This window comes from Triturus cristatus, chromosome 1_1 (genome assembly GCF_964204655.1).
Source record: "Triturus cristatus chromosome 1_1, aTriCri1.1, whole genome shotgun sequence".
NCBI classification, from domain to species: domain Eukaryota; kingdom Metazoa; phylum Chordata; class Amphibia; order Caudata; family Salamandridae; genus Triturus; species Triturus cristatus.
In genome coordinates this window covers 389430469-389574647 of record NC_140579.1, presented here as the reverse complement: position 1 = coordinate 389574647, position 144179 = coordinate 389430469, and positions in this window count along the sequence as shown.

Genomic DNA, 144179 nt, shown 5'->3' with positions numbered 1-144179 from the left:
TGGCTCACACTGACGGACTCTTCCTGCACCTCACGCTTCCCATCAGTTTCCGCTCTTCAAGCAGCTGGGCAATTCCTCACAGTGCCCTCCTGTGCATGATCCTCACACTGTCCACAAGTGTCAGTCAAGTGCATTTCCTCCCAGGAGCGGCCCATGCTGGTAAGAGCAGTAGGGCGGGTTGGGGGGAATCCACAGACAACCACAAGGGAAAATTAAATAAATAATGCATTTTCCCTTGTCGTCGTCAGTCAAAATCCCCCCCCACCCGCCCCACTGCTCTTACCTGCACAGGTCGCTGCTGTTTCCTACCCCTGAATTGACCATCACATGACAAGCCATGGCCCGTTTCATGGACAGTGCCTCATACAGCTTAACAAAACCCACTTCCTATTCAGTTCATCAGTGTCCACCCCTCACGCTGTCCATAGATCCTTGCTTCTCATATTGCCCACAAGTAAAACTACTCACACTGCCATCTGATGCCAACTTCTTATACTACCCATAATTAAGATCACTGGAAAGGTCCACCCAACCAATCGCCTCTATTTGTCCAGTAGAATTAGCTCCTCATCCAGTGCAGCAGTGACAGTTTCTCAACCTGCCCTCCTGTCCATGATTTCATTACAAGACCGGAGGCTAACATTATGCATAACCTTTTATTGCCACTCTGAACAGCAGCCCCTTTAAAGAACTTCACCCCAACAATCCAGAACTGGAATAACAAACTCAATAAATGTCCTCAGCATAGAACACTCATCCTCTTTTAAATGCTGCTCCCGTTCAGATAAGTGTCTTCTGTTATTCAAATTAATAGTGTGCTTTATATGCATAGATTTGTTGTATTTTGGTGTGTTGTGTGTTACGCTTCTAATTTTTAGAAGCAGTATGTGTGGAAGGTAGAAATGTAATGAGAACTATAGTTTTTAATTTATCAAGTGTTGTAGGTTAATAGATTTGAATGATCTTTGTTTATTTTAATTAATTATGTTTACCGGTATGCAGTATTATCGGTACGGAAGTTCATTCGTTGAGGTATTTGTGAATATAGTAAGGAGCGCATGCGTACTTACCGTTTCAGTTTCTTACTGGCGGTACGGTTCGCAGGTAGGTGGCAGGCTCGCGCTTGAACGTCTGACTCGAGCGACTCATCGGGATTTGTGAGACCCTGGTACTGAATGGTATGGTTCGCGTGAGCTTACCGTGTCATTTCCCTGTTCACGGTAGGCTCGCATGTTTTTGCTCACGTGTACTGTCTCGCGAAAGGAAGTGCGTAGTGAGTCAGGCGTTCTGAGGGACTGTTCGTGTGACGAAGTGAGGTCACTCCATTAGGAAGATTTGTTTTTTGCCACCGTTATATCGAGCCATATTCGATTGGTCTTAACATAAGTATTTAGGCAAGTTACGCGGGAACGTGTGCACAGGATGTGATATAAATAAAAAATAAAAAAAGAAGCAAAACAATCCAACAGCTGTTATTTGACAGTTTGTTTGGGTATCAGAAAAAGGAGTTCACAGGTGTGTTTTAGGGATATCTAGTCAGAGTTTTTTCGTTTTTTTAGGGTTTTTAAAAGGAGAGTTTAGTGAGATTTTGGTATGATGGCATCAGAAGAAGGAAGTGTCAGTCAACAGACTGTTGAAGGAAGAGTTAGTGAAGAAAGTTTGAGGAGACTCATTCAGAGTGAAGTTAAGAGTTCTATTAGAGAGGTGGTAGCAATTGTTATGGATAATAAGAGAAAGGAGGCAAGATCAGAAGAGGATTTCTGGTATTTTTCAGAAGAAGAGATTGAGAGAAGGAGATCAATTAGGAAGGGCTAAGAAAACTAAACATTGAGAAAAAAAGGTGAAGGGTGGATTTTACTCCATTAAAAAGAGTGGTGTCCTTGGCGGCATTCAAAAGAAAGGTGTCCTTGGCGGCACGCAGGATTGCTCCGAAATGGAAATAGAGGATAAAAGTGGAGAGAGGAGTAAAACAACGTACGATAAGTACATATTTGATATGAATCATGAAAATGATCTATTTGTTTTTTTTGTGATGGCTACATGCTTGCAACAACATTTTTTTTTTAATGTTCAGAAAGACATTATACATACATTCATATATAAAAAAGAAAGTTAAATCATTTGTAATACATTGTCAATAATTGTCTATTAATCCAGATCTGAATTGATACTGATACATAAAAGGGAAAGGGCCGAGGAGGTACAATACATCAGAAAACATTTATACATTATCCTACCCTTTTACCCACTTCATAACTGGAGCCCATAATTTTATCCCCCATCTTTTAGCCTGGTACTCCTTACAGGTATATAGGGCCTGTTCAAGTTTATATACGGCTATGAAACGAGCTAAGAATTCATAACAATTTGGGGGAATTGGATCCTTCCATCTAGTTGCAATGAGTGATCTTAATATCACAACTGATATAAATAAGATACTAGTCTGGGGTTGATCTAACTCGACACTGCTGTCATATCCGATCATCATAAGTGAAGGGGTTAATGCCACCGTTTTTCAGAGGATCTTCTCCCAGAACTTTACCAGTTCGGTTTTTATCAAATCAAGTTGTGGACACCCATAAAAAATATGAATCTCTTCTGATGGTCCTATCCCACATCTGGGGCATTTATCATCCTCCCTTTTCCCCCATTTGAATAATTTGGCCGGAGTAAAATACAAATTATAGATCGTTTTATAGTGTTGTGACTTTAGATTAGCGGATAGGAGCATTTTTTTTATTATCCGTAATGACATATCAATATCAACATCTTCATCTTCGTCCTCTAATCTATTGGCCCATTTAGTCTCAACTTTTTCAACATCATCCAAAGCAAGTTCCATCATCATACTGTATAAATGTTTGATTTTACAGGCGGTTCTCTCCATAGTTTCAAACAGTGTATTTTAGCATTAGAAATTGCCTGTCCCCTTTTACCGAGACCCTCCTTTATTTGTAGATACTTAAGATAATGCCCATCTGGTATTACAAACTATCTTTGTAGCTCACTAAACAAATATAATTGGCCATTTGGCTGGATGTCTCCCACTGTCCGTAACCCCAGTTGCTCCCATTGCCTGGCTATAACATCGTAAAACACAGGGGGAAATAAGCATGATTTCCAAATGGGTGTATATTTTGTTATCTTCGCAATATTGATATGTTTTTGTATTCTACCCCAGGTTTTCCATGCATTCGATATGATCTTAAATCGAACCTTCTCGTAATAGCTTGTTTACATCTGAAAATGATCTAAATGATGACTTAATGAATGATCAACCCTCTACTTCTATGGCTGTTGTTAAAGACCCACTTGGTGAGGAGATGTTTAGCCCTTACAAGTTAAGGCATCCACGGAGTGCAGACTGGTGGCCTTTGGACCATGTGGCAAAGTTTATCAGGCAGTGGATTCGAAAGCCTTTGGAGAAAGAAGTTATGGGTGTGTTGAGAGCAGAATGCTCTTGGCCTCAATTAGATAAGTCGGTTTGCTGCACACCAAATTTGGATCCTGATTTAATTTCTTATTTTTCAAAGGAAGATGGAAGGTGCACTATTAGCCAAGTCAAACACGTGAGTGATTTGTTCTGGAACTACTTCTTTTATTAACTCAATCCTTAAAACACGGCACACAGCCAACGCGTTTCGTTCCCAAACGTGCCAAAAAAAGGGAACTTCGTCAGGGCTCTTAGAATGTATAGCCAATCGGTGTGGGGCGGATATAGTATTTCAACAAAGCACATCCAAAAGGTACAATACACCTGGATCAAACATAAATAAACGTCTTATGAAAATATTTACGTGTAGTAGCGATGAATAGTAACCCTGTACAGTTTGCACGTAAAGTCCAAAATGGAGTTTGATAGATATCTTAGTAGACGAAAGTCACGGAACGGCATAATAACCGGAGAACTAACTGTGTTTTAAGGATTGAGTTAATAAAAGAAGTAGTTCCAGAACAAATCACTCACGTGTTTGACTTTGCTAAGAGTGCACCTTCCATCTTCCTTTGAAAAATTCTGGCTGCAAATTTGCACCCTTGAACGACAGGTGCAGGAAGAGTGTTGCACCATCGTATTATATTTGGTACATGTGGATTGGTGGAGCTGGACCTTGGTCTGTCGTTTGTTTCTTTTTCTGTTTTAATTTCTTATTTATTTAAATTAGGGAAGGATCCTCGTAAAGGGTTTGAACATTCATTGAAACAGTGCCAGGACCACTTATTAGATGTCTTGGGTCCATTAGCTAAGATAATGGACATGGCGGAAGAGGCTCACATTAAAGGAGAACAGGTTGATGTGCTACTATTACGCGGTTGGATTTAGAGAGCTATGGTTTTCTTGGGAAACGCAAACTCTGGCTTATTAGCTGAAAGAAGGAAGTCAGTTTTATTAAAAATAAGTCTGAATTTGGGTGACATAGCTAACAAAGAAACACTAATGTAGAACCAAAGGGTTTACTTTTTGGATATGGTTTTGTAAAAAGTCTAGGTAAACATGTTACAACCTTTACTGCACTAGATAAGGTGCAAAGCAACATGAGGAAGCTGTTTGGTAGTGTTTTTGGCAGGGCCAGTAGACGGGGATCGTATGCTGCCCGAGGATTTCAAAGATCCCTGTTAGATCTGGGGGTCTCTAGTTGGCAGGGTAGGTACCACTGTCCAAGTAGGGACCCTTGCTTCTAGTCAGGGAAAGGGGGATACACTGTTAAGATAACCCCTGCTCACCCTCTAGGTAGCTTGGCCTGAGCAGTCTAGGCTATCAAAGGCAATGTGTAAAGTATTTGTACCAACACTCACAGTAACACAGTGAAAACACCACAGATTTACTCCACACCAGTTTTAGAAAAATAATGTATCTTTACTAAAAACTTCACAAGACCAAATATTACAGACAAACCAACATATAATTCAAAAGGTTACTTTAAAGATAGTTCAAGAGTTTGCAGAAAGTACTCCAGGATGTCAAAATCAGTGTCCTGCACAGTGCGACTCTCAATGCACAAAATGCGACACTTTCGTGCCCAACAGTACCTGTAGTTGCGATAAGGTTCCCAAAAGCTATAACAAGGAAGATGGCAAAGGCGATGCGATGCTCCTGAGATCCTGGGGAGGCTTTGCAGCAGCCCTGCTTCACGCAGCAGAGGTGGATGCGCCGGCTCCGATCTGTAGGGGGAGGATGCGATACCTTTGGCTTTCGTTGCGTAGGTTTCTTAGGGGGAAGCTTCACGCACAGGTTCGATGCGACACTCTTCGGTGTGGTGCGATGCGTGGCGCAGCGTTGCCTTCCGGCGCCGCAACTCTCGATGCGCCACGGAACGGGACTCTGCGTCGACGCACGCAGCGATTGGAGACTTTTCACGCACCGGCAGTGGTGCGGCCCGCAAACTGGTTCTGCGACAACCCTCGCAATGGCAGGAAGCTTCACGCTTCGGGACGATGCTCGACGCACTCGGCGATGCGGAGACCCTGCGTGTTGCGATGGTGCCGCGATGAAATTTTCCACGCACTCTCGTCTTGCGACACGCAATCGGATGATGCGCTGGGTACCAGTCACTCTTGTTCACGCTTCTGCTTCCCAGCTCCCTCAACACAGCAAAACGACCTCCTGAAGCCCCAAGACTGGGCAAGCACTCCAAGGCAGGTCAGAACTCTCTCAGCAGAGTTCCAGGGGAGCTGGTGGTGAAGTCCTTTTGTTCCTGGGACTTCTTAACAGGGAGCCAGCTCTTCTCAGGCCCTTGGAGATCAGAATCAAAAGAAGGGGACACAGCAAAGTCCTTCCCCTCTCCTTGGCAGCAAAGCAAAACAGCAAGCAGGCAGTCTTCTCCTCTTCAGTTTCTTCCAGCTTTCTCCTTGGCAGAGGTTTCTTCTTAGTTCCAAAGTGATCTAAAGTTTTAGGTGTCTGGGGTCCTCTTCTTATACCCCTCCAAGTCTTTGTCTCTCTTTGTTCCAGTGGGGGGATTCCCCTGCTCCTGGGTGTGCTCTGCTCTGGAGCACCTGGTTCCTTTCAGAGTGAGGGGCAGGGTCGTTAGACGCTCAGCAGGAGGTGGAGCCTTCTTTGTGCCAGCAGAGGCAGAGTCCTCAGCCTGGCCAGCAGGGGGTGGAGCCAGCTTTGTGTTTGTCAGGGGCAGCCCTATTCAGACCCAGGGACTACTCCTCCCACCCATCTAAAGCAGATCTCCCTATTCACCCTGCTGCTGACTCATCCAGGCTCCTGGAGCCACCTAGCACATCACCTGACACCAGTCAGCCAACCAGCACACAGGCACACAGGAAGGTTAAACAGGAGAATAGCTACTTTCTAAAAAGTGCTATTCCCACACAGTGAATTTAAAAACCATCTTGCTAAAAAGATGTATAATTAAATTCTGAACACAGAGATACCAAACTTGGATTTTCTATCTTGCCCCTATGGGAAGATAGGCATGTAAACAGCCTTCCCCATTCTATCCTATGGGCAAGATAGCCTCTCAGCAGTGAAAAACGAAAATGGCTGTAATTCACTACCAGGGCATGTTACACACCTCAGTACATGCCCTACCTTTCAGATACACTGCACCCAGCCCAGGGGGGTACCTAGGGCCACCATAGGGATGCCTGACATGTACAGAAAGGGAAGGATAAGGCCTGGTCAGTGGGTGCACTGGCCAGGTCGACATGGCAGTCCTGGACTGCACATAGGCACTGCAAGCAGGCCTAAGACATAATTTTAGCGCTACTCCTGTGGGTGGCACAATCAGTGCTGCAGCCCACTAGTAGCATTTGAATCACCAGCCCTGGCACACGCAGTGCACTTTACTAGGGGCTAACAGGTGAAACAAATATCCCAATCATGGATAACCAATCAATACAACAATTTACCAAGGGAGCACTTGCACTTTGACACTGATCAGCAGTGGCAAAGTGCCCAAAGCATCTAAACCAGCAAAATCGAAATTCAGCATAGCATCAAAAATACAGGAGGTAGAGGCAAAAAGTCAGGGGTAACCACGCCAAAGATGCCAGGTCTAACACGTGTCCCCTCCAGCTGAAAGTGGGGAGAACTACCCACCCTCTTGGGAGTTCTCATCGCTAAGGCGGAAAAACCTGGACAGACCATCAGCGTTGGCGTGTTCTGTACCGGGGCGGTGTTCCACCGTAAAGTCCATCCCCTGTAGGGAAATGGACCACCTCAACAGCTTAGGATTCTCACCCCTCATCTGCATCAACCATCTGAGGGGCCTGTGGTCCGTCTGAACCCGGAAGTGAGTCCCAAACAAGTAGGGCCTCAGCTTCTTCAGCGCCCAGACCACAGCAAAAGCTTCCCTTTCAATCGCACTCCACCTCTGTTCCCTGGGAAGTAGCCTCCTACTAATGAAAGCTACCGGTTGGTCCAAGTCCTCATCATTTAGTTGTGAGAGCACCGCTCCCACTCCATGCTCAGAAGCGTCTGTCTGCACTATGAATTCCTTGGAGAAGTTAGGCGCCTTGAGTACAGGTGCTGTACACATGGCCTCCTTCAGGGCATCAAAAGCTTCTTGGCAGGCACTGGTCCAAATCACTTTCTTCGGTAACTTCTTGGAAGTTAGTTCTGTCAAGGGAGCCACAATGGTGCCATACCCCTTGACAAAACGGCGATAGTACCCGGTGAGTCCTAAGAAGGCTCTCACCGCTGTCTGGGTTTTGGGGGGTTCCCAAGCCCGGATGGTATCTATCTTGGCTTGTAGGGGCGCCACCTGGCCGCTTCCTACCTGGTGTCCCAAATACACCACCGAACCCTGCCCTATCTGGCACTTACTGGCCTTGATAGTGAGGCCTGCACTATGCAGAGCCTTCAACACTGCGCAGAGGTGTTGCAAGTGTTCTTCCCAAGTGGAGCTGAACACAGCAATGTCATCCAGATATGCGGCGCTGAATTGCTCCAGCCCGGACAGTACCTGGTTGACCAGTCTCTGGAATGTGGCAGGGGCGTTCTTCAACCCAAAGGGCATGACACGGAACTGGAAGTGCCCCTCTGGAGTTGAAAACGCAGACCTCTCCTTGGCCCCATCAGTTAAGGCAATCTGCCAGTACCCAGAAGTTAAGTCAAACGTACTGAGGTAGTTGGCAGCTCCCAACCGATCCACGAGCTCATCAGCTCTGGGGATGGGGTGTGCATCAGTCTTCGTGACAGCATTGAGCCCACGGTAGTCCACACAAAACCTAAGTTCTGGAGTGGCACCTGGCGCAGCAGCTTTCGGTACAAGTACCACTGGGCTAGCCCAGGGGCTGCTGGAGGGCTCAATCACCCCTAGCTCCAACATCTTAGAAACCTCCTTCTTGATGCTGGCCCTGACCTTGTCAGCCACCCGGTAAAACTTCTGTTTCACAGGCATGCTATCTCCCGTGTCCACGTCATGGACACACCAGTTGGTGATACCGGGGGTCAGGGAGAACAGAGATGCAAACTGACCCAACACATGGCGACAGTCCCTCTGCTGTTCTGGGGTCAGGGTGGGCGAGAGGACCACTCCATCCACTGACCCATCTTGCTCCTTAGCTGCCAGGAGGTCAGGAAGAGGATCGCTATCCTCCTCCATCCCTGCATCTGTAGCCAGTAGCATTGTTATTTCAGACCTCTCAAAATGGGGTTTGAGGCGGTTCACGTGTAGGACCCTCATGGGGTTCCTGGGAGATCGCAAGTTGACCAGGTAGGTCACCTCACTCTTGCGCTCCACCACCTCATATGGCCCAGTCCACTTGTCCTGGAGCGCGCAAGGCTCCACTGGCGCCATTACCCACACCATCTGCCCAGGTTGAAATTCCATCAGAGTGGTATGCTGGTCATACCACCTCTTCATCTCATCCTGGCTGGCTTCCAGGTTCGCCTGAGCGAGGGCCCGGAAGCGCTGTGTCTGGTTGCGGATGGCCAGCACATAGCTGAACACATCCTGAGGGGTTTTCCCCGGGGATTTCTCCCAACCCTCCTTCACCAGACTGAGAGGTCCTCTAACAGGGTGCCCGTACAAAAGCTCAAAGGGACTGAACCCTAGAGACTTTTGTGGTACCTCCCTGTAGGCAAATAATAGGCATGGCAAAAAGACGTCCCACTTCCGTCTCATGGGCTCTGTCAGCCCCATGATCATGCCTTTCAGGGTCCGGTTGAACCTTTCAACCAACCCATTTCCTTGAGGGTGGTAAGGAGTGGTGAACTTATAAGTTACCCCACACTCCTCCCACAGAGACTTCATATACCTGGAGATGAAGTTGGTACCCCGGTCAGATACCACCTCTTTGGGGAAACCCACACGGGAAAAGATCCCCATCAACGCACGGCCCACCACCGGGGCTGTGGTTGTCCTGAGAGGGATAGCCTCCGGGTACCGGGTGGCATGATCCACCAGGACCAGGATGAACCTGTTGCCTAAGGCGGTCCTGGGGTCCAGTGGCCCCACAATATCTATTCCCACCCGCTCGAAAGGGGTGCTCACTACCGGAAAAGGCTGGAGAGGGCCTTTGCATTTTCCTCCAGCCTTGCCACTTGCCTGGCAAGTCTGGCATGATTTACAAAAGGAAGCGACGTCCGTCTTCATCCCGGGCCAGTAAAAGTGGGTGGCAAGCCTTTGTCGGGTCTTGTCCTGCCCGAGATGTCCTGCAAGCGGCACGTCGTGAGCCAGACCCAGTAGGAAGTCTCTGAACCCTGCGGGTACCACCAGGGTACGTGATCCACTGGGCTCAGCAAACCTAGGCTCACTGTACAACAAGTCATTCTCCCAGTAGAGAAAAAAGTTCTTCGGATCAGCGCCTGCTGCCTGGTCTGCAGCCTGGTGCCGCAGACCTTCAAGAGTAGGGCATGTCTTCTGCGCACGGCAGAACTCCTCTCTGGAGGGACCACCCTCTTGCTGCCAATGGGTCAGCTCAGGTATGTCTCCCAGCTCAGCGACCTGTTCCCCTGTAGGCTCCAGGGCCTCCCCCGTAGGTTCTGCTCCTTCCTGGACCGTGGGAACAGCGGGGGTGGACGCACCACGCCCCTTGCCCTTCCTCTTTCTGGCAGGGACCTGGGCCACTGTTTCAGGCTCCAGGTCTGCTTCACAACCCTGTCTGGCTGCCATGGACCGGGTGGTCACACAGACCCACTCAGGCAAACCCAACATCTCCAAATGAGCCTGGCGTTCCACCTCCTTCCACGGGGAACTCTCCAGGTCATTACCTAGCAGACAGTCAACTGGCATGGATGGACTCACAACAACTTTGAGAGGACCTGAGACCCCCCCCCACTCAAAGGGAACATGTGCTACCTTGCAAAGGCGCACAGAGTTGTCAGCTGACACTACTGGGTGAAGTACGTCTGGAATGATCAGCTCCTCAGGGACCCACTGACACCTGACCGTAGTCACACTGGCTCCAGTGTCCCTGAGAGCCTCCACCCTCCTCCCATTGATGGTCACCCACTGCCTGTACTTCTTAGTGTTATCAGGGACAGGGGTTTCCTGGACCATCTCTGTGTCTCCTAAAGAGACAAGGGACATAACTGCTAAACCCTCCAAATCACTAGAAAGTAAATCCCCCCCAAAAGCTACACTAGCTATACCCGGTGTTGGAGCACCAGTGGGTGCCTGGGATTTCTTGGGACACACAGGAGACTTGTGACCCAATTCCTGACAGTGATAACACTTAATGGGACCCTTGTTATCCGACCTGCCCTTAGGGGGCCAGGTTGGTTTGGGTTTGGACTTGGGGGGCTGGGACTGGTTACCCTGGGAACTATTTTGGGGCCCTTGTGAGAACTCCTTTTGGTTACCCTTGTCCCCCCCACTCTTCTGCTGGGGACCCTGCCCACCTTTGGCAACGGTACCCACAATTCCTCTGTGGACCCTGGTACTGGTCCAGCGGTCCGCCTCCTTAGCAAGCTCAATGGGGTCCGTCAACTTGCTATCTAAAAGATGCTGGCGCAGCTCTGGAACACATAGACTACTCAAGTGCTCCCAACTAATTAAATGTAACAACCCCTTATAATCAGTTACCTTGCTGCCCTTCATCCAACCTTCCAGTGCCCGCGAGTACAGATTCACACACTCCATCCAAGTCTCAGACTCTTTCTTCTTGGAATTTCTAAACTGCAGTCTATACTGCTCTGGAGTAAGTCCATACCTGAGACATAGGGCCTCTTTCATATTGGGATAGGTCATGGCACCTGCTAATTCTAAGGGCTCTAGACCACTCCTCCCAGAAGCCTCAAAATGTTTCCACAGGCCCGCCCCCCAATGCTGTTCAGGCACCCCATTCATCCTCAATGCAATTTCATACGATGTGAACCAGGCATAGATATCCTCACTCCTATTGTAATTCTGTACTAAATCTTTGGGGATATATACTTTACCCCCCTGCACTGGCTGTGCGCTGCCACCATTTGAACCGGACTCCACCTGCTTGGCCTTGATGTCCAGTTCTCTCATGCTCACTTCATGAGCCAGAAGCAATTTCTTCTCTTCCAAGGCACGGGCATTCTTGCTCTCCTCCGCCGCCTTGTCCTTCTCTACTTCCAATTGCTTCATTTTCATTTTCATCATTTCCATTTCGTGGTTTCTCACCCTTTGGTTCTCCTCCAGCTCCTCTGGCGTGAGCCCCCTACTGGAATGGGAGCTGCTAGCCCTTGAGACTGGTCTGCCCACAGGCAGATCTTGGGGAACAAAACCCTCCTCTTCATTTGCATCACTTTCCTCTTGGGCCTCCCACCAGGCCTTCAGGACTCTTTGTAGCACATCTTTTCTAGCTCCGCTTTTAAAAGAGCAACCACGGTCTTTGCAGAATTGCTTGAGATCTTCAACTTTGTATGAATATAAATCCGCAATGGAAAACTCCAATTCTGCCTTCTCGCTTGTTGCCACCTGAGACATGATGCTCTTGAAGAGTTACTCAAAAATAGAATCAAAAAAATATAGTATGTGGTTGTCTATTGGTCTGCACTTAAACTAGTGATGTACACCAATTACTGTGGGTCAAGTACAAATACAAGTTCAATCCTCACCGCTGACCACCAATGTTAGATCTGGGGGTCTCTAGTTGGCAGGGTAGGTACCACTGTCCAAGTAGGGACCCTTGCTTCTAGTCAGGGAAAGGGGGATACACTGTTAAGATAACCCCTGCTCACCCTCTAGGTAGCTTGGCCTGAGCAGTCTAGGCTATCAAAGGCAATGTGTAAAGTATTTGTACCAACACTCACAGTAACACAGTGAAAACACCACAGATTTACTCCACACCAGTTTTAGAAAAATAATGTATCTTTACTAAAAACTTCAGGATGTCAAAATCAGTGTCCTGCACAGTGCGACTCTCAATGCACAAAATGCGACACTTTCGTGCCCAACAGTACCTGTAGTTGCGATAAGGTTCCCAAAAGCTATAACAAGGAAGATGGCAAAGGCGATGCGATGCTCCTGAGATCCTGGGGAGGCTTTGCAGCAGCCCTGCTTCACGCAGCAGAGGTGGATGCGCCGGCTCCGATCTGTAGGGGGAGGATGCGATACCTTTGGCTTTCGTTGCGTAGGTTTCTTAGGGGGAAGCTTCACGCACAGGTTCGATGCGACACTCTTCGGTGTGGTGCGATGCGTGGCGCAGCGTTGCCTTCCGGCGCCGCAACTCTCGATGCGCCACGGAACGGGACTCTGCGTCGACGCACGCAGCGATTGGAGACTTTTCACGCACCGGCAGTGGTGCGGCCCGCAAACTGGTTCTGCGACAACCCTCGCAATGGCAGGAAGCTTCACGCTTCGGGACGATGCTCGACGCACTCGGCGATGCGGAGACCCTGCGTGTTGCGATGGTGCCGCGATGAAATTTTCCACGCACTCTCGTCTTGCGACACGCAATCGGATGATGCGCTGGGTACCAGTCACTCTTGTTCACGCTTCTGCTTCCCAGCTCCCTCAACACAGCAAAACGACCTCCTGAAGCCCCAAGACTGGGCAAGCACTCCAAGGCAGGTCAGAACTCTCTCAGCAGAGTTCCAGGGGAGCTGGTGGTGAAGTCCTTTTGTTCCTGGGACTTCTTAACAGGGAGCCAGCTCTTCTCAGGCCCTTGGAGATCAGAATCAAAAGAAGGGGACACAGCAAAGTCCTTCCCCTCTCCTTGGCAGCAAAGCAAAACAGCAAGCAGGCAGTCTTCTCCTCTTCAGTTTCTTCCAGCTTTCTCCTTGGCAGAGGTTTCTTCTTAGTTCCAAAGTGATCTAAAGTTTTAGGTGTCTGGGGTCCTCTTCTTATACCCCTCCAAGTCTTTGTCTCTCTTTGTTCCAGTGGGGGGATTCCCCTGCTCAAACCGGTTCCTGGGTGTGCTCTGCTCTGGAGCACCTGGTTCCTTTCAGAGTGAGGGGCAGGGTCGTTAGACGCTCAGCAGGAGGTGGAGCCTTCTTTGTGCCAGCAGAGGCAGAGTCCTCAGCCTGGCCAGCAGGGGGTGGAGCCAGCTTTGTGTTTGTCAGGGGCAGCCCTATTCAGACCCAGGGACTACTCCTCCCACCCATCTAAAGCAGATCTCCCTATTCACCCTGCTGCTGACTCATCCAGGCTCCTGGAGCCACCTAGCACATCACCTGACACCAGTCAGCCAACCAGCACACAGGCACACGGGAAGGTTAAACAGGAGAATAGCTACTTTCTAAAAAGTGCTATTCCCACACAGTGAATTTAAAAACCATCTTGCTAAAAAGATGTATAATTAAATTCTGAACACAGAGATACCAAACTTGGATTTTCTATCTTGCCCCTATGGGAAGATAGGCATGTAAACAGCCTTCCCCATTCTATCCTATGGGCAAGATAGCCTCTCAGCAGTGAAAAACGAAAATGGCTGTAATTCACTACCAGGGCATGTTACACACCTCAGTACATGCCCTACCTTTCAGATACACTGCACCCAGCCCAGGGGGGTACCTAGGGCCACCATAGGGATGCCTGACATGTACAGAAAGGGAAGGATAAGGCCTGGTCAGTGGGTGCACTGGCCAGGTCGACATGGCAGTCCTGGACTGCACATAGGCACTGCAAGCAGGCCTAAGACATCATTTTAGCGCTACTCCTGTGGGTGGCACAATCAGTGCTGCAGCCCACTAGTAGCATTTGAATCACCAGCCCTGGCACACGCAGTGCACTTTACTAGGGGCTAACAGGTGAAACAAATATCCCAATCATGGATAACCAATCAATACAACAATTTACCAAGGGAGCACTTGCACTTTGACACTGATCAGCAGTGGCAAAGTGCCCAAAGCATCTAAACCAGCAAAATCGAAATCCAGCATAGCATCAAAAATACAGGAGGTAGAGGCAAAAAGTCAGGGGTAACCACGCCAAAGATGCCAGGTCTAACAATCCCGATATAATTTTACATACAGGGGAACAAGAAGGGGTTTCCAGGGTTCCTCTGGATTCTCTCCTCATAGGGGTAGATACCCTAGAACAGGAGGAGGAAGAGGAAGAAGTCAGTAAGGACTGAATACACAAGGTGAGTATGCAGATAATTTCTGGTTCTTCCCCAGAAAAAGTAGTAGGGCGTTTGAGATTTTTTCAGGAAAATTGGCAAAAGATAACAAGGGATCCCTGGGTGTTGAAGATAGTTCAAGGAATCGTAAAAGATTTTTTGCAACATCCAGTTCAGATTGCAGAGCCAAGGGAATTGGGCTTATCAAAGGCTCAGGAAGAGGTTGCTGATGTAGAAGTGAAAGCAATGTGAAAGAAAAGAGCGATTTGTACGGTAGAGGAACAATTAAAACGTTTTGTAAGCACTATCATTTTTGGTAGAGAAAAAGGACAAAGGATGGAGGCCAGTAATAAACTTGAGAATTCTAAATCAATTGTTGGTTTACAGGCACTTCAAATGGAAGGAATTCATCTTCTGAGGGACATGTTGCAATGAAAGGATTGGTTGGTGAAGTTAGATTGGAAGGATGCTTACTTCATGGTTCCTATGAGAGTAAGCAGTCAGAAGTATCTTCAGTTCAGGTGGAAAGGCAAATTATATCAATTCCTGTGTTTACCTTTTGGTCCGTCCTCAGCACCTTGGTGCTTCATGAAATTGATGCGTGTAGTAGTGCCCTTTGTCAGAGAGAGGGGTTTTCGAATGATTGGATATTTGGACGACATTTTGTTGATGTCACAGGATGCGGTGAATTTAGAGAGTCAACTAAGATATGTGATAGATGTATTAAAAAGCTTGTGGTTTTTAATAAATCAGGCCAAGTCCATTTTTATACCTGGAGAGGGTTTGTAATTCCTAGGTTTTTTGATAGATATGGTAGGAGAAGTGTTGAGGTTATTAGACACGAAGATGAGGATGATAAAAAAGGAAGTTTTAAGATTACTGCAAAGGATGTCATTAACCTTGAAAGATTGAGCAAGAATTCTAGGTTTGTTTTCATCTTCAATTCAAGAGTGTTTCAAGGTCTGTTACATTATTGGGCTTTGCAAAGAGTGAAAGTAGAGGCCTTGAGAACAGGATTATGGTATGGGGACCAGGTGGGATTGAATATGGAAGCAAAGGAGGAACTAGAGTGGTGGTTACACAATCTAGAGGTTTGGAACGGAAGAGCAAATTTTGGTTGCCATCCGGATATGATCCTGGAGACATATGCCAGCCTTTTAGGTTGGGGAGCTCGATTGGGTCTTCAGGAAACAGGTTGTGCATGGTCAAGGAAGGAGAAAGAACTACATATAAATTGTCTGGAATTGACAGCAGGGTTATATGCATTGAAGAGTTACAAGGAGTTGTTACAAGGCAAAACCGTACTTTTTTGAAGATGGACAATATTTCTGCAGTAGCATACATAAATCGATTGGGAGGTAGCAGATCAAAGAATTTTTCAGATGTGGCGAAGGAGTTGCGGCTGTTTTGTTTGAGGAACAAGATAATGTTGAGAGCAGAATATTTTCCAGGGATAAGAAATGTGGTAGCTGATTGGAATTCAAGGCATGTGAAAGATTACAGCGATTGGATGCTGGGGTCGGAGTATTTCAAGAGGATTCAGGAAGTTTTAGGTCCATTGGACGTGGTCCTGTTTGCTACAAGGTTAACATGCCAGTTGGAGAAGTATTACAGTTGGTTACCAGACCCAGAAGCTGTAGCGATAGATGCTATTCAGCAGATCTGGTCGGGGACGAAAGGTTATACTTTCCCACCATTTGCTTTGATTCAGAGAGTATAGGAAGTTAGGAAGTTGTCTCTCTCAGTGAAACTCTTTGCGCTTAAAGCTGTTATAACTGATCCACAAGATGATGATGTGGTGACAGCTTACTGAAACTTTTACCTGTACCTAATCACGCCTTAAATTGAGAGGTCACGTGAGACATTATGGGGTCACCACAGAGTGAGTATTGTGGCATCATAGAGGGTGTAGTCATTCATTAAAAGGCAGTGGGAAAGATTGTTTTTAACCTTGGAATCCCACCCATATGTAATTGTATAGTATCTTATTCTAATTTGATATTAACATACTTTATTTTACTAAACAGACAAACGCTGGGTTGGACAGTAATTTATTGTGTCTGTTGGTTGACTGTTGAGTTCTGAGTTTCTACCACCCATACCACCTTCCTGAGATGCCTTTGACTGCTCACACTCGCTACCCTAGGAGTCAAGTACGGAAAGTGTGTGCAAGGCCCAGTTTATAGAGCCATAGTAGGAAGGATGTCAGAACACAAGTAGCAAACAACCCAACCACCACAGTTTTGGCCCAGTGACTCCTGCCTTGCCTGTGTCCCCCTTTCCCTGGTCAAAGTCTGGCACAGAGTATCAATTGCTTGTCATGCTAAGAAAGGTGAGCTCCTGACTCTGCCCATCAGTGCCTTATCTACACTGAGTACTACTCTTGTCTTCTTATTCTGTCCAACAGTGCCAGTTATACACCAGTGCCAGTTCTTAAACGTGTCCCCTAGTGCACATTTCTTAGATTGTGTACCAGTGCAGGATCCTCCCATGGGTCATCCATGCCAATTCCTTATAATGCCAACCTATGTGAATGCACATGTGTGCCTGCCCTTCACACCGTGTAATATGCGCTGTAAGAATTCTCTGAAGGTTGATGAGAGAGATGGATTCTATGACTAGCCATCCCTTGACTTTTCTGCTGATGGGACAGCTGGTATCCCTAGTCTGATTTGCCTTTAAAGCAAACGTGCAATTACATCTTTATTCTTTCTCTTGACCTCTACACACCCTCCTTTCTACTCACTTATCCTCCTCGCGTCGAATGTTGTGCTTCCCCCTTTCTTCTGCCCTCCCCTCATTTACTATAGCATTGTCCTTATTCAGCTCTCCTGCTCAGCTTTTTAAACCTTTTAATGTCAGGGGGTCTCGCTCTCTCCCTACTCTTCTCCTCTCTCCTGTGTTTCTGCTCGCTCTTTCCCTCCCTTTTTTCTATGTTTACTATTGCCTTGTCTCTGGTTAAAGTGTACAGAAGTGGCTAGGGTAAGAAATGTGGGAGAGGGTATCTCAGGACCTTGGCACTGACATCTGTTCCTACAGTCCATGTGCCTGGTCAGAAGACTCTGCTGTGAGAGAGTTTCATACCAAAGCCGGCCTCTGGCAAGGGCAGGCTGGTCCCACGGCTAGGATGCCAAGCTTCAAAGGGGTGCAAGGAGCTGCCTGCACCAAGGTCATGCAAACAGCTGCAGGAAGCTTGGCTCCAGTGATTTAGTTTACATTGTTTTAATCGTGTTTTATTAACATGTCACATGCGCTCTTTTTAAGACTCGATCAACGCCCTTCCTACTCTGATGCTGATCACACCCTGCACAAATAAATCTCTCCTCCCCTGCCCCCAACCCAAACAAGATGGCACCAGCGTCATGGACCTAAACTGTGCGTGATTAGAGTACGCTACGGGAGAGGTGGACATATTTGTGTTCAGTGGACAGATACTGCTCAGGCAATGACTCACCTGTGAAACACAAAAACGCCTCCCTACTACCTCATTATGGGGCATATTTACAAGCTGGCGATAAAAAATAAATTTTATCGCCTAATTAGCAAGGCCACGCTAACGAGTGAAACCTTGCTTTAGCGTCAGGATTCCTAATGCCCAGCTTTGCATCTCTAATGAGATGCAAAGTGGGTGTTCCTGACCTAACATGACAGGAGAAATGTCGCTAAGCGACATTTCTCCTATCATCAAGCCCCACGCTATGAAGCATAGCGTCAGGAAAAGTAGCGATAACGCCTGTTATCGCTACTTTCCTTACGCTTGCTTCAGGACTGACTTAGCCATGATGTCCTATGGAAGGTGGATATCATGGCTAAGTTTGTGAGTCCCTATCAGCAAGCTAACGCCACACTACGTGAGATTATCGCTGGGTTTCCAGCGATAATCTCACGTTAGGCAGTTAGCGTGAGGATTTTTATCGCTGAGGAGATAAGCATTGCTAATAGCACGCTATCACAGCGATAAAAATCCACGTTACCCGGCGATAATAATCCTCACCAGTGCTTCAAATGGAAAAATAGAAGTGTAGGTACTCTGTACCAGAGTACCTGCTTGTTTCTGAGAAGTGCCGGTACTCTCCAATTAAAAGTATTACGTCACTCTTGAGAAGTGCCGGTACTCTCCCTCTCAAAATAAAAAAGAGCCGGTACTCAGTACCGGAGAGTACCGGCTCAACCAAAGCACTGATCCTCACGCTAAGAGCGCTGAGCGATAATTATCGCCGGGTGTTGCTGATATGCCGCTATATTCGCCAGCAGCAGCGAGAGTGCCATAGTTCTTTCTGCCCAGGGCGCAATCGCCGCAAAGGTCAGTCCGGCGACACTATTGAAGGCTTTCAGGTGAACCTCATTTAAGGATGCTTCTACAGCACACGTTTTCATGCATATTCTTTAACACTCAGGGTGATTGGTTTTTATAAGGTATTCTTTCTCATTCGACCATAATGTCATGGCTAAATCAGACATTGAGCATTTTTTTCGTATTTACTAAAAATTTATGAGAAAAATTGTTGTGAGCAGCAGTTTCCTGCACATACATGTTAAAATGATTGTATCATTTTTCACTTGTTTTTAGATCTGCCCCTGAAGAAGGGCCGTAAAGAGGCCCGAAATGCATTGGGCAAACATGAATCTGATCATTTACTGACCTCTGTATAATTGATTATGAACATGACATAATTGTGATTTAAACAATAATTGAAATGTCATCTTGAAATTTAAGCTGTTTATGCAAAATTGTTTTTCCAAACTGAATATTATGTGAAACACATTGTTGATGTACTGTAATTAATTTTTTCACATTGTTTGCATCAGCCTTTTGGGTAGGTTGCTCCAAAGCAAGTTTTCCTCACTTGCATAATTCTTTATTTAAACTTTTAGGCCGGTCTAGACAGCCAGCCCTTCTCGGAAGCACCCCTGTTTAAAACGTACTAAGCTGTACAATTCTAAAAATAGAGTGCCTTTCTTATATCCACATATCTGGGCATATTAGAACAATCACCGTACTCTGTCTGGCATTGTGTTGCTAAAATCCATAAAACAGTTTGCGAAACTAAGGGGCATATTATCAAGCCAGGCAATAAAATTATCGCCGCTTTAGCGGCAGAAAACTGCTGCTAAAACGTCGATAATGGGCTTGATAATATGCTCTATGGAATTCCAATTGAAGCCCATGTTAGATGTGAAGGACATCTAACCTGAGCTTCAATTGGTATAATATACCCCCAAGTGTTAAAAGCTGGCATGCAACCTGGAATATTTTCAAATTGATTCTGCTTTGTGTTGAACATTTTTGAAGGGCGCAATAATTCGAACAAATAATTAAATTCGGGGAACAGCCATTACAACGCGGTTTTTACCACGCGCAGCTTTTACATCGCATGCGTTACAACGCATGCGATGTTACAACGCAATGCCATTACAACGCAAGTCTTTACATCGACTTGCGCTAGATGGCGTGGTAGCATTACAAATAGTGTAGCTTACTATCACAACACCTTCCCTACTGTTACGTGGACTGGAGTTGGAATAGTAAATTACACTTTTCTAATGTTAGCACGCCATCTAGTGCAAGTCGATGTAAAGACTTGCGTTGTAATGGCATAGCGTTGTAACATCGCATGCGTTGTAACGCATGCGATGTAACTGCACGCGTTGTAATGACACACGTTGTAATGTCATACATCCATTACATTCTCAATTGCAGAATAAAAATATTGTAACTAACATTTAAATGTGTATATATATATATATATATATATATATATATTCACTGAAAAAACCATAGGTTTCACACACGTTATAGTTAGCTGGACATTTCACTCGAAAAAAACCATTGAAATTCCCCCGTTATAGTTAGTTCAGCTAACTATAACTCGTGCGCCCGCAATCCACTGCTGATGACGTCACATATTACATCACTCATGACATGGTCAGTGACATCACTGATGACAGCACTGATGACATCTCAAATGACATCACTGATGACATCACTGATGACATCATCCAGTGACTGTGTGTTTCTGTAAAATTTAAATATGTTTTATATATTTATAGTGAAAGGCCTGTGGAAGAATGAGTGGCTGTACAAGTGTGTGAATGGATGATTTTCTACGTGCGTAATTGACTGGAAAAGTGAGTCATTAAATGTATCTTACTGCAGACTAGTGATTAAACTGTGTGAATGTCTTCATGTTTCTGTCTTTTGGTGTATAAGTGGCAGCATGGTTTTGTGAATATCTATATGAGTGTCTATATGGATTATCGATTGGTTGTCTGAGTATCTGTATGGGTGCTTGAGTGTTTATGTGGGTAGGCTGTGTGTGACTCTGTGCATAGATGTGTGAGTGGGTGATTCCATGGGTGCATGGTTTTAACAGTGCATCTGTGATGGACTGTATGGTTGAGTGAGTGTATGTATGGGTGTGTTAGGGATTGAATGTATATCTCAGTGGTACATTTGTGACTAACTACATATGTGAAAGGCAGTATATATGCGTGTAAGAGTATATAAGTGGGTATATGTGAGAGTGTGTGATTGTGAGAGTGGCTGTATGGATGAGTGTGTGCTTGTATCAATGATTGTATAAGAGGCTAAGAATGTGGTACTATTTTTATGAGTAAGTGAACTTGTGTGTGTATAACTGCATAGGTGAGTAAATGGGAGTGTGATTAATTATTTGCATGACTGACTAGGTGTGACAGTACCTCTATGGATGATTGGTGGTGTGTGAGTGTCTATGTAGGTGCATAAATGCATATGATAGTCTTGTACGGAGTGACTGTAAGTATGAGTGACTGTACATATGAATGAGTGGAGGTGTATGTAAACCTAAGAGTTAATACGTGGGTATGTAGTTATTGGTATTGGAGTATCTATGGTTTTGAGAATGGACGTCTGAAATTTTGAGTTCGTGTATCATCGGTTAAATTAGGGTGTGAGAAGATGCAGTAATTTATCACATTAATGATGTCATCAGTGATGTCATCAGTGATGTCATTTGAGATGTCATCAGTGATGTCATCAGTGATGTTACTGACCATGTCATGAGTGATGTAATATGTGACGTCATCAGCAGTGGATTGCGGGCGCGCGAGTTATAGTTAGCTGACCTAACTATAACGGGGGAATTTCAATGTTTTTTTTCGAGTGAAATGTCCAGCTAACTATAACGTGTGTGAAACCTATGTTTTTTTCAGTGAATTTGCAAGGTTTTTTAAATGCTAATTCCTAACTATAACGTGTGTGAAACCTATGTTTTTTTCAGTTAATTTGCAAGGTTTTTTAAATGCTAATTCCTAACTATAACGTGTGTGAAACCTATGGTCTTTTCAGTGAATTTGCAAGGTTTTTTAAATGCTAATTTATGAATGTTTTATTATATTTTTTAATTATTTATTTTACAATAAGCTACCTATGTATATAATTATAGATTTACTGTATCCTACAATATGGAATGGCTCAGCTTTTTATTTTTTATTTTGGATATAGTTGAACAGCATAGTTAATATCTTCTATAAACCTCTAAACATTTTTTTTTTTTTTCAGGGGTTTTTGACAGTGCGCGCACCGTGCGCGCACCGTACGCGTACGGTGCGCGCACCGTGCTTGGATGCGTACGTGCTCCGTGTGTGCATGCGTACGTGCTTCACGTGCGCATGCGTACTTCGTGCGTGATGCGTACGCGCGTGCTCCTTTTGCGCATGCGCGCGTGCTCCGTACGCGCATGCTCCGTATGCGCATGCGTGCTTGAACCGTGCGTGCTCCGTGCGCGCACCGTACGCGCTCGGTGCACACACGACAAGTCATGTGATCAAGAAACAACACTTTTCATAGGTTTATAGTAGTTTCAGGTCATGTGATTAAGAAACAACACTTTTCATTGGTTTATAGTAGTTTCAGTTCCAGAAACTTCCAACACCACACCCACTCCCCTCATTATTACTTCTGATTCCCTGGGAGAAGGAGCTGAGCAGCTTTTCTAGTACTTCAGTACTTCAGAATGGCAGAGCAGCAGTCATCTTCTGTGCTCACTACGCCACTGGAGTCAAGCTATCCTGGCTGATGACGGCTGATAGCCAGAAACCGGTCCTAGGATGCTTGATTCCGGTCCAGTGAAGACATGGCTTGGCAGTTCGGGCTGGACTGTTCCCATGAGGCACAGGGTCAAGACTGATTTGCATATGGCCATGTCTAAACTGGGGTGGTGTAGTGGGCAAAAGAACGATGGATTTAACCCAGATCTCTTGACTGGGGGAGAATGTCTGCATTGTCAGCATTCCGTCCATCAATTGTTTGTTGTAACGCTTTTCGCCCTAAGTGGGATGGGTATTCCCAGATGTGGGACCTGTGCTCACTACGCCACTGGAGTCAAGCTATCCTGGCTGATGACGGCTGATAGCCAGAAACCGGTCCTAGGATGCTTGATTCCGGTCCAGTGAAGACATGGCTTGGCAGTTCGGGCTGGACTGTTCCCATGAGGCACAGGGTCAAGACTGATTTGCATATGGCCATGTCTAAACTGGGGTGGTGTAGTGGGTAAAAGAACGATGGATTTAACCCAGATCTCTTGACTGGGGGAGAATGTCTGCATTGTCAGCATTCCGTCCATCAATTGTTTGTTGTAACGCTTTTCGCCCTAAGTGGGATGGGTGTTCCCAGACGTGGGACCCATGCTCACTACGCCACTGGAGTCAAGCTATCCTGGCTGATGACGGCTGATAGCCAGAAACCGGTCCTAGGATGCTTGATTCCGGTCCAGTGAAGACATGGCTTGGCAGTTCGGGCTGGACTGTTCCCATGAGGCACAGGGTCAAGACTGATTTGCATATGGCCATGTCTAAACTGGGGTGGTGTAGTGGGCAAAAGAACGATGGATTTAACCCAGATCTCTTGACTGGGGGAGAATGTCTGCATTGTCAGCATTCCGTCCATCAATTGTTTGTTGTAACGATCTTCTGGGAGTGAGCAGGAGACCCTTGTGAGACAGAGACAGAGGAAACAGAAAGACTCTTTTATATGGCAATTTTTTACATTTCCACTGGGGCAGAAGAAAGTGAATGCTCCCAAAGTCACCTGCACTCTTTATGATCGTGTCTTATCAAGAGGAGATCCTAAAAAGAAATACTCTTTTAGTATCTTCACTATGATCAGGCACGTTAGAGATGTACATCCTGTGGCTTATGCTCGAGCTGCTAGAGAAAACCCTCCAGCAGCTCAGCCGAGCACATCCGCAGCAGCTCAGCCGAGCACATCATCGGCTGCTCAGCAGAGCACTTCATCTGCGGCGGCAGCTTCACCTTCTTCAGTTCCTCTGGATATACACCCTCTGTTTGAGAGGGTGCATATACGGTGCAATTCGTGTAATGCTCTTATCTCTTATGCGGACACCAGCATTCCGCTAATAGAGAGGAAGATACAGCAGCACACGTGCGGCACCCTATAATTTTTGCCATGTATTTTTTTTCCTCTGTCCCTCAATTAACACAACAGCTCATTTTAGAGCCACCTAACATCTAAACACTTAAATTTGTTTTTTAATTCTATTTTTTTAATGTTTTTTTCCTGCTGTGCGCGCATCGTGCGTGCACGGTACCCGCACCCCGCAATTTAAAAAAAAATATATATGTTTTTTTCACCCTTCATGGTCCTCCAGGGACCCCCAGACAAAAGCTAGGGGGTCAGGAACCCTGCCCCCTTTTCACGTTCTTCACCTTTCTTTTAAATTGAAACACACATTTCTTTTTTTTGCATATTTCAACCCTTTCCAAATGATTTTTACCCCCAACATGACTTCTGCCTGCTAGCATAGCATTAGATCATGGAACACTGGTGTGAGCAGAGACGTCAGAAGTTCAGCACATAATGTTTCTAATCCAAAGAGCAAGATTGATTAACTTTTCAAACCTAACAGCAAATCCAAAGTAATGTTCTGTGGGAACACATTTTTCTGGACCAATACAAAACATGCTTTTAAAAATTTAAACATACAGCCTAGTTTTTATTGTAAAATGGTCTGAAACAGCCAATGAGTTCTTTTTAAAAAAAAAAAAAAGTATATAAGCCTCCATTTTGCAACTACCTTTCTTTTCATTTTGTCATTCTACTGAAAGACACCTTCAGAGTGCATCCAGGTCTCCTCCTCACTCCCTGAAATACACTGCTGTTCTACCATTTTCAATTAAAATTGATTGCTGCTCAGCTTCTTGTCCCAGGTAGTAAGAAGAAATAGTGAGGGGAGTGGCTATGGTGTATGAAGATTCTGGAAGAGAAACTACTATGAACCAATGCTTCTGAGTGCATCCAGATGTCCTCCTCACTCCCTGAAGTAGAGTGCTCTTCTGCCATTTACAACTAAAATTGATACCTGTTCTGCTCCTTGTCCCACGAAATAAGAAGAAATAGTGAGGGGATTGGCAAGGCATTTATAGAGTAGACGGTATACATTTCACAGATGAAGGGAACAGAGTCTTCCTCTTGATCTTTAGACTCTGCATCGATACTTACTTATAGGTACCAAAAAACACTCAATTAACACAATGGCTCTTTTTAGAGCCAACCAACATCCAAACACTTAAACTTTATTTTTAATTCTATTTTTTATACGATTTTTTTGTCGCATCTCTATGCTTCCCCTGCGCAGGCGTACAAACTGCAGCCATGCGCCGGCGCAGGCTCCCTTGCACCATGGTTCAAGGATGCCTGCGTGGTGGGGAGATTGTTCTTGTGCAGGAAGGGACACCTTCCTGCACAAAACAATCAAATTATGCTTTTTCCTCTTTCAATGCGTGCTGTAGAATGGAGGACGCACTAATAGAGGAAAAAACGAGGAGAAATAAAAAAAATTCTCCTCGTTGTGCCTCGCAACACCACCTCTAGGGTGGCGTAGCATTCACACGCATCTCCAGAGTTACGATTTCTCATAAACCTGGAGATGTGTCTAGTTCTTTGTGTGTTGCGTGGGAACACCCACAACAACACCCATGGAACGCCCCTTCAACGCACAGTGCTGCGTGTGAAGAGGCTGTATTTATGTGGAGAGGAAAAGTCACGCAGGGTGGCTTTTCCTCTCCTTGTAATTATGGAGGAGCTCCCTGCGCCACCAGTACGTTATGAAAAGTGACGTAGTGGTGGCGCAGGGGCCTTGCTAATCTTCCCCAGAGATGTTAAGCAAATTAAGGGTAAGACAGACAAAGGGAGAGAGACAGAAACAGAGACAGAGAGCAAGGAACTGAGAAGGAGTAAGGCAGTTAGAATGACTGAGACACATGGAGACAGGGAGAGATACATGGTTGAAAAAGTAGTGATGGAGGCAGTAAACCTAGGGGAGTAGTATAGAAGGAGTGAGGGAGTTACGAAAGAGCAGTAAAGGAAGAAGAGAGAGAGAAGGGGAATGAGAAAAGCAGAGTGAGGAGAAGTGAAGCAAAGGGAGCATGAAAGTGAAGGGGTGAGAAATACAGATATTTCAAACTTACCTGACCAACAAAATAACTTAATTATAAATAAATGTTTTTTTTAATTGCTAGAAAAAAGGATTAAATTTCCTAAATTTTCTTTCTCGATCTGAAAAAAAAGAAAAAAAGTAGTAATATTTAACAATACATTTTAGAATACAGTACACATATTTTCATATTTAACAAAGTAATTTTTTGCCCTTTTTTTGCTGTTTTCATAATATATTGAATTTCACTGCAAATTGTGAAATCAATTGCATTCATCACTGTGAGAAGTTGGCCTGGCATATGCTGTCTCCTAATTATAGGGACACCTTGCACCAGTCCAATTCGACTCTTATTGATGATAGGTTTAAGACAACCTTTAAAGAAAGCTATCCTAGTGGTAGCTGTGGAGAGCAGCCTTCAGGCTAAGTCTTGAAGGAGTGTTAAGCTTATTGTTTTACCATAATAACCTCTTGAATAACCAAATGAAAGAGTAGCCTACAAAGGTATATATATAAAATATATGTATTTATTCTAGACAGAATCCCACAGTCTCTTTATGAAGCTGTGGCAAAGTTACAATATCAAACAAGCATTGATAGATACAATAAATAGCACTACTTAACAGCGGGCAAAAAAATTAACAATCTGAAAGATTGTTTAAAAAAAGCCCTGAATCTCTCCTCAGTAAAACATACCTTGATAGAAATGTAACATATATATTAAAAATATCATCTAAGAACAATAACTATTTGCAATAAATAACGTCTGTAAATCTTGTTGCTTAAGCTCATACACCAAAATAATATCTGTCAAAGAAGTCCACAATAGAAACAGTTACCTTTCCATGAGGCCAAATGGTAATTTTTAAATTCTTTTTTGGTGAAATATCCAATGGTAATCCTATAAAATCGAAAAAATGGTTTCTTCAGATGCTGCAATTTGTATCTAAAATTTTGGTTTTAGAAAAATTAAGTAGAAATTAGGTAATTCTGCAGGCAAACGTTGCTTGAAAATCAATTGTGAATCATTACACAGTGTCCAGCCTTTTTCACATTTTAGATAAACTGTGTAATGACCAGAAGTTATAGAAGGTCCATCATGGAAAATTATTGCAACTGCAACAAAAGATTTCCTGATATTGATAATTGATTTCCTGTAAACTTCTTTATTAAAGTGTCCAATTTAGTTCCATCAGCTCTACAACGTTGCATCATTAAAATTACATACTGTCCATATTTCTTTAAAAATAACGTTGATAACATTTCTGATTTACATTGAGAACATTCCATGTTGTGATTTGCATCTTTAACTAATTTACTAAAAGTCACTGATTTACTCTCTGGTAATGTTAAATATATGAACCTTTCAGAATCAACATTAGAGCTGCGTGTGTTCAAACAGTTTTCACAACTATGCTCCCATTTATAAGAGAGACCAAACATATTTTCTATTTCTACCCCTTCATCTTCTAGTACCATAAGCATATACATTAAGAATTCCTGTGCATCTTGCTGGACATTTTGAGTAAACTGTGTACATCCAGAACATACATCTAAAAGATTTCTAACATCAGAAGCACTTTCTATTTTAGTTTTATCATTACTCAGCTTCTCATAAAGGAAACTCAGCAGAGAACAGAATCTTTTTTCATGATTTAGTATTATCTGCTCTTTCAAACTTTCAAGATAAAATACAACATTCAGCACTACATTAGTGTAGCAGTTGACACCAGAGCTATTTTCAAAATGACAACCAACAACCTCTTCAGCATTGTCAGTTTTCTTTTTGCTTGCAATCACATCAGTCTCTATTTGTTTACTCTTCTGTACATCCTCATTACAGATATTCTCAATTCTCCTTTTCCGACAAACAACACGTTTTTCAAACACAGGATACTGACCTAAATGAGGAGCATAGCTTCTTCTTAATCTATTATATTCCTTTACACAGTTTGTATCAGCACTAACTTTTGACTCATCAAAGTCTATCATGAATAAACCAGATATTTTTTTCACGCGTGACAAAGCAACATATGCCATACCTTCTTTAAACACACTAGATCCAATGTTTACAAAAGCACTATCTACAGTTAATCCTTGAGATTTGTGAATAGTTACAGCATATGCTAGAGAAAACGGAAACTGCTTCCTACGTACATATACGTCTTTCACAAGCAAGAAAGGAACTGAACAACGACTAATGTCTTTAACCTCTTCAATCTGATCAAATTTTATTTTTAAAAATTCAATTCCATCTTTTTTCTGGTAATTAACAAAACCCACAACTTTACCCATAGCTCCATTCACTAAACCTTTTTCTACATCCAAATTATGTCTTAAAATGACTCGACAGTTCATACATACATAAAGATTCTTTTCTAAACCAGCTGTCTTTGATATGTTTTTCTCTAGAGAATCCAATTAAGTGGTCAATTTGCTTGTCAATATAATAGTTATTCCTTCATGCTGTATTTTATCCACAGCTTCCAGTTTTATAATCTCTTCATTTTCCAATTTCAAAAGTTCTTGATTGAATATAGAGCATTCATGTAGTGTTGGCATTAAGCAGATTACAGTATTTTTTCCAGCAATTTTCTTGTATACTTTCTCTGGAACTATTTGTTCTGTTGGAAACAAATTACATAGCAATCGACTCTGTAAAGCTTTTCTGCCATGTTCTGTGAGTAGTCCAATTCTGATATCTTTGAGAATACTTGCATAATCATCATCATTTGCTTGCCGCATATTGGTAATGTGTTCTTTGTACTCAAAGTATGTCCAAATATTCACATTACCTATACTTCCTAACGACTTTTTCGTGTCTTCATGTGTAAGAGTATGAAATATTGGTTGTCTTTTAACTGGAGTGAGCTGCAGTAGATACCCAAAAACTATAACATGTTTTCCTCCAAATAGCACGTCATAGTTTGTCTTTAGAATTTGCTGCATTCTTAAATGCACAAAGGCAAGCATTAAGTTTGATACCATGCTTACCTCATCAATAATGAGAACTTTCATTTTTTCAATACAATTGAAACTTCAAAACATGCTTCTCCTGTTAGCTTGTGGTATTGTATTTTGTTCTCATGCTCTACTGGTAACATTAGCAAACGATGGAGGGTAATTCCTTTTATGTTATATGCTGCTAACCCAGTTGGAGCAGTAACAACACAAGACAAAGTTGAATCCGTTTTTTTCTGTAGGTAGCTTCTAATTACTTTAATTAAGAAACTTTTTCCAGTTCCAGCTTGTCCACTTACATACATTCTGATTGGTTCAAATGATGTGCATGAGCACTCTTTATTTTCATGTAGTAATCCATGATCAATTTGTTTTGTGACTTCCTCATAAATTTGTTGTTGTTCATCATTCAGTTGTTGTTCCAAATGTGGTAAGTGTGTTTATTAAATCTTCCTGAGCTTGATTCATAGCTGTTTCCACTTCAGTCATGGCTATTGCAGCTTCATTTTCGACGATTGGTTGTCCTAGAGGATCTTGACTGAGCGTCCCAGAACTTTGACTGTCTTGAGAACTGTCTCTAGCTACTTCAGCTGCAATTGTTGCTTCTTGTTCAATTTCTTCATTTAACATTTGTACATAAGTTGTGAAAGTACTGCATTCTATGGTATCTTTGCATGCATTAAAGGAATCTTCATAGCTTTGAAAATGTCCAAGTAATTCATCCTCTGAACGCCATGGTTTAAACAACTGTAAAAGTGCTAAGTGGTAAAATTCCTTCTTGTCAGTAGTGTCGCAACTCAGCTTTCTGTGATTATTCAAACTTCCTTTTGTTTGTTTTACCAAACATCCTTCCTCACCAATGACTTTATATTTTTCATTGTTGATGTCTTCTGTGGTATTCTGTTTAAAAATGTAGTTCTGCAGCACTTCATAGAGACACATGTTCTCAAGATGATGACTTCTCTTTGGGTAATATGTGTCCAACATGTTTGTTCTTAAAATGTCTGTCCTTTCTGGTTCGTACTCTGCTAAATATTCAATTTCTCGAATAGATTTCAATACCCGATTTCGCATTCCTGCAAGGCATAAACTTACCCAAATTATTCTTCTGGATTTGGAGTACAGACTTGCAGATGATAACCTATCTGAGCATTCGTATGACCCAATTTCTCGATGCGATAACATCTTTAAACTGAAACTGTATAGCTTTTTACTGACAGTCTTCTCGTGAGAAATCTCTTCCCACATTTCTTTCAATTCCGTTTTCTCAGATTTAGTGATGTAAGATGTGACATACCGAGCAGCAGCAATAGAATTGTCAGCTACATACTGAATATCCATGTTAGCATTCCACATGGATAAAATGACTGGGTTGTAGTCATTTATATATTTTGACTCTTCTTCTTAGGTTGTAGGTATTTTTAGGCGATTTTCTTGTAATAGTATGTCGCACAGCTGACATAAAACTGTTTACTCTTCCTTTTGAAAGAACAGGTCGTGGAAATCCAAATCGACATTTTGTGTAGAATTTATCTTTACTCTTGTACTTTCGTCGACAGTATTTTCAACACCGATGACTTTGGAAACGTAAAACTTGCTCTTTTAAGTTTTTTTCTTCTGTGCTTTTAGGTATAGCACATGTTGCATATCCTTCAATGAAAGATAAAACTGCATCATCAGAATCTGTTCCAAATTTTGGGGCATCCTTGATCCACAACAGCATATGAATATGAGGAGCACCTCTTGCTTGGTACTCTTTTCTCCAAAAGAAATCCACAACTTCTCCAAGAGGTGGATTTTTTTTATTGCAGATGAAGGACATCATAGCCTCAAATCTATGATTAAAATATCTGCAAACATTAACCGGATCAAATGAGCACAATTCTCCTGCTGTCTTGTATTGGATGTTTTCAATATTTGAATTTGCCTCTCGAAGAAAATCCAGTAAATCATCCCAAGCATACTCAGCACAGCTTAGGGTAAGGAACCATGTAGGAGTTCCTAAATTCCGTAACATACATTTCAATTCTCCATGGCGTCGGTACCAATATTCATTAGTCCCACGCTGACAAGCCATCAGATTAATCAATTGAGATTCCAAATGATCATCTCGCTGTTGCACTTTGTTCAGAAAATCCTTTGCAGACACATTATGTAGATGTACTCCAGTTTTTAAAATGTGATTTACTGCATAAGATAGTGCAGATAAGTCACTTTCAAATAAAAGATGGAACAAATAAGGAATACTTTGATGAAATCTTGGATCTTCTGCATATAATCTTGTAGTCCGATACTCAGAAGCAGGAATCTGTACTGGACGTTCATCATATCGTCCACCTTTTCCTGTAGGAAACAGCTGGGGAAAACAACGATCTTCCAAGCTCTCCTCCCATACACTCACGGGAGTTCCTTTTGCTTTTTTCATCTGAAATAGATCAATAGTGTTTCCCATAACTTCTTTAGAATGAAGAGGATGTATGCTGAAATGTTCATACATTTCTTCTTCTTTTGACTTATCCACTTTTTCAATTTGCCCAGTTGGTATTCCTGTGTCTGCTACTAAAACTTCTTCATCTTCATCCATATAAATTGATTCATACCATTTATTATTTCTTTTCAAATATAAATTTGCTCTTTGTACTTTTCGTACATCTACCAGCTCCTGCCAAATTTTCTTATTCTTTGTAGGTACACCATTAACCAGAATAACTAATGGTTCAGTTTCCAAACTATCTGCATCAATTGTTTCAATATTTTTTTTCAAATCTAATGACAAATAGACAACTCTTCCTTTTAAACCTCTTTGTAAATCTGAAGGAGGTAATTTACCTGTTTTGGGCTTCATACGAACTATAGTCTGAAACGGATGGACACATTGAATGAGTATAGACTCATACGTATTTAAATCACTAAGTTCTGCAGGAATATCAACCAATTCTAAATTATTATGTACAGCTCTAGCTGGCATTTTATTTTCTTCTAACTTGTTATAACAGTATTTACAAATACGCTGATCTTCACCCAAATCAAAACAATTTTCCAGAAACAAATATGTATCAAAATCCTTCCACTTAGAATTATTTTCTTTTTCACTTTTTTTATAGAGATCAATATTCCGGTGCCGATCACGATCCGGTAAAAACCGGGTACGAACCGTGGGTCGGAGCGTTTTCTCCGTCCGACTCGTACCCGGTTGTAAAACTTTACAAACATGGAATTACGATTCGCACGGAAACACCATTTCCGTACGAATCGTAAAAAACACCGACCGACGAAATTATACGTACCAATGTGTTCCGGGAATGGTACGACGTGACGTCTGGACGCTTTCAGGCAGCGTTTCAAGGACCCAGGAAGTACGATTCGAACCGACAGCAGTCCGGACGACAATATTTTCACGGCACCCAAAAAGTGCCGGAAAAGCGAAGTACGGCGCGAAACGACCAAAGTAGGTGGCCCGGTACGTGCCGACCCCCCAGCCCCTGTACGTTCGAGTCGTACCCCCTCCAGCCCCCGTATGTACGCGCCGACCCCCCCCAGCCCCCATACGTTCGAGTCGTACCCCCACCCGTGCATGTACACCCGTGTACGTTCGAGTCGTACCCCCACCCGTGCATGTACACCGTGTACGTGTCGTACCCCCGTGTATGTACACCCGTGTACGTGTCGTACCCCCCCGTGTATGTACACCCGTGTACGTTCGAGTCGTACCCCCACCCGTGTATGTACACCCGTGTACGTGTCGAACCCCCGTGTATGTACACCCGTGTACGTTCGAGTCGTACCCCCACCCGTGCATGTACACCTGTGTACGTGTCGAACCCCCCGTGTATGTACACCTGTGTATGTGTCGAACCCCCGTGTATGTACACCCGTGTACATTCGAGTCGTACCCCCCGTGTATGTACACCCATGTACGTTCGAGTCGTACCCCCACCCGTGTATGTACGGTGCGTACCCCCAGCGCGTACATACACGGGGGGTACGACTCGAACGTACACGGGGGTTCAACACGTACACGGGTGTACATACACGGGTGGGGGTACGACTCGAACGTACACGGGTGTACATGCACGGGGGGTTCGACACGTACACGGGTGTACATACACGGGGGGGTTCGACACATACACGGGTGTACATACACGGGGGGTTCGACACGTACACAGGTGTACATGCATGGGTGGGGGTATGACTCGAACGTACACGGGTGTACATACACGGGGGTACGACACGTACACGGGTGTACATACACGGGGGTACGACACGAGTGTACATGCACGGGTGGGGGTACGACTCGAACGTACGGGGGCTGGGGGGGTACGACTCAAACGTACGGGGGCTGGGGGGGTATGACTCGAACGTACGGGGGCTGGGGGGGTCGGCGCGTACATACGGGGGCCGGGAGGGGGGGATTCGACTCGTACATAGGAGGGCTGGGGGGAGTGTTGGGCGCGTATGCGGGCACATGTCTCCATGGTTGCTATGGGAGTTCGGTGCGGACGGTGTATTTTCCATACGGTTGTAACATCGGACGCACGGGATGGATCGTAATTCCGCAGTCGGACTTCACTTTTCACATTTGTACGGTAAATCGTCCGTGGACGTGTCGGACACATTTTCCGACCCGAGGACGTGTGGGGAATAATTCCCAATGCGATTCGTATGAACTTTTTCCCATGCGAATCGTAATTGCCAGTTTGTACGGCACATGTACGATTCGTACGGTAAAAAGACCGGATACGAGTCGTACAGGGAATTTTTTTACCGGATCGTAATCGGCACCTCCTTGTTTGAGTTTTATAATGGCTTCTCCGGCAACAAATACAAGTAATATTTGGTCTTTCATTAGAGATGATAGTACATTTTGTCATTTGATCTTCAAATGTTTTACTAACAGTGGGTTCTACATTCTCTTCCACATTTTCTTCAATAACTGTGTCATTTCCTGCACTTTCTTGCTCTGGACCAAAGTAACAAAACTCAATATCCTCACAAACCTTCTTCACATCTGATACAGATCCACGGAACAGAGCACTATTCAACTCATGTAACTTTAGTGCTGGACTTTTAGCAAAATACAATCTTCTCACAAACTTTCTCATTTCAGTATGATGAACTGCCAGCATCCTAAAATGGTGAAAAACACTTTGACAAACTTTCCTAGAAAGACAAGCCAGAGAATGTCCTTGCAAACCAGTATTCTCTCTCACTCTGCATGGATCTAGTCTTTGAAGCACCTTAATCTTCTGTTTAACACTCTTTTTACTATATTCTCTTAGAAAGTCACGTTATTTATCAATAGATTCCTATCGTACAGTACAAATACTACTACAATTCCAAGTGTACACTGGGGCTTTAGGACGTCTCCCCATAAACTCATCAGCTAACACTTCTTCCTAATTTCTTGGAACCATTTTCTCCTTTTCCATTACACAACCATCTTTAACTTCAAATGCTCGACCACTGGTGTCAACTGCATGCAGCAAACTATTACTTTGAAGATAACTCTCTTCATTAAAAAATGGTTCAGTACTTGAACTATGCTTCCATTCTCCTAAGAACACTTTACAAAAGTTTTTTTTTTTCACTTCTCTTTTTCTTTTTCTTTTTGACTTCATTACATTCACTAATTTATCTAATGTACGGATCCTGTTCAAAATTAAAATGAATAGTTTTCTTTTTAATTCCAAAGCCTTTGCAACAATTGATTCAATATGTTTCTTTTTCTTATAAAATTTGGCTTTCTTCCTATATTTTTTTCACATCCTTTAGCAAATTGAACATCACTCTTCTCTGAAACATTTTTCTACGAATGTTTTTAAAATCTATTTTTCTTTTAAAGTCATTCTTTCTAACTTCTGATTGTACATTAGCATTTAGTATATTCTGCCGATTGTCTTGTTGTTTTCTACTTGAAACACTATTTCCAGTGGATATATTTTTTACATTTTTTCTTTGCTTGAGGATATTTTTTATAAAATCCTTAGTCTGCTTACCAGAAGGCTTTTTCTTTTTTCCAACATGAGGTTCTTCAACTAATTTTTGTTGTCCAGTTGTCTTCAAATATAGATGTTGTTGCTGTTCTTTTCTCTTTCTTGATTTTATAGGCATCTTTAATTTATTTCAGTGTTGTTCAGCAATACCTGAAAGTAACTAAAAAAAAAATACCTTTATGTAATTTAAATATATTACTATATTTTTTATGAGCTTTTCAAAACCTATCATATAAGCTGTCCCTTTCCTTCGGCTGCAAGTCTTACACAATAAAAGCTATACAAATTAAATCTCTGACAACAATTCCTGTGTGCACACAGACTCATGGTGTGATTCTAGGCAGAAAACGATATTTGATTGGCAATTTCAAAGCACATTTACTACTGTGGTTTTGCAAGTGATAATTACTGTAACAGCCTGACACATTTTCCTTATAGTTTAGAGAGGCAGAAAAGAGCACATGTCCTAACAGCTACTTGAGAGCATGAGCATGTGGAACCTGAGTGACTGATTAGACTAGAGCAAAGGAAATGAGCCTTGGTGATGTTGAATGTGGTAGCGTTACACACTACTATCTAAAATACCACACAGTGCTGAATAGTAAGCATGGGAGTGCAGGAGAAGCAGCTGCCTGTGTGCTAAGAGTGTACTTCTGGAGACTGTGTATTGTCAGGTGCAAGAGAGATCTGCATGGATGCTTGCACAACTGCATGAAGACTGCACAGATGTATGTAAGAGTACATGTGTGGTAAGGGTTAATTGGAGTTTTGAACATATAGGATCTACCTCACCCATGGCAGGAGTGGAAGGAAAATCTACCATGTTGATTTCAAATATGTTAGCATTTGCCTCTCATTTGTGAGATATTGATTTGTGCTGAATGCTAGCCATCACAGTTCAAGAAAACAAGCTGCCCCTTTCCTACGAATGCAAGTCTTACAGAACCAGTCCACCACGAATTAAATCTCTGACAACAATTCCTTTGTGCACACAGACTCATGGTGTGATTCTAGGAAGAAAACGATATTTGATTGGCAATTTCAAAGCACATTTCCTACTGTGGTTTTGCAAGTGATAATTACTGTAACAGCCTGACACATTTTCCTTATAGTTTAGAGCGGCAGAAAAGAGCACATGTCCTAACAGCTACTTGAGAGAATGAGCATGTGTAACCTGGGTGAGTGATTAGACTAGAGCAAAGGAAATGAGCCTTGGTGATGTTGAATGTGGTAGCGTTACACACTACTATCTAAAATACCACACAGTGCTGAATACTTAGCATGAGAGTGCAGGAGAAGCAGCTGCCTGTGTGCTAAGAGCATGCTTCTGGAGACTGTGTATTGTCAGATGCAAGAGAGATCTGCATGGACGCTTGCAGAACTGCATGAAGACTGCAGAGATGTTTGTAAGAGTACATGTGGGGTAAGGGTTAATTGGAGTTTTGAACATGTAGGATCTACCTCACCCATTGCAGGAGTGTAAGGAAAATCTACCCTGTTGTTTTCAAATGTGTTAGCATTTGCCTCTCATTTGTGAGATATTGATTTGTGCTGAATGCTAGCCATCACAGTTCAAGAAAACAAGCTGCCCCTTTCCTACGAATGCAAGTCTTACAGAACCAGACCAACACGAATTAAATCTCTGACAACAATTCCTGTGTGCACACAGACTCATGGTGTGATTCTAGGCATAAAACGATATTTGAGTGGCAATTTCAAAGCACATTTACTACTGTGGTTTTGCAAGTGATAATTACTGTAACAGCCTGACACATTTTCCTTCTAGTTTAGGGAGACAGTAAAAAGACCCCATGTTCTAACAGCTACTTGAGACCATGAACATGTGGAACCTGGGTGAGTGATTAGACTAGAACAAAGGAAATGAGCCTTGGTGATGTTGAATGTGGTAGCGTTACACACTACTATCTAAAATAACACACAGTGCTGCATACTTAGCATGGGAGTGCAGGAGAAGCAGCTGCCTGTGTGCTAAGAGCGTGATTCTGGAGACTGTGTATTGTCAGGTGCAAGAGAGATCTGCATGGACACTTGCACAACTGCATGAAGACTGCACAGATGTATGTAAGAGTACATGTGTGTTAAGGGTTAATTGGAGTTTTGAACATGTAGGATCTACCTCACCCATTGCAGGAGTGGAAGGAAAATCTGCCCTGTTGTTTTCAAATGTGTTAGCATTTGCCTCTCATTTAAGAGATATTGATTTGTGCTGAATGCTAGCCATCACAGTTCAAGAAAACAAGCTGCCCCTTTCCTACGAATGCAAGTCTAACAGAACCAGACCAACATGAATTAAATCTCTGACAACAATTCCTTTGTGCACACAGACTCATGGTGTGATTCTAGGCAAAATACGATTTTTGATTGGCAATTTGAAAGCACATTTACTACTGTGGTTTTGCAAGTGATAATTACTGTAACAGCCTGACACATTTTCCTTATAGTTTAGAGAGGCAGAAAAGAGCACATGTCCTAACAGCTACTTGAGAGCATGAGCATGTGGAACCTGAGTGAGTGATTAGACTAGAGCAAAGGAAATGAGCCTTGGTGATGTTGAATGTAGTAGCATTACACACTACTAACTAAAATACCACACAGTGCTGAATACTTAGCATGGGAGTGCAGGAGAAGCAGCTGCCTGTGTGCTAAGAGCGTACTTCTGGAGACTGTGTATTGTCAGGTGCAAGAGAGATCTGCATGGACACTTGCACAACTGCATGAAGACTGCACAGATGTATGTAAGAGTACATGTGTGGTAATTTTTAATTTGAGTTTGTAACATGTAGGAGCTACCTCACCCATTGCAGGAGTGGAAGGAAAATCTACCCTGTTGATTTCAAATGTGTTAGCATTTGCCTCTCATTTGTGTGATATTGATTTGTGCTGAATGCTAGCCATCACACTTCAAGAAAACAAGCTTCCCCTTTCCTACGAATGCAAGTCTTACAGAACCAGACCACCACAAATTAAATCTCTGACAACAATTCCTTTGTGCACACAGACTCATGGTGTGATTCTAGGCAGAAAACAGTATTCCTGGGTGATACCAGTACACCTTAACTTATGGTGAAGACATACTCCATAATATCTTACAAGTTCAAGGTAGTTAAATATCTTCCAAAACATAAAATGTAAAACACAACTTTAAAACAAGAATCACATTTATATTTTTGATATCAAAATGCACCACATACATCCCCTCTCAAATTCATAACTCACCTTTAAAAGTAGTTAGTTGAGAAAGAAATGTGGCACTCACACAGCAGATTATCAGAGCCAGAATCTCTGAACTGTACACCTCTCAGCAGAACCAGTAAATGGCAATCTTTCCCTCTCTTTTTTCACACATATACATGTTAACTTCAAATCACAGTGCTTCCCACATTTTTTCAAATGGAAACACACATTTCTATTGGTTGCAAATTTCAACCCTTTCCAAATGATCCCTACCCCCAACATGACTTCTGCCTGCTACCATAGCAACAGGTCATGGAACACTGGTGTGAGCAGAGAGGTCAGAAGTTCAGCACACAATGTTTCTAATCCAAAGAGCAAGAGTGCTTGACTTTTCAAACCTAACAGCAAATCCAAAGTAATGTTCTGTGGGAACACATTGTTCTGAACCAATACAAAACATGCTTTTAAAAATTTAAACATACAGCCTAATTTTTGGGTGTTGAATGGTCTGAAACAGCCAATGAGTACTTTTTATTTTTAAAAAAGTATGTAAGCCTCCGTTTTACAACTATCTTTCGATATTTAAAAATTATTTTTTTTTTTTTTTTTAGAGACCTAAGGGGTCTTTCATTGTCCCCCTGAGAAGGCCTAGGGGGTCAGGGACTCTCTACCCTGCCCCCTTTTCACGTTCTCCACTTAGCTCTCTTCTGCCTCTAAAACTCAAAATGGCGGCAGGGGGGTGCGCGCACCCCTTGTTTTTTTCTCCCTTCGGGGTCCTTCAGGGACCCCCTAACAAAGGCTAGGGGGTCAGGAACTCTCTACCCTGCCCCCTTTTCACGTTCTCCACCTCTCTTTTTCCCTGTCACCCACACAACACATAAAATGGCGGCCGACACTTCCTGATTTCGACCGATTCGAATGTTGACTGTCATGAATCCACCAATGAGAATTAGGCTCGCGCACGGCACCGTGCGCGTACCGTGCGCGCACGGTGCGCGGCTATAGATATTTATGTACTTTAACTGCAATTTTCTCAGGAACTACTCAACAGATTGACTCCATATATGCAAAAGGCACATCCCTGACCTGAGGACTACCTCTTTGCCAAATTTCAAGTAATTCTGTTCAGCCGTTCGGGCTGTACCTTCGACTAAAGGTCCTATGGGAAAATGCATGGGGAAAATGCGTTTTGGGACCCCCCTTTTTTCTCAGCCCCCGCTTGACGAATCACCCCGAGACTTTCAGGGTAGGAGCTGAGCGGAGCGCCCCATTAGTTTTGAAAATTTCGCGAGGATTCGTCAACCGGCGCCAAAGTTATTCAAAATAGAATTTTCTGATTTCCTATGGGAACTCGGTCCTAACTATAACTATCTACTTGCGACCGCCAGTAGATAATATATATATATATATATGATTAAATAATGTTCCCGATCGGCTTAAATCAAAGAATTATTGTCTAAGGATGGCACACGTGAAAATGGGTGGATGATGGACGTACGGGACATTGAGTTCTTGTAACTGAGAAACATATTTTGATTTTAATTGTACAGCATGCTAACAAGAAACCTCTATAGCTGAGAGAAAAAAGTTCATACACATGTCTTGGATGAGTGAGATGAAAGCGTGAGTTCTGAATCTCAAAGCCACTGAGCTCCAACCATTTTTTAGGAGGGGAATGGGGCAATGAAAATTGGTTTGTGTTTAAACCGATGCCCCCTTTGGCCTGGGGGCCAGAGGACTCTCCGTAATTGAATTATAAAGTACACCAGAGCATGTTGGGCTCATGCTCCGCGACATCTTCGCACCCTGTAATCTTATTGCACGGCGAATGAGCGAGCAATCCAAATTTATAATGCATGACAGCAAGCTCACTGCTAAATCTGAGCTTCACGTCGCTGAATTAATAATGACCCCCGCAGTGATACGTTACGGAGCGGAGATGGGCGCCCAGCCAATCACCAGCCTGACTGCCTGAACATTCGGCTGCGACTGAGCCTGTTTAAAACCTCCTATTAAAAGATATTCATGTGTGCAGCTCCCGAGCTAGACCACTGTGCCTCCGCCCCTTTCATTCATTCACTGAGGCCCACGATAGAATTAATCCATCACATTTTGTGGTTTACTCAATGATTCAGCTGCCAAATAACACTTGTATTTGTTTGTGGAGCAACCCTTGACCCTGATCTAGGTAGGTCGCTCCCCCAAGCCGCACAGCACCACCTTTGTGCACGTGTTCCCCCACTCTCTGCCACCGCCGTAGGCACTTGGCCCCTCTGCCTGAGTTGTGCCATTCTTTGTACTTGTTACTCATTGGGCGCTTTTTGTACTTGTTATTCATAGTGCGCTGTTGTCTCTTATTGCCCCCTTGTGGTCTCTGTGTCCCTCTTGCCTTCTGTGCCCCTCACCTGCCCGCGCTGGTGCTTTTTTGCTTTTGCCCCCGTTCCCGCCCGTTTTCCCACCGCTGCGTCCCCTGCGGCCCTGCCCCCCTGCTGCCCATTCGTGCTCCCGCCTCCCAGCTGCTCCTCCCTTCCACCTCCCCTTATATGGCGGCCGCTGTGCATCCGCGCACAGTGGATGTGCTGCTGGCGCACAAAGGCGTGCCTAAGGCAAGCCCGTCTGTGCCCATCCGCGCCGGGACCGCATCCACCGCCAGATCCCCTGGTCCCCGCGAACGCCACTGCGCCCGACGCCGCTACGATGCCAGCACCCTCCACGCACTCAACACCGGACGAGCGCACACCTGCTTCCTGGCCGCCCCGAATCACACCAATAGACCCTTCTCCTGCCAGAGCTGCAGCTTCACCAGCCTCCGAGTCACCAAAACACCCAACGTGACAGGCGGCAACCACCTCAGATGCATACTACTGAACACCCGCTCCGCATGCAAACACGCCGTCGAACTCTGGGACCTGCTCGACACATCCTCCCCAGACGTCGCCTTCCTGACAGAGACCTGGATGAATGCCTCCTCGGCACCCAACATCGCCATAGACATCCCGGACGGCTACAAGATCACTCGCAGAGACCGCACTAACGGTGTAGGAGGTGGAATCGCCATAATCCACAAGAACACCCTCAGGGTCTCGACCAGCACCGACGACACCCTCAGCACCGCTGAACACCTGCACTTCCAGATCCACACCGATCCCAACACCACCCTCAGAGGAACTCTCGTCTACAGACCCCCCGGACCCCGGCTACAGTTCAGCGACTCCCTCGCCGACTTCATCAGCACTCACGCCCTTGCCTCCACAGACTATGTCTTCCTCGCAGACCTGAACTTCCACCTCGAGAACAACAACGACACCAACTCCACCACCCTGATTGACAAACTCACCAACCTCGGACTCAGACAGCTCGTCACAGCGCCCACCCACTCTGCCAGCCACACGCTTGATCCCATCTTCTCCGTAATCCCCCACGTCACCTTCAGCCACACCACCGAACTCCACTGGACCGACCATTGCTGCATCCACTTCACCTGCCGGAAACCCACCACGCAACACTGCACCCAACAGATCCCCCGCCGCAGCTGGAACAAAATCACCGAAGACCAGCTAAACACCACCCTCGCCCAAAGCCCACCTGCCGAATCCACCGACACCGACAACGCCGCCCGCAACCTCAGATGCTGGATCGACAACTGCACCAACACCCTTGCCCCGATCAAGAAACCCTCCAACAGACACACCAACAAGAAAGCCAGCTGGTTCACCGCAAACCTCCAGGCCTCCAAGCAAACCTGCCGTACACTAGAGAAGAAATGGCACCGCAAACAGACACCAGACAGCTACGCAGTTCACAAGAATGCCATCCGCAGACACCATCACCTCATCAGATCTGCCAAAAAGGCCTCCTTCATGGACCGACTCGACAACAACGCGCGCAATAGCAAAGAGCTCTTCAACATCGTGAAGGAACTCACCAACCCAAGCTCCAACTTCAACGACATCTCACCATCACAAGACCTGTGCGACACCCTCGCCACCTTCTTCCATCGCAAGATCGCAGACATCCACGACAGCTTCAACAACCTGGCCACCCCAACAACAACCGACACCTCAGACCCCACGGCCACCACCCACATCGTTCCCCTACTCACCTGGACCAACATCAACGACGACGACACGATCAAAACCATGAACACCATCCACTCCAGATCTCCGTTAGACCCATGCCCACACCACATCTTCAACAAAGCTAGCCCCACCATCGCACCCCATCTCCGCAAGGCCATCAACATCTCCTTCGAGACCGCGACCTTCCCAGAGAGCTGGAAGCACACCGAGATTAACGCCTTACTGAAGAAACCCAAGGCGGATCCAAGTGACCTCAAGAACTTCCGGCCCATCTCCCTGCTTCTGTTCCCGGCAAAGTTCATCGAGAAGACCGTCAACAGTCAGCTGACCCGCTACCTCAAGGAAAACAACATCCTGGACGCTTCCCAGTCCGGGTTCCGCAGCAACCACAGTACCGAGACTGCCCTCATCGCCGCCACCGATGACATCAGGACCCTGCTGGACAATGGCAAAACCGCGGCCTTCATCCTTCTGGACCTATCGGCCGTCTTCGACACTGTCTGCCACCGCACCCTACGCACATGCCTCCACGACACAGAAATCCGAGACAAGGCCCTGAAATGGACCACCTCCTTCCTCTCCGGCAGAACCCAGAGCATCTGCCTCCCCCTTTCCGTTCCAAAGCCTTCGAGATCATATGCAGCATACCCCAAGGATCATCCCTCAGCCCGACACTGTTCAACGTCTACATGGCAATGCTCGCCCACATCGCCTGACTGCACGACCTCAACATCATCTCCTACGCCGACGACACCCAGCGGATCCTCACCCTCACTAAGGACCCCCTCACCGCCAAAACCAACCTCCAGGAAGGAATGAAAGCCGTCACTGAGGGGATGAAGAACAGCCGTCTGAAGCTGAACTCGGACAAGACAGAGGTCCTCATCCTCGGCTCTACCCCCTCAGCCTGAGATGACTCCTGGTGGCCGTCCGCACTGGGAGCAGCACCAACACCCACCGACCATGCACGCAACCTGGGGTTTATCCTCGACTCAACACTCTCCATGACCAAGCAAGTTAACGCCGTCTCGTCCTCCTGCTTCAACACCCTCCGCATGCTCCGCAAGATCTACAGGTGGATCCCCACCGAAACAAGAAGAACGATCACCCAGGCCCTCATCAGCAGCAGGTTGGACTACGGAAATGCCCTCTACGCAGGAGCCTCAGCCAAACTCCTAAAACGTCTACAACGCATACAGAACGCCTCTGCTCGCCTGATCCTAGACATACCGTGCCACAGCCACATCCACATCACACCACACCTGAGAGACCTGCACTGGCTTCCCGTCAACAAGAGGATCACCTTCAAGCTCCTCACCCATGCACACAAGGCACTCCACAACATCGGACCGCATACCTCAACAGACGACTCTCCTTCTACACCCCGAACCTACAGCTCCACCGACCTCGCCCTCGCCACCGTCCCCCGTATCCGAAGAGCGACCACTGGCAGCAGATCGTTCTCCCACCTCGCCGCCAAGACCTGGAACACCCTCCCCACCCGCCTACGGCAGACCCAGGACCTACTAACCTTCAGGAGGCTTCTCAAGACCTGGCTATTCAAGCAGTAGCATCACCCCTCCCCCCAGCGCCTTGAGACCCTCATGGGTGAGTAGTGCACTTTACAAATGCACTGATTGATTGAATGATTGATTGATTGATTGATTGATTGATTATTTGTACAAGACGAAGGATTCTCTAAAAAGCTCACTGTGAGACATGTGGACACCCCTATCAGTCAGCTTAAAGATTTCTGCAATCCAAGCATACATTGGATTATTTCCACTAAATCCACACTGCATTTCAACGTGCTTGCAGCATCTTATTCACTTTTGTTTCTTTCAGCCTCCTGGGTTATGAATGTCACCAGAATCCCTTGATGGTGATATACAGAACAATATTACTTTTAGGGGAAGTAGGCACACACATACACAAGCGGCCATAGATAAAAGTGGTGGGGCCACCAATAACAGGCAATCATGAATATATATATATTCACTGAAAAAGCCATAGGTTATAGGCACGTTATAGTTAGGTATTAGCATTTAAAAAACCTTAGAAATTCACGGAAACAAACATAGGTTTCAGGGGCGTTATAGTTAGCTGGACTTTTCACTCGTACAAAACCATTGAAATTCCCCCGTTATAGTTAGTTCCGCTAACTATAACTCGCGTGCCCGCAATGCACTGCTGATGACGTCACATATTACATCACTCATGACATAGTCAGTGACATCACTCATGACATCACTGATGACATCTCAAATGACATCACTGATGACATCACTGATGACATCATCCAGTGAATGTGTGTTTTTCAGAAAATTACATATGTTTTATATATGTATATCTCAAGGTCGATTGAAGAATAAATGGGTATATAAGTGTCTAAATGGATGATTTGTTTTTGAAAAATTGATTGTATAACTGACTGATTAAGTGTATCTTAGTGAATATATGGCTTGGTGAGTAATGTTTAAATATGTAAATATTTGTATCAGTCTCTCACTTTGTGTATAAGTGGCTGCATGGGTTGGTGAGTAGCTACATGAGTGTCTATATAGGTTATTAGTTGGTTTTTTGAGTATCAGTATGAGTGTCTGAGTGTCTGTATGGTTTGGTGGGGGGTATTACGTAGTGCATAGGTGTATGAATGTGTGACTCACTGTTTGTATGTGTTGAAGACAGCATGTGTGCAGGACTGTATGGGTGGATGAGTGTGTGCATGGGTGTGTTAGTGAGTGAATTACTGTCTCAATAGTGTCTTTATGAGTAACTACATATGTTTTAAACTAGTATATGTGACTATTGGTGTATATAAGTGAGTATATGTGAGAGTGAGAGATTGAAAGAGTTCCTGTATAAATAAGTATGTGTTTCTATAAGTGATTGTTTAAAAGACTAAGTATGTGTAAGTTTCTGTAGAAGTAAGTGTGGTGGTGTGTGTATAACTGTATATGCAAGTAAATGGATGTTTGATTCTTTATTAGCATGAGTGACTATGTGTGTGAGTAACTTTGTGGATGAGTGGTGTTGTGTAACAGGATGTATAGGTATATGAGTACATATGATGAGTGAGTACATGTATGAGTGACTGTATAGGACTGTTGGTGAATAAGTGGATGTGTATGTCGATCTTAGAATTACTGAATAGGTTGTTGTAACTGATATTGGTATGTCAATTGTTTTGAAAATGTTAGTTTCTATTTTTGAATGTGTGTATCAAAGGTTATATTAGGGGGAGAGGAGGTCTGCCACACTATCACACGGATGATGTCATCAGTGATGTCATTTGAGATGTCATCAGTGATGTCATGAGTGATGTCACTGACCATGTCATGAGTGATGTAATATGTGACGTCATCAGCAGTGCATTGCGGTCGCGCGAGTTATAGTTAGCTGAACTAACTATAACGGGGGAATTTCAATGGTTTTGTACGAGTAAAAAGTCCAGCTAACTATAACGCCCCTGAAACCTATGTTTTTTTCCGTGAATTTCTAAGGTTTTTTAAATGCTAATTCCTAACTATAACGTGCCTAAAACCTATGTTTTTTTCAGTGAATTTCAAAGGTTTTTTAAATGCTAATTTCTAACTACGCCTACAGAGATAGGACATGTGAAGAAAGAAGAAAAAACGCACAGAAAGAAAAAAAGAAATACAGAAAGAAGCAACAGAAGTCCTCAAAGACGAAGAAAAGTGCAGGAAGAAGGATAACGTGCAGAAAGAACAAACAGAAGAGCAGAAAGATGCCTTGTTGCAAAATCATCCTGTACCCCTCAACTTTTTCAGACGGATACTGGTGGTAACTGAGTCTGACTAACCAGTCCTAGAGCCAGTGCTATGTTAAAAGACACTCAGAATACAGTGAAACCACCTACGTACACTAGGGAACACTATGCGTTGGGATCACCGTGTGATCAGCATGACCTCCTCTGTAAGCCCCTAGTATATAATAGGGCAGGGGATTAAAACTACCTCTTAAAACGCGCCACAGGGCGTGTTTGCACACGTCACCTCAGGCCCGTCCCCTCACTTCCCCACTGTGTAAACACGCCCTGTGGCAATTTTTAAGTTGGAAGATTAAGTCCCCTTGAATCCTGAGGGTCCCTAGGGTCCAACTAGACCACTAGGTACCTCCAGTAAGCACCACAGAGCTGCGTTGCAGAGAGATGTAAAAAGGGGCACGGTCTAGACCACCTCTCTGCAACGCAGCGCAGTGGCGCTTACTGGAAGCACCTGGTGGGCTAGTTGGCTCCCAGGGTCCCTCAGGATTGAAAGGGAATTATTTCCCCAACTTAAACCGCGCCACAGGGCGTGTTTGCACACGTCACCTCAGGCCCCGTCCCCTCCCTTCACCACTGTGTAAACGCGCCCTGTGGCCGTTCTAAGTTGAGAGATTAAGTCCCATTGAATCCTAAGGGTCCCTAGGGTCAAACTAGCCCACTAGGTACCTCCAGTAAGCGCCACAGAGCTGCGTTGCATGGAGGTGTAAAAAGGGGCGTGGCCTCAGAACACCTGTCTGCAACGCAGCTCCCTGGCGCATACTGGAGATATCTGTTGGGCTAGTTGGCCCTCAGGGACCCTCAGTATTGAAGGTGAATTAATTCCCCAACTTACAACTGGCCAGGGGGCGCGTTGGCAGAGTGCTGCAAGGAGGGGGCGTGGCCTCTGGCGCGATGCAGGTCTTTTATTTATTTTATTTTTTAAGAAGGAGGGCTGTGTGGCCCCCCCTTCTTTTTCTAATTTACTGACCCTGGGGACCCCATCCCCCAGGGTCTACACCCTAATTTTTGTTGTTGAATAAAATTAATTTGGCCCTCTCAAGGTCTTAATCGGCCCCGGGGACCCCAACCCCCGGGTCAGGGCCTTTTTTTTTTTATTCTTTATTTATACAAACATGGATAGCTATTGACGGGCACATTTAATATACACGCACACCAAGCCATTCAAAGGGGATTCGACAAAAATTCGACCAAACTTTGCAAGAAACCCCCCTCACGGTTAATAAAATACACATCCACCACCGGATGTGTAATACTTTTTATTTTGCTCTCTGGAAAGGAGATGAATCTCACTTGAGAGTCACAGCGTGCTCCGGGCTGAGCCCAATTCTGTGTTACACCCACCAGTGCCCGCCGAGTGCCTCACACCTCTGTGTTGTATTCCACCAGCTAGTGCGTATGCTATGACACTCTCTAGCCCATGTGCACTGTAACACCACCCTGTGAATATGTCATGCCACACTTGCCTTCGCACGGGTTATATTGCCCCATCTAACGTGCCTTCCTCGATGCCTATGTTATAACGCACAGCGCTATGCCATACATATTACAACCTGGGATCCATATCTTTGTCACAGTGCATATGCAACGTTACACTCCCCAGCACATATTTTATATTACAACTTTAGAGACTAGTTAGGTTACACAACACTGCCCTGTGCATATTACACTCCAAGGCGCATATTGCAAAGCACACGCTAGTGCCTGTGCTATCTCGCGCTCTCCAATGAATCTGTCATTGCGCACAATGTATTGCATATTATATTTCAAGCCCCGGTTCCTCTTATATCACACTTTTTGGTGCATAGTTTATACCATATACTATATCTAGTTTTCATTTTCAATCGTGCTCTCAGGACTATGTTCTATATAACACTGCGTCCACCTACCCTTTTCACGGGCATTACATTTTGCGATGGGGGGTGGAGGGTCAGGGGCTGTTTCTGCCAAGTGAGCCCGGAGTCACAGTCACAAACGTCCTCTTCTTCCTGAATAAAAGTGAGATTATGCTGCATGCTTGTTCATATTTTAAGTAGTTCACACAGACACACATTTTAAAAACAATAAAGTTCCTAATACCCACCTTCTCTGAACAGTTAGCTTGCTGCCCCATCCACCTCCTCCCTATCCTCTGTTGTCTGAATCCATGGACTAGCCTCCTCCCTCCTGCCATGCATGGTCTGATGTGCTACAATAAGTTGGTTGCGCCACTCAACTGAGTGGAGTCCCCCGGGCTCCAATGCCCCTCAATTGGGTTTCAATAAAGTTATCAAAGGTTCTACATAGGTTGATGTTTCATGGTGTTTTATTCACACACAAGTTTATTTAAAGTTTTCTTTTAGCATTATTCCAATGCGGAGTCCCAATGCATTTCGGCATTAACATAACATGCCTTCATCAGTGGAAACGTTTCTATAATGTAAACAAAAAGCGTAGCACTCAATAAATGATTCTGGACAGGTACGTGGTTATATGCAATAACTGTGATGTTACGGAATACAAAGGTGCCGATTACGATCCTGGTAAAAATTTCCCCGTACGACTCGTATCCGGTCTTTTTACCGTACGAATCGTACAAGTGCCGTACAAACTGCCAACTACGATTCGCATGGGAAAAAGTCCATACGAATCGCATTGAGAATAATTCCCCACACGTCCTCGGGTCGGAAAATGTGGCCGACACGTCCCCGGACTAATTACCGTACAAATGTGAAAAGGGAAGTCTGACCGCGGAAGTACGATCCATCCCGTGCGTTCGATGTTACAACCGGATGGAAAAAACACCATCCACACCGAACTCCTATAGCAATCATGGAGACATGTGCCCGCATATGCGCCCAACACCCCCCCAGCCCCCGTATGTACGCGCCCAATCACCCCCCCAGCCCCTGTATGTACGCGCCCAACCACCCCCCCAGCCCTCGTATGTACGAGTCGAACCCCCACCCGTGTATGTACACCCATGTACGTACGAGTCGAACCCCCACCCGTGTATGTACACCCGTGTACGTACGAGTCGAACCCCCACCTGTGTATGTACACCCGTGTATGTACGAGTAGAACCCCCACCCGTGTAAGAACACCCGTGTACGAAAAAACACCGTCCACACCGAACTCCTATAGCAATCATGGAGACATGTGCCCGCATATGCGCCCAACACCCCCCCAGCCCCCGTATGTACGCGCCCAATCACCCCCCCAGCCCCCGTATGTATGCGCCCAACCACCCCCCCAGCCCTCGTATGTACGAGTCGAACCCCCACCCGTGTATGTACACCCATGTACGTACGAGTCGAACCCCCACCCGTGTATGTACACCCGTGTATGTACGAGTAGAACCCCCACCCGTGTATGTACACCCGTGTACATACGAGTCGAACCCCCACCCGTGTATGTTCACCCGTGTACGTACGAGTCGAACCCCCACCCGTGTATGTACACCCGTGTACGTACGAGTAGAACCCCCACCCGTGTATGTACACCCATGTGCGTACGAGTCGAACCCCCACCCGTGTATGTACACCCATGTACGTACGAGTCGAACCCCCACCCGTGTATGTACACCCGTGTACGTACGAGTCGAACCCCCACCCGTGTATGTACACCCGTGTATGTACGAGTAGAACCCCCACCCGTGTATGAACACCCGTGTACGCACGAGTCGAACCCCCACCCATGTATGAACACCCGTGTACGTACGAGTAGAACCCCCACCCGTGTATGTACACCCGTGTACGTACGAGTCGATCCCCCACCCGTGTATGAACACCCGTGTACGTACGAGTCGAACCCCCACCCGTGTATGTACACCCCCGTACGTACGGCCCGTACCCCCACCCGCGTATGTATGGAGCGTACCCCCACCCCAACCGTGTATGTACGGCCCGTACCCTCACCCGCATATGTATGGAGCGTACCCCCACCCCAACCATGTATGTACGGCCCGTACCCTCACCCGCGTATGTATGGAGCGTACCCCCACCCCAACCGTGTATGTACGGCCCGTACCCTCACCCGCGTATGTATGGAGCGTACCCCCACCCCAACCGTGTATGTACGGCCCGTACCCTCACCCACGTATGTATGGAGCGTACCCCCACCCCAACCGTGTATGTACGGCTCGTACCCCAGGCCCCAACACCAGCACCTTCACCCAACATCGCGCATGTACGAGTCGTACCAAGCCAGAGACAAGGACAGCACTGTACAACAAAATGGCCGATGTACACACCGTACACACGCTAAAAACACACGTACACAACCAGGACAAAGCAAAACAACACAAGAAGACTCTATTCGAATCGCACAAAGCCACAAAATATGTCCAACAAGCACAAATACAACACATTCACTGACCTGCAACTGCCAAACTCCCAAACAGAGGCCCAAAACACAACCACTCCTTATAACACACCCACCCAAAGTTCAAACACAGCCACACCCACCAATGGACCAATAAAAAGGCCCAACACACACAAACCATGATCCTTTGCAACAGACCCACTGCTGCCAGACCACACCGAGAAACAACTGCACCATACTACAACCTCCACTACACCTTACACCTGCACACCATCACACTACCACCTTCACAAACACCCCCTCATCACATTCACACACACACCTGCACAACCACACCCACACACCCACAACCATCCACACCCACACCCCCCACAACCATCCACACCCACACCCATCACCATGCCCACTAACAAGAATCCAAAGTTCACTAGCCAAGAGTTGGAGGTCCTTGTCGACGAAATCCTCAGAGTCGAGCCACACCTCTTTGGAACATTGGTCAGACAGACCAGCATTTCCGAAAAAACAGCCATGTGGCAGACGATTGTCGATGCTGTGAATGCTGTTGCGTCCACCAGAAGGACCAGGCATGAATGCCAAGCCAGGTGGTACGATCTGCGGAGGAGGGTCCGAGCCAAAATGACCGACGACCACAACCAGGCCAACATCACTGGAGGAGGGCCGCCCCGCAGACGCGTACAATACCATCCCTGGGAGGAGAAGGTGATGGCCATACTGCCGGTGGTGGCAGTGGACGCAGTAGAAGGACTCCGAGAGCCTGGTGAGTACACAAACAACTCACCTCACATGGGGGGAACATCATCCACAACCAAACTCACAATCATGCACGCAACCACCCCAAGCTATCGCATGACTCAACCACACTCCATAAACACGCACATGCCACTAGCGCCACCATGCCCCATGCACCCAGCTGGACAATCCCAAGTCACAGGCCACAGAAAACACCAACACAAGACACGGTAACCCGGATGGCGGGAGTGTGGGCCTCAAAAATCACATAGTGCAACTCAGAAGCAGACAACAATGCCCTCTGCCCATATGGCCTAGGTCACAGCCAGACAAACAGTGTGTCCCCACACAGGAAAGACTTGCCATCAAATGGCGGACGCCTTGCATTAAGACATGGGGGTGAAGGCACTTTTTGCACATGACAGCAGCTAATGAACAGCCAACACTGTGAAAGAGTGGCAGCACACACCACCACAGCAGCAGCGCAGACACAGACACTACACACAATGGGTGCCTGGAGATCAGAAACAAACTCACATGAACAAGCCAAGGGCCATTCAAAGATCTGCAAAAAGTGCGTGCCTAGGAAGCTGGGCTGAGGTGACAGAGGGTGACACACAGAGGGAGGGAGAGGGGGAGAGAGAGGGAGGGAGACACAGGGAGACGGACAGAAGGAGGAGGCTGACACAGGGAGGGAGGGAGAGGGGGACAGAGAGGGAGTGAGAAAGGGAGACACAGGGATACCAATTCAGCCTTGGGTGGTGTGGGAATGTCTGCTCATCAGCAGGTGGACTGCGTGCATGTAGACAAGGGTGGCCAGTGCCTGAATCCCCCTCTCTTCTCCATGGCAAAACACTGGGCCATGTCTCAACCTGTGCACGAGCACAACGACAGCTACCTGCATTATATAAGTGTGTGGAACAACTCCATGTGCCCACGTACAGTGCAACACGGAAGGTGCCAATGCATGGCTCGCCACACCTGCTCACTCCACTGCTGACTGCAGTCACAATTGACGCAGCAAGTAAGACTGTGTCACACATAGGTAAAGTCTCAAAAGCTGTGGCCAAGGGACATACCCATGCACAAGTGCACTGTGAGTGGAATGCAAGACATATCCAAATACCCAGAGGAAATGTGCCAACTTTGAAACGAATGAAGCATGGATGTTGCATGGAACAAAAATAACATTGTCTCTCTCACACACAGGTCAACGTCGTGGATCACCCCCCAACACTGGGGGGAAGACTCACTGGGGGGGAAGACTGCGGGCTGACGATCCCACCGGCAGCGACGACTCTCACCACTCTGTAGACGACCCCGACCAACCTGGCCCCTCTGGTGTCCAACCACCTGCAGCACCTGCGTCAGGTACAACTGAGCAAACCACCACCCCCACTCCTGCCACATCCCAGGAGACACCCAGGATCCCTGCCCCACCACCACAACGCAGCCAGGCTGACCAGGAGGGACACGGTGTACCGGGCACCCAGGAGGAGGCATGCGACAACGCTAATGCCACCCCTCAGGGGTCCCGGAGACCCGACCCGATGTGCCCACAAGGGCAGGCCAGGTGCAAGTGGGCAGGGGTGGTGGGAGTGGAGGACGGCGGAGGCGCGAGCCTGACCAGTAGGCTGCGGAACCGGTATATTCCCATGTAAGAAACATCCTGGACACATACCGGCAGGACACCACGGGCATGAGCCAGGTTGTGTCCACCATCAACGAGATGAAGGGGACCCTCGAGGAGATCAAGACCCAGCAGGCCCAGCAACATGCGGAGCAACATGCCTGTCAACTGCGACACCAAGGGCGGATAGAGGACAGACAGGCTGAGCTCGTGACGGTGTTCACGGGAATTCACTGTACACTCCGTCGGATAGCCGACAACATGGGCAACCCTCCCTGTGCCACCAGGCGAAGAACATCACCACCCACAGGGAGGGATCAGGAGGAGGAGGAGACATCTGACGGAGCATCCCAAACATCGTCACGGCCTGCTTCTGAGGGTTCCCGCAGGAGGGCGGGTCGTCCACGGAAAAGACCGTGAGGGTCGGCGCAACAGCACCATCTCCCAGGACACCTGGCCTGGCACCTGGCCCACTGGACCAACAGCAGCACATCAGCAAAAGACATTCTCTGCCACATGGACTTGCTGGTCACTGTCTGACCAATGTTGACAAAGACTGTGGCATGGACTCTGATGATTTCCAATGGCAAGGACACCAACTCCCCCAGTGAACTTTGGATTCCACACACCCGGAAAGCCCCTCTTGTCATACCTTCCCCCAACACAAATAAAAAGTTACACGATAAAGAGATGATGCCTACATTTTGCATTATTACCTTACATGTGTCTTGTAAAGTCTAACCATGCCTGAGTTCTCATATGACTTCAACCATCCATACCCTGGGGCCTGAGTCTGGCACAGGACACACATGGGTCACAATGTATTAGACAAGACAGACATGGAGCACCATACACACCCGTGATGGGCCCAACCAGCTGAGAGGGTGGCCGCACAACCGTGCCGACAGACATATTGAGTACAGCAACAGTCATGCGCAGAGGTCAGGGATCATGTGGAGTGTCCTGGGGGGCACCCAGGTATGTGTAGACAGGTGGCAGAACCATGTCCTGCAAGCTTGAGTCAGGTGGATGCAGAGAATGGTGGCCTGGCCAACGTTGGATGCATGGGGATGGCACATGTCACAATACCCACACAGTCATGGACATCATGCACAATACAGAGTCTAATCCCACACAAACAGCTTGCATCTTGCTACTCTACACATAGACACATAGCCACTATCACGGAAAACCATGCCAGACATGCCGTATGCACCGTGGCAACACACCAGCATTGACTGAGAAGAGGCACCTTGGAGGCATAGGGACACCTTTATTAGTCATGTATTCCGGAATGCAGAGGCAACTCGGAGTACACATACACAGGTCATGTGGAGTAACATGTGGGTCCAACACTGGCACCCCCCTTCTGCAGCACAAATGCGTGATAGCCATGGAACTGGCACACAAGTGTCGGGTAACAGCTAAACACCCCCTGCTGCTCACGGAGAGGCTGCCATACACCATTGATCCTCTGATGTGGAAGTCCCACACCATGTCAAGCCAATGCAAACCGTATGTGTCCAAGGGCAGTGTTACACACATTGATGCCATCATCACAATCCACTATCCCATCACAGATGACTGTCAACAAGTCTGACCATCTATTCAGGTGTATCCAGCTACATGTAATGTGTCCCATGGTGATGCGACATGTCTGCAGAGGAACCAAACATCGACAGGGGCAGTGTGCACACATCGTAAACAACTGCCACACCCAATACACCCCTGATGCATCCCTTACCCTAAGGAGACTTCCAAACTTGTCCGTGCGTGTAACGCTGAGTCAGCACACGATGACGTGTCCATGAGGAATAGCAGTGCCACAACAATGCAACCAGCAGACGGCATGCGCAAGTACCTGGGGATGAGAGACACACAAGAAGTCAGCCACAAAAAGCACAGCCACTTGCATGTGCATGTACTCGACACATTTAAGGATGACAACATGCTAGGTCACAATTATGACTGTGGAAATACACTCATCACTGGCACCATCACTCGAGTGACACATCCACACACACCTCTGACTCACGTGGCATACATGCAGATGGACACACACATCGCAACACATGCCACACGGGGACCAATGCGTGCGCACTCAGACACTGGTACTCACCACTAAGCAAAGAAGTCACGTATGAGCCGACTCCGGATGTCCTCTTGCGGAACCACATCCTCCACATCACTAGCCCCATTGCCAAGCCCTTCGTCCTCCACGGGTGGATGGTCCTGATCATCTTGATCCAGGATGAGTGGCACAGCTTTCTCAACTGCCATGTTGTGCAGCATGCAGCAGACCATGAAGATTTTGCAGACCTTCGTCGGGGCATATGGGAGGGCGCCGCCGGTCTTGTGTAGGCACCTGAATCGGCTCTTCAGGAGGCCAAATGTCCTCTCTATCACTCACCTTGTCCGGCCATGGGCGGTGTTGTAGCGGAGCTGGGCCGGCGTGCTGGGGTTGCGGAGAGGTGTGATCAGCCATGGCATGTTGGGATAGCCAGCGTCCCCTACATGGAAACCACATGGACATAAGTAGGACAGGAGAAGCGGTCGTGCTGGAAGTCTACGCAAAATACAGGACAGACAGAGTGTACCCACCAACAACACATGCTCATTCGTTGCGCAGCTGCGTCATCATTTCAGGCACCCTGCTACGCCTCATGATGTAGGCATCGTGTGCTGATCCTGGAAAACGAGCACAGACATGTGAAATCACCATGTTGGACAGACTCACCACAAGGGCATTGATGGAGTGGTAGTGTTTGTGATTCCTGTACGCTACCTCCTGTGCCTGTGGTGGTACCAAAGCCACATGTGTCCTATCTATGGACCCAATGACATGGGGCATCCCTCCCAGGGCATAGAATCCACGCTTGACCCCAGTCAACTGTTCAGGAGTTGGGAAATGGATGAACTCATCCAGGTGAAGCAACATGGCCTCTAAGAAATCATGCAGCACACGGCTGAACATGCTCTGGGACATGCCACCAACATGAGCTATGGTATATTGAAAGGTACCCGTGGCAAGAAAATGTAGGGCTGCCATTACCTTCAGCTTGGGTGTCAGTGCCGTAGGATACCTGTGCAGCGGTTGCAGGTGTGGTGCCAGCCTTGCCGTCAACTCCTCAATCAACGGTTGTGGGAAGCGGTAGCAGCGTATACAGTCATTCTCCCGCATGTCAGCCAAGTCCGGAATTGGTCGGGGAAGAGGCGGCGTTCTGCAGTAATTTGGAAGTGACAAGGAAGAGTGAGTGCACTACAACAACAATTTATATGTACTGAGCACATGTTAATCTGTCAATACACATATGCTACATAGGGAGTCAGGTATGTGCTACATGCCCTGGACACGTATGGCTGCCAGGTGACACTCCTACCAAGACCCAGCTACACACGGAGATTGTGAACCTCCACATCCCATGGCATGGGACTAGCTGTGTCCCAGTGTAAGTGAACAGCCAGACGCAACACAGGAGTGACATACATCAACACATCAGCAGAAGTAGGATGTTGATTGCAGAGACAGGTAGCGGAACACTAGAGCCACAGGTCACATGACATTACACTAGGACAGCCCACACACCTTGCCATTAAGGTGTACATGTCCTGACTGACCACACATACATTGAGAGGATGCAGACAGGTCCTTGTTACGCTACTCCGTGTCCCCTGCATACATACACACCTTTCATCCGATACCACATGTGGCCTGGTGTGCGTAACAGTGTGCCATGGCCATCTACACACAGACACATGTTGGTTGCTGCAACAGCAGATGCTTTTGAGGGAACACCAACATCAAGCTAATGTGAACACACCACACATACATGACATAGACACATCGTGCACCGTGGGTAGTCACATGTCTGGTGTGGTAACCCCTGTAGCGGGCATCAGGGGACACTTGCGTGTGTTGTTGACTGTGCTATGCCAGTGACGCTCATCCCAATTGTGCAGTACGACATGCACACATGTCAAAGGAGTTAAGGGCATGTCTGGCACATATTGCACCATCACACATAACATCTGTACACATCTCATCATACATCTATTGCCTTCACAACTCAGGAGTAATGTGCCACATCACAGCCTTTCACACCTGTGCCCCACACATGTAGTACTGCCCAGACAATGCCTTGATGTCCATCCCTGGACAAGTATGTCAGCTCTATTCCTTCCTGTGTGCTGCCTGTCACCACTGTTATGTGTGAAAGGCACCGTACCTTCGCTCTGAGGGCGTGTGTACGTTCCCTATCACTATGGGAGTGCTGCCGTAGGCCTACCCATAGTGATAGTGAGCGTACAGGCGTGTGTACGGTCCGTATCAGTATGGGTATGCATACGCGAGCACACCCATAGTGATAGTGAGCGTACGCGCGTGTGTACGGTACGTATCACTATGGGTACGCATACGCGAGCACACCCATAGTGATAGTGAGCGTACGCGCGTGTGTACGGTCCGTATCACTATGGGTGTGCATACGCGAGCACACCTGATGTGTTCGTACGCTGGACATCGGTGTGTGTGTGTAAGTCCCCTGTCATGTGGGTGGGTGCATATGTGTAGTGTAGCACCCAAGCTGCATGAGGGATGGATATACCCTGCCCATCTGATGTGAGCAGGGAGCAGTGCTGTGTGTCTGACGTGCAGAGCCAGCCCCACACCTGTGAGCCCCCCCCCCCATCTAGTGGCACATGTGCAGAGTGAGGTTTGTAGCTGCATTTGGCAATGGCAGGTGAATGTCCTGTGCCTGTGTGTGTCTGTGTACTCTGCTGAGGTAGCGTCAGTGGCCTGTGGCATGTGACTGCTTTGAGGTGCTGCACATAATCCTGGTGTAGCTTGTGATGCACAGTGTGAGCCTGGATCATTGATTGTGTCGTTGCCCTCATTCCACCTGTGTACTTTCGATGGCACGTACTGCTTTTTCCCTTCCCCAGAGGATAATGTCCCTATGACAAAGGTGCAATGCGTTGTAACCAGCAGATTTGTTCTAATATGTGTCTCTGTGACATGTGCCAGGTGTATTGATGTAGTGTCACTTGTTCATCCTCACAGGTAGGCGCCTCTGCCAAGAAGCAGATCTGGATGAACGCCGTCAGTGCCGTGAGGAGGACGGAGGGTCGCAAGCGGCGCCTGGCCCAGGTGAGAAAACGCTGGCAGGATATCCGGTGCTGGACGCGGAGGATTGCACGGGTCCTGCTGGGGGACTCACCTGAGACCCATAAGAACCGTGGGCGCCGCCGTCTGACCCACATCCACAAGCGTGTGCTGGCGGTGGTCTTTCCAGACTTGGACAGGCTCTTACGGGAGAAGCAGCAGCAGGAAGGGGGTAGGTACATGTGTGTTTGTTGTGTGTCACCAGCATTTGTAAGTGCGCAGTTGCATGGATACACTGCCAGGGTTTAAATGTGCTGTGCAGATCCTGTTACCCACAGTATAGCGGTGCTCTCCTGCCTCCCTTCCCCTCCTTGCAATGTGTTCCCTGGTCTGTGTGTAGTCACTCCTTCACAAGGTTATCTAGGCTGGCAGTTTAACCACGTGAACAATGCCTGTAGCATCATGTGTGGGGGTGGTGTGTAACAGGTTTTGGGACCTTGCCTGTGCCCTGTCCAGTTCAGTACTTGTGGGTTCCATGTCAGTTGGCACTGATGCTGAGTCCAGACATGGGAGTTAGTCTCTCAAGTGTCATGCCTTACAGCACGCATGTCCTATGTTGTGGCCTGTGACATGATGTGCATGAGTGTGCGATACGCATAGTGCAGGGATGGTGGCGTGTGTTGCAGTCATTCCCATTCAGGACCATGGAGTTGTGTGGCCACTACTGTCCCCTGGGGCATATTTTCCTAGGTGTCATGTGTGTCATCACAAAATGTGGACACTCTCAGTGTCTACAGCATAGGTTGTGCTCTGTGCCATTGTCCCCTGGCACCATGTATATTGACGTAAAATGTAGTACAAGTGTCCACTGTACAGCCTGACCTGATTTTCCTTGTTCATACTCATGGTGGCCAGTCATATGATGATGCCCATTTGTACATGATTATTTGGACAGGCGCACCTTGGGTATTTTGTGTCCAATCTTGCATTTTTCCAGCCCATGTGTATTTCACCCAGACTAAGAGATGTAAGTGCTTCCTGTGTCTCAACAAATTGTCTCATGTAGGGGGTGGTTGATGTGGGCAAGGCCTACATGTCAAAACCTGAAATCTCCTTGCTAGGTCTGGCCAGTGTGTGAAGTTTGTCTGGACATACACTCAAGGTGCAGTGAGCCAGTCATGGTGGGCATGTTTTCAGTATTACCTATGCAGCATGTGCCTCAAGTTCATGGATATGGTCCCTGCTCATCCCTATTTTCGGCAACTCTGTGTGGTGCAGATGCAGTGCTGGATTGTCCCCAGAGCCTGGCTCCTCTGTCAAAATCCATTTCATGTCATTTGCAATTGTGTCATGCTCTCCATAGTTTTTCAGTGGCATGGTGGGTCAACCAACTGTGTGTTGCAGGGCCTACATATGTACCTTGTATTGTAGATGTTACTCATCTTTCTTTTCAGGCTATGCACTGTAACCTATGTAGATTGGACTCATGTGACATATGTATACAGGCATATGATTAATTCCTGTCTCTTCACCTTGCCCACAGCATCGTCGGGGGACACGGATGGAGACATCAGCACAGACCGTGCGGAGGGACCGAGCACCAGTGCCAGCAGTGACATCTTGGCTGGCACATCGAGTGGAACTGAGGCGGAGGGGAGTGAGGCGGAGGACCTGTCCAGTGCCACCACAGAATATGAAGCTGACGGGTCCGAGGCTGAGCTCTCCGAGTGGGCAGAGGCTGCACCACCAGCTGACAGCGGCACAACATCTCTCCCCGCCCCCTCCATTGCCATCAGCCGCCTCCCACTTGCTCGTGTCCCTTCCCAGCGTGCCCGGTCACCACATGTCTCCTTCCTGCCAGGCACCGCACCCCCTGCCCCTGTCTCCACTGCTGCCGCCAATGCCGAGTCTGTGGACATCCAGCGGCAGTTGCAGGTTGGTCAGGCTGCGATGCTTAATGTCCTCCATGGCCAGAGCCAAGTGCTAAACAACATGGAGGCATACTTGGAGGGCATTTTCTCATCGCAGGCTGACCACCGCAACTTGCTGAGGTCCATTGACTCGACACTGACTGCAGCAGTGGGTCTCCTGCAGCACTTCGTCCAACCCCCTACCCCTGACCCATCCACACTTCCCACTCCCATGCCTGTCCCACGTACACCCAGACGTCAGCATGCACCCACCACAACAGACACAGGCACCACACCAGCAGGGAAGGTCAAACGCACACCTCCTGGCACGCACACACAGGGTGAAGTAGGCACACCTACTGGGTCGGGGGGCAAACGTAAGACACACAGCCAGAGTGGGAGTCTGCATTCCACAAAATCCACTCCCTCCAAATCCCCTCCCCTCAGCTCTCCTGGCCAAGAATCGGATACAGGGTCAGTCCTGCCCAGTCTGTCCATCAGCCCCAGTGTGGCACCACCCCGCAAGCGGTGGAGGCAGGACACCGGCAGGGGAGTTGAGGCCCCCCCCTGTCCACACCCTCCCCCAGTGGCGCTGCGACCCATCCCTCTGACCCCCCCCCCTCCTTGGGGCCTGTGGTTCCTTCGGGTGCAGGGGAGACGCTGGGGGACCTTGCTAAGGTGTGCAGCACCATCCTGACGCCATCCTACCTGGCGCTGCCCCACCCCCTGTGGTGGAGTCCTCCGTCCCTGCACCCACGACGCCTACCCTTCGCGCTCATGTCCCTGCGGTGCCTGGTCCTTCCCCCCCACATGATGCCCCCCCCCTCTGGAAGACAAAGGAGTCTGACTGTGCAGGCAAGCTGGGGGACACGCGTCCCACTGTGTCCCCCTTCCGGATTGGAGTCATGGACTGCCTTGGGGCCTTGTATATATTGACATTTATAAGGATTATTAGTTAGATCCTGCTGAATAAAGCATTTATTTTGTTTTTTAAATAGAACACTACTGTTTATCTGGTATTGCTGTTGGTGGACCTGCTCCATTATTTTGGGTGGTGGTAATGTGTTGGGTGTGTGGGAATTGTAGTCTTGTGCTGGTCATAGGGTGGACCCTGGTATCTGTGTGCCATCACAAGCTGTTGGCTACATAACTTTGTTCATGTAAGCAGTTACTGCATGGTGACATCGTCCCAAGGTGTGTTCCTTCCTCTGTGTAACCTGACTTCTTCCCTGCAGGGTCATTCCAATATGTGGTGCTGAGCTGTGTCTACATTGGCTGGGTGTGTGACGGACTCGTTAGACTTGGGCAATGCATGCTGAGCGATGTCTCCACCTGCATCATTCGTGGCATCCTTGGTGGTCACTGTACTTGTGTATGTAGACTGTTGACATGACTTCATGTGGACATGTTTTCTTTTCGGCGCTATGCATGTGTATACTCCCAGCCTCGCACACATGTGGTACATGTACTGCAGGGTCTTTGTGCACCTGACTGACATTTGTGGCCATTGGATCTGTGGGTACTCCACCCTTTTCTTTCCAGGGGCACTGCTGTGAGTGTTAGGCACCCACCCCTCCTGTGTCTGGGCACTGCTGGGAGGAATCTGCACCCACCCCTCCTGTGTCTGGGCACTGCTGGGAGGACTCTGCACCCACCCCTCCTGTGTCTGGGCACTGCTGGGAGGACTCTGCACCCACCCCTCCTGTGTCTGGGCACTGCTGGGAGGAATCTGCACCCACCCCTCTTATGTCCGGGCACTGCTGGAAGTGTTAGGCACCCACCCCTCCTGTGTCTGGGCACTGCTGGGAGGACTCTGCACCCACCCCTCCTATGTGTGGGCACTGCTGGGAGGAATCTGCACCCACCCCTCCTGTGTCTGGGCACTGCTGGGAGGTATCTGCACCCACCCCTCCTGTGTCTGGGCACTGCTGGGAGGACTCTGCACCCACCCCTCCTATGTGTGGGCACTGCTGGGAGGAATCTGCACCCACCCCTCCTGTGTCTGGGCACTGCTGGGAGGAATCTGCACCCCCCCCTCTTATGTCCGGGCACTGCTGGAAGTGTTAGGAACCCCCCCCTCCTGTGTCTGGGCACTGCTGGGAGGACTCTGCACCCACCCCTCCTATGTGTGGGCACTGCTGGGAGGAATCTGCACCCACCCCTCCTGTGTCTGGGCAGTGCTGGGAGGAATCTGCACCCACCCCTCCTGTGTCTGGGCACTGCTGGGAGGACTCTGCACCCACCCCTCCTATGTGTGGGCACTGCTGGGAGGAATCTGCACCCACCCCTCCTGTGTCTGGGCACTGCTGGGAGGAATCTGCACCCACCCCTCCTGTGTCTGGGCACTGCTGGGAGGACTCTGCACCCACCCCTCCTATGTGTGGGCACTGCTGGGAGGAATCTGCACCCACCCCTCCTGTGTCTGGGCACTGCTGGGAGGAATCTGCACCCACCCCTCTTATGTCCGGGCACTGCTGGAAGTGTTAGGCACCCACCCCTCCTGTGTCTGGGCACTGCTGGGAGGACTCTGCACCCACCCCTCCTGTGTCTGGGCACTGCTGGGAGGACTCTGCACCCACCCCTCCTGTGTCTGGGCACTGCTGGGAGGAATCTGCACCCACCCCTCTTATGTCCGGGCACTGCTGGGAGGACTCTGCACCCACCCCTCCTGTGTCTGGGCACTGCTGGGAGGACTCTGCACCCACCCCTCCTGTGTCTGGGCACTGCTGGGAGGAATCTGCACCCACCCCTCTTATGTCCGGCCACTGCTGGGAGGACTCTGCACCCAACCCTCCTATATCAGGATATGTACGCTTAGAACATACACGGGTGTGGGTTCGTTCCATGCATACGCGAGTGGGGGTACGGTCCGTACATACACTGTTGGGGTGGGGGTACGCTCCATACATACGGGGGTGGTGTTACGGTCCGTACGTACACTGTTGGGGTGGGGGGTACGCTCCATACATACGGGGGTGGTGTTACGGTCCGTACATACGCTGTTGTGGTGGGGGTTGGCTCCATGCATACGCGGGTGGGGGTACGGTCCGTACATACACTGTTGGGGTGGGGGTACGCTCCACACATACGGGGGTGGTGTTACGGTCCGTACGTACACTGTTGGGGTGGGGGGTATGCTCCATACATACGGGGGTGGTGTTACGGTCCGTACATACGCTGTTGTAGTGGGGGTTGGCTCCATGCATACGCGGGTGGGGGTACGGTCCGTACATACACTGTTGGGGTGGGGGTACGCTCCACACATACGGGGGTGGTGTTACGGTCTGTACGTACACTGTTGGGGTGGGGGGTATGCTCCATACATACGGGGGTGGTGTTACGGTCTGTACATACGCTGTTGTGGTGGGGGTTGGCTCCATGCATACGCGGGTGGGGGTACGGTCCGGACGTATACTGTTGGGGTGGGGGGTACGCTCCATACATACGGGGGTGGTGTTACAGTCCGTACGTACACTGTTGGGGTGGGGGGTACGCTCCATACATACGGGGGTGGTGTTACGGTCCGTACGTACACTGTTGGGGTGGGGGGTACGCTCCATACATACGGGGGTGGTGTTACGGTCCGTACATACGCTGTTGTGGTGGGGGTTGGCTCCATTCATACGCGGGTGGGGGTACGGTCCGTACGTACACTGTTGGGGTGGGGGGTATGCTCCATACATACGGGGGTGGTGTTACGGTCCGTACATACACTGTTGGGGTGGGGGGTACGCTCCATACATACGGGGGTGGTGTTACGGTCCGTACATACGCTGTTGTGGTGGGGGTTGGCTCCATGCATACGCGGGTGGGGGTACGGTCCGTACGTACACTGTTGGGGTGGGGGGTACGCTCCATACATACGGGGGTGGTGTTACGGTCCGTACGTACACTGTTGGGGTGGGCGGTATGCTCCATAAATACGGGGGTGGTGTTACGGTCCGTACATACGCTGTTGTGGTGGGGGTTGGCTCCATGCATACGCGGGTGGGGGTACGGTCCGTCCGTACACTGTTGGGGTGGGGGGTACGTTCCATACATACGGGGGTGGTGTTACGGTCCGTACGTACACTGTTGGGGTGGGGGGTATGCTCCATACATACGGGGGTGGTGTTACGGTCCGTACGTACACTGTTGGGGTGGGGGGTACGCTCCATGCATATGCGGGTGGGGGTACGGTCCGTACATATCCGTACCCATGCTGTGGAATGCTTGTGCGGGCCGTACACAGGCCTTTGCCACGTGGGTACGAGTCCCGCCATTGTTGGGGTGACGTAGGTGTGGGCGTGGTACGACTCGTACCCACGCTCTTAAGGCGTGGGTACGGGACGTACCTGTATTGTTGTGTTACCGGTTCGCGTCGTCAACCACTTCCGTTGTGGCGGACGCTGGCTTTGCTGGACACGCCCCCACCCCCTCGTAGTGACCAGGGCCTGGGGGTCAGGTATGTCCAGGGCATGTGTGCTGTGTGACTTGGGTGGGGGTTTTGTGGCCTGCCCCTGCTCCTGCCCCCCCACCCCCCTTTCCCCCCTCCCTTTGTTGTTCTGACCTTCTGCGGCGTCTGCGTCGGAACCTGTAGAGGAGGTCGACTGCTATGAGGGCCGGGATGACACGTAGGTTCGGGTCCATGTCTGTCCGTCGCGTGCAGGTACTCCTTGTTCGCGTCGTCCTGATTTCCCGGCAGTTTTTGGCTGCCGGAAAATATTCTCCGTGCGGGATGACGTCAGTGCGAATCGTACTTCCTGGTTCGTGAAAGGCAGGCTGCGTGCGTCCCGACGTCACGTCGGCGCTTTCCCGGATCACATTTGTATGTATATTTTCATCGGTCGGTGTTATGTACGAATCGTACGGAAATAATATTTCCGTGCGAATCGTACTTCCATGTTTGTATATTGTTCCGACCGGGTACGCGTCGGACGGAGAATATGCTCCGTCCGACGGTTCGTACCCGGTTTTTCCAGGATCGTAATCGGCACCAAAGTGTTTTAAAACGATCGGTATTTGTGAGCATTATCATAAAGTACTATGCATGGTGACAGCATTAATCCGACGTGTTTCGCAGTGAGCCGACTTTCTATTATGCAGTTGTCCGTGATATCAGGAAGGTCCGTGAAGGTTAGCTAAGTGCACTGTTGGGTGAATACAGAACGGGGATCAATGAAGCTGGCTCGGGGTGTGTTATAATAAAACGTGCTAGTAAACACGTGTGTTTTCGATATTAGTTGGAATAAGACAAATGAATTTTAAATGTGTGCTACAGTGCTTCATGCAATCCAATATGCGTCGTGGCTAAAAACATGCTTTTAGAATCGAACAGTGATGTTCTTACCGAGTTAAGCGTGATGATTCTCGCGTAGTGTGCTCCGGAAGAGAAACCTGAGCAAGTAACCCGGAAGTGTATTAAATGAACTAGGGTTGCTAAGCAACCGGGGCAACGTTGTGATAAAAGTGTCGGTTGTTGGTGCTAATAAAGTTAGCTATTCCATAAACGGTGAGGAAGGTGATGAAAGGTGATAAGGGTCGAATGGTGATAAAAATAAAAATAAAAGCACACTGGTAATCAAAATGAAAACGGAGAGTTAAATTAACTATAGTGGTGTAGACAGAACGTGTGTAGTGGGTGATATCTGTTCCAGCAAGGAGATGGTAACAGTAAATAATAACAAGGAAAATATCTGATTGAAGGAAAGATAAATGACACATTACACGATGAATGAAACATTAAATATCATGGTGAAAAATTGCATTAAACCACATGGTAAAGGCTATAGGCAGGGCCAAGGAAGCTAATGATCAAATATTAGGGCTGTTGTAACTTTAAAGGTAACAATTAAATTCCATACGGTCATTGAGACCATTTGGCTTCATGCTACACAGAAGGGATATCCAGTAATTCTTTCTTTTGAGGAGTTCATTATGATTATCTCGACCCTCTAGTCTGGGAACTGTCTCTAATATGCAATAGCGTAATTGACTGATGCTGTGGCCTGCTTCCAGGAAATGCTGTGCCACTGTCGATTTCAACTGTTTGGTGCGAATGTTGGACTTTTGCTCGTTAAGTCGTATCTTAATCTTGCGTTCAGTTTGTCCAATGTAAACCTTCCCGCACGGGCATTTGATCATGTAAATAAGGTTTGCACTGTCGCATGTTGCTGTAGCTTTGACCTTGATATTGTTTCCTTTCATAGGGTGACTGATGGTTGTCCCCTTGATTACATTGCTACAATGGCTACAATTCCAACAGGGTACTGTCCCTTTGTGAACAGTGATTGTAGTTTCTTTGTATTTGATGAGTTCTCCAAGATTTTTGCTCCTGGTGTAAGCGAATATGGGGTCGGAATTGAAAATATTATTAAAATCCTGTTCAATTCGCAGTATTTCCCAATGACTTTTAATGATCTGCCTGAATTTGAAGCTAGAAGTCGAATATTTGGATACCACTGTTATGGAATCTTTGTTGGTAGGTGGACTCTTGTGAAGTAGTTGTTGTCTGTTGACATTGTTACAGCGTTGTTTGGCCTGCTCAAGTATTTGGGGAGGGTACCTTCGTGCAGTAAATCTAGATGTCATCTCTTTCAAATGGTCATCAAGCTTTGTGGGGTTGGATACTATACGTTTCACTCTTATGAACTGGCTATATGGTAAATGGTCCTTAAGAGGCTGAGGATGGAAACTAGAGTAGTACAAAGTATTGTTCCTATCTGTTGTCTTTCTGAAGAGTTCAGTCTCAAATCCTGTAGCTGTTTTGATTACTCTCACATCCAAAAAGGATATGGATGAGTCTTGTATGTCATGAGTGAATTGTATCCGTGTGTCGATGATGTTGAGTTTTTGAAGCTCATCTTGGAGTATTCTTTTTGGTCCTTGCCAGATCAAGAAAATATCGTCGATAAATCTGACGAACATTTTACTGTGAGATTTCCAAACTTCTTTCGACAAAATCCATTCCTCTTCAAACCTACTCATAAACATATTAGCATACGCTGGTGCTGCTGAATTGCCCATTGATGTACCAGTAAGCTGCTGGTACCAATCCTCTTTCCATAGAAAGTAACTGTTGAACAATGTGAACTGTAGAAGTTTCATCAAGAAAACTTTGAAGCCCTCTGGCAAATCTGTACCGAGTAATCCATTTTCTATTGCTTCAATGCCCATGGAATGTGGAATGGAGGTGTAGAGGGACGTAACGTCTATGGTACATAAATGGATGTCTTCAAGATTCTCTATAGATAAGTTGTTAAGCTTGTTAAGAAAATCCGTGGTGTCTTTGATGTAGGTACTTGTAGCTATAACTATGGGTTGTAAGTATTTGTCAAGAAGCATGCCCACCGGCTCGTAGATGCTCCCACAGGTGGAGACTATTGGTCTACATGGAGGTCTCTGTAAGCTCTTGTGTATCTTTGGGACCAAGAAAAATTTAGGGCTTTTAGGATAAGTCATGATGAGATATTTTCTTGTTTTTTCATTGATGGTTCCATTTTTGGTTGCTTCGTCTAGTATAGTATCCAATGTCAGCTTGAAATCGTTGGTAGGATTTGTTTCTAATTTTAAATATGTATTGGTGTCCGCGAGGTGAAGAAACACTTGTTCCTCATAGTATGATGTATTTAAGATAACAATGGCTCCGCCTTTGTCAGCTTTTGTGCAGGTTATAGCTTTATTGTTAGCAATGTTTTTTAGTGTATGCATCTCCTTGATGGTATAATTTTTCTTCTTGGTTTTCGGTTGACAATTCAATTTTTTCAGGTCATTAGTGACTAAAGTCTCAAAAGTATCCAGCGTCTTGTGTGAAGACGATGGCATGAAGGTGCTCTTGGAACTTAAGCCAAGTAATTGATCTGGCTCACTAGACTTAGATTTTTGAATGACATTGTCGAAGAAGTGTCGTAAGCGTAATTTTCGCATGAGCTTCAAAAACGCTATGTTAAGCTCCAGTTTATTGGTCTGTGATGTCGGTATAAATGAAGTTCCTTTTTGTAATGTTTTGATTTGAATGTCGTTGAGGTGATGGTCCGAGATATTTATGACTAAGTTGTCTGTGGTGTAATTTTCTTCGGCTTGTCCTTCTTTCCTGTTACTGTGCGTGTTTGTGGGGGTTCTTTTACCTTTTCTTTTGCCCCTCCTGGGTCGTCTTGTGCCTCTGGGCCTCCCGCTAAAAAAGGTTCAGTAGAGGTTGTAGGGGTTTCGTCACTAATTGTTTGTGGAGTGGCTGTTGCTTGTATGTGTTGTACAGTAGGTATATTAGTTGCTGGTTTTGGAGGTTGATGTCTCGCGGATCTTCTCTGTTGGTTCATCGTGTCTCCTTCCGAGGATGAGGTGTCCGTGTTAGCCGAATATGGCTTATTTTGTCTCCTTTTGGCGTAAATTTCCACCCATGAATACACTTCTCCCCTCTTGTAGTCAATGGTATCACGTCGTAGTTTGCGAATTTTGCGCTCATTTACTTCTGCTGTGTGTTTCGACAATTGCATGTTGATGTCTTCCAAGATTTTTTCAAGTTCTTCTGGAGTTAAACTATTTTCCAGTTCGGTTTTGACTTAAGAAATGTCTTTGGCTAGTTCTTCTAAAATGTTGGATAATTCTTGTATAATTAGAAGAATTAAGTTAAGCGAACATTTGTTTAATATCGCGTACCAGCGATCTTTAAACTTCTGCACATTCTTACAGAGTGAAGGCTTTAATGGGATCCTCAATCCTCTCGGAATCCTTTGTGCACGGTGGTACTTAACCAAAGTACTTGCGTGCAGGCGTTGATTTACTTCTTTTTTGGACAGATACAACAACTGTCTCACGTTTTGTTCCTTGGTGCGGCCAGTTGCCAGTTTGGTAGCATCCTCGTGTATGAGTGCATATATTCTGTCTACTTCCTCATTGCTGAACGCAAAAGTTTCTGCACGAATGTCTGTGAGGTTGAAAATCTCATCCATATTTAAGAAAGGTAAGTGCGTGCTGTCCTGGCTTCAGAGTCAGAATAAACTTGAAAGAACTTGGGGGTATTTAGCTGGACGCACTGCTATTTGAAAGTTCAAATGTTTGTATAGTTGTCGGGTCCTCGGGGAATCGCTCTCTGACCAAAGAGCGTAATGTAATACAATAAGTCGGTTGTGCCACTCAACTGAGTGGAGTCCCCCGGGCTCCAATGCCCCTCAATTGGGTTTCAATAAAGTAATCAAAGGTTCTACATAGGTTGATGTTTCATGGCGTTTTATTCACACACAAGTTTCTTTAAAGTTTTCTTTTAGCATTATTCCAATGCGGAGTCCCAATGCATTTCGGCATTAACATAACATGCCTTCATCAGGGGAAACGTTTCTATAATGTAAACAAAAAGCGTAGCACTCAATAAATGATTCTGGACAGGTACGTGGTTATATGCAATAACTGTGATGTTACGGAATACAAAGTGTTTAAAAACGATCGGTATTTGTGAGCATTATCATAAAGTACTATGCGTGGTAACAGCATTAATCCGACGTGTTTCGCAGTGAGCCGACTTTCTATTATGCAGTTGTCCGTGATATCAGGAAGGTCTGTGAAGGTTAGCTAAGTGCACTGTTGAGTGAATACAGAACGGGGATCAATGAAGCTGGCTCGGGGTGTGTTATAATAAAACGTGCTAGTAAACACGTGTGTTTTCGATATTAGTTAGAATAAGACAAATGAATTTTAAATGTGTGCTATAGTGCTTCATGCAATCCAATATGCGTCGCGGCTAAAAAACATGCTTTTAGAATCGAACAGTGATGTTCTTACCGAGTTAAGCGTGATGATTCTCGCGTAGTGTGCTCCGGAAGAGAAACCTGAGCAAGTAACCCGGAAGTGTATCAAATGAACTAGGGTTGCTAAGCAACCGGGGCAACGTTGTGATAAAAGTTTTGGTTGTTGGTGCTAATAAAGTTAGCTATTCCATAAACGGTGAGGAAGGTGATGAAAGGTGATAAGGGTCGAATGGTGATAAAAATAAAAATAAAAGCGCACTGGTAATCAAAATGAAAACGGAGAGTTAAATTAACTATAGTGGTGTAGACAGAACGTGTGTAGTGGGTGATATCTGTTCCAGCAAGGAGATGGTAACAGTAAATAATAACAAGGAAAATATCTGATTGAAGGAAAGATAAATGACACATTACACGATGAATGAAACATTAAATATCATGGTGAAAAATTGCATTAAACCACATGGTAAAGGCTATAGGCAGGGCCAAGGAAGCTAATGATCAAATATTAGCGCTGTTGTAACTTTAAAGGTAACAATTAAATTCCATACGGTCATTGAGACCATTTGGCTTCATGCTACACAGAAGGGATATCCAGTAATTCTCTCTTTTGAGGAGTTCATTATGATTATCTCGACCCTCTAGTCTGGGAACTGTCTCTAATATGCAATAGCGTAATTGACTGATGCTGTGGCCTGCTTCCAGGAAATGCTGTGCCACTGTCGATTTCAACTGTTTGGTGTGAATGTTGGACTTGTGCTCGTTAAGTCGTATCTTAATCTTGCGTTCAGTTTGTCCAATGTAAACCTTCCCGCACGGGCATTTGATCATGTAAATAAGGTTTGCACTGTCGCATGTTGCTGTAGCTCTGACCTTGATATTGTTTCCTTTCATAGGGTGACTGATGGTTGTCCCCTTGATTACATTGCTACAATGGCTACAATTCCAACAGGGTACTGTCCCTTTGTGTACAGTGATTGTAGTTTCTTTGTATTTGAGGAGTTCTTCTGATGTGCTGCCACTGCCCTCCATTTAGCATGATGTACCAGTCCACTCCACCTGCCCTCCATTGCCCAATTCTATGGCCCATCATTGACCTCCTGCTTAGCCTCTGTGCTTAGCTTGCCGTCCCTATTCTCCTTCCCCCTGCCCTCCGATGTCTTTGTGCATGCCCCTGCTCCATCCTGTTTGCCCACCATGTACCATGGACCTGCCACTCCTATCTACTCTGAGTGTTCTGTTGAGCTGCCACTCCCCTCCCACCTGCCTAGCATTGTCAGATGACTGTAACTTGTCCCTGCCACCTCCACCCTGCCTGTCCACATGCCATGCCCCTATCCCCTTCCTCCTGTCCTCCAAGGTCCATTTTACTGCCACACCCTTCTGCCCTCCCTGGTCTGTTGTGCTGCAACTGCTCCTCCTGCCTGCCCCGCGCAGTCTGTTGAGAAGCCCCTTCCCCTGAACTCTCTTGTCTGTGCCAGGTCCTGAGCCTCCCTTCTATCCTCCATGGTCCTTTGTGCATGCCCCTGCACCCTCCTTCCTGCCCATCATAGCCATTGTGCTGCCACTAACCCTCCCGCTTGCCATGCATGGTCTTCTGTGCTGCCATGGCCCCTCCCACCTTCCCTGTGTGGGCAGCTAGCTGCCCCTGACCCCCTCCCACCTTCCCTCCATGGTCTGTGTGTATGCCATCATAGTCTCATTGTCGCTCTCCATAGTGTGTCTTGTTTCTAGTGCCCATCCTGCCTGACCTCCATGGTCATCTTGCTGCTCCTGCCCTGCCCCCTTGCCCCCAGCCCTCTGTTTCCATGTGCAGACCCCTATTCCCTCCCTCCTGGCTTGTCTGTTCCATTGTAATGCCCCTGATCCGTCCCTCCGCCATTTATGGTCTGTTATGCTGCAGCTTTCTCTCCTGTCTGTCCGTTATGATCAGTTAGCTACCATTGCCTCTTTCCCCTCTGTTCTCTGTTGTCCATGTGCATGGTCCTGTCCCCTCCCTATTGCTTTCTATGGATTGTTGTGCTGCACTCCCGTCCCGCATGCGCTGTGTGGCGTATTGTGCTGCTGCAAACCCTGATGCCTGCCCTGTAGGGTCAGTTTGGTGCACCTCTCCATGTCCCTCCTGTCCTCTGTTATCCGAGTCCATGTCCCTACCCCAACTCCTCCTGCCTACCATGATCCAAAGTACCATACTTGCGAACATTTTGAATTTGGTAAGAGGGAGATTTTGAAAAAAACTGGGGTATTGATTTTCCCCTTTGAGTTACATTGAAAAAGAGGAGATTGTAGACAGGAGACAGATCAAATAAAGCCCATTTGAGCTTAAAAACATTGGACGTTTCCTGGCTGAAACGGGTCTGTTGGCATGTATGGTTGTACTACCACTGCCTCTTCCTTCTGCCCACAATGGTCAATTATATTGCCACAGCCTCTCTTGCCAGTCCTGTATTGTTGGTTTGTTCCCCTGCCCCCCTTTCCACTGCCCTCCATAGTCTGTTGTGCTGCCACTGCCCTTCCTGCCTGCCCAGTGTGGTAAAATTGTTGCCTCTGCACTCTCCTACCTGCCTTCAATTTTCAGAGTCGGTGCCCCTGGCCTCTGCCTCTCAACAGTATCCCAATGAACAACTAGATTGCTAACATTCTATATTTATTACAAAAGTGTGGAACGCCTGACGCCATCTTGATGTAATCAAAACCGTAATACCTAGAGTATTTCCTTTAGAAATTACATATATGAGAGGGTCTTATTTGCATCAAAATTATGGTTAGTGCTCTAAAAAACTAAAATGAGGACATATTTTCTGAGTTTTCAAAAAGCGACAAAGAACTTTAAAATTATTTGTAATCTTTATGTTTTTTTATCCAGTTGACCACTTGATTAAATGCTGCACCTAGGGGAGAGGATGTGGTGTTACTTCCAGAGCTGCAGACTTTGCAACTGGGGAACCAGGTTGGAGTTTCTGCTTCAGCTCAACATTCTGTGATTCTGGTCAAATCACTTGATCTCCCCATGTCTACAACCAAAATGAATTTGATCTTGTGTGATGTAACCAATGCTCATGTAAAGCACTCCAATACCTGACAAGTCTGCACTATATAAAACTGCAAATACACAGGCCCGATTCACAGAACTAACTTAAGACAAAATCCTAAACTTACTACCATTTTGGTATTCACAGAAAGCACTTACTCAAGAACAACTAGAGCGCTTACTGTCTTACTTATGACAAGAGTATGGCGCACCTGAAGCCATCTTGATTGGAATAAACTGATAACACTTAAAACTTCATAACAAATAAATCTCCCAAGATGGCCACCAGAGACAAAAGAGCCCAAATGCAGCACAAATATCACCCAGTTGTAGCCCACATGTAGCCCAATGACAGAAGTGTGCAAAACACTTATTTTTTATGGGCCCGATTCACAGAACTAATTTAAGACAAAATCCTAAACTTACTACCATTTTGGTATTCACAGAAGGCACTTACTCATTTTGGTATTCACAGAAGTTAGGAGTCCTAACTTTAGGACTCCTAAATGCCTTCTGTGAATACCGAAAGTCTTAAAATTAGGATTTTTCTCAGTTTAAAAATATTGCCGTCCGGACTGCTGTGGGTACGAATCGTACTTGCTGGTACGTAAAAACAAGCCTACCTCCGTCCGGACATCACGTCCGGATCTCATTCGTATGTATTTTTCAGTCGGTGTTTTTTCCGACTCGTACGGAAATGGTGTTTCCGTACCAATCGTACTTGCAAGTTTGTAGGGTTTTTTTCCCGGGTATGAGTCGGACGGAGAAAACGCTCCGACCGACGGTTCGTACCCGGTTTTTCCAGGATCGGAATCAGCACCCATATATGCAAAAGGCATATGCCTGACCTGAGGACTACCTCTTTGCCAAATTTCAAGTAATTCTGTTCAGCCGTTCGGGCTGTACCTTCGACTAAAGGTCCTACGGGAAAATGCATGGGGAAAATGCGTTTTGGGACTCCCCTTTTTTCTCAGCCCCCGCTTGACGAATCACCACGAGACTTTCAGGGTAGGAGCTGAGCGGAGCGCCCCATTAGTTTTGAAAACTTCACGAAGATAAGTCAACCGGCGCCAAAGTTATTCAAAATAGAATTTTCAGATTTCCTATGGGAACTCGGTCCTAACTATAACTATCTACTGGCGACCACCAGTAGATAATATATATATATATATAGATATATATTCACTGAAAAACGTGATGTCACTGACCATGTCATGAGTGATGTAATATGTGACGTCATCAGCAGTGCATTGCGGGCGCGCAAGTTATAGTTAGCTGAACTAACTATAACGGGGGAATTTCTAGGGTTTTGTACGAGTGAAATGTCCAGCTAACTATAACGCCCCTGAAACCTATGGTTTTTTGAGTGAATTTGCAAGGTTTTTTAAATGATAATTCCTAACTATAACGTGTGTGAAACCTATGGTTTTTTCAGTGAATTTGCAAGGTTTTTTAAATGCTAATTCCTAACTATAACGTGTGTGAAACCTATGGTTTTTTCAGTGAATTTGCAAGGTTTTTTAAATGCTAATTTATGAATGTTTTATTATATTTTTTAATTATTTATGCACGGTGCTTGCATGCATACGTGCTCCACGTGCGCATGCGTACTTCGTGCGTGATGCGTACGCGCGTGCTCCGTACGCGCATGGGTGCGTGCTCCTTTCGCGCATGCGCGCGTGCTCTGTACGTGCGTGCTCCGTATGCGCATGCGCGCATGCTTTGTACGTGCTCCGTACTTGCGTGCTCCGTAGTCGCATGCGTGCTTGTACCGTGCGTGCTCCGTGCGCGCACCGTACGCGCTCGGTGCGCGCACGGCAAGTCATGTGATCAAGAAACAACACTTTTCATTGGTTTATAGTATTTTCAGGTCATGTGATTAAGAAACAACACTTTTCATTGGTTTATAGTACTTTTAGTTCCAGAAACTTTCAACACCACACCCACTCCCCTCATTATTACTTCTGATTCCCTGGGAGAAGGAGCTGAGCAGCTTTTCTAGTACTTCAGTACTTCAGAATGGCAGAGCAGCAGTCATCTTCTGGGAGTGAGCAGGAGACCCTTGTGAGACAGAGACAGAGGAAACAGAAAGACTCTTTTACATGGCAATTTTTTACATTTCCACTGGGGCAGAAGAAAGTGAATGCTCCCAAAGTCACCTGCACTCTTTGTGATCGTGTCTTATCAAGAGGAGATCCTAAAAAGAAATACTCTTTTAGTATCTTCACTATGATCAGGCACGTTAGAGATGTACATCCTGTAGCTTATGCTCGAGCTGCTAGAGAAAACCCTCCAGCAGCTCAGCCGAGCACATCCGCAGCAGCTCAGCTGAGCACATCATCGGCAGCTCAGCAGAGCACTTCATTTGCGGCGGCAGCTTCACCTTCTTCGGTTCCTCTGGATATACACCCTCTGTTTGAGAGGGTGCATATACGGTGCAATTCGTGTAATGCTCTTATCTCTTATGCGGACACCAGCATTCCGCTAATAGAGAGGAAGATACAGCAGCACACGTGCGGCACCCTATAATTTTTGCCATGTCTTTTTTTTCCTCTGTCCCTCAATTAACACAACTGCTCTTTTTAGAGCCACCTAACATCTAAACACTTAAATTTGTTTTTTAATTCTATTTTTTTTATGTTTTTTTCCCGCCGTGCGCGCACCGTGCGCGCACGGTACGCGTACCCCGCGATTTTTTATTAAAAAATTAAATGTTTTTTTCACCCTTCATGGTCCTTTCAGGGATCCCCTGACAAAAGCTAGGGGGTCAGGAACTCTGTACGCTGCCCCCTTTTCACGTTCTCCACCTTTCTTTTAAATTGAAACACACATTTCTTTTTTTTTTGCATATTTCAACCCTTTCCAAATGATTTCTACCCCCAACATGACTTCTGCCTGCTAGCATAGCATTAGATCATGGAACACTGGTGTGAGCAGAGACGTCAGAAGTTCAGCACATAATGTTTCTAATCCAAAGAGCAAGATTGCTTAACTTTTCAAACCTAACAGCAAATCCAAAGTAATGTTCTCTGGGAACACATTTTTCTGGACCAATACAAAACATGCTTTTAAAAACTTAAACATACACCCTAGTTTTTATTGTAAAATGGTCTGAAACAGCCAATGAGTTCTTTTTTTAAAAAAAAAAGTATATAAGCCTCCATTTTACAACCCCCTTTCTTTTCATTTTGTCATTCTACTGAAAGACACCTTCAGAGTGCATCCAGGTCTCCTCCTCACTCCCTGAAATACACTGCTGTTCTACCATTTTCAATTAAAATTGATTGCTGCTCAGCTCCTTGTCCCAGGTAATAATAAGAAGAAATAGTGAGGGGAGTGGCTATGGTGTATGAAGATTCTGGAAGAGAAACTACTATGCTTCTGAGTGCATCCAGATGTCCTCCTCACTCCCTAAAGTAGAGTGCTCTTCTGCCATTTACAACTAAAATTGATACCTGTTCTGCTCCTTGTCCCACGAAATAAGAAGAAATAGTGAGGGGATTGGCAAGGCATTTATAGAGTAGACGGTGTACATTTCACAGATGAAGGGAACAGAGTCTTCCTCTTGATCTTTAGACTCTGCATCGATACTTACTTATAGGTACCAAAAAACACTCAATTAACACAATGGCTCTTTTTAGAGCCAACCAACATCCAAACACTTAAACTTTATTTTTAATTCTATTTTTTATACGATTTTTTTGTCGCATCTCTATGCTTCCCCTGCGCAAGCGTACAAACTGCAGCCATGCGCTGGCGCAGGCTCCCTTGCACCATGGTTCAAGGATGCCTGCGTGGTGGGGAGATTGTTCTTGTGCAGGAAGGGACACCTTCCTGCACAAAAACAATCAAAAGATGCTTTTTCCTCTTTCAATGCGTGCTGTAGAATGGAGGACGCACTAATAGAGGAAAAAACGAGGAGAAATATAAACATTTCTCCTCGTTGTGCCTCGCAACACCACCTCTAGGGTGGCGTAGCATTCACACGCATCTCCAGAGTTACGATTTCTCGTAAACCTGGAGATGTGTCTAGTTATTTGTGTGTTGCGTGGGAACACCCACAACAACACCCATGGAACGCCCCTTCAATGCACAGTGCTGCGTGTGAAGAGGCTGTATTTATGTGGAGAGGAAAGGTCACGCAGGGTGGCTTTTCCTCTCCTTGTAAATATGGAGGAGCTCCCTGTGTCAAGAATTCCTGTCATGCGAGGGGAGGAAAACGGTAACCAGCGAAAACGGACTACATCTCCCAGGATGCTTAGCGGTTGAGAGGTTATGTAAACAGGAGAGCTGTTACATAACTCAAGGAAAACACGCCCTTATGTAAACAGGAGAGCTGTTACATAACTCAAGGAAAACATGCCCTTATGTAAACAGGAGAGCTGTTACATAACTCAAGGAAAACACGCCCTTATGTAAACAGGAGAGCTGTTACATAACTCAAGGAAAACACGCCCTATAAAGGGAGGAACCGGGAGGTACAACGCTGTCGGATATTGTGTTTACACCGACGTACCTGCTTAGTGAAGAGCAGTGTTCCGGAGTGGTGCTCCAGTAAGGCAAGAACGGAGGTAGGTCGAGTCGTTACTCCCTGGGCCGTGTCTTGCCCCATCGTCACCTGTGAAGGACCCGGAAGCTCTACCGGATTACCATTGAGCTTCGCTTTTTGACTCGGCTGAGTCAAAGCGCAGAGGCGCTTTTGCTGGTTGGAGTCGTAACTCCCAGCCCGACCAGAGATACAGGGACTGCCAGCTGTAACGCACACCAGGAGGTGTTTGCCGCGTTACAGACTCGGAAGTCCCCGGGATCGATCGAGCGGCTGCTCTCGGTTCAGTCTTCTTTGCTTGTGATTGGGGTATCGGTGACGTATCACCAGGAGGTGACTCCGCGTCCCGGTGCAGTCTGAGGAAGAGGTTGAGCGGCTGCTCCCTTCAGGTAGAGACCCCGGCTGGGTGTTTCCCTGACTCCTCGATTCTCCCCAACACTCTTCGTGCCCCTCACAGCCTACCGATTGGCATTGTCGGCCATTTCATTTCTGCCCTCTGTTGGCATACGCCGGGATCGGCGTATATGCAGAGGACGGTTAGGACCATCCGTGCTGTGGGCTGGTAACGTACTTAGCCTGGAGGATTCCAGTGACTATAACCTTTGTTTATTCCTTGTATTATTTTTGCCTTCATTAAAATAACTAAACCTTCACAAGTGGTTGCGTTCTCATTATCGTGTCTGTTAAACGATCCTGAGACGTTCAGGGCGTTACACCCTGCGCCACCAGTACGTTATGAAAAGTGATGTAGTGGTGGCGCAGGGGCCTTGTTAATCTTCCCCAGAGATGTTAAGCAAATTAAGGGTAAGACAGACAAAGAGAGAGAGACAGAAACACAGAAAGAGAACAAGGAACTGAGAAGGAGTAAGGCAGTTAGAATGACTGAGACACATGGAGACAGGGAGAGATACATGGTTGAAAAAGTAGTGATGGAGGCAGTAAACCTAGGGGAGTAGTATAGAAGGAGTGAGGGAGTTACAAAAGAGCAGTAAAGGAAAAAGAGAGAGAGAAGGGGAATGAGAAAAGCAGATTGAGGAGAAGTGAAGAAAAGGGAGCATGAAAGTGAAGGGGTGAGAAATACAGATATTTCAAACTTACCTGACCAACAAAATAACTTAATTATAAATAAATGTTTTTTTTTAATTGCTAGGAAAAAGGACTAAATTTCCTAAATTTTCTTTCTTGATCTGAAAAAAAAGAAAAAAGTAGTAATATTTAACAATACATTTTAGAATACAGTACACATATTTTCATATTTAACAAAGTAATTTTTTGGCCTTTTTTTGCTGTTTTCAGAATATATTGAATTTCACTGCAAATTGTGAAATCAATTGCATTCATCACTTAACAGCTGGCAAAAAATTTAACAATCTGAAAGATTGTTTAAAAAAAGCCCTGAATCTCTCCTCAGTAAAACATACCTTGATTGAAATGTAACATATATATTAAAAATATAATCTAAGAACAATAACTATTTGCAATAAATAACGTCTGTAAATCTTGTTGCTTAAGCTCATACACCAAAATAATATCTGTCAAAGAAGTCCACAATAGAAACAGTCACCTTTCCATGAGGCCAAATGGTAATTTTTACATTCTTTTTTGGTGAAATATCCAATGGTAATCCTATAAAATCGAAATAATGGTTTCTTCAGATGCTGCAATTTGTATCTAAAATTTTGGTTTTAGAAAAATTAAGTAGGAATTTGGTAATTCTGCAGGCAAACGTTGCTTGAAAATCAATTGTGAATCATTACACAGTGTCCAGCCTTTTTCACATTTTAGATAAACTGTGTAATGACCAGAAGTTATAGAAGGTCCATCATGGAAAATTATTGCAACTGCAACAAAAGTTTTTCCTGATATTGATAATTGATTTCCTGTAAACTTCTTTATTAAAGTGTCCAATTTTGTTCCATCAGCTCTACAACGTTGCATCATTAAAATTACATACTGTCCATATTTCTTTAAAAATAACGTTGATAACATTTCTGATTTACATTGAGAACATTCCATGTTTAACTAATTTACTAAAAGTCACTGATTTACTCTCTGGTAATGTTAAATATCTGAACCTTTCAGAATCAACATTAGAGCTGCATGTGTTCAAACAGTTTTCACAACTATGTTCCCATTTATAAGAGAGACCAAACATATTTTCTATTTCTACCCCTTCATCTTCCAGTACCATAAGCATATACATTAAGAATTCCTGTGCATCTTGCTCGACATTTTGAGTAAACTGTGTACATCCAGAACATACATCTAAAAGATTTCTAACATCAGAAGCACTTTCTATTTTAGTTTTATCATTACTCAGCTTCTCATAAAGGAAACTCAGCAGAGAACAGAATCTTTTTTCATGATTTAGTTTTATCTGCTCTTTCAAACTTTCAAGATAAAATACAACATTCAGCACTACATTAGCGTAGCAGTTGACACCAGAGCTATTTTCAAAATGACAACCAACAACCTCTTCAGCATTGTCCTTTTTCTTTTTGCTTGCAATCACATCAGTCTCTATTTGTTTACTCTGCTGTACATCCTCATTACAGATATTCTCAATTCTCCTTTTCCGACAAACAACATGTTTTTCAAACACAGGATACTGACCTAAATGAGGAGCATAGCTTCTTCTTAATCTATTATATTCCTTTACACAGTTTGCATCAGCACTAACTTTTGACTCATCAAAGTCTATCATGAATAAACCAGATATTTTTTTCACGCGTGACAAAGCAACATATGCCATACCTTCTTTAAACACACTAGATCCAATGTTTACAAAAGCACTATCTACAGTTAATCCTTGAGATTTGTGAATAGTTACAGCATATGCTAGAGAAAACGGGAACTGCTTCCTACGTACATATAAGCAGGGGCGGCTCTAGGCTCATGGTGGCCCTGTGCAGGGAGCGTAGGTAGGGGGCCCCGGAAGAGGGGGTCCGGGCGGGGCGGAGCTCAGGAAGGTGTTTTAATAAAACGTCCAGAAAAGGCGTTGGATGACCAGTACCTGCGGCTGCTCCTACCCTTCCGAATTCGTCTCATAACGATAACATTTAGGAGGAGGAGGGCATTGTGACACACGACGTGAGGGACTGGCACAGATGGCTGCAGGGCCATGACAGGGGGGCCCCGGACCCACAGCCCCCCCACAGAGAAAGAATCTGTGGCTCTTTGCCTGGAAACAGTAATATCAATACCATATCGAATATGGTGTCTTACGCATGGCCATCTCTGTTGCAGACACTGCATAGCCGCCTCGTGACACAAGCGTTTAACTTTTGCCAAAATTTGCCGCTGCGTTTTGCCAGCTTTCGCTGTTTCACCCTTTCGAGTAAACTGGAAACCACGGACCAAGAGCACAGGATGCAACAGAAGATGGAGCGGATCTGAAATACCAAGCTGAAACTAGAGGCCATTGCAGGGTGGCAAGAACAAGCTTGGAAAGAGGACTATGGAACTAGAAAAAGCATGAGAGGCTACAAGAATTCAACTACTGCAATGTTAGTTCCATTATACAGGCTAATGCAAGGAAGGAGACGTTTGAGAATTTAAATAGGGCACCAGATGTATGCATGCTGGATGTGCCTGCATTTTGTACCATAAGAATGACAAGTAAAAGTCAGGAAAGTTATACAACTATCAACAAAGAGGAAAAGCACTCCTCACGGACTGTCGCAGGCAGTGGGGAGGGATCGAGACGGAGCCCCCCACACACCCGGTCATTCATGCGATACTGCAGATGGGGCCGGGTCGTCATCTCGTCAGGTGGATCTACAAAGCGGTGAGATCCCTGCGGAGTCCTACGTTAGCGACCCTCCTGGAACACTGGGAGGATGACTTCCAACGGCCTCTACATGACAGGGAGTGGGCCAGGGCCCTGGAATACACCAATAAAGTGTCCCGCAATTATCAGTTCAAGAACATATAGCTGCATATCCTGCACAGGGCGTATCTGACCCCCGAAAAGCTGCAGAAATATTTCCCCGACGGGGTGTTTGGTTGCCCTAGATGTCTAGAGCCCGCTGCCTCGTTTAAGCACATGTTTTGGGACTGTCCGACGCTCTACAGTTACTGGCACACCATTCACACTGCCCTACAAGCGGTTACAGGGTTCCGGGACCTGGACACATGGGAGGCGTGTGCGCTGGGTATTCATGCACGACACAAGTCGCAGAAAGTGGAAAGGAGGTTCGCTTTCTTAATGCTGCTCCTCGCTAAGTGATGCATCGCTATGCATTGGAAGGCGCCGGGGGGGCCCCCGGTAGCGGCATGGGTGGGAGCGGTCAAGAAATGGGGCAAGGCGGAGGAGACTACACTTAGAACGGAGGAGGCCTGAGGGATGCGCAAACACCCGATCTCCATGCCCTGGGCCATGTTATTGCACGCCTTCACGCAGGAAACAGCGGCTGCGGCGCGTACACAACCTATTGATCCCCTGGGGGCGCCAGCGACCCCAGAGCCCACCCTGGGAGCGGCGCGGGCAATCCAAGCACCCGGTGCCTCGCAGAGGCAGGCATCACAGGCCCCACCGCCAGATCCCTCATAGGCTGCGACCGATGTCCCAGCCCATCCGGCCCCCTCCCCCTCTCTGCATCCGTGACCACCCCGAACCCCCCCCTTTTTCTTTTTCTCTCACGTTGATCCAGCTCTCGAGCGCATAGCCACAAGCATTCCTGATAGACGACATAGTGCACCCCCATCCCCTGGTTCCCTGCCCCCAGTTTGTTCATAGTTACTCATTGGCTGCACTTCTCTAGCCCCCGAGGCACCACCCAAAGGGGTTCAATCACACTGCACGGCGCCCCTGCGGCGCGGCGATCAGGGCGCGCTTCGGTAGGGCATACCCAGCGGCTGATCCCGGCCACGCACCTGCAGCCCTACTTAGGATAGGGTCGGATGGCCTGAGCGCCCACGAGACTGTGAGATCGGAAGGGCTGCGATTGGGCGCTCTTGCTATGTAAGTCTCTGTGTTAATGGCGATACCACCTGTGCATGTGTATATTATTACCTATAAATGGCAATAAAAACGTTTAAAAAAAAAAAACAAAGAGGAAAAGCATCGGATTGGTGCGAAAGGGAACAACCTTGTGGTGCTCTGAAAGCTGACACTGAAATGAATTTCTCATTGACTAATTTGACTACTTAAAATGTAAAATTACAAATGAATCCCTATAATTGAGAAATCTGAAATATATTTTTGGATCAACGGTACAGATGCAAGAACAAAAAAATGAGTTTTTGATCCCTCGAAAGCCAAGTCTTCTCTTTCCACGAGATCAGTGAAAAGCTAGAAAAAAAAAGTATATGAAATAGATTACCATTTATAAGGAGCAGAAACTACAGCTGTGCTCACAGTAATAGTATATATAATAAGGGTTCCTTCCTTTGAGCTCTTTGGAATAATGAATCAACCATGGAAACCTATTTCGGAGTATCAGAGTGTTTGACATCGTTCAGCATTTCGTCCATTGTTTGCTCTTTTCGCATTTGGCGTCCTAAATGGGACGGGTATGACCAGACATGGGTCCTGTGCTTGCTATGCCACTGGATTTAAGTTAGCCTGGCTGATGAAGGGTGATACCCCAAAACCAGTCCCAGGATGCTTCTTGCTTGGTCCACAGAGGACCTTGCCTAGCAGTTTGGGCTGGACTGTTCCCATGAAGAGCGGGGTTCCCATGAAGGGCGGGGTCAAGACTGATTTGCACATGGCTGGATCCAAACTGGGGTATCATGGTGAGCAAAAAAACAATGGGTGTAACCCACATCTGTGGCTGAGGGGTGAATGTTTGATAATGTTCCTCATTCCGTCCATCATCTTTTTGTGTTGCTATAGTCACCCTAAGAGGGAAAGGTATGCCCAGACGAGGGTCCAATGCTCACTGTGCCACTGGATTCAAGTTAGCCTGGCTGCTGAGGGGGGGATACCCAGTAACCAGTTGCAGAATGCTTGTTGTCCATTCTTGGGAGGGCCTGGCCTGGAAGTTCAGGCTGGACTGTTCCCATGGGGAGCAGGGTCAAGACTGATTTGCAAATGGCTGGGCCCAAACCGGGGTGACTTGGTGAGCAAAAAAATAATGGATTTAACCCAGATCTGTGACTAGGAGCGAATGTTTGACAATCCTCAGCATTCCACCTATCATCTTTTTGTGTTGCTTACAAAGAGGATTACACTGAACTGAGCAGAGACTTTGCTATTTCACATTGAGGCCAGTATAGCCCTGACGCTAGTCACACCATATCAAAATTAGCAAAAAATGCGCAACATTCTGAGAAGTCACATAAATGTCCCTTTTAATCCTCAAGTACCAACAAAAGCATAACCAAAATTGGACACCAAGCGAAACACGTTCACTTTTTTTTTTTTATTCTACTGCAGAGCTCTCACACACAACTTGCTGATAGGGTCAATCAAAAGTGTGGTGCATAATCAGCATCTGAGAAAAGTTTCTCTCACCTATCTCAGCAAAAAAAAAGACAGTGTGTAGGCATGTGGAATTCCGGTAGCCCGATGCCCATAACATATTGTTTTTGGTCAACTACAACAAGTTTTTATTTTTAAGTTTTCCACTGGATAATATGCCTAACCCCTTGCAGCATAAACACTTTAGCTGCAAGTGTACAGTAGCACAGTATGGATTGGTGTAACATGACTGTCTGCCAGCCACTAAAAACAAGATTTTAATCTATATGTGCAAGTTGGTCAAACTTGTAGAAATGATTCATGTATATTAAAACCTTTGCAATAAGCACAAGCACTCTAAGAAAATGCTGTGAGCTCAGATTGCCTTAATGACAGTAGTTCCGGTATAAAAATCTGAACTCTTGTGTGCACGATGTAAAAAAATTGAGAAGATTTATAAATTATAATGCTGCTAGAATGATCCCTAACTCTATGCAAAATACATTCGGGAGCATAAAAGCAAGATTGGTTGTTGTCAAACTAAAACGTACTCAAAAAATATGCACCATGAAAAAATTATTTTGTGAAAATATTGTACAGCTTTAAATATAACTTGTCTGAGAGACCATTTACTAAAACATGTTTGACGCATGCCAATTAAAAAAAAAAGATGAATAATAGAGATTCGGTGTAAAACTCATGTAGGTACATTATGGAAAAAAGAAACTAAAGTAGGGGCTTGATTCTTTTTATTTTTTTATTTTTTTTATTTTTTTGACTTAAAAAAAATAAATAATCACAAATGTGCACACAAAGGTACACGTCCTTTCATTGGTGCAGCTTTACAACTTTTAGGAAATCACAAGAGTCTACGGAGCCAAGCCTGAAAACAGTACTCTCAACAAACTTTTGTGAATTTCATTTTTGAATAAGCGAATATACAAACATGTATTTGCTTATGTAAAAATCTGCTGAGTGATTGCTCATTCAATTTCCCTACACTCCCTTGTTCCCACCATGGAAAATGTTTTATTCCTGCCCTTGACAGGAGTCATTTCCAACCTTTTCCAGTATGGAGAGAGATTGGGGAGTGTTGGAGAATACCCTTAAATATGTAAGTTTGTGGATGTACACACTTATAAAGGTATTCCAACCCTGGAATTACACCATCCTGCTTCAATCCTTGTGTGTAAATTTGTGATAGCAAAATCAGAGCTTATCTTTCAAACCCTGATCAAAGCCCTGATAAAATCAGAGATGACATATTTAAAGTCTACATAATAATAAAGCTGGAGCAATTTGTCACATTACTGGAACCAAAAGGGACAAGTGGATTTTATTTTACAGCCCTCCGGAGTGAACGCACGGAAGGGCTGTTGTCTCGAAAGTGCATTACAAGCCCAATAACCACTGGATTAACCACTGACCCTGGTTTCTGGAGGAGTGTGCAACACACTGCAAAGCACTTCAGCGTCTCGTCAGGGGGAGTAGGCACTATATTAATACAATTGCAATCCAATACATATACAAATCATTCTAGCATTTCAATGGCATTAGACAAAATGTAAATAAATGAAAAGGAAAAAGAGTTGGACCCCAGTACACTCAGAGTAATTGTCAATGCTTATGACTTCTCCATGGAAATTTCTGTTACACCATCCAAACAGCGCACGCCCGCACACACACACACGTGCGCGCGCATGCACACACGCACACACACACACACCTTCTACCACCTCTCTCCTTTCTTCCCTCTTTCGTGCCCTCTTCTCTCTTCCCCTTCTGTTTCCTCACTCCCTCATCTCCGACCGCTCTCTTCCTGTTTCTCCCTTTCCTCTCTCTCCATTCTCTCTCCCATACCTCTTTCTCTGTCTCCCTCTTTCGCTTTCCTCTATCTCTTTCTTATCACCCCCTTTCTCCACTCTCTCCACACTCTCCCCCTCTCTCGACCACCTCTCTGTCCTTCATGTCCCCTCTCTATCACCCAACCCCTCCCTTTGCTTCTTCTCTCGCCCACTTTTCCAACTCCTCTCTCCTCATTATGCTCTTTCCTTCCGATGCCTTCCCTCCACCAAGGAAGTACTTCTCTCTTGCTTCTCTCTCGCTGCTCCCCCACCTCTCTCCCTCTTTTTCCCAATTCTCTCTCTCTTTCTCTCCCACAGCTTTTTTCTCTTTTCCCTTTCGCCTTACTCTGTCCCTCACTGACCTCTCTCCTTCTCACCGCTCTCTTTCTCACTGCACTTTCTCTCGGTTGCTCTCTCTCTCCTGGCTTTCTCCCCATTCACCTCTAACCCCCTTCTCTTTCTCACATCACTCTCTCGCTCTCTGATTCTCTTTCCTCTCTCCACCCCTCTTTCTCCTCACTCCGCCCTCCGTATGTCACACCCAATCTCTCTCTGTTTCCTTTTCCTCCCTCTCTCTCTCTTATTCTCTTTCCTCTTTCTCTCCCCTCCTCCCTAGTTCTGTATCTCTTACCCTCTCTCTTTTTCTTCTCAATTCCCCTTCTTCCCCTCAGTCCTCCTCCCCCTCCCTTCTCTCATTCACACCCCCTCTCCCTCTGCTTCTCTTTCCTCTCTCTCTCCCTCCAAACTCTTTTCCCTCATTACCCCTCTCTCTCTCCCGTTTTGTATCTCATCTGCTCCTCACTTTCTCCTCTTCCCCTCTCCCCTCCCCAGCCCGCTCTGTATCTCACCCCCTTTCTCTGTTTCTCTTTCTTGTGTCTCTCGCTCCATTATCTCCTCACCTCTCCGTTTTGTATCTCATACCCCTCTTCCCCCCATTCTCCGCTCTCTCTCCCCCTTCCTCTGTAATAGCTACCTATCTCTCCGCCGGGTGCTACAAACTGCTTTCCAAAGTTTAATGTTTCCGGCCTCATTTACTATCCCTTACAAACAAGCTCCCAATCTCACACCTCCCATTGTCTCGCTTCTGAAATGAAAAAAAAACACAACCAGCTGCTTTGCCGTTCGAAGCTGTTCTGGGTTTATTTAGGCGCTTCCGCTCAATTGCAGACGGGACGTGGATGCACTGCTCGGAGCCGGAAGCTCGCCTGTTGGTGCAACAAAGGCTTTGTCTGCTCCCAGCAAGCAAGACGAGCAGCCACGTTCATTATCACCCGCAGCATTATTAAGAATGCTCCATCAGGCCCCGGGGACAGGTCGTTTAAGGCTGCAGACTGTCGTTAGGGCTCATTTCCTTGCACCTCCGAAGGGCCGCCACGAATATGTATTGTATCCGATTCCTCGTGGCGGCCCCTGGGGTTTGGCGGCCCTGTGCAGGTGCACAGCTTGCACATGCCTAAGGCCGCCTCTGATATAAGTCTTTCACAAGCAAGAAACAAACTGAACAACGACTAATGTCTTTAACCTCTTCAATCTGATCAAATTTTATTTTTAAAAATTCAATTCCATCTTTTTTCTGGTAATTAACAAAACCCACAACTTTACCCATAGCTCTATTCACTAAACCTTTTTCTACATCCAAATTACGTCTTAAAATTACTCGACAGTTCATACATACATAAAGATTCTTTTCTAAACCAGCTGTTTTTGATATGTTTTTCTCTAGAGAATCCAATTTAGTTGTCAATTTGCTTGTCAATATAATAGTTATTCCTTCATGCTGTATTTTATCCACAGCTTCCAGTTTTATAATTTCTTCATTTTCCAATTTCAAAAGTTCTTGATTGAATATAGAGCATTCATGTAGTGTTGGCATTAAGCAGATTGCAGTATTTTTTCCAGCAATTTTCTTGTATATTTTCTCTGGAACTATTTGTTCTGTTGGAAACAAATTACATAGCAATCGACTCTGTAAAGCTTTTCTGCCATGTTCTGTGAGTAGTCCAATTCTGATATCTTTGAGAATACTTGCATAATCATCATCATTTGCTTGCCGCATATTGGTAATGAGTTCTTTGTACTCAAAGTATGTCCAAATATTCACATTACCTATACTTCCTAACGACTTTTTCGTGTGTTCATGTGTAAGAGTATGAAATACTGGTTGTCCTTTAACTGGAGTGAGCTGCAGTAGAACCCCAAAAACTATAACATGTTTTCCTCCAAATAGCACGTCATAGTTTGTCTTTAGAATTTGCTGCATTCTTAAATGCACAAAGGCAAGCATTAAGTTTGATACCATGCTTACCTTATCAATAATGAGAACTTTCATTTTTTTCAATACTCTTGAAACTTCAAAACATGCTTCTCCTGTTAGCTTGTGGTATTGTATTTTGTTCTCATGGGATCACTGACAAAATATCGAAGGTCAAAAAATCAACCTACAAAAATATCGGAGCAAAAATATCGATGTCAAGAATATCGACATCCTATCTACAACATGGAAAGTACAAAAATATCGAAAATAAAATATGGAATGTCAAAAATATCGTTTTTAAAACTATAGGGTATTTTTTAGTTTAAAAAAATATGTTAAATAAACCAAATAATACTTATAAATAAAATAAACATAATCAAATATATTTTATAATGATTAAAATTAATAATTAATATATATAATTTAATAAAACATTAATTAAACATATACATATAATATATAATATATATACTTACTTAATCAGTTTTAATAATTGTTTTAATAACTTATAAATAATTAAAAATTATTATAAATTACAAATACATCATACACATAAAACAATAACATGAATAAAAATTAAATAATTATATATATAACACATTTGAAAAATTACATTTAATTTGAATATTGTTAAAATTAATTATATATTACATTAGCTAAAATAATACAAAAAATATTAAATGGCACAGACAATAAAACTACTACTCCAGCTTCCAAAAAAACAACAGTAAGGAAAATGTTGGATAGCGTAGGGGTAAAAATTACTATTCCAACTCCAGAGAGTGCAACAGTAGAGAAAGTGTTGGATAGCGTAGGGGTAAAAATTACTATTCCCACTCCAGAGAGTGCAACATTAGGGAAAGTGTTGCATAGCGTAGGGGTAAAAATTACTATTCCAACTCCAGAGAATGCAACAGTAGGGAAAGTGTTGGATAGCGTAGGGGTAAAAATTACTATTCCCACTCGAGAGAGTGCAACAGTAGGGAAAGTGTTGGATAGCGTAGGGGTAAAAATTACAATTCTCACTCCAGACAGTGCAACAATAGGGAAAGTGTTGGATAGCGTAGGGGTAAAAATTACTATTCCAACTCCAGAGAGTGCAACAGTAGAGAAAGTCTTGGATAGCGTAGGGGTAAAAATTACTATTCCCACTTCAGAGAGTGCAACATTAGGGAAAGTGTTGGATAGCGTAGGGGTAAAAATTACTATTCCAACTCCAGAGAGTGCAACAGTAGGGAAAGTGTTGGATAGCGTAGGGGTAAAAATTACTATTCCCACTCCAGAGAGTGCAACAGTAGGGAAAATGTTGGATAGCGTAGTGGTAAAAATTACTCTTACAAATCCTGAGAGTGCAACAGTAGGGAAAGTGTTGGATAGCGAAGGGGTAAAAATTACTATTCCCACTCCAGAGAGTGCAACAGTAGGGAAAGTGTTGGATAGCGTAGGGGTAAAAATTACTATTCCCACTCCAGAGAGTGCAACAGTAGGGAAAATGTTGGATAGCGTAGGGGTAAAAATTACTCTTCCAACTCCTGAGAGTGCAACAGTAGGGAAAGTGTTGGATAGCGAAGGGGTAAAAATTACTATTCCCACTCCAGAGAGTGCAACAGTAGGGAAAGTGTTGTATAGTGTAGGGGTAAAAATTACTATTCCAACTCCACAGAGTGCAACAGTAGGGAAAGTGTTGGATAGCGTAAGAGTCAAAATTACTATTCCAACTCCAGAGAGTGCAACAGTACAGAAAGTGCTGGATAGCGTAGGGATAAAAATTACTATTCCAACTCCAGAGAGTGCAACAGTAGGGAAAGTGTTGGATAGCGTCGAAGTTAAAAACTAACATACTTATAAATAAAATAATTATTGAAAATAATTAGTGATTTAATCATTAAATAACTCAAAATTATTTGCAAATACCAATAAATTATGATTACAAACATAACTACCAATTAATAATTAATTCACAATAAATTAATAATAAATACCAATAAAAAATAAATAATAAATATTAATTACCCAATAATAAATATTAAACAATAAAATATTTTTCATAACCAAAAACATGAATTATTAAAAAGTAATTACCAATTAAAAAATATTGAACAATTAACAAAAATTATACCACAAAATAATAATGAAACATTAATTACCAATTAATAATTACTTATTCATATATTAATTAGAAATATCAATACATAATATTTAATCATATTTAATTCACAATTAATAATTGATCAACAACAAATTATTTTTCATAACCAACATTTTATAATTTAAAATATTTACCAATTAATATTTAATGTCCAATTAATTAATTAGCAACACCCAACAACAAATTTAATAATTACTTAATAAGATTTCAATTACTTCCAAGACTATTCCCCTATAAACGCACAACACACTCCAATAATAAAATAATACACTTAACATAATTATCAATTAATCAATTAATAAAAACGAATTACCAATTAATAAAAATTAATTACCAATTAATACTTAATTAACTATAATATAATTATCAATACCAATAAATGAAAATAAATTATTACTTAATTACAATTAAATTACTTCCCACCCTATTCCCCTATAAACCCACAACCCGCTACAGAACTTAAACGCAAAAATTAATTAATATTAATTTATAATTCCTAAAAATGTATAATTAATTTCATATAATTAAGTTACTTCCCACCATATTCCCCTATAAACCCACAACCCGCTACAGTACTAAAACACAAAATTGACTTAAAAAAACATTATTAACATATAAAAATTGTATACATGTATTTTAAAACCAGTAAAACACTTAAAAAAAAACATATAACACATGCATACTAAATACATAATAAAATACATAACAATATTATAAATATCGATATTAGTAACATCAATATTAGTAACATCGATATATTTGATATCGATATTACTAACTTCGATATTACTAACATCGATATAAAAATACTTACCTTAGGGTCGGTATTCTGTCCATAGATATTATTGCCATCGATATTCTGTCCCTTCGATATTTAAAACTCGATATTAGTGTAGGTCGAAATTTTATTTCGATATTTTGACTGTTTACCGTTCTCATGCTCTACTGGTAACATTAGCAAACGATGGAGGGTAATTCCTTTTATGTTATATGCTGCTAACCCATTTGGAGCAGTAACAACACTAGACAAAGTTGAATACGTTTTTTTCTGTAGGTAGCTTCTAATTACTTTAATTAAGAAACTTTTTCCAATTCCAGCTTGTCCATTCACATACATTCTGATTGGTTCAAATGATGTGCATGAGCACTCTTTATTTTCATGTAGTAATCCATGATCAATTTGTTTTGTGACTTCCTCATAAATTTGTTGTTGTTCATCATTCAGTTGTTGTTCCAAATTTGGTAAGTTTATTAAATCTTCCTGAGCTTGATTCATAGCTGTTTCCACTTCAGTCATGGCTATTGCAGCTTCATTTTCTATGATTGGTTGTCCTAGAGGATCTTGACTGAGCGTCCCAGAACTTTGACTGTCTTGAGAACTGTCTCTAGCTACTTCAGCTGCAATTGTTTCTTCTTGTTCAATTTCTTCATTTAACATTTGTACATAAGTTGTGAAACTACTGCATTCTATGGTATCTTTGCATGCATTAAAGGAATCTTCATAGCTTTGAAAATGTCCAAGTAATTCATCCTCTGAACGCCATGGTTTAAACAACTGTAAAAGTGCTAAGTGGTAAAATTCCTTCTTGTCAGTAGTGTCGCAACTCAGCTTTCTGTGATTAATCAAACTTCCTTTTGTTTGTTTTACCAAACATCCTTCCTCACCAATGACTTTATATTTTCCATTGTTGATGTCTTCTGTGGTATTCCGTTTAAAAATGTAGTTCTGCAGCACTTCATAGAGACACATGTTCTCAAGATGATGACTTCTCTTTGGGTATTATGTGTCCAACATGTTTGTTCTTAAAATGTCTGTACTTTCTGGTTCGTACTCTGCTAAATATTCAATTTCTCGAATAGATTTCAATACCTGATTTCGCATTCCTGCAAGGCCTAAACTTACCCAAATTATTCTTCTGGATTTGGAGTACAGACTTGCAGATGATAACCTATCTGAGCATTCGTATGACCCAATTTCTCGATGCGATAACATCTTTAAACTGAAACTGTATAGCTTTTTACTGACAGTCTTCTCGTGAGAAATCTCTTCCCACATTTCTTTCAATTCCGTTTTCTCAGATTTAGTGATGTAAGATGTGACATACCGAGCAACAGCAATAGAATTGTCAGCTACATACTGAATATCCATGTTAGCATTCCACATGGATAAAATGACTGGGTTGTAGTCATTTATATATTTTGACTCTTCTTTTCTTCTTAGGTTGTAGGTATTTTTAGGCGATTTTCTTGTAATAGTATGTCGCACAGCTGACATAAAACTGTTTACTCTTCCTTTTGAAAGAACAGGTCGTGGAAATCCAAATCGACATTTTGGTGCCGATTCCGATCCTTTAAAAATTTACCCCGTACGAATCGTATCCGGATTTTTATAGCGTACAAACTGCAAAGTACGATTCGTATGGGAAAAAGTCCAAACGAATCGCATTGGGAAAATTTCCCCACACGTCCTCGGGTCGGAAAATGTGTCCGACACATCCCCGGACGATTTAACGTACGAATCGGAAAAATGAAGTCCGACCGCGCAAGTACGATCCGTCCCGTGCTTCCGATTTTACAACCGTATGGAAAAAACTCCGTACGTACCGAACTCCTATAGCAACCATGGAGACATGTGCCCGCATACGCGCCGAACACCCCACCCCAGACCCCGTATGTACGCGCAGAACACCCCCCCAGCCCTCATATGTACGCGCCGAACACCCCCCCAGCCCCCGTATGTACGCGCCAAACGCCCCCCCGGCCGCGGATGTACGCGCCGAGCCCCCACCAGTGTATGTACGGAGCGTACCCCCACCTGTGTATGTATGGAGCGTACCAACACCCCACCAGTGTATGTACGGAGAGTACCCCCACCCGTGTATGTATGGAGCGTACCCCCACCCATGTATGTATGGAGCGTACCCACACCCGTTGATGTATGGAGCGTACCAACACCCCACCAGTGTATGTACGGAGTGTACCCCCACCCGTGTATGTATGGAGCATACCCCCACCCGTGTATGTACAGAGCGTACCCCCACCCATGTATGAATGGAGCGTGCCCACACCCCACCAGTGTATGTACGGAGCGTACCCCCACCCATGTATGTATGGAGCGTACCCCCACCCGTGTATATATGGAGCGTACCCACACCCGTGTATGTATGGAGCATACCCACACTCCACCAGTGTATGTACGGAGCGTACCCCCACCCGTGTATGTATGGAGCGTACCCCCACCCGTGTATGTATGGAGCGTACCCACACCCGTGTATGTATGGAGCGTACCCACACCCCACCAGTGTATGTACGGAGCGTACCCCCACCTGTGTATGTATGGAGCGTACCCACACCCATGTATGTACGGAGCGTACCCCCACCCGTGTATGTATGGAGCGTACCAACACCCCACCAGTGTATGTACGGAGCATACCCCCACCAGTGTATGTATGGAGCGTACCCCCACCTGTGTATGTACGTAGCGTACCCTCACCCGTGTATGTATGGAGCGTACCCACACCCCACCAGTGTATGTATGGAGCGTACCTACACCCGTGTATGTATGGAGCGTACCAACACCCCACCAGTGTATGTACGGAGCGTACACCCAGCCCCCCCTGTATGTACGGTGCGAAACACCACCACCTATGGACGGTGCGGACCAACACCCTGCCCGTGTCTGTACGCACCCTACCCCAGGCCCCTACACCAGCACCCTCACCCAACATCGCGCATGTACGAGTCGTACTAAACCATAGCAAAGGTCAGCACTGTACAACAACATGGCCCATGTACGCACCGTACAGACGCCAAAAACACTCGTACTGAACCAGGACAAAGCAAAACAACACAAGGAGAGTCAATTCGATTCGCACAACACCACAAAACATTTCCAACAAGCCCAAATACATCCTATACAAAGATCCTGCAACTGCCAAACAGCTAAACAAAGGCCCAAAACACAACCACTCCTTATAACACACCCACCCAAAGTTCAAACACAGCCACACCCACAAATGGACCAATAAAAAGGCCCAACACACTCAAACCATGATCCTTTGCAACAGATCCACTACTGCCAGACCACAGAGACAACGCACTGCACCATACTACATCCATCAATACACCTTACACTCGCACTCCTTCACACAACCACCATCACAAACACCCCCTCATCACATTCACACACACACACCTTCACAACCACACCCACACCCCCACAACCATCCACACCCACACCCCACACCATGCCCACTAACAAGAATCCAAAGTTCACAAAGGAGGAGCTGGAGATCCTTGTCGACGAAATAATCAGAGTCCAGCCACAGCTCTTTGGAACATTGGTCAGACAGACCAGCATAGCAGCAAAATCAGCCATGTGGCAGAGGATTGTCAATTTTGTGAATGCTGTTGGGGCCACCAGAAGGACTAGGCATGAGTGCCAAGCCAGGTGGTACGATCTGCGGAGGACGGTCCGCCGCAAAACGACGGACGATCACAACCAGGGGAACATCACTGGAGGAGGGCCGCCCCGCAGATGGGTACAATACCATCCCTGGGAGGAGAAGGTGATGGCCACGCTGCCGCCGGTGAGAGTACATGGACTAGAAGGAGTTCGAGACCCTGGTGAGTACACAAACAACTCACCTCACATGGGGGGAACGCCATACACAACCAAAATCCCAATCATGCACGCAACCCCCCAAAGCCAGCACCGGACACAACCACACTCCAAAAACACACACATGCCACTAGCGCCTCCATGCCCCAAGCACCAAGCAAGGCCATGCCAAGTCACAGGCCACACAAAACACCAACACAAGACAGGATGTCCCCGATGCCGGGAGTGTGGGCCTCAAAACTAACATTGAGCAACTCAGAAGCACACAACAATGCCCTCAGCCCATATGGCCTAGGGCACAGCCATACAAACAGTGTGTCCCCACACAGTACTGTGTTGCCTGCAAATGGTGGCCGCGTAGCAGGATGACATGGGTATGAAGGCACAATTTGCACATAACAGCAGCTAATGAAGACGCATCACTCTGAAAGAGTGTCAGCCCACACCGCCACAGCAGCAGCGCAGACTCAGAAACTCCGCCCAATGGGTGCCCGGAGATTAGAAACAAACCCACATGAACAAGCCAATGGCCTTTGAAAGACCTGCAAACTGTGTGTGCCCAGGAAGCTGGGCTGAGGTGACAGAGGGTGACACACAGAGGGAGGGAGAGGGGGAGAGAGAGGGAGGGAGACAGAGGGGGACACAGGGAGACAGACAGAGGGAGGGAGGGAGGAGGGTGACAGAGGGAGGGTGAAAGGGAGACAGAGGGAGACGGACAGAGGGAGGAGGGTGACAGAGGGAGGGAGAAAGGGAGACAGAGGGAGACGGACAGAGGGAGGAGGGTGACAGAGGAAGGGAGAAAGGGAGACAGAGGGAGACGGACAGAGGGAGGAGGCTGACAGAGGGAGGGAGAAAGGGAGACAGAGGGAGACGAACAGAGGGAGGAGGGTGACAGAGGGAGGGAGAAAGGGAGACAGAGGGAGACGGACAGAGGGAGGAGGCTGACAGAGGGAGGGAGAAAGGGAGACAGAGGGAGACAGACAGAGGGAGGAGGGTGACAGAGGGAGGGAGAAAGGGAGACAGAGGGAGACGGACAGAGGGAGGAGGGTGACAGAGTGAGGGAGAAAGGGAGACAGAGGGAGACAGACAGAGGGAGGAGGGTGACAGAGGGAGGGAGAAAGGGAGACAGAGGGAGACCAAATCACCCTTGGGTGGTGTGGCCATGTCCGCTCGTCAGCAGGTGGACTGTGTGCATGTAGACAAGGTTTGGCAGTGCCTTAACCCCCCCTTTTCCTTTGATAAACACTGGGCCATGTGTCAATCTGTGCACGAGTACATCCATGCTGCAGGCACAAACCTAACCTTACACCCAGTATACCCACCCACTGTGTTTGTTAGAACCTGTCACAAATGCTTAAGTTACCTACCTGCATTCTCAAATAGCATGGAAAAAACACCATTTGGCCACGTACAGTGCAACACATAAGGCGGCTCTGCATGGCTCGCTACACCCGCTCACTACACTGCTGACTGCGTTCCAAAAAGATGCATCAACTAAGATTGTGTCACACATAGGTAAAGTGTCGAAAGCTGTGGCCAAGGGACATACCCATGCACAAGTGCACTGTGAGAGGAATGCAAGACATATCCAACTACCCAGAGGAACTGTGCCAACTCAAAAATGAATGAAACATGGATGTCGCATGTAACACAATTAACATTGTCTCTCTCACACACAGGTCAACGTCGTCGATCTCCCCCCAACACTGGGGGGGAAGACTCACAGGACCAGGCTCTGCGTGAAGAGGACCCCACCGGCAGCAAAGACTCTCACCACTCCGTGGATGACCCAGACCAACCTTGCCCCTCTGGTGTCCAACCACCTGCAGCACCTGCGTCAGGTACAACTGTGCCAACCACCACCCCCATTCCTGCCACATCCCAGGAGACACCCAGGAGCCCTGCCCGCACACGACAACACAGCCAGGCTGACCAGGAGGGACAAGGTTCTCCGGGCACCCAGGAGGAGGCAGGCGACACCGCAAATGCCATCCCTTAGGGGTCCCGGAGACCCGATGTGCCCACAACGGCAGGCCAGGTGCAAGTGGGCAGGGGTGGTGGGAGTGGAGGACGGCGGAGGCGCGAACCTGACCAGTTGGCTCAGGAACCGGTAATGTCACACGTCAGCAACATCCTGGACACATACCGGCATGACACCAGCGGCATGGGCCAGGTTGCGTCCACCCTCACAGACATCAAGGGGACCCTCGATGAGATGAAGACCCTGCAGGCCGAGCAATATGCCTGTCAACAGCGACACCAAGGATGGATGGAGGCAAGACAGGCTGAGCTCGTGGCGGTGCAAACGGACATGACCCGTGTACTCCGTCGGATTGCCGAAAACATGGGCAACCCTCCCTGTGCCACCAGGCGAAGAACATCACCAGCCACAGGGAGGGATCAGGAGGAGGAGGATTCATCCGACGGAGCATCACAAGCATCGTCACGGCATGCTTCTGAGGGTCCCCGCAGGAAGGTGCGTCGTCCACGCCAAAGACCGTGAGAGTCAGCGGAACATCACCATCTCCCAGGTCACCTGGCCTGGCACCTGGCCCTCTGGCCCAACAGCAGCACATCATCACATGACATTCTCTGGCACATGGACTTGCTGGTCACTGTCTGACCAATGTTGACAAAGACTGTGGCATAGACTCCAATGGCAAGGATACCAACTCCCCCAGTGAACTTTGGATTCTACACTCCCGCCAAGCACCTCTTGTCATCCTCACAAACACGTACCCCACCACAAATAAAAATCATCACAATCACGAGATGATGCAGTCATTTTGCATTATTCTACTACATGTGTGTGTTGTGAAGTCAAACCATGCCTGATTTTAGAAGTAACTCCAACCATCCATACCCTGGGGTCTGAGTCTGGCACAGGACACACATGGGTCACAATGTATCATCCAATACAGACATGGAGCACCATACTCACCCGTGATGGGCCCAACCAGCTGAGGGGGTGCCCGCACAACTGGGCCTACAGACCTATTTAGAAGAGCAACAGTCATGCGCAGAGGTCAGGGATCATGTGGAGTGTCCTGGGGTGCTACTCCCAGGTATGTGTAGACAGGTGGCAGAACCATGTCCTGCATGCTTGAGTCAGGTGGATGTGGAGAATGGTGGGCCGGCCAAGGTTGGATGCATGGAGATGGCACAATGGGGTCTTGGATCACAGTGCCACAAGGTTGTGTTGGGGTTGTGGGCTGCATCCTGAGTGTGTGCGTGGATTGAGAAGGTCATCCTGCAGCTGGCAGTGATCCATTCCCCCCATCTCTGTTGGACGTTGATGTGGCTTGGTCGCCGGATGTAGAAGCAGAGCTGTGCAGATGCACCCTGGATGTGGACAAGTATCATGGGTGTTGTAATGCACATGTCCGTAGAGTGCAGGGTAGGATTAGACACGGATGTTGTAGTTGACCTGGGAGATGGTCTCTCTTGCCTTGAGGTGGATGGAACTGGGGATCTTGTGCATAATGCAGAGTGTGCTGCAGCATGAGGCACAGATGCTGCTGATCAGCATAGCACATGTCAGCAAGCAATCCATGATGAACACCAGCTCGTTTGCGTGGACACTGGGTGCCCTTGCTGCAGGGCCTGCAGCAGCATGCGCCATGTCAAGAAAACAATGCCACAAGTTGCACACAAAGACAAAGATCTCAGGAAGGAACTATGCAAAAGGTGTATGTCAAGGAAGGAATGTCTGGTTCAACATGGCACACACACACACAATGGATGCACATGCAGCACAGTGGCCGTCGTGGAGACTGACATGCCAAAATACCTACACAGCCATGGACATCATGCACAATACAGATTCTAATCCCTGACAAACAGCTTGCAACTTGATACTCTACACATAGACTCATATGCACTATCTCTGATAACTATGCCAGACATGCCGCATGCACAGTGGCAACAGACCACCATTGACAGAGATGAGGCACCTTGGAGGCAGAGGGACACCTTTATTATTCATGTGTGTCGGAATGCTAATGCAACTCTGTCAACACATACACAGGTCATGTGGATGAACATGTGGGACCGACACTGGCACCCCCCTTTGCACCACAGATGCTGGAAATCCATAGAACTGGCACACAAGTGACGGGTTACAGCTAAACACCCCCTGCTGCTCACGGAGAGGCTGCTATACACCATTGAGCCTCTAATGGGGAATTCACACACCATGTCAACCCGGTGCAACCCGTATGTTTCCGAGGGCAGTGTTACACACATTGATGGCTTCATCACAATCCACAATCCCATTACAGATGACTGTCACCAAGTCTGACCATCAATTTAGGTGAATTCAGCTCCATGTCATGTGCCCCATGGTGATTCTACATGTATGCAAAGTAACCAAACATGAACAGGAGCAGTGCACACACAATCAAAACAAATACCACACCCAAAAAGCCATGCTGCATCCCTTACCCCAAGGAGATTTTCAAACTTGTCCGTGCATGTAACGCTGATTCAGCACATGTTGCTGTGTTCATGAGGAATAGCAGGAGCACAACAATGCCACCAGCAGACAGCATGAACAAGTACCTGTGGATGAGAGACACACAAGAAGTCAGCCAAAAGAAGCACATCCGCATGCATGTGCATGTACTCGACACGTATAAGGTTGTCAACATGCTAGGTGACAATGATGACTCTGGAAAAACATTCTTCTATTGCACCATCACTCGAGTGACACATCCAAACACACCTCTGACTCACTTGGCAGACATGCAGATGGACACACACATTGCAACACATGCCACACACGGCCCAATGCGTGCACACTCAGACACTGAAACTCACCACTAAGCAAAGAAGTCGCGTATGAGCCGACTCCGGATGTCCTCTACCGCCTCCTCCTCCTCCACATCACTTGCCTCATCACCAATACCCTTCATCCTCCACGGGTGGATGGTCCTGCTCATCCGGATCCAGGATGAGTGGCACAGCTTTCTCCACTGCCATGTTGTGCAGCATGCAGCACACAAGGAAGATCTTGCAGACCTTCACCGGTGCATATGCGAGTGCGCCGCCGGTTTTGTGGAGGCAACGGAATCGGCTCTTCAGGAGGCCAAACGTCCTCTCTATCACTCGCCTGGTCCGCCCATGGGCGTTGTTGTAGCAGTGCTCGGCAGCCGTGCTGGGGTTGCGGAAAGGCGTGATCAGCCATGGCATGTTGGGATAGCCAGCGTCCCCTACATGGAAACATCATGGACAAAAGTGGGTCAGGAGAAGCAGTAAGACAGGAAGATGACGCTAAATACAGGAGTGCCAGAGTAAACCCACCAACAATACATGCTCGTTCGTTGCGCAGCTGCAGCATCATTTCAGGCACCCTGCTACGCCTCATGATGTAGGCATCGTGTGCTGATCCTGGAAAACGAGCACAGACATGTGAAATCACCATGTTGGCAAGACACACCACAAGGGCATTAATGGAGTGGTAATGCTTGCGGTTCCTATACGCTACCTCCTGTGCCTGTGGTGGTACCAAAGCCACATGTGTTCCATCTAGGGACCCAATGACATGGGGCATCCCTCCCAGGGCATAGAACTCACGCTTGACACCTGTCAACTGTTCAGGAGTTGGGAATTTAATGAACTCATCCAGGTGATCCAACATGGCCTCTAAAAAATCATGCAGAACACGGCTGAACATGGTTTGGGACATGACACCAACATGAGCAATGGTATATTGGAAGGTACCCGTGGCAAAGAAATGTAGGGCTGCCATCACCTTCATCTTGGGTGTCAGTGCAGTAGGATACCTGTGTAGCGGTTGGAGGTGTGGTGCCAGCCGTGTCGTCAAGTTCTCAATCAACGGTCGGGGGAAGCGGTAGCGGCGTATACAGTCATGTTCCCTCAGGTCAGCCAAGTCCGGAATTGGTCGAGGGAGAGGCGGAGCCCTGCAGTAAATTTGAAGGGACAACGAAGAGTGAGTACAGTACACCACCAATGTCAATGTACTGAGCACATGTTCAACAGGCAATACACATATGCTACATACAGAGTCAGGTCTGTGCACTATGCCCTGGACACGCATGCCAGGCAGGTGACACTCCTACCAAGAGCCAGCTACAAACGTCGATTCTCAACCTCAATATGCCATGCCATGAAACTAGCTGTGGGCCAGTGTAAGTGAACAGGCAGACGCATCACAGGAGTTACAGACATCCACATATGTGCAGAAGAAGGATGTTTATCGTACAGACAGGTTGCGGAACACTAGATGCACAGGTCACATGTCATAGAAAAAGGACAGACCACACACCTTGCCAAGGAGTACATGTCAAGACCGATCACACATACATTGAGAGTATGCAGATATGTCCTTGTTTTGAAACTCTGTGTCGATGCATACATACACACCTTACGTCGGATTACACATGTGGGCTGGTGTGCGTAACAGTGTGCCATGCCCATCTACACACAGACACATGTTGGTTGCAGCAACTGCAGATGCATTTGACCAAACACCTACAGCAAACCTATGGGAACACATGACACACACATGACATAGTTACAGCGTGCAACGCGGGCATTTACATGTCAGGTGTAATATTCCGTGTACCTGGCATCAGGGGACAGTTGCGGGTGTCGGTGACTGTGACATGCCAGTGACGCATGGCTCAACAAGTCTGTACTACATGCACACATGTCAAAGGAGTGAAGGGGATGTGTGGCACATAGTGCACCATCACACATGACATGTGTACACAGCTCATCATACATTGATTTGCTTCTCACCTCAGGAGTAATGTGCCACATCACAGCCTGACACACCTGTGCCCGACACATGTAGTACTGCACAGACAAGGCCTTGATGTCCAGCCTTGGCCAAGTATGACGGCTCTATTCCTGTCTGTGTGCCACCTGTCACCACTGTCAGGTGTGAAACGCACCGTACATACGCTCTGAGGGCGTGTGTAGGGTCCCTATCACAATGGGAGTGCTGGCGTATGCGTACGCCATAGTAATACGGACTGTACACGCGTGTGTAGGGTCCCTATCACTATGGGAGTGCTGGCGTATGCGTACGCCATAGTAATACGGACCGTACACGCGTGTGTAGGGTCCCTATCACTATGGGAGTGCTGGTGTATGCGTACACCATAGTAATACGGACCGTATGCTGGCGTATGCGTACGCCATAGTAATACGGACCGTACACGTGTGTGTAGGGTCCCTATCACTATGGGAGTGCTGGCGTATGCGTACGCCATAGTAATACGACCCGTACACGCGTGTGTATGGTCCGTATTACTATAGCGTACGCATACGCGAGCACTCCCATAGTGATAGGGACCGTACACACGCCTGTACGGTCCGTTTCACTGCATTTGGGGTGCCCTAGGGCCGTGGAACGCACCGTATCTGTGTGTAAATATTGAAATAACATAGGGGACACATGAGGGACAAGTATAAGGGCCTAAATGCATGCTGGTTGTCATGGAGACCGAGTTTAAAGTTTGAATTTGTGCATCAGGTGGCCAGCAGAAGTCGGTTGGAAACAATATACTTTGTTGCAAAGTGGTTGTTGACTTGACATCATGCTCAATTTTTAAACCATGCAAAGCCACTCACTGGGGTAGGTTTAAAGGGATTGGAGGAAACGTAGGATGCTAATGTGACTGACCAATCACTCTGTACTCCTGTAAATGAAACAGGCCAGCAAGGCAGATATAAGGCAGCCAGGTCCCATGAGAGAGCACTTGCCTGCACATCCTTTCATTCCACAACACTGCTGCTGCTCGTGATTCCTCTGGCACCATGTCCAGGTCTGTGGAGAGGGCCCAGCCATTCACCATGGAGGAGAATATGGCGTTGGTGGATGTGATCCTCCCACAGTACGCCATGCTGTATGGTCGACCAGGGGAGCAGGTGAGTGCAGACTCCTCTAGCTTAGACTGTGCCCCTTTTTTGTGACTGTGACTTCTGGCATTGTGTCCATGTGTGACAGACATGCAATGTTGTTTAGAGTGGGTCCCAGGGTGGGGAAGGCCTCATGTCTCCCATGCAGAGCATGCTGTAGTTCCTGTGTGCACTCCTCACTTGCATAGTGCTTACTGTGACAATCAATGCATGGTGCATGCCACATTCTGCCTGGCTACTCCTCCTGGGAATGTTGTTTCTACAGTCCTGATGTGATTCTGTGGTCCCCCCAGTGTGACAGGTGTCAGTACCCATAGATGTGTGTTTGTTTAGTGTACCTGTGCTGTGAGTGTCCAAATGATGTGTTCGTCCCCTGGACATTGGTGTGTGTGTGTAAGTCCACTGTCATGTGGGTGAGTGCATATGGGGAGTGTTGCACACCAGCTGCATGAGGGATGGATATACCCTGCCCATCTGATGTGAGCAGGGAGCAGTGCTGTGTGACTGCCGTGCTGAGCCAGCCCCACACCTGTGACACCCCCAGTCTAGTGGCACATGGGCAGAGTGAGGTTTGTACCCGCAGTTGGCAATGGCAGGTGATTGTCCTGTGCCTGTGTGTGTCTGTGTACTCTGCTGAGGTTGCGTCAGTGGGCTGGGGCATGTGACTGCTTTGAAGTGCTGTACATAATCCTGGTGTAGCTTGTGATGCACAGTGTGATCCAGGATCATTTATTGTGTGGCACCCCTCATGCCACCTGTGTACTTTCAATGCCACGTAGTGCATTTGGCCTTCCCCAGAGGATAATGTCCCTATGACAATGGTGCAATGAGTTGCCTGCATACCATGGCCTGTTCAAACAAGACAAATTATTAATATGTGTGTCTCTGTGTCATTGCTCAGGTGTATTAAAGTATTCTCACTTTTGCATCCTCACAGGTAGGCATCCATGCCAAGGGGGATATATGGAAGCAAGCCGTCAGTGCCGTGAGGAAGACGGAGGGTCGGAAGCGGCGCGTAGCCCAGGTGAGGAAATGCTGGCAGGATATCCGGTGCTGAACGAGGAGGATCGCACGGGTCCTGCTGGGGGACTCACCTGAGAGCCACAAGAACCGTGGGCACCGGCGTCTGACCCACATCCATAAGCGTGTGCTGGCAGTGGTCTTCCCCGACTTGGATAGGCACTTACGGGAGAAGCAGCAGCAGGAAGGGGGTAGGTACATGTGTGTTTGTTGTGTGTCACCAGCTTTTGGAAGTGCGCAGTTGCATGGATACACTGCCAGGGTTTAAATGTGCAGTGCATAACCTGTTCCCCAAAGTAAACCGGTGCTGTTCTTCCTCCATTCCCCTCCTTGCCATGTGTTCCCTGATCTGTGTGTAGTCACTCTTGCACAAGGTTATCTAGGCTGGCAGTTAATCCAAGTGCCCAATGCTTGCAGCATCATGTGTGGGGGTGGTGTGTAACAGGTTTTAGGACCTTGCCTGTGCCCTGGCCAGTTCAGTCATTGTGGGGTCCATGTCAGTTGGCACTGATGGTGAGTCCCGACATAGGAGTGTGTCTTAAAAGTGTCCTGCCTTACAGCATGCATGTCCAATGTTGTGCCCTCTGACATGATGTGCATGAGTGGGAGTAATGCATAGTGCAGGGACGGTAGCTTCAGTTGCAGTCATATCCATCCAGGACCATGGAGGAGTGTGGCCACTACCGTGCCCTGGGGCACCTTTTCCTAGGTATCATGTGTGTCATCCAACAATGTGGACATTCTCTATGTCTTCGGCATAGGTTGGGCTCTGTGGCATTGTACCCTGGCCTCATCTGTATTTACGTAAACTGTGCTACATGTGTCCACTGTACAGTGTGACCCAATTTTGCTTGTGCATACTCACAGTGGGCAGTGCCTGTGTGTCTTGGTACGACAATCTGATGATGGTTGATTGTCAATGATATATGTGGACAGGCGCACCAGGGGTAGTTTGTGTACAATCAGGATTTAGTGCAGGCCATGTGTTTTTATCCCAGAGTAAGAGGTGTAAGTACTTCCTCTGTCTCAATCACATTGTCTCAGGTAGGGGGTGGTTTGTGCGGGCAAGGCCTACATGTAAAACTCTGAAGTCTCCTTGCTAGGTCTGGCCTGTGTTTGATGTTTGTCTGGACATACACTCAAGGTGCAGTGACCCAGTCATGTTGGGCATGGTTTAATGTATTAGCTTTGCAGCATGTGCAAAAAGTTAATAGACATGGTTCCTGCTCATCCCTTTTTTGGCAACGCTGTGTGGTGCAGATGCTGTGCACGATTGTCCCCAGAGCCTGGCTCCTCTATCCAATTTGATATCAAGTAATTTGCTGTTGTGTCATGCTCTCCATTGTTTCTCAGTGGCATGGTGGGTTAACCAACTGTGTGTTGCAGGGCCTACATATGTACCTTGTATTGTAGATGTTACTCATGTTGCTTTTCAGGCTATGCACTGTGACCTATGTAGATTTGACTCATGTGACATATGTATACAGGTGTCTGATTATTTCCTGTCTCTTCATCTTGCCCACAGCATCGTCGGGGGACTCCGAGGGAGACACTGGCACGGACCGTGAGGAGGGATCGAGCACCAGTGCTGTCTTGTCTGGCGCATCGAGTGGCACGGAGGCCGAGGGGAGTGAGGCGGAGGACCTGTCCAGTCCCACCACCGACTATGACGCTGACGGGTCCGAGGCTGAGCTCCCAGAGGGGGCGGAGGCTGCTCCCACAGCTGAAAGCAGCACTCAATCTCTACCCGCCCCCTCCATTCCCATCACCGGCCTCCCACTTGCTCGGGTCCTTTCCCGCCGTGCTAGGTCACCACGTGTCTCCTTCTTGCCAGGCACCGCACCCCCTGCCCCTGTCTCCACTGCTGCCGTCAATGCCGAGTCTGTGGACATCCTGCGCCAGTTGCAGGTTGGTCAGACTGCGATGCTTAATGTCCTCCATGGCCACACCCGAGTGCTCACCCAGATGGAGGCATACATGGAGGGCATCTCAGCTGCGCAGTCTGACCAACGCCAGTTGCTGAGGTCCATAGACTCGACACTGACTGCAGCAGTGGGTCTCCTGCAGTGCTGCATCCCCCCCTACCCCTTCACCATCCACACTTCCCACTCCCATGCCTGTCCCAAGCACACCCAGACGTACCCATGCACACACCCCACCAGACACAGGCACCACACCACCAGGGAAGGCCAAGCGCACACCTCCTGTCACGCACACACAGGGTGAAGTAGGCACACCCACTGGGTCGGGGGGCAAACGGAAGACACGCAGCCACATTGGGAGTCCACATTCCTCACAACCCACTCCCTCCAAATCCACTCCCCTCAGCTCCCCTGGCCAAGATTCCAACAAAGATTCCTTCATGGCCGCTCTGTCCCTGAGCCCCAGTGTGACACCACCCCGCAAGCGGTCAAAGGAGTCCCCGGTCAGGGTAGTTGAGTCCCCCCCCTGTCCACACCCTCCCCCAGTAGCGCTGCGACCCATCCCTCCGACCCCCCCCCTCCTTGGGGCCTGTGGTTCCTTCGGGTGCAGGGGAGACGCTGGGGGACCTTGCAACCGTGTGCAGCGCCATTCTCACCTCCACCTTTGGCGCTGCCCCACCCCCTGTGGTGGAGTCCTCCGTCCCTGCACCCACAACACCTACCCTTGCCCCTCCTGTCCCTGCGGTGCCTGGTCCTTCCCCCCCACATGATGCCCCCCCCTGTGGAAGCAAAGGAGGTTTGAACTGTGCAGGCAAGCTAGGGGACACGCGTCCCTATGTGTCCCCCACCAGGAATTGGACTATGGACTGCCCTATGGGCCTTGTACATATTGAACTTTTATTAACCAATTTTTTTTCATGCTGAATAAAGCAATGTTTTTTTTCCTTTGAACACTACTGCTTTTCTGGTATTGCTGTTGGTGGTGCTGCTCCATGATTTGGGGTGGTGATAATGTGTTAGGTGTCTGGGAAATGTAGTAGTGTGCTGCTCATGGGGTGGACCCTGGTATCTGTGTGCCATCACAAGGTATTTGCGAAATTTCTTTGTTCATGTAAGCTCTTACTGCATGGTGACATTGTCCCAAGGTGTGTTCCTTCCTCTGTGGACCCTGACATCTTCCCTGCAGGGTGTTTCCTAAATGTTGTGCTGAGCTGTGTCTACATTTCCTTGGTGTGTGACGGATCCGTTCAACTTTGCCCATGCGTGCTGGGCAATGTCTCCACCTGCATCATTAGTGGCATCCTTGGTGGTCACTGTACTTGTGTATGGAGTATATTGACATGATTTTATGTGGACATGTTCCCTTTTACACACTATGCATGTGTGTACTCCCAGCCTCGCACACATGTGTTACGTGTTCTGCATGGTCTTTGAGCACCTGACTGACAATTGTGGGCATTGTATCTGTGGGTACTGCACCCTTTTCTTTCCATGGGCACTGCTGGGGGGACTCTGCACACACCCCTCCTGTGTCTGGGCACTGCTGGGAGGACTCTGCACCCACCCCTCCTATGTCTGGGCACTGCTGGGGGGACTCTGCACCCACCCCTCTTATGTCTGGGCACTGCTGGGGGGACTCTGCACCCACCCCTCCTATGTCTGGGCACTGCTGGGAGTGATAGACACCCACCCCTCCTGTGTCTGGGCACTGCTGGGATGACTCTGCACCCACCCCTCCTATGTCTGGGCACTGCTGGGGGGACTCTGCACCCACCCCTCCTATGTCTGGGCACTGCTGGGGGGACTCTGCACCCACCCCTCCTATGTCTGGGTACTGCTGGGAGTGATAGGCACCCACCCCTCCTGTGTCTGGGCACTGCTGGGAGGACTCTGCACCCACCCCTTCTATGTCTGGGCACTGCTGGGGGGACTCTGCACCCACCCCTACTATGTCTGGGCACTGCTGGGGGGACTCTGCACCCATCCCTCCTATGTCTGGGCACTGCTGGGAGTGATAGGCACCCACCCCTCCTGTGTCTGGGCACTGCTGGGAGGACTCTGCACCCACCCCTCCTATGTCTGGGCACTGCTGGGAGGACTCTGCACCCACCCCTCCTGTGTCTGGGCACTGCTGGGAGGACTCTGCACCCACCCCTCCTATGTCTGGGCACTGCTGGGAGGACTCTGCACCCACCCCTCCTATGTCTGGGCACTGCTGGGAGGACTCTGCACCCACCCCTCCTATGTCTGGGCACTGCTGGGAGGACTCTGCACCCACCCCTCCTATGTCTGGGCACTGCTGGGGGGACTCTGCACCCACCCTCCTATGTCTGGGCACTGCTGGGAGTGATAGGCACCCACCCCTCCTGTGTCTGGGCACTGCTGGGAGGACTCTGCACCCACCCCTCCTATGTCTGTGCACTGCTGGGAGGACTCTGCACCCTCCCCTCCTCTGTCTGGGCACTGCTGGGAGGACTCTGCACCCAACCCTCCTATGTCTGGCCATGTACGCCAGGGACATACACGGGTGGGGGTACGCTCTGAACATACACTGGTGGGGTGTGGGTACGCTCCATGCATACACGGGTGGGGGTAAGCTCCGTACATACCCATACCCACACTCTGCAGGCCTGGGTACGGTGCGTACCCCCATTGTTGGGGTGCCGTAGGGGTCCGCTTCGTACCCAGGCCTTCTGAGCGTGGGTACGGGTCGTACCACGCGTACCCCTACGTCACTCCAACAATAGCGGTACGGCCCATACCCACGCTCTTAAGGCCTGGGAACGGTGCGGACCCCCAATGGGGTGCCGTAGGGGTACGCACCGTACCCAGGCCTTCAGAGCGTTGGTACGGGTCGTACCATGCGTACCCCTACATCACCCCAACAATGCTGGTACGGCCCGTACCCAGGCCTTTAGAACATGGGTACGGGCCGTACCGCCATTGTTGGGGTGACGTAGGGGTGGGCGTGGTACGACACGTACCCACGCTCTTAAGGCGTGGGTACGGTACGTACCAGAATTGTTGTGTTGCCGGTTCACGTCAACATCCACTTCCATTGTGGCGGACGCATGCGTTGCTGGACACGCCCCCACCCTCTCGAAGTGACCAGGCCCTGAAGGTCAGGTATGTCCAGGGCATGTATGATTTGTGACTTGGGTGGGGGTTATGTGTCCTGCCCCTGCCCCCCCCTTTGCCCCTGGGTGTTGTTCTGACCTTCTGCCACGTCTGCGTCGGTTCCTGTAGAGCAGGTGGACTGCTATGAGGGCTGGGATGACACGTAGGTTTGGGTCCATGGCTGTCCGTCGCGTACAGGTGCTCCTTGTGCGCGACGTCCTGATTTCCCGACAGTTTTTGGCAGCCGTAAGATATAATCCGTGCGGGGTGACGTCGGTACGGATCGTACTTCCTGGTTCGTGAAACGCAGCCTGAATGCGTCCCGACGTCATGTCGGCGCTTTCCCGGATCACATTTGTATGTATATTTTCGTCGGTCGGTGTTTTGTACGAATCGTACGGCAATAGTGTTTCCATACGAATCGTACTTGCATTTTTGTACTGTTTTTTCACCGGGTACGAGTCGGACGGAGAAAATGCTCTGTCCGACGGTTCGTACCTGGTTTCTCCAGGATCGGAATCGGCCCCTGAGTGTAGAATTTATCTTTACTCTTGTACTTTCGTCGACAGTATTTTCCACACCGATGACTTTGGAAACGTAAAACTTGCTCTTTTAAGTTTTTTTCTTCTGTGCTTTTAGGTATAGCACATGTTGCATATCCTTCAATGAAAGATAAAACTGCATCATCAGAATCTGTTCCAAATTTTGGGGCATCCTTGATCCACAACAGCATATGAATATGAGGAGCACCTCTTGCTTGGTACTCTTTTCTCCAAAAGAAATCCACAACTTCTCCAAGAGGTGTTTTTTTTTTATTGCAGATGAAGGACATCATAGCCTCAAATCTATGATTGAAATATCTGCAATCATTAACCGGATCCAATGAGCACAATTCTCCTGCTGTCTTGTATTGGATGTTTTCAATATTTGAATTTGCCTCTCGAAGAAAATCCAGTAAATCATCCCAAGCGTACTCAGCACAGCTTAGGGTAAGGAACCATGTAGGAGTTCCTAAATTCCGTAACATACATTTCAATTCTCCATGGCGTCGGTACCAATATTCATTAGTCCCACGCTGACAAGCCATCAGATTAATCAATTGAGATTCCAAATGATCATCTCGCTGTTGCACTTTGTTCAGAAAATCCTTTGCAGACACATTATGTAGATGTACTCCAGTTTTTAAAATGTGATTTACTGCATAAGATAGTACAGATAAGTCACTTTCAAATAAAAGATGGAACAAATAAGGAATACTTTGACGAAATCTTGGATCTTCTGCATATAATCTTGTAGTCCGATACTCAGAAGCAGGAATCTGTACTGGACGTTCATCATATCGTCCACCTTTTCCTGTAGGAAACAGCTGGGGAAAACAACGAGCTTCCAAGCTCTCCTCCCATACACTCACGGGAGTTCCTTTTGCTTTTTTCATCTGAAATAGATCAATAGTGTTTCCCATAACTTCTTTAGAATGAAGAGGATGTATGCTGAAATGTTCATACATTTCTTCTTCTTTTGACTTATCCACTTTTTCAATTTGCCCAGTTGGGTGCCGATTCCGATCCGTTAAAACCCGGGTACGAACCGTCGGACGGAGCGTTTTCTCGGTCCGACTCGTACCCGGGAAAAATACCTTACAAACATGCAAGTACGATTCGTACACAAACACCATTTGCGTACGAATCATAAAAACCACCGACCGACCTAAAAATACCCACAATTCTGATCTGGGACACCGCGGACGTGACGTCCGGACCGAGTCAGGCAGCGTTTCACGAACCAGCAAGTACGATTCATGCCGACGTCACTCCGCACGGACAATATTTTACGGCAGCCAAAAACTGCCGGGAAATCAGGACGACGCGCAGAAGGAGCACCTGTACGCGACGGACAGCCATGGACCCCAACCTACGTGTCATCCCGGCCCTCATAGCAGTCCACCTGGTGTACAGGAACCGACGCAGACACCACAGAAGGTTAGAACAACACCCAGGGGCAAAGGGGGGGCAGGGGCAGGAAACATAACCCCCACCCAAGTCCAAAATCACACATGCCCTGTACATACCTGACCCCCAGGGCCTGGTCACTTCGGGGGTGGGGGTGTCTCCACCAAGGCCTGCGTCCGCCACAACGGAAGTCAACATGGACGCGAACCGGCATCACAACAATTGTGGAACGCACCGTACCCACGCCTTAAGAGCGTGGGTACGGGTCATACCACGCCCACCCCTACATCACCCCAACAATGGCGGTACGGCCCGTACCCACGTCCCAAAGGCATGGGTACAGGCCGTACCACCATTGTTGGGGTGACGTAGGGGTGGGCGTGGTACGACCCGTACCCACGCTCCTAAGGCGTGGGTACGGACCGTACCCCTACGGCACCCCAACAATGGAGGTACGGCCCGTACCCCCGTCCCAAAGGCATGGGTACGGGCCGTACCGCCATTGTTGGGGTGACATAAGGGTACGAACCGTACCCACGCCTGAAGAGCGTGGGTACGGCCCGTACCACGCGTACCCCTACGTCACCGCCACAATGGTGGCACGGCCCGTACCCAGGCCCCCCGAGCGTGGGTACGGCCCGTACCACCATTGCAGTGGTGATGTAGGGGTACGCTTGGTACGAGCTGTACCCACGTCCCACAGGCATGGGTACGGCCCGTACCACCATTGCAGTGGTGATGTAGGGGTACGCTTGGTACGAGCCGTACCCACGTCCCACAGGCATGGGTACAGCCCGTACCACCATTGCAGTGGTGATGTAGGGGTAAGCTTGGTACGAGCTGTACCCACGTCCTAAAGGCATGGGTACGGTACGTACCCCTACGGCACCCCAAGAATGGGGGTACGACCCGTACCCACGTCCAAAAGGCATGGGTACGGGCCGTCCCGCCATTGTTGGGGTGCCGTAGGGGTAGGGCCCATACCCAGGCCGCAGGACGTGGGTACGGCTCGTACCACGCCAGTGGACAGACACATAGGGGTGTGTGGCAATCAGCCCCAGCAGTGCCCAGACATAGGAGGGGTGGGTGCAAAGTCCCCCCAGCAGTGCCCAGACATAGGAGGGGTGGGTGCCTATCACTCCCAGCAGTGCCCAGACATAGGAGGGGTGGGTGCAGAGTCCCCCCAGCAGTCCCCAGACATAGGAGGGGTGGGTGCAGAGTCCCACCAGCAGTGCCCAGACATAGGAGGGGTGGGTGCCTATCACTTCCAGCAGTGCCCAGACATAGGAGGGGTGGGTGCAGAGTCCCCCCAGCAGTGCCCAGACATAGGAGGGGTGGTGCCTATCACTCCCAGCAGTGCCCAGACATAGGAGGGGTGGGTGCAGAGTCCCCCCAGCAGTGCCCAGATATAGGAGGGGGGGGTGCAGAGTCCCCCCAGCAGTGCCCAGACATAGGAGGGGTGGGTGCCTATCACTCCCAGCAGTGCCCAGACATAGGAGGGGTGGGTGCAGAGTCCCCCCAGCAGTGCCCAGACATAGGAGGGGTGGGTGCAGAGTCTTCCCAGCAGTGCCCAGACATAGGAGGGGTGGGTGCAGAGTCCCCCCAGCAGTGCCCAGACATAGGAGGGGTGGGTGCCTATCACTCCCAGCAGTGCCCAGACATAGGAGGGGTGGGTGCCTATCACTCCCAGCAGTGCCCAGACATAGGAGGGGTGTGTGCAGAGTCCCCCCAGCAGTGCTCAGACATAGGAGGGGTGGGTGCCTATCACTCCCAGCAGTGCCCAGACATAGGAGGGGTGGGTGCAGAGTCCCCCCAGCAGTGGACAGAGACATGGTGGTGTGTACACCATCCTACAATTAGCAAAACACCATGGGTGCATGAAGGCATACACAAAGTGCGACAATGTTGAGAGTTGCATGCCAACACATCACTGACAGCAGTGTCACACTCCCATGAGGGTGGATGTCCATCCCCCACTGCATGACACACCACATGTGGGTGTGATGACAAATGACACATGCATACCCACCCCTGGTGCTGGCAGCACAATATACACAATGAGAGCATGCAACAAGACTGTATACTCATGTGCCACCCTACTAAACTAAGAGACCCAAAGGGAACACACACTATCACGCACATTCCAGGACTGATAGGAATGTACAGGTGCTGGGGCAGCCAACAAGTCGTTGCCTCCCATGGAAGGAAAATGGTGGAGTACCCACAGATACAATGCCCACAATTGTCAGTCAGGTGACCAAAGACCCTGCAGAACACGTAACACATGTGTGCGAGGCTGGGAGTACACACATGCAAAGGGCGTAAAAGGGAACATGTCCACATGAAGTCATGTCAATATACTCCATACACTAGTACAGTGACCACCAAGGATGCCACAAATGATGCAGGTGGAGACATTGCTGAGCATGCATGGCCAAAGTTGAAGGGATCCGTCACACACCCAGGATATGTAGACACAGCTCAGCGCAACAATTGGGAAACAGCCTGCAGGGAAGATGTCAGGGTCCACAGAGGAAGGAACACACCTTGGGACAAAATCACCATACAGTAAGAGCACACATGACCAAGGATTATTGGCAGAGCCCTTGTGATGGCACACAGATACCAGGGTCCACCCCATGAGCAGCACACTCCAACATTTCCCAGACAACTAACACATTGTCACCACCCCAAATCATGGAGCAGCACCACCAACAGCAAGTCCAGGAAAGCATTAGTGTGCAAAAGAAAAACAAAATGCTTTATTCAGCAGAAAATAATATTTGCTAAATGAATGTCCAGAATATAGAGGGCCCATAGGCCAGGCCATGTGAAAAGTCCTGGTGGGGGACACTTAGGGACATGTCTCCCCTAGCTTGCCTGCACAGTTCACTGTTCCATTTCATCCACAGAAGAGGGGGCATCATGTGGGGGGGAAGGACCAGGCACCGCAGGGACAGGAGGGGCAAGGGTAGGTGTTGTGGGTGCAGGGACGGACGACTCCACCACAGGGGGTGGGGCAGCGCCAAAGGTGGTGGTGAGGATGGCGCTGCATACGGTGGCAAGGTCTCCCAGCGTCTCCCCTGCACCCGAATGAACCACAGGCCCCAAGGTGGGGGGGGTCGGAGGGATGGGTTGCAGCACTACTGGGGGAGGGTGTGGACAGGGGGGGACTTAACTCCCCTGCCCGGGGACTCTCTCGACCGCTTGCGGGGTGGTGTCCCACTGGGGCTGAGGGACAGACTGGCCATGAAGGACTCCTTGTCCGACTGTTGGGCAGGGGAGCTAAGGGGAGTGGTTTTGGAGGAAGTGGGTCTTGAGGACTGCGGACTCCCACTGTGGCTGCGTGCCTGCTGTTTGCCCCCAGACCCAGTGGGTGTGCCTACTTCCCCCTGTGTGTGCATGACTGGAGGAGTGCGCTTGGCCTTTCCTGGTGGTGTGCTGCCTGTGTCTGGTGGGGTGCGTGCATGGGGACGTCTGGGTGTGCGTGGGACAGGCATGGGAGTGGGAAGTGTGGATGGTGCAGAGGTGGGGGGGGACGGAGCGCTGCTGGAGATCCACTGCTGCAGTCAGTGACGAGTCTATGGACCTCAGCAACATCCGTTGATCAGACATCGCTGCTGACATGCCCTCCAAGTACGACACCATCTGTGTCAGCAGTGTGGTGTGGCCATGGAGGACAGTAAGCATTGATGCCTGACCAACCTGCAACTGCCGCAGAATGTCCACAGACTCGGCATTGACGCCAGCAGGGGAGACAGGAGCAGGGGGTGCGGTGCCTGGCCCGAAGGAGACCTGTTGGCGCCTAGCACGGAGGGAAGGGACCAGAGCAACTGGGAGGCGGGTGATGGGAATGGAGGGGGCAGCGACAGATGGAGTGCTGCTTTCAGCTCTGGGAGCAGCTCCCGCCCCCTCTGGGAGCTCAGCCTCGGACCCGTCAGCGTCATAGTCGGTGGTGGGACTTGACAGGTCCTCCGCCGCACTCCCCTCCGCCTCCGTGCCACTCGCTGAGCCAGACTCACCAGCACTGGTGGCACCGCTGCTGGATCCCTCCTCAAGGTCAGTGCCAGTGTCTCCCTCAGTTTCCCCCGACGATGCTGTGGGCAAGGTGAAGAGACAGGAAATAATCAGACACCTGTATACATAAGACACATGATTCAAAACTAAATAGGTCACAGTGCATAGCATGAAAAGCAACATGAGTAACATCTACAATACTATGCACATATGTAGGCCCTGCACCAGACAGTTGGTTGACCCACCATGCCACTGAGTCCCCTCAGCAGTGCCCAGACATAGGAGGGGTGGGAGCCTATCACTCCCAGCAGTGCCCAGACATAGGAGGGTTGGGTGCAGAGTCCTCCCAGCAGTGCCCAGACATAGGAGGGGTGGGTGCAGAGTACCCCCAGCAGTGCCCAGACATAGGAGGGGTGGGTGCCTATCACTCCCAGCAGTGCCCAGACATAGGAGGGGTGTGTGCAGAGTCCCCCCAGCAGTGCCCAGACATAGGAGGGGTGGGTGCCTATCACTCCCAGCAGTGCCCAGACATAGGAGGGGTGGGTGCAGAGTCCCCCCAGCAGTGGACAGAGACATGGTGGTGTGTACACCATCCTACAATTAGCAAAACACCATGGGTGCATGAAGGCATACACAAAGTGTGACAATGTTGAGAGTGGCATGCCAGAACATCACTGACAGCAATGTCACACTCCCATGAGGATGGATGTCCACCCCCCACTGCATGACACACCACATGTGGGTGTGATGACAAATGACACATGCATACCCACCCCTGGTGCTGGCAGCACAATACACACAATGAGAGCATGCAACAAGACTGTATACTCATGTGCCACCCTACTAAACTAAGAGACCCAAAGGGAACCCACACTGTCACGCACATTCCAGGACTGATAGGAATGTACAGGTGCTGGGGCAGCCAACAAGTTGTTGCCTCCCATGGAAGGAAAAGGGTGGAGTACCCACAGATACAATGCCCACAATTGTCAGTCAGGTGACCAAAGACCCTGCAGAACACGGAACACATGTGTGCGAGGCTGGGAGTACACACATGCATAGGGTGTAAAAGGGAACATGTCCACATGAAGTCATGTCAATATACTCCATACACTAGTACAGTGACCACCAAGGATGCCACAAATGATGCAGGTGGAGACATTGCTGAGCATGCATGGCCAAAGTTGAAGGGATCCGTCACACACCCAGGATATGTAGACACAGCTCAGCACAACAATTGGGAAACAGCCTGCAGGGAAGATGTCAGGGTCCACAGAGGAAGGAACACACCTTGGGACAAAATCACCATACAGTAAGAGCACACATGACCAAGGATTATTTGCAGAGCCCTTGTGATGGCACACAGATACCAGGGCCCACCCCATGAGCAGCACACTATAACATTTCCCAGACACCTAACACATTGTCACCACCCCAAATCATGGAGCAGCACCACCAACAGCAAGTCCAGGAAAGCATTAGTGTGCAAAAGAAAAACAAAATGCTTTATTCAGCAGAAAATAATATTTGCTAAATGAATGTCCAGAATATAGAGGGCCCATAGGCCAGGCCATGTGAAAAGTCCTGGTGGGGGACACTTAGGGACATGTCTCCCCCAGCTTGCCTGCACAGTTCACTGTTCCATTTCATCCACAGAAGGGGGGGCATCATGTGGGGGGGAAGGACCAGGCACCGCAGGGACAGGAGGGGCAAGGGTAGGTGTTGTGGGTGCAGGGACGGACGACTCCACCACAGGGGGTGGGGCAGCGCCAAAGGTGGTGGTGAGGATGGCGCTGCACACGGTGGCAAGGTCTCCCAGCGTCTCCCCTGCACCCGAATGAACCACAGGCCCCAAGGATGGGGGGGGGGGTCGGAGGGATGCGTTGCAGCGCTACTGGGGGAGGGTGTGGACAGGGGGGGACTCAACTCCCCTGCCCGGGGACTCTCTCGACCTCTTGCGGGGTGGTGTCACACTGGGGCTGAAGAACTCCTTGTCCGACTGTTGGGCAGGGGAGCTAAGGGGAGTGGTTTTGGAGGAAGTGGGTCTTGAGGACTGCGGACTCCCACTGTGGCTGCGTGCCTGCCGTTTGCCCCCAGACCCAGTGGGTGTGCCTACTTCCCCCTGTGTGTGCATGACTGGAGGAGTGCGCTTGGCCTTCCCTGGTGGTGTGCTGCCTGTGTCTGGTGGGGTGCGTGCATGGGGACGTCTTGGTGTGCGTGGGACAGGCATGGGAGTGGGAAGTGTGGATGGTGCAGGGGTAGGGGGGGACAGAGCGCTGCTGGAGATCCACTGCTGCAGTCAGTGACGAGTCTATGGACCTCAGCAATATCCGTTGATCAGACATCGCTGCTGACATGCCCTCCAAGTACGACACCATCTGTGTCAGCAGTGTGGTGTGGCCATGGAGGACAGTAAGCATCGATGCCTGACCAACCTGAAACTGCCGCAGAATGTCCACAGACTCAGCATTGACGGCAGCAGGGGAGACAGGGGCAGGGGGTGCGGTGCCTGGCCCGAAGGAGACCTGTTGGCGCCTAGCACGGAGGGAAGGGACCAGAGCAACTGGGAGGCGGGTGATGGGAATGGAGGGGGCGGCGACAGATGGAGTGCTGCTTTCAGCTCTGGGAGCAGCGTCCGCCCCCTCTGGGAGCTCAGCCTCGGACCCGTCAGCGTCATAGTCGGTGGTGGGACTGGACAGGTCCTCCGCCGCACTCCCCTCCGCCTCCGTGCCACTCGCTGAGCCAGACTCGCCAGCACTGGTGGCACCGCTGCTGGATCCCTCCTCAAGGTCCGTGCCAGTGTCTCCCTCTGTTTCCCCCAACGATGCTGTGGGCAAGGTGAAGATACAGGAAATAATCAGATACCTGTATACATATGACACATGATTCAAAACTACATAGGTCACAGTGCATAGCATGAAAAGCAACATGAGTAACATCTACAATACTACGCACATATGTAGGCCCTGCACCAGACAGTTGGTTGACCCACCATGCCACTGAGAAACAATGGAGAGCATGTCACAACAGCAAAGAACTTGATATCAAATTAGACAGAGGAGCTAGCCTCTGGGGACAGTCGAGTACTGCATCTGGACCACACACCGTAGCCAAAAAAGGAATGAGCAGGAACCATGTCTTTTAACTTTTGGCACATGCTGCTTAGCAAATACATTAAACCCTGCCCAACATGACTGGGTCACTGCATGTTGATTTTATGTTCAGACAATCATCACACACAGGCCAGACCTGGCAAGGACACATTCGGTTTGGACATGTAGGCCTTGCCCGCACAACCCCCCCCCCTACCTGAGACAATGTGAGTGACACAGAGGAAGTACTTACACCTCTTATTCGGGGATTACTAAAATGCCCTTCAATGAATCCTGAATGTACACGAACTAACCCTCGTGCGACTGTCCACACATATAATTGACAAACAACCATCATCAGATAGTTGTACCAAAACACACAGGCACCGGCCACTGTGAGTATGCACAAGCCAAATTGGGTCACCCTGTACAGTGGACACATGTAGCACACTTAACGTAAATACAAATGAGGCCAGGGTACAATGCCACAGAGCCCAACCTATGCTGAAGACACAGAGAATGTCCACATAGTTGGATGACACACATTATACCTAGGAAAAGGTGCTCCAGGGGACTGTAGTGGCCACACTCCTCCATGGTCCTGGATGGATATGACTGCAACAGAAGCAAACGTCCCTGCACTATGCATATCTCCCACTCATGCACATCATGTCTGAGGGCACAACATTGGTCATGCATGCTGTAAGGCAGTACACTTTTCAGACACACTCCTATGTCGGGACTCAGCATCAGTGCCAACTAACATGGACACCACATTGACTGAACTGGCCAGGGCACAAGCAAGGACCCAACACATGTTACACACCACCCCCACACATGATGCTGCAAACATTGGGCACTTGGATTAACTGGCAGCCTAGATAAACTTGTGCAAGAGTGACTACACACCGACCAGGGAACACATGTCAAGGAGGGGAAGGGAGGAAGAACAGCACCGGTTAACTGGGGGGAACAGGATATGTACTGCACATATGAACCCTGGCAGTGTATCCATGCAACTGCACACTTCCAAAAGCTGGTGACACACAACAAACACACATGTACCTACCCCCTTACTGCTGCTGCTTCTCCGCTAAGCGCCTATCCAAGTCAGGGAAGTCCACCGCCAGGACACGCTTCATCTGGTGGGTCAGACGCCGGCGCCCACTGTTCTTATGGCTCTCTGGTGAGTCCCCCAGCAGGACCCGGGCGATCCTCCTGGTCCAGCACTGGATATCCTGCCAGCGTTTCCTCACCTGGGCCAGGCGCCGCCTCCGACCCTCCACCGACCTCACGGAACTGACCACTTGCTTCCAGATCTCCCCCTTGGCATAGACGCCTACCTGTGAGGATGACAAAGTGAGACAACATCAATACACCTGCTCCATGTCACAGAGACACAAATTTGAACAATTTGTCTGGTTTGAACATGGCATAGGATGCAGCAAACTCATTGCACCTTTGTCATAGGGACATCATCCTCTGGGGACGGCCAAATGCACTACGTGGCATTGAAAGTACACAGGTGGAATGAGGGGTGCAACACAATCACTGATCCCGGCTCACACTGTGCATCACAAGCTACACCACGATTATGTACAGCACCTCAAAGCAGTCACATGCCCCAGGCCACTGACGCAACCTCAGCAGGGTACACAGACACACACAGGCACAGGACAATCACCTGCCATTGGCAACTGCGGGTACAAACATCACTCTGCACATGTGCCACTAGACTGGGGAGTGTCACAGGTGTGGGGCAGGCTCAGCACGTCAGACATACAGCACTGCTCCCTGCACACATCAGATGGGTAGGGTATATGCATCCCTCATGCAGCTGGGGTGCAACACTCCACATAGACACTCACCCACATGACAGGGGACTTACACACACACCAATGTCCAGGGGACAAACACATCATTTGGACACTCTCACCACAGGTACACTCAACTCACACACATCTGTGGGTACAGTCACCTGTCACACTGGGGGGACCACAGAATCACATCAGGACTGTAGAAACAACATTTCCAAGAGGATTAGCCAGGCTGAATGTGGCATGCACCATGCAGTGATTGTCACAGTAAGCACTATGCAAGTGAGGAGTGCAGACATGCACTACAGCATGCTCTGCATGGAAGACATGAGGCATTCCCCCCCCAGGGACCCACTCCAAAGAACATTGCATTTCTGTCACACCTGGACACAATGCCAGAAGTGACAGTCACAAATAAGGGGCACAGTCTAAGCTAATGGAGTCAGCACTCACCTGCTCCCCTGGTCTCCAATACAGGCAAGGGTACTGTGGGAGGATCACATCCAGCAGGGCCTGGTACTCCTCCTGGGTGAATGGCTGTGCCCTCTCCACAGACCTGGACATGGTGCCAGAGGAATCACGAGCAGCAGCAGTGGTGTGGAATGAAAGGTTGTGCAGGCAAGTGCTCTCTCATGGGGCCTGGCTGCCTTATATTTGCCTTGCTGGCCAGTTTCATTTACAGGAGTACAGAGTGATTGGTCAATCTCATTTGCATCCTACGTTTCCTCCAATCCCTTTAAACCTACCCCAGTGGGTGCCTTTGCATGTTTTAAAAAATGAGCATTATGTCAAGTCAACAACCACTTTGCAACTTTGTATATTGTCTCCAACCGACTTCTGCTGGCCACCTGATGAAAACATTTGAACTTGAAACTGGGTCTCCATGACAACCAGCATGCATTTAGGCCCTTATAATTGTCCCTCATGTGTCCCCTATGTAACTTCACTAAACACACACAGGTACGGAGCGTTCCACGCCCCTAGGGCACCACTACTCCAGTGATACGGTCCGTACAGGCGTCTGTAGGGTCCGTATCACCATGGTTGTGTCGCCGTACGCGTACGCCATAGGGATACGGTCCATACACGCGAGTGTAGGGGCCGTATCACTATTGTTGTGTCGCCGTACGCGTACGCCATAGTGATACGGCCCCTACAGACGCGTGTATGGACCGTCTCACTATGGCGTACGCCTACGGTGACACAACCATAGTGGTACGGACCCTACAGATGCCTGTACGGACCGTATCCCTTGGGCGTACGCCTACGGCTGCACTACCATAGTGGTACGGACCCTACAGACGCCTGTACGGACCGTATACCTATGGCGTACGCCTACGGCGACACAACCATAGTGGTACGGACCCTACAGACGCCTGTACGGACCGTATCCCTAGGGCGTACGCCTACGATGACACAACCATAGTGGTACGGACCCTACAGACGCCTGTACGGACCGTATCCCTAGGGCGTACGCCTACGGCGACACAACCATAGTGGTACGGACCCTACAGACGCCTGTACGGACCGTATCCCTAGGGCGTACGCCTACGGCGACACAACCATAGTGGTACGGACCCTACACACGCGCATACGGACCGTATCCCTAGGGCGTATGGCTACGGCTGCACTACCATAGGGATACAGACCCTGCACACGCGTGTACGGACCGTATCCCTAGGGCGTACGCCTACGGCGACACAACCATAGTGGTACGGACCCTACAGACGCCTGTATGGACCGTATCCCTAGGGCATACGCCTACGGCTGCACTACCATAGGGATACGGACCTTACACACGCGTGTACGAACTGTATCCCTATGGTGTAGGCCTACGGCGACACGACCATAGTGATAAGGACCCTACACACACCCTCAGAGCGTGTGTACGGTGCGTTTCACACCTTACACTGGTGACAGGCGGCACACAGAAAGGAATTGAGCTGTCATACTTGGCCGAGGCTGGACATCAAGTCATTGTCAGTGCAGTCCTACATGTCTCGGGCCTAGGTGTGTCAGGCTGTGATGTGGCACACATCTCCTCATGTTTGAACCCAATAGATGTGTGATGAGCTGTGTACACATGTCATGTGTCAAGGTGCACTATGTGCCACACATCCCCTTCACACCTTTGACATGTGTGCATGTAGTACAGACTTGTTGAGCACTGCGTCACTGGCATGGCACAGTCGCCAACACCCGCAACTGTCCCCTGATGCCAGGTACACAGATAATGACACCTGACATGTGACTACCAGCGTTGCACGATGTGAGTATGTCATGTGTGTGTCATGTGTTCTCATAAGCTTGCTGTTGGTGTTCCGTCAAATACATCTGCAGTTGCTGCATCCAACATGTGCATGTGTGTGGATGGGCATGGCAAACTATTATGCACACCAGGACACATGTGGAATCAGACGTAACGTGTGTATGTATGCATCGAACATGGACTTGCGAGACAAGGACATATCTGCGTAGTATCAATGTATGTGTGATCAGTTTTGACATGTACCCCTTCATGGCAAGGTGTGTGGTCTGTCCTTTTTTCAGGGACATGTGATCTGTGCCTCTAGTGTTCCGCAACCTGTCTGTATGATAAACATCCTTATTCTGCACACATGTGGATGTCTGTCACTCCTGTAATGCGTCTTCCTGTTCACTTACACTGGCCCACAGCTAGTTTCATGCCATGTCATGTTGAGCTTGTGAATCCACGTTTGTAGCTGGCTCTTGGTAGGAGTGTCACCTGCCTGGCATACGTGTCCAGGATATATTGCACAGACCTGACTCTGCATGTAGCATATGTGTATTGGCTGTTCAACATGTGCTCAGTACATTGACAGTGTTGTTGTACTGTACCCACTCTTCGTTGTCCCTTCCAAATTACTGCAGGGCTCCGCCTCTCCCCCGACCAATCCCAGACTTGGCTGCCCTGAGGGAACGTGACTGTATACGCCGCTACCGCTTCACCCAACGGTTGATTCTGAACTTGACAGCAAGGCTGGCACCACACCTCCAACCGCTACACAGGTATCCCACTGCACTGACACCCAAGATGAAGGTGATGGCAGCCCTACATTTCTTTGCCACGGGTACGTTTCAAGAGACCATAGCTCATGTTGGTGGCATGTCCCAGACCATGTTCAGCCGTGTCCTGCATGATTTTTTAGAGGCCATGTTGCTTCACCTGGATGAGTTGATTCATTTCCTAACTCCTGAGCAGTTGACAGGTGTCAAGGGTGACTTCTATGCCCTGGGAGGGATGCCCCATGTCATTGGGTCTATTGATGGGACACATGTGGCTTTGGTACCACCACAGGCACAGGAGGTAGCCTATAGAAACAGGAAACATTACCACCCCATTAATGTCCTTGTGGTGTGTCTTGCTAACATGGTGATTTCCCATGTCTGTGCTCGTTTTCCAGGATCAGCACACGATGCCTACATCATGAGGCGTAGCAGGGTGCCTGAAATGATGCTGCAGCTGCGCAACGAACGAGCATGTCTTGTTGGTGGGTATACTCTGTTACACCTGTATTTAGCGTCATCTTTCTGTCTTACTGCTTCTCCTGACCCACTTCTGTCCATGATGTTTTCATGTAGGGGACTCTGGCTATCCCAACATGCCATGGCTGATCACGCCTCTCCGCAACCCCAGAACGGCTGCCGATCACCGGTACAACAACGCCCATGGGCAGACCAGGCGAGTGATAGAGAGGACCTTTGGCCTCCTGAAGAGCCGATTCCGGTGCCTCCCCAAGACCTGCGGCGCACTCCCATATGCACCGGTGAAGGTCTGCAAAATCTTCCTTGTGTGCTGCATGCTGCACAACATGGCAGTGGAGAAAGCTGTGCCACTCATCCTGGATCCGGATGAGCAGGAACATCCACCCGTGGAGGACGAGGGGCTTGGTGACGAGGCAAGTGATGTTGAGGAGGAGGAGGAAGAGGACATCCGGAGTCGGCTCATACGCAACTTCTTTGCTTAGTGGTGAGTTGCAGTGTCTGAGTGTGCACGCATTGAGCCTTGTGTGGCATGTGTTGCAATGTGTGGGTCCATCTGCATGTATGGCAAGTGAGTCAGAGGTGTGTTTGGATGTGTCACTCGAGTGATGGTGTAATAACAGTATGTCTTACCTGAGACACTATTTTCACCTAGCTTGTTGACAACCTTATACGTGTCGAGTACATGCCCATGCATGCGGATGTGCTTCTTTTGGCTCACTTCTTGTGTGTCTCTCATCCCCAGGTATTTGCACATGCTGTCTGCTGGTGGCATTGTTGTGCTCCTGCTATTCCTCATGAATACAGCAACGTGTGCTGAATCAGCGTAACATGCACGGACATGTCGAAAAATCACCTTAGGGTAAGGGACGCACCACGGCTTTTTGGGTGTGCTATTTGTTTGGAATGTGTGTGCACTGCTCCTGTTCATGTTTGGTTAATTAGCATGCATGTAGAATCACCATGGGTCACATGACATGGAGCTGGATTCACCTGAATTGATAGTCACACTTGGTGACAGTCATCTGTAATGTGATTGTGGATTGTGATCAAGGCATCAAAGTGTGTAACACTGCCCTTGGAAACATACGGGATGCACCGGGTTGACATAGTGTGAGACATCCCTATTAGTGGCTCAATGGTGAATTGCAGCCTCTCCGTGAGCAGCACGGGGTGTTTGCCTCAAACCCGTCACTTGTGTGCCAGTTCTATGGGTTTCCTGCATCTGTGGTGCAAAGGGGGGTGCCAGTGTAGGTTCCACATGTTCATCCACATGACCTGAGCATCTGTTAATATAGATGCATTTGCCTTCCGGCAAACATGACTAATAAAGGTGTCCCTCAGCCTCCAAGGTGCCTCATCTCTGTCAATGCAGGTCTCTTGCCACTGTGCATGTGGCATGTCTGGCATAGTTGTCACAGATTGTGCATATGAGTCTATGTGTAGAGTAGCAAGATGCAAGCTGTTTGTCAGGGATTATGATATGTATTGTGCATGATGTACATGGCTGTGTAGGTATTTTGGCATCTCAGTCCCCACAACGGCCACTTTGCTGCATGTGCATCCATTGTCTGTGTGTGTGCCATGTTGAACCAGACACTCCTCCCTTCTATTACACCTTTTGCAGTAGTCCTTTCTGACATGCTTGTGTTAGTGTGCAACTTGGGGCATGGTTTTCAGGACATGGCGCCTGCTGCTGCATGCCCTGCAGCAAGGGCACACAGAGTTTCTATATTTGCCCTCACACACACGCCTCTAAGATGCATCCCCCTTCCTCCCTCCACCCATTCATTTTGGTGTAATCTGCTTGTGTGTGACACAGTTGCGGTGGGAAAGGCTGGACCATCTACACATGCTACGTGCACATTGCACGTGCCTCATGTCCTTGCATGTGCCACATCACGCTACACCATGATGTTGAGGCCACCCACCAAGCAATGTCCATCCAATACATCTGTTGCATGCACTCAGGCATGCACTCATCGCTCACACAACACCTTTGCATAATGAGTGTGCAACTCCAACTGCCTACACAGCGCTGGCACGCCTTCCAGGCCCTGTCACACCAACCAGGTCATGTCCCTCCTACTCCCCACCGGCTCTGTACCCCAACATGGCCATGTGAGTGGTACTCCAGGCCTCTGCATGTAGTATGGTGTCGTTGTGGGACACATGGCACAGGTATCATGTCTCAGCATGTCAGTCTACAATGTGTCCAGGATCCCCCTCTACACCATGACATGCGCACTGCATCTCATCATCATCTGGTGTCCCATTGACAGGCAGGTGCTCCTCACCCTCCCCAAAGACGCAGTCCTTGCCAGTTCTCATATTGAATAATGCATGGTATCCATTGGCAGATGGCTGCACGTTGGCCACCTGATGCTGGACTTTTACACGACTGAGGTGTTCATCTGCGGATTGTCCCCTTACAGCTGGGTCAACTGCTTGTGTCCCACCCGCAAGGGCCCCGCACAGGCACACAGTGTCCACGCACACGAGCTGGTGTGCATCATGGAATGCTTGCTCACATGTGCTATGCTGATCACCAGCATCTGTACCTCAGGCTTCAGCACACTCTGCATTATGCACAAGATCCACAGTTCAATCCACCTCAAGGCAAGACAGACCATCCCCCAGGTCAACTTCAACATCCGTGTCTAATCCTACCCTGCACTCAATGGAGAAGTACGTTACAACTCCCATGAGACTTGTCCACATCCAGGGTGAATCTGCACACCTCTGCTTTAACATCCGGTGACCCAGCCACATCACCGTCCAACAGAGCTAGCTGCAATGGATCACTGTCAGCTGCAGGATGACCTTCACAATCCACGCCCACACTCAGGATGCAGCCCACGACCACGACCCCAACACAACCTTGTGGCACTGTCATCCAAGACCCCATTGTGCCATCTCCATGCATCCAACCTTGGCTTGGCCACCATTCTCCACATCCACCTGACTCCTGCTTGCAGGACATAGTTCTCCCACCTGGCTACACATACCTTGGACTCCCACCCCATGACACTCCACATGATCCCTGACCTCTGCGCATGACTGTTGCTCTTCGAAATAGGTCTGTCCGCACAGTTGTGCAGGCACCCCCTCAGCTGGTTGGGCCCATCACGGGTGAGTATGGTGCTCCATGTCTGTATTGGATGATACATTGTGACCCATGTGTGTCCTGTGCCAGACTCAGACCCCAGGGTATGCATGGTTGGAGTTACTTAAAAATTCAGGCATGGTTTGACTTTCCAACACACACATGTAATGGAATAATAGTGTTTGGGGGGATGTAAAGTGGTGCTCGCCGGGTGTCTGTAATCCAAAGTTCACAGGGGGAGTTGGGATCCTTGCCATTGGAAGTCATCAGAGTCCATGCCACAGTCTTTGTCAACATTGGTCAGACAGTGACCAGCAAGTCCATGTGGCAGAGAATGTCATTGGATGAGGTGCTGCTGTTGCGCCAGAGGGCCAGGTGCCAGGCCAGGTGACCTGGGAGATGGTGATGGTCCGCTGACTCTCACGGTCTTTTGCGTGGACGACCCACCTTCCTCCGGGGTCCCTCAGAAGCAGGCCGTGACGATGTCTGGGATGCTCCGTCGGACGAATCCTCCTCCTCCTGATCCCTCCCTGTGGCTGGTGGTGATCTACGCCTGGTGGCACAGGGAGGGTTGCCCATGTTTTCGGCAATCCGACAGAGTACACGGGTCATGTCCGTTTGCACCGCCACGAGCTCAGCCAGTCTTGCCTCCATCCGTCCTTGGTGTTGCTGTTGATTGGCATATTGCTAGGCCTGCACGTTCTTAATCTGATTGAGGGCCTCCACGGCCTGGCTGATGCCCCTGGTGTCATGCCGGTATGTGTCCAGAATGTTGCGGACGTGTGACATAACCGGTTCCTCAGCTGTCTGGTCAGCTTCGCGCCTCCGCCGTCCTCCACTCCCACCACCCCTGCCCACTTGAGCCTGGCCTGCCGTTGTGGGCACATCGGGTCTCCGGGACCCCTGAGGGATGGCATTTGCGGGGTCGCCTGCCTCCTCCTGGGTGCCCGGGGTACCTTGTCCCTCCTGGTCAGACTGGCTGCGTTGTGTGCGAGCAGGGCTCCTGTTTGTATCCTGGGATGTGGCAGGAATGGGGGTGGTGGTTGGCACAGTTGTACCTGACGCAGGTGCTGCAGGTGCTTGGGCACCAGAGGGGCTAGGTTGGTCGGGGTCATCCACGGTGTGGTGAGAGTCGTCGCTGCCGGTAGGATCATCGTCACGCCGAGCCTGGTCCTGTGATTCTTCCCCCCCAGTGTTGGGGGGAGATCGACGACGTTGCCCTGTGTGTGAGAGAGAGACAATGTTAATGGTGTTACATGCGTCATCCATGTTTCATACATATTCAAGTTGGCACAGTTCCTCTGGGTAGTTGGATATGTCTAGCATTCCTCTCACAGTGCACTTGTGGATGGGTATGTTGTGGGGGACAGATTGATATGTACTCCTGGTTATTTGGCCTGTCTGATGAGTGTTGGGATGCTTATTTGGCTATGGATTGGTCTTGTTGTGTCACATATCCATTGTGGGAGTGCCAATTTGCGTTGGCTGCCCCGGGGGTGTGTGCTTGTGTAAGGGGGGGGGGGGTGTGTGTGACCGGGCATGCTGTTGGGTGTGGTGTGATTTGTCATTGGGTCTACAAGGTGATGTGTCTATCCCCTCATGGTGCCTGCTGGCATGACAGTGAATGTGAGTTCCTGTGGTAGGTAGGTGGCATGTGGAGTTGGTGTTTGAGTGTACAGTGGGCACAGGTTTGCCTTGTGCTGTCTACAGCAGGGCCAAGTGTCATCTACCTTGTCTGTACTTGGCAAGTCCCTGTGCATTGTGCATGGTGCATGGGTATGTCCCTTGGCCACAGCTGTCAACACTTTTCCTATGTGTGACACACTCTTTGTTGTTGCATCAGTTTTGAACGCAGTGAGCAGTGTAGCAAGCGTGTGTAACGAGCGCTGCAGAACCGACTTACGTGTTGCACTGTACGTGGCCAAATGTTGCTTTGTCATGTCTATTGGAGAATGCAGGTAGGTAACTTATGCATTTGTGACTGGGTTCTAACAAACACAGTGAGTGGGTATACTGGGTGTGAGGTTAGGTTTGTGCCTGCAGCAAGGATCGACTTGTGCACAGTTTGACACATGGCCCAGTGCTTTCCAAACGAATGAGGGGTGTTTCACGCACTGCCAGAACTTGTCAACATGTACACAGTCCACCTGCTGATGAGCGGACATGCCCACACCACCCAAGGGTGATTTTGTCTACCTCTGTCTCCCTCTCTCCCACCCTCTGTCACCCTCCTCCCTCTGTCTGTCTCCCTCTGTCGCCCTCTGTCTCCCTCCCTCTCTCTCCCTCTCCCTCCATCTGTCTATCACACTCTGTCGCCCTCTGTCGCCCTCTGTCGCCCTCTGTCTCCCTCCCTCTCTCTCCCTCTCCCTCCCTCTGTCTGTCTCCCTCTGTCACCCTCTGTTTCCCTCCCTTTCTCTCCCTCTCCCTCCGTCTGTCTGTCTCCCTCTGTCGCCCTCTGTCTCCCTCCCTCTCTCTCCCTCTACCTCCCTCTGTCTGTCTCCCTCTGTCGCCCTCCCTCTCTCTCCCTCTACCTCCCTCTGTCTGTCTTCCTCTGTCGCCCTCTGTCGCCCTCCCTCTCTCTCCCTCTCCCTCCCTCTGTCTGTCTCCCTCTGTCGCCCTCTGTCTCCCTCCGTCTCTCTCCCTCCGTCTGTCTGTCGCCCTATGTTACCTCAGCCCAGCTTCCTGGGCACACACACTTTGCAGGTCTTTCAAAGGCCATTGGCTTGTTCATGTGGCTTTGTTTAGAATCTCCCGGACCCCATTGGGCAGAGTGTCTGTGAGTCTGCGCTGCAGCGGCAGTGTGTGCTGAAACTCTTTCACAGTGATGCCTCTTCATTAGCTGCTGTTATGTGCAAATTGGGCCTTCATACCCATGTCATCCTGCAACGCGGCCGCCATTTGCAGGCGACACAGTACAGTGTCAGGACACACTGTTTGTATAGCTGTGCCCTAGGCCATATGGGCTGAGGGCATTGGTGTCTGCTTCTGAGTTGCACAATGTGATTTTGGAGGCCCCCCCTCCCGGCATCACGGACATCCTGTCTTGTGTTGGTGTTTTGTGTGGCCTGTGACTTGGCATGGCCTTGCTTGGTGCATGGGGCATGGAGCCGCTAGTGGCATGTGCGTGTTTTTGGAGTGTGGTTGTGTCCGGTGATGGCTTTGGGGTAGTTGCGTGCATTATTGTGAGTTGGGTTGTTGATGCGGTTCCCCCCATGTGGGGTGAGTTGTTTGTGTACTCACCAGGCTCGGCGACTCCTCCTACTCCGTGTACTCCCACCGGCGGCAGCATGCGCATCACCTTCTCCTCCCAGGGATGGTAGTGTACCGGTCTGCGGGGCGGGCCACCTCCAGTGATGTTCCCCTGGTTGTATTTGTCTGTCATTTTGCGGCGGACCGTCCTCCGCAGATCGTACCACCTGGCTTGGCATTCATGCCTGGTCCTTCTGATGAATGCAACAGCATTCACCCTGTCGATGATCCTCTGCCACATGGCTGATTTTTCGGATATGCTGGTCTGTCTGACCAATGTTCCAAAGAGCTGTGGCTCGACTCTGATGATTTCGTTGACAAGGATCTCCAGCTCCGCTGTTGTGAACTTTGGATTCCTGTCTGTGGGCATGGTGTGGGGTGTGGGTGTGGATGGTTGTGGGTGTGTGTGTGTGGTTGTGAAGGTGTGTGTGTGAATGTGATGAGGGGGTGTTTGTGAAGGTGGTTGTGTGAAAGTGTGCAAGTGTAAGGTGTAGTAAAGGTTCAAGTATGGTGCTGTGGGTTGTCTGTGGGGTCTGGCAGCAATGGGTCTGTTGCTACGGCTCATGGTTTGTGTGTGTGGGCCCTTTTTATTGGTCCATTTGTGGGTGTGGCTGTGTTTGAACTTTGGGTGGGTGTGTTATAAGGAGTGGTTGTGTTTTTGGCCTCTGTTTACCTGTTTGACTGTTGCAGGTCAGTGTATTGGATGTATTTGGGCTTGTTGGACGTGTTTTGTGTTGTTGTGCGATTCGAATTGACTCTCCTTGTGGTGTTTTGCAGTGTCCTGGTTCAGTACGTGTGTTTTTCGCGTCTGTGAGGTGCGTACATTGGCCATGTTGTTGTACAGTGCTATGGCTTGGTACGACTCGTACATGCGCAAGGCTGGGTGAGGGTGCTGGTGTAGGGGCCTCGGGTAGGGTGCGTACAGGCACAGGCAGGGTGTAGGGGCCTGGGGGTACCTACAGGGTGGGGTGGGGGTATGGCGCGGACATGGGGGGGTGCTGGGGTACGGCGCGTACGTGGGGGGGTATGCTGGGGGGGTGTTTGGCGCGTATGCGGTCACATATTTGGACATCTCCATAGTTGCTATGGGAGTTCGCACCGTACGGTGTTTTTTCCATACGGTTGTGCATTCGGACGGACTTGCGCGCTCGGACTTCAGTTTCCCGATTCGTATGTAAAACTGTCCAGGGACATGTCGGACACTTTTTCCGACCCGAGGACGTGTCGGGGAATTTTCCCAATGCGATTCGTATAGATTTTTTCACATACGAATCGTACTTGCCAGTTTGTACGGGACATGTACGATTCGTACGGAAAAAAATACAGATACGATTCGTATGGGGAATGTTTTTAACGGATCGGAATCGGCACCTTGGTATTCCTGTGTCTGCTACTAAAACTTCTTCATCTTCATCCATATAAATTGATTCATACCATTTATTATTTCTTTTCAAATATAAATTTGCTCTTTGTACTTTTCGTACATCTACCAGCTCCTGCCAAATTTTCTTATTCTTTGTAGGTACACCATTAACCAGAAAAACTAATGGTTCAGTTTCCAAACTATCTGCATCAATTGTTTCAATATTTTTTTTCAAACCTAATGGCAAATAGACAACTCTTCCTTTTAAACCTCTTTGTAAATCTGAAGGAGGTAATTTACCTGTTTTGGGCTCCATACGAACTATAGTCTGAAACGGATGGACACATTGAATGAGTATAGACTCATACGTATTTAAATCACTAAGTTCTGCAGGAAAATCAACCAATTCTAAATTATTATGTACGGCTCTAGCTGGCATTTTATTTTCTTCTAACTTGTTATAACAGTATTTACAAATACGCTGATCTTCACCCAAATCAAAACAATTTTCCAGAAACAAATATGTAGCAAAATCCTTCCACTTAGAATTATTTTCTTTTTCACTTTTTTTATAGAGATCAACATTCCTTGTTTGAGTTTTATAATGGCTTCTCCGGCAACAAATACAAGTAATATTTGGTCTTTCATTAGAGATGATAGTACATTTTGTTATTTGATCTTCAAATGTTTTACTAACAGTGGGTTCTACATTCTCTTCCACATTTTCTTCAATTACTGTGTCATTTCCTGCACTTTCTTGCTCTGGACCAAAGTAACAAAACTCAATATCCTCACAAACCTTCTTCACATTTGATACAGATCCACGGAACAGAGCACTATTCAACTCATGTAACTTTAGTGCTGGACTTTTAGCAAAATACAATCTTCTCACAAACTTTCTCATTTCAGTATGATGAACTGCCAGCATCCTAAAATGGTGAAAAACACTTTGACAAACTTTTCTAGAAAGACAAGCCAGAGAATGTCCTTGCAAACCAGTATTCTCTCTCACTCTGCATGGATCTAGTCTTTGAAGCACCTTAATCTTCTGTTTAACACTTTATTTTACTATATTCTCTTAGAAAGTCACGAAATTTATCAATAGATTCCTGTCGTACAGTACAAATACTACTACAATTCCAAGTGTACACTGGGGCTTTAGGATGTCTCCCCATAACCTCATCAGCTAACACTTCTTCCTCATTTGTTGGAACGATTTTCTCCTTTTCCATTAAACAACCATCTTTAACTTCATATGCTCGACCACTGGTGTCAACTGCATGCAGCAAACTATTACTTTGAAGATAACTCTCTTCATTAAAAAATGGTTCAGTACTTGAACTATGCTTCCATTCTCCTAAGAACACTTTACAAAAGTTTTTTTTTTCACTTCTCTTTTTCTTTTGCTTTTTGACTTCATTACATTCACTAATTTATCTAATGTACAGATCCTGTTCAAAATTAAAATGAATAGTTTTCTTTTTAATTCCAAAGCCTTTGCAACAATTGATTCAATATGTTTCTTTTTCTTATAAAGTTTGGCTTTCTTCCTATATTTTTTCACATCCTTTAGCAAATTGAACATCACTCTTCTCTGAAACATTTTTCTACGAATGTTTTTAAAATCTATTTTTCTTTTTAAGTCATTCTTTCTTACTTCTGATTGTACATTAGCATTTAGTATATTCTGTCGATTGTCTTGTTGTTTTCTACTTGAAACACTATTTCCAGTAGATATATTTTTTACATTTTTTCTTTGCTTGAGGATATTTTTTATAAAATCCTTAGTCTGCTTACCAGAAGGCTTTTTCTTTTTTCCAACATGAGGTTCTTCAACTAATTTTTGTTGTCCAGTTGTCTTCAAATGTAGATGTTGTTGCTGTTCTTTTCTCTTTCTTGATTTTATAGGCATCTTTAATTTATTTCACTGTTGTTCAGCAATACCTGAAAGAAACTAAAAAAAAATACCTTTATGTAATTTAAATATATTACTATATTTTTTATGAGCTTTTCAAAACCTATCATATAAGCTGTCCCTTTCCTACGACTGCAAGTCTTACACAATAAAAGCTACACAAATTAAATCTCTGACAGCAATTCCTGTGTGCACACAGACTCATGGTGTGATTCTAGGCAGAAAACGATATTTGATTGGCAATTTCAAAGCACATTTACTACTGTGGTTTTGCAAGTGATAATTACTGTAACAGCCTGACACATTTTCCTTATAGTTTAGAGATGCAGAAAAGAGCACATGTCCTAACAGCTACTTGAGAGCATGAGCATGTGTAACCTGGGTGAGTGATTAGATTAGAGCAAAGGAAATGAGCCTTGGTGATGTTGAATGTGGTAGCGTTACTCACTGCTATCTGAAATACCACACAGTGCTGAATACTTAGCATGGGAGTGCAGGAGAAGCAGCTGCCTGTGTGCTAAGAGCGTGCTTCTGGAGACTGTGTATTGTCAGGTGCAAGAGAGATCTGCATGGACGCTTGCAGAACTGCATGAAGACTGCAGAGATGTTTGTAAGAGTACATATGGGGTAAGGGTTAATTGGAGTTTTGAACATGTAGGATCTAGCTCACCCATTGCAGGAGTGTAAGGAAAATCTACCCTGTTGTTTTCAAATGTGTTAGCATTTGCCTCTCATTTGTGAGATATTGATTGTGCTGAATGCTAGCCATCACACTTAAAGAAAACAAGCTGCCCCTTTCCTACGAATGCAAGTCTTACAGAACCAGACCAACACAAATTAAATCTCTGACAACAATTCCTGTGTGCACACAGACTCATGGTGTGATTCTAGGCAGAAAACGATATTTGATTGGCAATTTCAAAGCACATTTACTACTGTGGTTTTGCAAGTGATAATTACTGTAACAGCCTGACACATTTTCCTTATAGTTTAGAGAGGCAGAAAAGAGCACATGTCCTAACAGCTTCTTGAGACCATGAACATGTGGAACCTGGGTGAGTGATTAGACTAGAACAAAGGAAATGAGCCTTGGTGATGTTGAATGTGGTAGCGTTACACACTACTATCTAAAATAACACACAGTGCTGAATACTTAGCATGGGAGTGCAGGAGAAGCAGCTCCCTGTGTGCTAAGAGCGTGCTTCTGGAGACTGTGTATTGTCAGGTGCAAGAGAGATCTGCATGGACACTTGCACAGCTGCATGAAGACTGCACAGATGTATGTAAGAGTACAATTCCTTTGTGCACACAGACTCATGGTGTGATTCTAGGCAGAAAACAGTATTCCTGGGTGATACCAGTACACCTTAACTTATGGTGAAGACATACTCCATAATATCTTACAAGTTCAAGGCAATTAAATATCTTCCAAAACATAAAATGTAAAACACAACTTTAAAACAAGAATCACATTTATATTTTTTATATCAAAATGCACCACATACATCCCCTCTCAAATTCATAACTCACCTTTAAAAGTAGTTAGTTGAGAAAGAAATGTGGCACTCACACAGCAGATTATCAGAGCCAGAATCTCTGAACTGTACACCTCTCAGCAGAACCAGTAAATGGCAATCTTTCCCTCTCTTTTTTCACACATATACATGTTAACTTCAAATCACAGTGCTTCCCACATTTTTTTAAATGGAAACACACATTTCTATTGGTTGCAAATTTCAACCCTTTCCAAATGATCCCTACCCCCAACATGACTTCTGCCTGCTACCATAGCAACAGGTCATGGAACACTGGTGTGAGCAGAGAGGTCAGAAGTTCAGCACACAGTGTTTCTAATCCAAAGAGCAAGAGTGCTTGACTTTTCAAACCTAACAGCAAATCCAAAGTAATGTTCTGTGGGAACACATTGTTCTGAACCAATACAAAACATGCTTTTAAAAATTTAAACATACAGCCTAGTTTTTAGTGTTGGTCTGAAACAGCCAATGAGTTATTTTTATTTAAAAAAAAAAAGTATGTAAGCCTCCATTTTACAACTATCTTTCTTTTCATATTGCCATTCTACTGGAAGACACCTTCTGAGTGCATCCAGATCTTCTTGAAAGATGTTCACAGTGTGGATTGTAGGTCATAGCTATATCTTCTGGAGTGAAAAGTATGCAGAAAAAAGAGGTATTTAGAAAGACCTTGCTTTGCCAAATGTAGACATTAAATGGATTGGTCAGAGAGGGTTAAAGTGGCACCAATTAATGCCTTTGGTGAAATCCTTTCTACATCTCCCACAGCCTGACCTTATAATTGTGCACTGTGGTGGAAATGACCTAGGCACTTTAACTGGGGTAGGTCTGGAAATGCTTGTTAAGGACACGTTTGTGCAATTGATGTCACTTTTTCCACAAACTACCTTTGTATATTCTAATATATGCCAAAGGCAAAAGTGGAACTGGTCCAACCAATATTGTCCGCAGATTGACAAAGCAAGAAAGCACGTCAATAAGTCTGTTTCTGCTTTCGTCAGAGACTATGGTATGGGTTCTATATACCACAACAACTTGCGTTACAACATGCAAGGCCTTTATAGAGGAGACGGTGTTCATTTCACAGATGAAGGCAACAGAGTCTTCCTCTTGAACTTTAGACTCTGCATCGGTACTTACTTGTAGGTACAAAAAAACACTCAATGAACACAACGGCTCTTTTTAGAGCCAACCAACATCTAAACACTTAAACTTGATTTTTAATTCTATTTTTTATGTTTTTTTGGCCGCCGTTTTTTTAGAGACCTAAGGGGTCTTTCATGGTCCCCCTGAGAAGGCCTAAGGGGTCAGGGACTCTCTACCCTGCCCCCTTTTCACGTTCTCCACTTGTGTTTTTAGCTCTCTTCTGCCTCTAAAACTCAGAATGGTGGCGAAAAATGTTTTTTTCACCCTTCGGGGTCCTTCAGGGTCCCCCTAACAAAGGCTAGGGGGTCAGGAACTCTCTACCCTGCCCCCTTTTCACGTTCTCCACCTTTCATTTTTCCTGTCACACACACAACACACAAAATGGCAGCCGACACTTCCTGATTTCGACCGATTCGAATGTTGACTGTCATGAATCCATGCTATAGATATTTATGTAATTTAACTGCAATTTTCTCAGGAACTACTGAACAGATTGACTCCATATATGCAAAAGGCACATCCCTGACCTGGGGACTACCTCTTTGTCAAATTTCAAGTAATTCTGTTCAGCCGTTCGGGCTGTACCTTCGACTAAAGGTCCTATGGGAAAATGCATGGGGAAAACGCGTTTTGGGCCCCCCCTTTTTTCTCAGCCCCCGCTTGACGAATCACCCCGAGACTTTCAGGGTAGGAGCTGAGCGGAGCGCCCCATTAGTTTTGAAAATTTCACGAAGATTCGTCAACCGGCGCCAAAGTTATTCAAAATAGAATTTTCAGATTTCCTATGGGAACTCGGTCCTAACTATAACTATCTACTGGCGACCGCCAGTAGATAATATATATATATATATATATATATATATATATATATATATATACATATATATATATATATATGTATATATATATATAGATATAGATAGATAGATAGATAGATAGATAGATAGATAGATAGATAGATAGATAGATAGATAGATAGATAGATAGATAGATAGATAGATAGATAGATAGATAGATAGATAGATATAGAGAGATAGATATCTATATAGATATTGCTCCTCCGCGCTCAGGTAACTGCCGCCACACACCTGACCAGAGGGTGCGTCGTCTGCCACGGGCTACCCCAGCACAGCCCGATTCATATAACCAAGTCCTCTGTACCACGTTAAAGGATGACGACGCCGTGTCCAGGTTCAAAAAGAGTTTTATTGCTTACACAGCCGGTTTGGACGCGTTTCGCCTGCCCAGCAGGCTTGTTCACCAACTGTTCGTACATATTTCGAAACCTTATTTACATGCTTACGTGCTCGTCCCAAATCACGTGACGTGACTACAGCCACAGTATCATGGAAGACAGACTCGTAGTTTAAACGGGAGAATCCTTAAACTTTGGTGCAAATATACGTAAATCTGTCTAAATTAAAACAAATCCACTATCATGGGGAATAATATATTGGCACATCTCTTATAATTATTGGAGGGTTAAGTGTAGATGCACAGAATATTACTGTTGATATCACTGCATCTAGCGTGATATCGACCATAGCCAAAACACAATATGACTAACTTCCCACTCTTATCAGAATTACTGAATTTTCACCACACGCATTCCACCACGTTATTAATCACGTAATTCACCACATATTGCCCCAGTGGGCCTAAATTGACTTATAATCATTAAGGTCTAACCAATTGTTGTGTCAGACATTCTGAGTTCCACATATCATATACCGTGCAAAAGACAAACACCATAAAGAAATTACATTAAAAACAGTAACGAGGGAGGTTTTTTGGCTGCTAATCTTCATCAATACATTCCCAAGCTATTTACAAATGTGTGATAAGGTCTTCTTCCATGTTGAGACCTATGGGGGTACGTGTGTTTAAGGCAAGGATGTAAGAAGATTCAAGTCTCCTTAGCTTCTTCTCGCGATTGCCCCCTCTTACATTCGGCACAATGCAATCGATGACAAAGTAGGATAGGCCTTTCTCATTCTTGGCATGATGGGATTCGAAATGACGGGCCACGGGGTATGTTCGGTCCCCGTTTTTGATGGTCCTCAGATGCTGTAAGATCCTCTTATGCACTGGATGGATTGTGCTGCCCACGTACCGCTGCCACAAGGGCATTGAAGTACGTAGACAGCATAATCAGTCTTACACGTAAAACACCCTTGGATCTTTTTCACTCTTTTAGATAGACCCAGTGTATAAGACACGGTATTTTTCCCGTGAATGCAGGCCTTGCATTTATTGCATTTCAAAAAGCCTGGTTTTCTCATTAGCCAGGCACTGCCTTTGGACACTTGTTTTTTGGAGGTCAGCATGTTCGATACTAGCATCTGTTTGAATGATCTGGCTTTTCGGAAAGTCATTGCCGTTTTTTTCCGAACAAATTTCCCCAGAAGAGGGTCATTACGAATTATGTGCCAATGCTTGGTGAGTATGCCCCTGATCTGTCTGTGCTTTGTATTGTAGGTGGTGATCATTCGTATTTCCTTATTGTTTCTTTTAGTTTTGTTGTGGCTCGCATTGAAAAGAATGTCCTCTCTAGATCTTTTTTTAGCTTTTGTTACAGCTTGACTAATGACCTCTTCTGTGTACCCCCTGGCCCTAAAACGACTGGTTAGACCTGAGAGTTCTTGCTCAATAATCTTTTCCTCACTACAGTTTCGAATTGTCCTGAGGCTCTCCCCGTAGGGGATACTTCTAATCAGACTAAAGGGATGGAAGCTCTTGGCATGAAGTACTGTGTTACTGGAAGTCGGTTTTCTAAAAAGTTTGGTATGAACCCTCTCCTCTTTAATATAGACAGTAAGATCTAAAAAGTTTACTTCAGTTTCACTGATGGTGCTGGTGAAACTTAAATTCAGATCATTAGTTTGTAGTTTGTCAATAAAGTTTTGGGCTGATAGTTTAGACCCTTTCCAAATGACGAAAAGGTCGTCTATATAACGACTCCAGAGCAGCGGTGGTGAATTACGTGATTAATAACGTGGTGGAATGCGTGTGGTGAAAATTCAGTAATTCTGATAAGAGTGGGAAGTTAGTCATATTGTGTTTTGGCTATGGTCGATATCACGCTAGATGCAGTGATATCAACAGTAATATTCTGTGCATCTACACTTAACCCTCCAATAATTATAAGAGATGTGCCAATATATTATTCCCCATGATAGTGGATTTGTTTTAATTTAGACAGATTTACGTATATTTGCACCAAAGTTTAAGGATTCTCCCGTTTAAACTACGAGTCTGTCTTCCATGATACTGTGGCTGTAGTCACGTCACGTGATTTGGGACGAGCACGTAAGCATGTAAATAAGGTTTCGAAATATGTACGAACAGTTGGTGAACAAGCCTGCTGGGCAGGCGAAACGCGTCCAAACCGGCTGTGTAAGCAATAAAACTCTTTTTGAACCTGGACACGGCGTCGTCATCCTTTGACGTGGTACAGAGGACTTGGTTATATGAATCGGGCTGTGCTGGGGTAGCCCGTGGCAGATGACGCACCCTCTGGTCAGGTGTGTGGCGGCAGTTACCTGAGCGCGGAGGAGCAACTAGTGTGGACCGCCACCCCCCCGGACCGAATATCAAGGAAGCGCTGCTGTGCGCCCGTGTTGGATTACGAGGAGCATACCAGGAGCACTGAGGTTAACCTGACGAGGGACCCCACCTACGCAGGATACCGACAAGCGAAAAGGTACGAATTTCTTCGTTTTAAACGGCCACGGGAAGAGGGGAAGTCAGCCAAGACTATTCGTTCTACAAACAAGCTTGTTGAGTAGAGGCAGACGGTTCCAGGTTCACAGCAAATTGCTGGCAAAACTCACGCTATCTGTAATAATCATGTCAGCCGGGGCAATGAAAGAGAGGGAGGAGGCTGCCCTTTCAATCTTCAGTGACACAAGTACAATATTACCCAATTCCGGCACACATGCAACCGGTGAAAAGATTTCGGATGTGCAGTCTCGTCTCAAACGCTTAGAAAAACTTAAGCGTAGCGAGTTATCTAAGTGGTGGGAAGCTAAGTCCCTCCAACGTTATTTAGAGGTCAAAAGAATTCCTCGTGGACTCCGTATTTTGGTAGCCCCGACGTATGAGGACCCGAACCCACTCATGTTGAATGAATGGGCTCAGAACAACTTCGAGTCCTCATGCAGGATGTTGGCGATTCTGGTTAAATACGCTGAAATTGATCGGAACAAGATCATGGAAGAAATAGCGCAAATTTCAGAAATGTTGGCTAAAGAAACCAACCAGGCACCGATTGAGAAATTCATAAAAGAAATGAAGGAAAGACTGCTTAAATTGGAAAATACAATTAAAGAGAGAAAGGCACAAAAATTTATCCGGGACAAGAACGACTATGAGCGTGGGCAAATCTACACATTCGCCAGGAAATTTGACACTCTACGGAGGCAACGGATGAATCCCAGTAGCCATACGCAGGCGAATGCCCAGGCAGAGCTCAGCAGCATTCCCAGTTCTGAAGTTGACACAGATGTCGATGAAACTGCCCATGGCCATGAAGGAGCTGCAATACCGTCTGTAATAGATGAATTCAGTTTTTTAGAGCAAGAAAGGAGATTCAATCTCCGTCCACGCCCACCTCAGACAAACGTCGGAGCACGAAGAGGAAGAGGCAGAGGCAACAAAGGCGCAAGGGGTCAAAACTTTGGCAGAGGAAAGAACAGCAAACAATGATGGCTTGTGGCCTTGAGAAAAACAATCAAGTAATCAACATGACTGACATTAAATTATCTGAGCAAGAGGTTAACATCCTTAGCCTCGGCCTTTCCTACTGCCCACCTGCTGACTTTGACTATGTAAAAACAAGAGTTGATGTTTTCAAATTTGTAAGAACGCTTAAATTGAGAAAACACTTTGCCTCTAACCGCGACGAGGGATCTCGGACAGTGCAATCGAACACTATAGATGATGTATCCCCCGCAGGACTAGCCGTGAATGATATGGACTTGCTTCTAAATTTAAGACCGATGGATGAGTTATCCAATCCTGTGGCCAATGAGGGCTCTCCGACTAATGTAATGGATACAACAGTGACAAGCAGTCAAGTGCAAGATATAGCCAGGTATCAGGAAGTTGATATTGGGGGCAACGACCCTACAAAATTCAGATTACCTTCCAGGTTCATGCCGCTTACCACCAGAGATGCCGTGGATATATACAACGAACTGGTGATCAATGATCTTAAAAACTTGGAGAAATGCACAAGCGTTAAATATAAAGCTCTATCTAAGCACCAACAAGAGTACAGTGCATTGATAAACAAACTTGCCACAGATGATACCTGTATAGTTCGCAATGCGGACAAAGGAGGCAATATTGTCCTATGGGACAGAAAGAGCTACCTTACAGAAGCACATAGCCAATTGAATGATGCGAACAATTATAACAAAATCAGTGACACTGTGATGCATACAAGTTATAAATTGTTTAATGATCAGCTCTATTTGTGGTACAGTCAAAACTTGTTGTCACGTGATGAATTAGCCTTCCTTAAGATTGTTAACCCTGTGACTCCGGTGTTTTACCTGATCCCCAAGGTGCATAAAAGTATGCAGAACCCCACGGGCAGGCCAATTATCTCCGCCATGGGGGGGCGTTTGAAAATACGTCAAAATTCATTGATTCTTTCTTATGTCCCTTGGTACGGACTTTACCAGCTTTCATCCAAGACACAGGAGATTTTCTGAAGAAAATCTATGACCTCCCATGGGAAAAGGAGCTTCTACTAGTGACTATAGATGTATGCTCACTATACACTAGTATAAGACATGAAGATGGCCTCAAAGCTGTCAAATACTTTTTGGGCAATCGCCCTATCAAACTATGGTCGCATACCCAAATGCTGCTCTCTATGATCTCCACTTGCTTAAAAAACAACTTCTTCCTCTTTAATGATCAGCTGTACCAGCAGACATGCGGGACAGCGATGGGCACCTGCTTCGCCCCCAGCTATGCGAATTTGCATATGGGCTGGTGGGAGGAGCAGGTGGTCAGAGGCATGTATCAAGAAGAATGGGAGGAGAATGTGCTGCTCTGGAGTCGTTATATAGACGACCTTTTCGTCATTTGGAAAGGGTCTAAACTATCAGCCCAAAACTTTGTTGACAAACTACAAACTAATGATCTGAATTTAAGTTTCACCAGCACCATCAGTGAAACTGAAGTAAACTTTTTAGATCTTACTGTCTATATTAAAGAGGAGAGGGTTCATACCAAACTTTTTAGAAAACCGACTTCCAGTAACACAGTACTTCATGCCAAGAGCTTCCATCCCTTTAGTCTGATTAGAAGTATCCCCTACGGGGAGAGCCTCAGGACAATTCGAAACTGTAGTGATGAAAAGATTATTGAGCAAGAACTCTCAGGTCTAACCAGTCGTTTTAGGGCCAGGGGGTACACAGAAGAGGTCATTAGTCAAGCTGTAACAAAAGCTAAAAAAAGATCTAGAGAGGACATTCTTTTCAATGCGAGCCACAACAAAACTAAAAGAAACAATAAGGAAATACGAATGATCACCACCTACAATACAAAGCACAGACAGATCAGGGGCATACTCACCAAGCATTGGCACATAATTCGTAATGACCCTCTTCTGGGGAAATTTGTTCGGAAAAAACCGGCAATGACTTTCCGAAAAGCCAGATCATTCAAACAGATGCTAGTATCGAACATGCTGACCTCCAAAAAACAAGTGTCCAAAGGCAGTGCCTGGCTAATGAGAAAACCAGGCTTTTTGAAATGCAATAAATGCAAGGCCTGCATTCACGGGAAAAATACCGTGTCTTATACACTGGGTCTATCTAAAAGAGTGAAAAAGATCCAAGGGTGTTTTACGTGTAAGACTGATTATGCTGTCTACGTACTTCAATGCCCTTGTGGCATGCGGTACGTGGGCAGCACAATCCATCCAGTGCATAAGAGGATCTTACAGCATCTGAGGGCCATCAAAAACGGGGACCGAACATACCCCGTGGCCCGTCATTTCGAATCCCATCATGCCAAGAATGAGAAAGGCCTATCCTACTTTGTCATCGATTGCATTGTGCCGAATGTAAGAGGGGGCAATCGCGAGAAGAAGCTAAGGAGACTTGAATCTTCTTACATCCTTGCCTTAAACACACGTACCCCCATAAGTCTCAACATGGAAGAAGACCTTATCACACATTTGTAAATAGCTTGGGAATGTATTGATGAAGATTAGCAGCCAAAAAACCTCCCTCGTTACTGTTTTTAATGTAATTTCTTTATGGTGTTTGTCTTTTGCACGGTATATGATATGTGGAACTCAGAATGTCTGACACAACAATTGGTTAGACCTTAATGATTATAAGTCAATTTAGGCCCACTGGGGCAATATGTGGTGAATTACGTGATTAATAACGTGGTGGAATGCGTGTGGTGAAAATTCAGTAATTCTGATAAGAGTGGGAAGTTAGTCATATTGTGTTTTGGCTATGGTCGATATCACGCTAGATGCAGTGATATCAACAGTAATATTCTGTGCATCTACACTTAACCCTCCAATAATTATAAGAGATGTGCCAATATATTATTCCCCATGATAGTGGATTTGTTTTAATTTAGACAGATTTACGTATATTTGCACCAAAGTTTAAGGATTCTCCCGTTTAAACTACGAGTCTGTCTTCCATGATACTGTGGCTGTAGTCACGTCACGTGATTTGGGACAAGCACGTAAGCATGTAAATAAGGTTTCGAAATATGTACGAACAGTTGGTGAACAAGCCTGCTGGGCAGGCGAAACGCGTCCAAACCGGCTGTGTAAGCAATAAAACTCTTTTTGAACCTGGACACGGCGTCGTCATCCTTTGACGTGGTACAGAGGACTTGGTTATCTATATAGATATATAGATATTATCTACTGGCGGTCGCCAGTAGATAGTTATAGTTAGGACCGTCTTTCCATAGGAAATCCGCAACATTCTATTTGGAATAACTTTGGCGCCGGTTGACGAATCCTCGCGAAATTTTCAAAATAGGTGAAGCACTCCGCTCCGCTCCTACCCTGAAAGTCTCGGGGGGATTCGTCAAGCGGGGGCTGAGAAAAAAGGGGGGTCCCAAAACGCGTTTTCCCCATGCAATTTTCCATAGGGACCTTTAGTCCAAGGTACAGCCCGAACGGCTGAACAGAATTACTTGAAATTTGGCAGAGAGGTAGTCCTCAGGTCAGGGATGTGCCTTTTGCAGGTCTGGTGTCAATCTGTTCAGTAGTTCCTGAGAAAATCAAAAGTAAAATCACATATATATCTGGGCGGAGCCTAACCACACATCTCATCGTGAGATCTGATTGGCTGTCAGCACTTCATCCAAGAAGTGTTGGCAGCCATCTTTGGACCAATATACATGATAGCACCTCATTAAAAAGCATTGCAGTTAATAGAAGGTTTTAAGACTTTAGTTACATTATAAATCATTTGTTGATGGTACTATACTCATTTTAGGAATTGTGGTATGTTCTAAGGTGATTTCACCATGTGAAAAAGCCTTCTGCTGGGATATCATGATTGAGAGAAAAATATTTTCTCATGGTTTTCCCACAGAGGTTTGGAAGGTGATCTATAAGCTAAACTGAGAGCTTATTTTCTGTAAATTCACATTATCTTTCTCACTCATGTGAGAATGAAGTCTGACATTCTCAGTAAAACATGTACATCCAACAAGGGCAGATACTGTCAGTTGATTCCTTTGTGTTCTCCTGCAGCTTCCCAGAGTGTTCCAAAGAACAACTAGAGCGCTAACAGTCCTACTTATGATAAACGTATGGCACACCTGAAGCCATCTTGCTTGGATTAAAGTGGTAACTCTTAAAACATTTAATTTACAAAGGAACACAATGAGGGGGTTCATTTTGCCATATAAATTATGATTAATGCTGAAGAAAGAAAATGAGGGCACATTTTGAGTGACTTCTCAAATCCTGTTCTATTTCATTAAAATATTCTGACATGCAGACTGAAACATGCACTTTTAATACCAGGAGCAGACTTCCATGGTGAACAGTAGTTTTACTACAGTGATCTAATGAGCAACTAGAGTGCTAACATTCAGAATTTATGTCAAATGTGTGACATATCTGAATACCTTCATGATGGAATCAAAGAAAAAACTGAAAGCATTTCCTACTGAGGAGACTGCAGTACATGAGGAAATTAGGAAACTTCATAACAAATAAATCTCCCAAGACGGCCACCGGAGACAAAAGAGCCCAAATGTAGCCCAAAATCACCCAGATGTAGCCCAAATATAGCCCAATGACAGAAGTGTGCAAAACACTTATTTTTTGTGTTTTTGCAGTGTTATATAGTGCAGACTTGTCAGGTATTGGAGTGCTTTACATGAGCATTGGTTACATCAC